Genomic DNA, 144,179 nt, shown 5'->3' with positions numbered 1-144,179 from the left:
ATTCTCTAGTATTCATGGGAACTTTTCAAAGCCTTTATTCCCCCCAAATCTCAGTCCCCAGCTTTTCTTTCCAGGCCTTTGGTGTGTCTGTTGCTTGCCCCAACTCTTTGTTTTTGCCTTTGTTCATTGACCTTTCAATGTTTTGGGGGAAACCTTCTCCACTGAACCACTTGCCCTGATAGAGTGAAGCTCCTTATGTTAGTCCTTTGGGGGAAACTCCAGTCAAGTCGAAACAGAAAAACATAATTCCTTGGGAACAAGATCCACTCTGCTCCCTCCAGAACCAGGGACACTCACGCTAGAATACAAGACTACCATTTTTAAGTCCACTGCCACACTAGTGATGTGGGTGGGGATAAGGTAAGTTAAAGTGACGTAAAAGTCTCCTACTGTGTTGTGAGTTCTTTCTGGTCAGGCATTCACTTGGTCGCTGTAAACCTTTGACTATTGCCCAGAGTTCTGGTAAGGTTCCTTCTGTCAGTTTTTACTAGATTTTTTCTTTTTTTAGTGTTTCTGAAGAGTTCTCCAGAGTTCCCTGCTCCATCACTTTTGTTGACAATACTCCCACAGCTACATTTGAAAACCAGGTTTCTTGTCTCTTTATTGATGTCCTAATACTACTTGTGAGAAATGGTGATTAGTTCACAAAGAAGTGGTAATGATATCAATAATAGCTAATACTTATTACTTACCATATATTTGGCACTGTTCAGAGCAGTCATTATTTCATTGATCCCTCAAAACAACCCAGTGATTTATTGGAATTGTTATTATCTAATCTTCTATATAAGGAAATGGAGTCAGAAAGGCTTAGCAATGTGCCCAGGTTCACATAAGCTTAGGAGCCTGGCTGTAGAACCTAAGCTTTTAGTCTTGATTTAGACTACCTCTGCAGAAGGTCTTACTGAATAAGTTAGGAGCTGACCAAACTCTGCTCTAAAACTAGACACAGAAATAATGACAAAGAGCTGAATACCACCAGAACATTCTATGTTGAACATTTCCGAGGTCTTATTTCTAAAGGCACATTTTGCTATAGAATTTATAGTATGCTGATTACTGTTTTTCTTTTCTCATTTCAGGTCATCAAGAAAATAACAACTTCTGTTCAGTTAACATAAATATTGGTCCAGGTGACTGTGAATGGTTTGTTGTCCCTGAAGGTTATTGGGGTGTTCTGAATGACTTCTGTGAAAAGTAGGTTTCCAAACTAAATTTTCTTTAAACGTAATTATTCAAAAACAGTAATTGTAAAGGACAACTTACTAACCTGGATATCCCAATGTATGTAACCAGTTTTCACTTACCATTCAGCAAAAAATTCATTTAAATTGATTTGATTCCAAGTCTCTTCCTTTGCATTACTGAGAATACTTTAAGAAAGATGCGGCAGTAACAGCCTTGAATTTGGAAGATAGGAGGATTGAGTTGTTTATTAGGTTAATTGAACAATTGATACATAAATACTTGTTCATGTGGGAGATCTATATTCCAAGAAAAATTATTTTACTATGAATGGTTTTAGAAGTGGAAGGAATTCTATAATAGAGCCCTTTCATAGGTTGTTAATAACTCAAGTTTGAGCATATTGCTCTTTGTCATATCACCATGATATAAATCCTTTTTAAAACTACACTGGCAACTATTCCTATAAAATAATTTTACAAAATTTAATCAACTGCTTCAGATTTTATTTTCTCTATTTGAAGGAACTCACCTGGTAGAAGTATTCCTTTCCTTAAGGTCCTAGAAATAGCCTTCCTTTATTTCTTTATCTTGTGTTAGAGTACCTCAGAATTATTTTCATTGGTTTAAACTTATTTGTCTAAATGGAAACTCCATTATGTAAGCCTTGATATTTTCCTTTAGTAATAACATTGGAAAATTATTACGGATAAAAACATAAATTATACATATATATGGTGTTATTCTCCCCACCCCAAGGAAGTAAAGGGGGAACCACCAGAAATATTTACATTATGAGAGACTCTGAAAACTAATTATACAAATACTCCACATACTAAGAATTTTTTTATCGTGGGTTACAGGATCTTTGCTGTAAACATCTTTCTTGGTTTAGTAACAAGTGTAAATACAGTTACAAAAAAACCCCCACACTAATCCAAAATTTCCTTATATACAAGCAAAAGATAATTACCTTTCATTGTTTTTACTGTTTAACACACAGATTTCCTTTCATATAAGAAAGCCAAAGATGTGAAATTTTAAAGTTTCAAATGCCCTAATGAAATAACCTGATCTACTTTAATCTGTGCTTGCTTTTATGGACCAGTGGTCCGGTGGTAGCAGAGAAAGAGCAGTGTCATGTAGGAAATCTCCATTGTTCTACAGAAAGATCTATCTTTCTTTCTTTCTTTCCTTCTTTTCATTTGATTTTATTTATTTATTTGAGAGCATGAGAGGGGGAGGGTCAGAGGGAGAAGCAGACTCCCTGCTGAGCAGGGAACCTATGTGGGACTCGATCCTGGGACTCCGGGATCATGACCCGAGCCAAAGGCAGTTGCTTAACCAACTGAGCCACCCAGGTGCCCAAGATTTGTATTTCTTAAACTTTGAGATAGTAGTATATTTTTACAACACAGTACACTAATCCTTGTTCATTATTTCTGAGTAGAGATTGGCTCTCTTCAGGATTTAGTTTTTCTTTCCTACCTAATGGGGTGGTAATCTGGGAACAAAGATAATTAGAAGAGGCAGGTGATGTCTAAAAAGCGTGAACTTGGGGATAATAAAAATATCAAAAGTATGAAAGGTTAGGTAAATTTAAGCTGCAGAAATAGCATTTGCTACCCCAGCATTTCAGTGTAATTCTGTTTCACATAAGGATTGTTGCTTTTGATACTGACTGATACTGACCATGTCTGTAGTTTTTGTTATGACTAAACAGTATCTGTCTTGAAATAACCATTCACTTGAATATATGATAAAAAGGATGCTTGCTTTTTTGGGGTAACTTTAATTTTTTTTTTTTAACTTAGTTGTTGATTATTTGGTGGTCTTGCTTACTTGATTGCTTGCTTGCTTTTGGATAGAAAGGTTCCTCCAATGTTATGATGGCAACACATGGGTGACGTAGGGATAGAATTTGTGTTTGTAACCATATTTTGCTTCATAGGCAGGTTTTTCTGGACTGTATCTACTGAGCCTTATTACAGACAGTAAAGCCCATCCATAGCCCCCTGCAGTTAGGCTACCATTGGCAGTCTTCTAGACTTTGAAGAGCAGCCTTGCATTTTTTTTAAGGAAAAAAAATAAGGCAAAGATTCCATCTAAATCAGCTGTTGGTGAGATTTTTTCCATAAAGGGCCAGATAATAAATATTTTAGGCTTTGCAGGTCATATGGTCTCTGTCACAGCTGTGTCACTGTGGTACATAAGCAATCCTGTATAATAATATGTAAATGAATGGGCATGGCCATGGTCTAATAAAAGTTCTATTTACAAAAATAGGTGAGCTGGATTTGGCTCATGGGCCATAGTTTGCCAGCCCTTGATCTAAGCAAATAAGTTAAATTTAAACCAACGAGAATAATTTCAAGGTACACTTTATTGTATCCTTTGGCACAGGACAGAAGTAAAGACTACTTCTTAGATAATAAGGAAAGGAACACTTCCATTCTGCAAGTTTCTCCTTCCCCAAAATGTAGCTTATTGAATTTTATAAACTTCTCTTGTAGGAAAAGTTGCTATGCAGTTTTAAAAATACTTCCTTTTATATCATGATGAAGTAGAAAAAGAAGAAGCCAGATTTATTTTTTTTATTTTTTATTTTTTTAAGATTTTATTTATTTATTTGACAGAGAGAGACATAGTGAGAGAGGGAACACAAGCAGGGGGAGTGGGAGAGGGAGAAGCAGGTTTCCCGCGGAGCAGGGAGCCCAAGCGGGGCTCGATCCCAGGACCCTGGGATCATGATCTGAGCTGAAGGCTTAACGACTGAGCCACCGAGGGGCTCAAGAAACCAGATTTTAAAGTAAAAGCTTACTAAGATCCATAGACTGTTTCCAAAGTACATTGGTGGTGGCGGCGGCGGTGATGATGGTTATTTGTGCATGTGTGTGACTATTCGTTTTTTATGAAGTTGTTTTCAGCTGCATAGTTTTAACTAGTATCAAAACTCTAGAGACTGACATCCTGTCTCCTTTTCCTCTTAGAATTCAAAACAGCAGTAGAGACCATTCTTTTTTCCACTTTGCCTCAGAAATCAAGGTTCCTAAATACTTCATTATATTTGCCATAGCATTCCTGTTTATGGACTTAAGTGACTTGATGTCAATTCCACCTTCCATTTACCTTTTAGAGATTTCTTGGTACTCCATGAAGAAGGGTTCAGTCAAATAGCCTTTAGTGAAATGAAATTAAGTTAATGTATAAGTGTTACTTAAAAGGAGCTTTGTATTTCATTTGGATCTTTGAAAAATCAGTTGAAGGTAGTAGTACTGATCTTTGGATAAGTTATCCAATACTTAACTGTAATTAATTTTACTCCCATTACATATGGTAGTTCTTATTGCACAGACAGTTAAGTTTCAATGCAGTGTGAATGAGCATGTTTTAAGAAGTTTTGACCTTGTTTTCCAGTCTTATTAAGGAGCTTTATTAAAGTATTTGATCCATCTGCATTATTTTTTCTTATTTCAGAAATAATTTGAATTTCCTTATGGGTTCTTGGTGGCCCAACCTTGAAGATCTTTATGAAGCAAATGTTCCAGTGTATAGGTTTATTCAGCGACCTGGAGATTTGGTCTGGATAAATGCAGGCACTGTTCACTGGGTTCAGGCTATTGGCTGGTGCAACAACATTGCTTGGAATGTTGGTCCACTTACAGGTATTTTAAAGAATATGCTAAAAAAAAAGTTTAATTTATAAAAGATTGTATCTGATAGGTTTATTTTTTTTTCTTAGAATATAACTCAGTAGAAATTGGAAGAAGAGTTGTATCTCCTTGAATAAAATTTTAATTTGTAGTACAAGAAATTAAATTCAAGTTAACAGGTAGAAATCCCAAGACCATAGATCTCACCAAATAACAAATTAATGTCTTTATATACAAGGAAGAAACACTTTTAATAATTTTTAGAGTGCTTGGTTTTGTTTTATAAAGCAAACCCTTTATGGGAGAAGGCAAAATAGAGTGGTTGTTCATTCTTTGAGATTTTTCTTTTATCTGGTAATGTTGTATGAATAGCCCTAATATGTCAAAATCTGTTTGAATTATGCCTGCCTTCAAGCAGTAGATAATTCAGATTAAGAATATGGCCTTTGGAGCCAGAAAGACCTGGATTAGGACCAGGACCTGGCTCTTGCAACTTTGGGCAAGTTATATAACCTCTCTGGGCCTCAATTTCTTCATCTGTATAATGGGAATAATAAAATTAATAAGGTAATGATAAAGATGAAATGAGATAATGTATAAAAATAGCTCAGCACAATGCCTGGCACATAGTTACAGTAAGCACTCTTTATGTGTTCACTACTATTATTATTGCCATAATTATCAAAGAAACATAATTATTTTTGTAATGTTTGAGATTCTCAGAATTGGTATTGATAACATCTGAGAAGGTGATAATGGTAACTTCATATCTTTTGGTACTTTGGGTTGCTATTTTATAACTGTTTTTTTTTTCCTAGCCTGCCAGTATAAGTTGGCAGTGGAACGGTACGAATGGAACAAATTGCAAAGTGTGAAGTCAATAGTACCCATGGTTCATCTTTCCTGGAATATGGCACGAAATATCAAGGTCTCAGATCCAAAGCTTTTTGAAATGATTAAGTAAGTGCTTTCTAAAACTGCTGTAGTCCCTCTCTTTTTGGGGAGTGTTAACTATTCAGTACTTCCCCCCCCCCATAGAATTATGTTGACATCACAACAAAATGGTCCAGAAGTCTAGTAAAATATAATACGGGAATCCACACATTAAAAGTATTTTTCCCTTCCAGATAGTCAGTACACTATGGTACAAAAAGGAATGAAGGCACACAAATGATTCTAAACCAGTAGATTCACAGGCCTGTGCTTCCCACTACCCTCTGAGCCACCTGATTCCTAGGAGAACTTGAGTTTTAATATTGAAAGACTGCCCTTGGTATCAGGGGGAGAGAATGGCATCACAAAATAATTGCTGGTACAGATAAATTAGCATTTAATACAGGGACTTAACTAAAATGGCAATTTTTTAATTGTTTTAATGAAATCATCCATCTTATAATTGTCCCTTTTCTTAGCTGCTTTATACACCAAATACAAGTTATTTGAATATATATATATCCTACTAAGCTTCTCATTTATTGTCAGTTTCTGTCTTAGCTATTTTGTAAATATATTTAGAAGTAATATTTTCAAACAGTGCTTTCCCTAAACTGTATTTTCTGCCACTGCTGCCCCTACCCTGAAAAGGTGGGTGATTCTGGTCAAAGAAATATGGAAAATGATGGATTAAAGTTTTACAAGTCCTTTATTCTTTTAATAGTTTTTGTAAAATGTTGTATAGACTATGAGTGTTGGTGTGTTTTGTGAATGGGGAAGGAGGAGGGTTATATAATGTATTTCCCAAACGTATTTGTTTGACCAGTATCTCTTAAAGAATTGATCTCCTCAAAAACTCATTTTGGAATACACTGCTTTATACTCTCTGATAAAATATTTATAGTTTTCATATTTGTTAAAGTAGTGCTTATATTAAGTATTTCTCCTGCAGCTATATTAATTTGGTCAGTATATGTCATTTTCAAAATACTGTCTTTTGAAAATAATCCTGTCTTAATAAAATGATTTCAAACCTAAGTCCAAAATTTCATTCAAACAAATTATAGTGGTCAAGGTAACACACCTCTGGATTATCTTATGATATAGTCCTTTTATCAGTTGCAGTTTTTAGCTAGTCTTGGGCAGAAATAGTAGGGGAGACAAGAGGTAACAAAACCCAAATCATAGCAAATAATGTACAAATCCTTTTTTTTTAAATTCCGTTAATTAACATGTAACGTATTATTAGGTTCAGAGGTAGAGTTCAGTGATTCCTCAGTCTTATATAATACCCAGTGCTCATTACATCACGTGATATACAAATCCTTTAAAAAAGTTGGCTCTTGGGTACTGTATTCTATAAATGTAATTGGTAGTGGGTTGTGTGGGGTTATCTGTCCATTTATCTTATTATATCTGACGGTGGTACCTTGCTCTGAAGGGCAAGGTCAGGGTTACTTTTGGGGCGAAAAATGATTTAAAGTTACTGAAGATGTTTAGTCAGTTTGAGATATGCATAAACTAGAGGCTAATTCAGATCTCCAAAAGAAGGTAGAGGGATGGTACAGCATAGAAACCATTTCTCTAAGGGGCGCCTGGGTGGCTCGGGCATTAAGCGTCTGCCTTCAGCTCAGGTCATGATCCCAGGGTCCTGGGATCGAGCCCCGCATCGGGCTCCCTGCTCGGCGGGAAGCCTGCTTCTCCCTCTCCCATTCCCCCTGCTTGTGTTCCCTCTCTTGCTGTGTCTCTCTCTGTCAAATAAATAAATAAAATCTTTAATAAATAAATAAATAAAAATCAATAGGACAGCATTAAATTGTCAATACTTAAAAAAAAAAGAAACCATTTCTCTAATAGCTATATAGATTGAAAGTGACTCATTACATTTTAGATAGATTAGAATTTTATAATTGGGAAGGATTTTTAAGGTCATTTAGTCAAAACTACTACTAAGTGCAGTAATCCATTCTGTAGCCTCCATAATTTGTGGTCATCTATTGAGGTAGATGAGAACGTTACCTCACTATAATTCTCATTACCTCACTATAATTCTTGAAAGTTCTTTACAAATTGGCCTAAAATCTACCTGTCATTTGGTCCTAAATCCCTAAATATGTTTCGGATTTATGTAGAATGTATCCCATTCAACAAGTGTTTAAGAACCAACTCTGTGCAGTGTTTAAATTAAAACCCCTCCCCTCAGGGGACTTAAATTCTAGTGGAGCAAGGCAGACCACCAGACAGATGAATAGATTACTAACAAGTAGTATGAATAAGACGAAATGTGTAATGTTTGGGGGGTGGGGGTGGGAGTGCTGCTTTTTTCTACAGCAGTCGAGGAAGGTGTCTGAGAAGTTGAGTTTTGTGCTTAGACCCAAATACTGAGATGGAGTCAACCAAAGACCTAGGGGTAGAACATTTCAGGCCTGAATGGCTGAATCGGGAACAGCTTTGGCATGTTTGTAGAACAGAAAGGCCAGTATATAGCAGAATGAGAGAAAGGGGGATTGCAGTAAGCTCAATGAATTGAGCAGGAACCAGATTGGACATGGACTTTTAGGACATGGTAAGCAGTTTATATGTTTGTTCTGGGTGTTATAGGTTAGCATTAGAGGAGTATAAGCAGGAGATCGATGGGTTCTGATTTAAACTTTTAAGAAAATGAATCTGGTTGCTTTGTAGAGAATGGATTCCAAGAGGCAGTGTTGGAAAGGGGGAGGGGGTGGACAGTTAGAAGTCAATTGCAACAGGACAGACCATCCTAGACAGACATTTACCCATGGGGGTAGAGAGAGGGATCAAACTCGGGTCTGTGGTGGAGCTAAAGCTCACAGAATTTGCACATGTGTTGCAGAGTGGGGGGAGGAAGTGGCAAGAAGGAAAAAGGAATCAAGGGAAGATCATTGTCCTATTCTGTTCTTCTTCCTACCTGGTCTTCATTAATTTAAACATCTCTCACCTCTGTCATCTTTTCCATCCCTCCGTCGCCATCATCCTTGTCATCCTTCTAGACTCCTTCCAGTTTATCGTCATCCCTCTTAACATTTGAAATGTTGAGCATTGACCTTCGTATTCATCTTTGTTATAAAGTTGTGTTGTGTTGAAATTGGATACAAACCATTTGGATGTTTTTCAACTTCAAATTACCTGTGGTACTGTTGTTCCTCATCCCTACCTTATTTTTTTAACCTAAATGCACTTACATACTCATTTTACTCCCATTTTTACTCTGTGCTACAAAATATTCAGTCATTTAAATCTTTATTTATTGTGTTCCTCATTATATTAAGAATTCTGCTCCCAGCTTGAGTTGTCATGAGATGTGATTAGCAAGCTTCTTTTGTCATCACACTGATTGAAAGTGTTCACTATAAATTCAGACCTCTAAGCCTTGCTTTATAAACTTACCTCTTAAAGCATAGTCATTCAGCTATTACTAAAAATGTACTTTTCACCAGCCAACATTGTTCCTTTTCTTCCATTTGTACTTTCTATAATTTAATGAATGTTTGCTGACTGTATACAAGGCTCTAGGCTAGGCACTGAGAGGGTATATATGTCTGTCATCTATATGTATCTGGTATAGGTCTTATCTTGAAGTAAAAGTGCATATAAATGGATAGATTGAAAGAAATACAACAGATCCCCACTGGATTCTTTCCAGCTCCATGGAATCAGAAAAGTCTGTGTGTTCTGGGAAGCAAGTAATTTGTGTGAAGGGTAAAGATGTGGAGGCAGGGAGAGGGGAGAGGACAGAGGAATAACACCTAAAGCCAGTTTAAGACCAAACTCTTGTGCCACCAGGAAGACGCTTCAATTCATCTACAAAGTAATGCATACCATGTCTCCTTCAGTCCAGCACAGTCACATTTGCCTCCAGCGAGGGAATAAATCCCTTTTCTTCACTTGAGCACTAGGTGAAGTCATTGGGCTTCTGTGGAGAGGCCCTCTTGTACTACTACAATCATACTCAGCATGGTAAGGCTGCTGACTCAGTAAGAGGCTCAGAGGAACTCCTGCTGCCTAGAGGACCAGCAGGTGCATACTCACTCCAGGTCATCTTTTCTTCCCCCGGCTCTCCATCTGTCCCCAGCACCTACCTGTTTTGCTCCTCCCTCCTGGGTATTTGCATGATCTTAAACGCATATATGATACAACTCTGCTCTGTATGCGGTGGTGCATTCTAGCTTGAGGACAGTGTGTATGATGAGTAGTAGAATAAGATACAGTTGTAAAAGTTCTTAGTGGCAGAGGGGTATGCATTGTGTGCCAAACATAAGTGTATTCTTTTAGAGAGCTTTTGATGGGTTTTTAACTAATACGATCTAATTTGGGTTTCATAAAGTTCTTTCTAGCAGTTAAACAAACAGCATAAGCTTTTGGTTGGTAAGAGAATGGAGTGAATCAAAGATAGTTTGGGTTTTCAAGTTTGGGTTCTATGTGGTTTTAGTAATAATGCTAGTTAATAAATTGATTTTGGGGGGCACGCCTGGGTGGCTTAGTTGGTTAAGTGTCCAACTCTTGATTTCGGCTCAGGTCAGGATCTCAGGGTCGTGAGATCTACACTCAGATCTGCTTAAGATTCTCTCCCTCTCCCTCTGCACCCTTCCCCCCACCGCTCACATGCTCTCTCTCTCAAAATTTATATAAAAATAAAAATAATAAATTGAGTTTGGTACTTAGCTGAGCACTAAGAAAAGTGCTTCCCAGACTGTATCTGAGTTCTACCTCTCAGCATCCCAAGGTCACCCAGGTAGTTAGAGCCAGGATTAAATGCCCCTAGCCATCTTGTATGTATGAAAGCTACTTGAATGTATCTTTGGCACAGGACTTCATTTTGGGGCGGTGGCAAGTTTGAGGAGCCAGTAAAATACTTGGATAGAGCTGTTTAGCGGAAGCTGTAGGAAATGCAGAACTCCAGAGAGCAAAGTTAGAGCTGACAGACTAGGGGGTCTTCTGTCTAGCCATTTGTGATTGCCTTGAGAGAAAGAAAAGGGGAGGAGTTGGGGACAGAGCTTAGAGAAATACTTCTATTTAAGAAAAGCAAATAGTGAACCAGATAAAGGTCAGAAGACAGCATGGGGAATGTATTGTTCAGAAACAGAGGGTGTCTTTTTCCACAAGCTCGGCTTTGCTGTAAAATTGTACCCACATCATTGCTTTGGTCCTCAAACCTAGTATCCTGCCAACAAAGGAAGTGGTATTGGTTTGTCCTGGCTTGTGAGCTATACCAATTCTTAAGTAATGGTTCTCTCTTGCCATTTCTTTCCTTGGCCTGAGTCTTTTTCTTCATATCCTGTCCACTCCACCATCCATAGCAGTTTGGCTTTCTACCTTAAATATGCCCCAGTCAGTTCTCTTGCTGAGGTTTCCAGTGACCAACTAAGCTAAACATACAAAGGCATAAGTGCAGACTTTCTTTAAAACCCCCCATTTGTACTTCAAATCTGACCCCCACTTACCTTGTCAGCGATTTCTCCCACTGCTGCCTTTCCATGTGTACTTGAATTTTCCATTTATTTTTGCTACTCTGTTTTGTATTTTAAGACATCTTTAATATGAATTGCAATTTTTACACTTCCCCCCTTTTCCCTCCTTGTTTGAATTATCTTTTAGTAAGGTATTAATTCAGGATACATTGAACATGCGAATTGTAGGCTATTTTAAAAGAAAAAAAATTATCAGCTCCATGCAAGAAGTGGAATGGAGAAGATATATATACAAAGATAGCCTTCTTCCTTAACTCCTCCCTGAATTACTGTTTTTAGTTCTAAATACTGTGAATCAACAACGTGTAATTTTTGGGTCTTCATAGTTGTGTTAATCAGAAACAGTGCAAGCGAAATGTACGTTGTGCCTTCACATTCACTCATTCATCTCCACCCAGTTCTTTTCATGCTTTCATATTTGTTTCATATTTATTGTGAATTGAGTTGGTGCTGTGATATTGTCCTAGGGGAGAGAGGGACTTGATCACTTCTCAGGCCATTTATAATAAATGGGGAAATAGTCAATGCATTAAAATATGGGATCTTTGCTCCTGAAGATACTGGTTTAAAAAATGGGGGAGCACAGAGGAAGGCACTTCTGAGAGGGGAACATTAAGGAAAGGCCTCACAGAATAGTAGTACTGTAGCTCCATAGTCCTTTATCCTACCCTTAGGCCAAATGTGGTTTGGTATTCAGAATTCTTTGGGTTTAGAAAAGAGAATACAGTACATATATGATCTATTTTGTCCTTCTAGTAAGTTCTGTGGCAGTATCCTGGAATCAAACACATTAATTTTCCTGTGGTAAAACATACAGTCACCCCGATGAGCTAAGCGAAAACTATAAAAAGCCTCAGGTCGCGTTTCAACACCAAGTGAGTTTATGCAAAATTTATGAAAAATTTGTGGGAGTATAGTAATAGATTGTGTACCTCTCTTGGCACCGGGTGATTTAATAATGGGAGAATGGTGTTCTCTTCTGTTGCCCCCTACTAATTTCTCGTTATCATTTAGAGAATGAATTACCTGTAGTTACTTCATCAAGTCAACATTATTCTTGTTTTTTTTTCCTTGCACTTCCCAAGTTCAAATTGGGTCTTTTAGAGTCCTGCAATTCCATAAAGTACTTTATCTGAGTAAATCATATAGTAATCTCTTTAAATTTCTACATCCTAGTTGTTTTACTAAAATACACTAATCTTTATACTCCACGTTCTTGCAGATACCTTCTGCATTGGCATGAGTCAAAAGAATATTCATTATCTTATTACTACTTTCATTTTACATTGCAGTGACCTTGACTTGAAAAGTTAACAGCCTAACTCCTTAGAAGAATTTTAGTGAAGGCTCAGTGAATAACTTTCTCTTTTGATTTCCTTTAACTGTCTAAATAAACATAAACTTTTTTCCACATACCCCATATATTATAAGCAAACTTAGTTTCTCCTTCTTTAGACCAAACTTTGAAGTGTCTTTTCAGGTTTAAGCCCTACTTGTTCTTATTAGTTGAAGAGTATAGATTTAAACATGTTGCTAAAAATTTCAGGTAAACTTCACATTGGGAGCAGCCACCAGTGGGAAGCCTTTAGAATTTTAAATCTTTTAGGGGTGCCTGGGTGGCTCAGTTGGTTAGGCGTCCAACTCTTGATTTTGGCTCAGGTCAGGATCTCAGGGTTGTGTGATCGAGCCCCGCATCAGGCTCTCTGCTGGGTGTGGAGCCTGCTTGGGATTTTCTCTCTCTCTCTCTCTCTCTCTCTCTCTCTCTCTCTCTCCCCTCCCTCCCCCCTCCCTCCCCCTCCCTCCCTTCTCCCTCCCCCCACCCCCCTTGCGCTCACATGCTCTCTCTCTCTCTCTCAAAAAAATTTGTTTTTTGAAATCTTTTTAATAATGATCAAATTTGCATGTTAGGTCACATGGCAGCAAGATGAAGCAGTAAATGGAGGGCAGAAGATTTAGAGGAATAAATGAGAAGGTAGTTGCTGCAGTTCAGACAAGAGGAGAGACAAAGGTTAAAGGGTAAACTAGACTACACTTGGTGATTGGGTGGTGGAGGTGAGAGAGGAATCTGTACTGCTGGGGCTTTACCTTGGGTAGGCAGGGGGACATATGTGCTTGTTGACGGAGCTGGGGGTAAAGGAAGAAGAGACGAACTGAATTAGGTGTGGGGAGTGATTACCAGCTTGGCAGACTTAAGACATGCAGAACTTGAATTCTTCCTGTGATGTTTTAGTGGGGATCTCTGTTCAGTAGCCAGATGACTGTGTGGCTCTACTGCTGAGAGAAGGAGTCTGGTACACACATTTGTAGCTTTCACCTGGCTGACAGGTAACCCTCCTAAGGTGTTAGCTGTTAAGTTTTCTCAACCATTAGCTATTTTTAAAATAGAACAGTGCCTATACAAAGAAATGAAGTAAGAAAGACTCTATCAAAATGTAAGGCTACTGATCTTTTCCTTTAATAACTCATTGAACTGTGACATTTTTTCCATATTAATACCTTATTCTCCTTTAAAATACATCAAATTTGCATGTAATGCATTACTGCATGCCCCTACTCCAAAACTTGTTTATACTTTTTCCTCCAACGTTTTATTTTGTAATTTTAAAAATCTACCAAAAGTGAAAGAATAGTACCGTGAATGCCTATATAACCTCATTTGGAGTCCTCAGGTAAGTTTTTGCCACATGTACTTAGCAGTCTCCACATGCGCATACGCGCACAGTTTTTTGGCTGAGCCATATGAAAAAATAATTTGCAAACATTATGACACGATCCCAAATGCTTCAACCTGCATCTCTTAAGAATAAGAATATTCTTGGGGTGCCTGGGTGGCTTAGTCATTAAGCGTCTGCCTTTGGGTCAGGTCATGATCCCAGGGTCCTGGGATCGAGCCCCGCATCAGGCTCCCTGCTCGGCAAGAAGCCTGCTTCTCCCTCTCCCACTCCCCCTGCTTATGTTCCCTCTCTTGCTGTGTCTCTCTGTCAAATAAATAAATAAAATCTTAAAAAAAAAAAAAAAGGAATGCTTTATGTTAAATAAAAAAGAATGCTTTATGTTTAAAAAAAAAAAGTAAGGTTATTCTTGTGTAACCACAGTACTGTTTAACACATGTAAGAAATGTGAAATTCAATAGTAATTAGCTAATATACAGACTGTATTTGAAATTCCCCAACTATGCAAAAATGTATTTTTGTAGCTTTTACCTCTCCGTGCCCAACCAGCCCCTGTGATGCTGACCTTGAATTCAGTATGTAGTCATTGTGTCTTTAGTCTCTGAAATCTACGAGTCCTTTTGCATGGTTTTTTTTCTTCTTCTTTCTTCTTCTCCTTCTTTTTAAAGAGAGCAAACCTTTGTCTTCTACAGAGCTCCACATTCTGGATTTGTTTTCTCACAATTTTATTTGGGTTGTACATTTTTGACAACTATTGAACATACTTACTTTAAGTAAATCCCTCTCCCACTCCAGTATAAACTATGTCATAGGTATTTTCATTGGTTGGTCATGAGTGAATGAAGTTTTACTAAATAGGCACTTTAAAACCTAAAATTGAGGGCACCTGGGTGGCTCAGATGGTTAAGCATCTGCCTTCGGCTCAGGTCATGATCCCAGGGTCCTGGGATCGAGTCCCACATCAGGCTCCCTGCTGAGCAGGGATCCTGCTTCTCCCTCTGCCTCTCTTTCTCTCTCTCTCTCTCTCATAAATAAATAAAATAAAATCTTTAAAACCTAAAATTGAGGGTGGGGAGATTTTATTGATGCTGATTATCCATCTTCATCAAAGTATGTAGTTTTTACTCTTTGGTTTTAATTTTAAACTAGTTGAGAGCTAAGAGAAACCTTTCTTTGAAAATTCATGATTCCCATTTTCAAATATTTGAGGTATGTTGCCTTGGCCTGCATTTTCTCCCTGTATAGTGCTAAAGCTTTTTTTAACTTCACCTTCATAAGACTTGTATATTCATTATGTTTTAGCATTGAAGTATTCCTTTTAATAGGACCCTTGAAAAAGAAAGAAAAAAAAAGGAATCAAATGCTAGTGTAGCAAGTGAGCTCTTGAGACTGTTGGTACTGATTAGATTTCCCTGTAGATAACAGGCTTTCACAATACATAGATTCCTTTAGATGCAGTTGAATGGTTTAATCTCAACAGTAGATAAGGCCAAGTCCAACAAATACGGTATAAATTGTTGCAATCATGTTGGGCTCTTAGCAAGTTAATGTAATGATAGTATGTTTCTAATACGTTGGAAACTCTGGTTCCTTCGCTACTACTTTGTTAGTTCCACTTAAATCGCTGTGATGGTAAGTAGTTCAGTACATTTTCAGATGTCAAAAATAGAATGCCAAAGATCCCATTTTCCTCTGGAAAAGTTCAATATTAGGAAGTCTCAGATTTAGGAGGAGCATATCAGATAGTATGCTGAGGAGTAGAAGGTTAATTTTCAGAATACATTCTCTTAACCTCCCTGTAATCTGCTAAGTAATTATACATTCTAAAAATACTAATACCTTATAAGCCATTACTTGAAAATAAATTTTCTAAAATTTCAGTGGTATCAAGTCCATTGAAAACCACTCCCCACAAACTTAAGTTCTTGTCATATCATTTTGTCATACTTTTGACCACTTACACACTTTTTGTAGATGTTTTTAAATGTACCATTTTACATGCAGAATATTAATGCTTTATAAAGTACTTTCTCTATGCCTTTCGTGTATATGCGATCATTATATGTTCATTATTTGCCTTTATAATTTTCCTGTCTTAGGTTCTGTGCTATTTGATGTCTCGGTGAACTATTACAGGCAGGGCAGCACTGTGTAGTTGTTTGGAGTCCAGTCTGTCTTCACATCTCAGCTGCCCCATTTGTTGGTAGGGGGGACCATGGTAAATTACCAAACTTATTAGTCTTTGTTTTCTTTTCTAAAAAATGGGAATAAACACCTTTTGTAAGTATTATGTGGGTCTTAGAGTAAGCACTCAGTAAATGGTAGCTATAGTTATAATTGTTAATACTAATATTAGTTATAGAAACCTCAGTCACCTTCTGTTTTTCAAGTAGAATATTCATGGACCTAGGGCAGTGGTTCTCAACTGTGGGTAGTTTTGCCTCCCCCGACCCCTTCCTCAGGGGACATGGGGCAGTGTCATGATTTGAATGGGACAGGTACTGTGGATATTTGGTGGGTAGAACCTAGGGATACTGCTAAGCACCCCACAGTGCACAGGACAGCCCCTCACAACAAAGAATTTTCCCGCCCAAAATAACAGTAGTGCCTTGATTGAGAAATCCTGACCTAATGGGATCTAGACTAAACGCCTTTTAAATACGTTCTTTTTGGTGTAATTATTGCACTTTTAGTTGGCACTCATTGCAGTTTTTTTCAAATTTAAAAAACTTCAGTTTAGTAATTATGTAATTATTTAAGAATTTGACATGTTGAATTTAAATACTGATCACTAATTGCCAGGCACTAATCTAAGCATTTTATGTAACACATGTAATTTTCATAATAGCAGTGTTAGTTAGTTGTCCTCTTTTTTTTTGCAGTGAGGAAACTGAGGCACAGAGAATATGAAGTACGTGTGGAGCTGGGATTTGAACCCAGGCAATCTAGCTCTAGAATCTGCTCTTATCTCCCCCCTGAAGCTTTCTTTCTATAGTCTCTTAAAGGCTTTTATCATAAAAATGTGATCATGAAGTTGGTATAGTACTAATGTCTGTTGAAGAATAATGCTACAAATTTTAGACATTGTTCCCAATTTCATCACTTATGAAGTAAGAGGTTTGCACTGGTTCTTACTTCCCTAATCATAAAAATCAGCAGAGACTCTTACTAAAATAGATATCTAGTGTCTGTTCCTAACAAGTAAATTCAAAGCTCTATGGGAGGAACCCTGGGAATCTCTTTCACAGTGGCCTAGATAAATCCTCTGATCAGGCAAGTCCCTGACATCCTAGACTAGATTAGATCTCTTAAAACTAACAATATTTTTGTTTTCCCTTTTTTTGGTACATACTATAGATTATTACCTTATCTACGTAATATAAACTTTATCACAAGCACAGAGGTTTTGAATATACATTAAAGCAAATTGTTCACTATTAACTCCTCTTTCCCTTTGATTCCCATTTTTTTAATGGACAAATGGACTCCAGCTCTTTGGTAATATCCAGTTGGCCTAATAATTGATTGAGAGGGTATAGCCATGAAGACCAGTCCATAGTTGGTATGGATCCTAATGCTCTTATCCTGAGTCTCGGTCTTCTGAAACACCATTGGGTTAAATATACAGTACTTTGTGAGAATACCGTATAAACAAAATATAAAAATTCTAAAACTACATCCTCGTGGTTAACATTTGCTTTCATGTTTGATTTTTCCATCCAGGAATTTAAAATTCTTAAGACACTCATTTTATCATTGACTGAGACCTTGATTTTCAGCCATGTGGTTGGTTTAAATGAAACTACTGGATGTCTCACTGACATTCAGACACTCACTGTTGTCATAGGGAAATGAAACCCTGGAGTGACAGGTGGCAAGTTTGTTTCAAGGGCTCACATGTTGGCTCACTTTTCCTGCATGGCTCTTTCAGTAAGAGATTGGTCAAGGCAGGGCACCTCTTGGTGTACTTTTAATTTGTACCCCATTTACTTCTTAGTGGCTAAGGTTGTTACCATAAAGACTTGTTGTATCAAGTTAACCCATGTTTCATCTGTCTCCACACTGGTATTTGGGAACTGACTTTGGAAACTTAGTCCTAAGTTGCCCTTGGAATGTCTGAGTAGTCCCCAGTGTTGTCTTCACTTCAATATAATGTACTGTCACTGTGGCTTTATTCCTTTATTCTCCTGCCCCAGAAACCCCATCCCAAGATTAAAATCTTGTAGCAGCAGTTGTTTGTTCCCTGAATAATCCCCATACTAGCTTTGTTCATGGCATTCCCACTGCCTGGAAGATGCCTTCCTCCCACCTCTCCTCCTTGCTCACATTCTAAATTGACAACTTCTTTATGAAAACTTCTGTGATTTCCCATCTCCCCTCAATGGAAGATGAGCTGCTCCTTCCTTTTGCATTCATGGCATACTTTATCTTTTGCCCAATGTATTGATTTATGATTATATTGTTCATAATCATTTGTCCTTCTATTTATTGTCTTCAGTTTTCTTATTCTGATATTTCATGTATATTTGCATTTCTATCCCCTATGTAAAGCATTTCACTAAAATTCCATCCCTCTTGAGGTTCCATCTTTGCAGATGGGTTTTTGGGTGGATTAGATTCTACTGTGTAACCTCAAATACAACACACCCTCAATCAGCCTCTTCCTTGTGGTTTTCTTCCAAGCCAGAACTGTCTTTAATACTCCCTGCTTTTTTGTGTAGTCTTTCATCCAGACAGCTAAACACAGGGTCCTGAAACCAGACTGATCCTTAAAAGTCACAGAATTTCCTGCTTTTCTGGCTCCTGAAATCATTTCTGATCCTGCTCCTAAAATGCATTTGTTAAAAACAGCATCTTCTATCCTCTATGTATTTTTTTAAAGACTTTATTTGACAGAGGGAGACACAGAGAGGGAACACAGCAGGGGGAGTGGGAGAGGGAGAAGCAGGCTTCCCGCTGAGCAGGGAGCCCGATGCGGGGCTCGATCCCAGGACCCTGGGAACATGACCTGAGTGGAAGGCAGACGTTTAATGACTGAGCCACCCAGGCGCCCCATCCTCTACATTTTTATACTTTTTGCTAGTGATTTATTATTTTTTTTCTAACAAGTTACATTTTTAATTGCTATAAGATAAACTTATTAAAATTCAGCAAAACTAAAATGAAGAGGAAATGGCAACAGTGATTTTGTTTGACTCTTAGTTTTTAGCTCTTCGGTACATTCACATGTTGTTGTCACATAAAACCAAAGCCTGAGATTAACCAAAGCAGAACCAGATTAACCAAAGCAGAACCAGATGACTGTTAAAAGTCAAGTCTTGAATAGTATATCTGTGCCTTCCGTAGGCATCCTTTCCTCAAATGTTTTTATTTTCTGTTTATTGTTCTCTACCCTTCAGTTGAATCACATCCTCTCTCTAGGACCTGCTTATTGCTGTGGACTCCAAAAGAGCCTCTGTCTCTCAGTTCTCCTTCTGTTCCAACTGCGCTACCTTTTGAAAATGGGAAGAAACAGAAACTTTTACTGTTAAGGAAAAAAACAAAGGGCAAGGGGGAAACCATAATTTGGTTATTTGTTGTCAGGTCATATTAGTTGAATTGATGATTTTCTAAGATTCCAGTATCTCACAAAATAAAAGTTCTGGAGCTGTGATTCCAGAAGCAGCATATTCATGGCTTAGTGTTTACTCTTAATATAACCCTAACTCTAACCCTTTATTGTTTGTAGGAAAAAAATATATACTAATTGCCTTTTTCTGGTTAAAACTACCTAACGAGCCATAAGTTGTAAACTACAATCTAACTGCCAAAGTAGTCCATAGCATTGGAGGTAAAAGTTCATTCGCTGAGTAGAGTGGGGTACTGCTCCCCAGAACCAAGGCTCTATGTTCGAAACACAAAACCAAACTCTGCTAATGGAACTTCAAGAATCTCATCTTCAAAAGAGACGAGGGGGAGCAGGCAGGTAAAAAGAGATAGGAAAAGATACCAGAAAGAAGAGAGTACAGTGTGAGGTAGTGAGGGGAGGCTTAACATTTTGTTTTCACAAACCCCTAGCCCAGCCACTTAAAAATTAGCTTTATGACATCAGACAAATTGAGCTTCCCTGAGCCCTAGTTGGCTCATTGGTAAGATGGAAATAAGAGTGCCTCTCACAGGGCTGTTAAGAGGCCTACATGGTGTAACGTGTCTGAAGCATCTCATACTATGCCTCCTGTTTTCTTATTTTTAATTATTTATGTACTTTACTGTATTATTTTATTATTTTTTCTTTGTTTCTCACACAAGAGCATAGTGGAGTCTGCAAATTTTCCAAAGGTATCTGCAAAGTTTTAGGCATTATTTTCCTATGAAAGAGACCTTATTTTGAAGCCCTGCTTGGAAAACTTGTTTAGTAAGATCAGTGGCTTCAGAGGTGAATTGTACTTGACGTGGGAAGGGGAAAAGGGAGGAGCAGGTACTGTTCAAGAGCTGGCGGCATAGTCTAGAATTCTATCTTCTCTCTTTTTGCCATGATCTAACTTTTTACTTGCTACCTCCCCTGACACATCTCTCCCCACTCCTCCCCCCACACAGCTGTCCTATGTTTGACTTGCAAACCACAATCTAAAGCATTATTTTGTTTTTAAATAAGTTAAATACAAGAATTGCTGAAGCCAAGTTAAGAGTGAAATTCTTTGACTATGATACTGAAAGGATCTGCCTTACAACTGTAAAGTTGCTATTGTTTAAGGTTTGTTACATAAAGTAACAGGTTTACATATATTTTAAGTCATCTTTTTTTCCTTGGCTTAATGTACATGGGTTCTGATACAATACTTTAACCTTGTAACTTGGGAAATAGCAAGGAAATACAAATTCAGAGAAATTAAATATGCTGTTATGCTCTCAATTTTACTTCTTAAGTAATTGAGTGTTTATCGAGCACCTATACTATATGCCAGGCACTGTCCTAGGCAATGAATAAAACAGACAAAAACTTTGCTCTAAAATAGCAGTCAGTTGCTAAACCCATTTACTTTTCTTTAGGGTATTTTCATTGTCTGCAAAAATTTTAGAGCTGCAAAGTGCCTTAGAGACCATCTAGTCCAACTTCTCTTTGAAATGGAGAACCTGAGCCACTAATTCACAGGAGAGTAAGAGACTAGCAGACAAGTCCAAATAATGACAGCAAACTGTAGGAAAATCAGCACAAATTGTGAGAATTCAATATACTGTTAGCATCATAAGTATGAATTTAGAAAAGCTATAAGAAGAGTTCACTTGTGTTAATATAAATGAAAGATTCTATATTATCCTCAAGTTAAAATCAAGTAATGTCTTTTTTTCTTCTTTAGCGCTGTAATGAAACCAATTTTGTGTCATGTAGTAACTAAATCTATAGTTTTCTGTGTACAGACTCAAAAGTTTCAAAATTAGCTGTATAGATGATCCTGTTTATAAGTGTCTAGGTAGTGCTGACAGAAATAATGTGCCTTCCTGTCTTAATAGAATTATAGCAGTTGAGATCTGGAATTTAGACCCCTTATGTCAAGGATGAGGACATTGACTCCCAAAGAGGTTAATTGACTTGCCCAAATAAGAGCCAAAGTTAGCAACTTCTATTTAAGCAAGGAGTCGGGTTTTTTGTATTAAGATCACTATATTTTGATATTCAGATATCAATTAATTTTCAACTGTAAATGATCTAATATTGTCATCATCAGACTTGCTGAGCATTGGCCTTATTTTTTAAGAAAGAGAATATCTGAGAAATTGACAAAAAAAAAATTATAAAGTCACAGATACTAGAACCAAGTCTCTGGGAGTATATCTTTTATGGTAATGATATACAGTATTCTGTTGCTGGTCACAAATAATTTTTCCCCCCATAATAGGTATTGTCTTCTGAGAACTCTGAAGCAATGTCAGACGTTGAGGGAAGCTCTCATTGCTGCAGGAAAAGAGATTATATGGCATGGGCGGACAAAAGAAGAACCGGCACATTACTGTAGCATTTGTGAGGTAAGTAACTATTGTTATCCACGGTTGTTTTATAAAGCCTCTTACCTCTCTACTTTTGGTTTCTCTTTGGTTACTTTATTTAAAACTTATAAATATATAAAGTTTATAAAGAATATTTATACTCTCATGCCCTGCATCTTACTGAAATTGACATTGTATTCAGTCTTGTTATTTTCTTGTTACTTAGCTGTTACATTAAAATTTAATGACATTCTATTTCTCTAACAATGAATTAACTCTACAAGTAATTATGACAGAGTCATTTGTCTGGTAGATGTTTAACAAATGATTATCATCAAGAAGTTTAGTCTTGAGATTTTAAACTGGGAATAATCCAGATGTAAACAGATGACAGTGCAGCAGATCAGTGCTCACCCCTCTGTGGCGCAGTTCATAATACATTGGTCAATCTTCTGTGGCGAAGGCATTCAAGAGAAGCAGAAACAAATATTAATGTAGTACCTGTTCTGAAAGAGCTTATATTCTACTCGGAGAAGACAGATTATAAACAACTAATTGTAATGTACATGAGACTGTGGTGAATGCCAAGTTGGATCTTACTGTTAGGATAACACTGAGGGGGGAAATGACCTAATTTTCCCTTCTAGTGTTTGCATAAGCATTCACAAAAATATTAACATTTGAGTCCATCCTTGAAGTGGCTAAAAAAATGAGAATTGGAAGTGGAGTGAATGTTATTATGAGCTGTAGGCACAACATGGGAAATGAAATGACTTTTCAGAAAAGGGTAAGTAGTCCAGTGTGCTGGAACACAGAATATGCAAATTCTACTTACAAGTCTAGGGGGTAGGAAGCTTTGCAGAGCATCTGGAATGATTTTAAGGAAATTGATATTTATTCTGAGGTCATTCAAGCCATCAAAAAATGTTGAGCAGGCAGCCACTTTGGATATGTGTTTGAAGGAGAAATGTGGTTGGAAAGAATGGAGATAGGAGCTGTTGCAGTGGTTGTTTTAAGAAAGAGTTGTTATCTTAAGACCTACATGAGATTGCAGTGGGAATAGTAAAGAAGGAGAGGAATTCAAAATATTTAGAAGGTAAAATCCACAGGAGAGCACATTACATGGCAGAAGTGAGGGACAGGTCGAAGAATGCTCATAAATTTTCCAGCTCAGATCACCAGGTTCATGTTGTTGCCCATTGATAGTAATGGTAAAATGGTGAATGCTGGGATTTTAGTTAAAACGCTGTTCAAAGAAGACAGGAGGTCATGAGAGTTTTCTGTCATTGAATAAATTCAAGGATATGCCAAAGCCAGGGATATTAATGATCCATTCCAAACCTTGAAATTCTGTATTCTGACGTTGACTTTTATTTGAAATGATTGAATCCATCGGCTTTTATTTATTTATTATTTGTTTATTTATTTATTTATTTGACAGCGCGAGTGACAGAGGGAACACAAGCAGGGGGAGTGGGAAAGGGAGAAGCAGGCTTCCCACTGGCCAGAGAGCCCGATGCAGGGCTCGATCCCAGAACCCTGGGATCATGACCTGAGCTGAAGGCAGCCGTTTAACGACTGAGCCACCCAGGCACCCCAGTCCATCGGCTGTTTTAATGTTGTGCAACCTGGCCAAAGTTAAATCTTTGGGAGATCAGATAGATTCTGTTTAGGTTTGTTATACCTCAAAAAAAAAGAGAAATGAATGTATCAGCTTTTCAGAATTTCAGAATGACTTCTATCCCTCAGTGTTGTTTCTTATCCCACCTGAACCCTAGCAGCTCATCAATCTTTCTGTAAAAGGTAGAGGTATTATTTCTAAAATCATGCTATAGTCATAAATATACCTTTTGTCTATACTTCTATTCCTTAACATGAGGCTTATAGCTAAACACTCACTGTCACTTATCTGTCAGTTTCCTCATCTGTAAAATAATCAGATTATATTTATTCAACAACTGTGTTTTGAGGTTTGTCTTATTAGCACTGTGCTATGCGCTGGAGGTGCAAAAGTGAGTAAAACACAGTCTTCATTGTTGAGGAGCTCAGTCTCTGGGAGAAGACAAGCATCCATACACAGTGCTCTGTGATGAGTACTGTCTTCTAATTGTTTTGGATTGAAAACAAAAATAGGCTGACCTTGATCAACTTTTAAATTAGGCTTTTGCCAGTGGTTGTAAAGGGTGTGTCATTCCTTTAAGTCCCTCCCCTAAGGATGCCTTACCACCCACGTCTTTGGGTTTGGTGCAAAATAAACCTGCTCTGTTGAACATTCTCAGACATGGCCATGTTTGTCTTAGTAGCTACTCTTAACCAGAGATCACTGTCCACAATTCCATGTAAAGTAGAATTCTATGATTATACTAAAACAGTACAATAAATAAATACTCTCTCTATTGAACTCCTTTTCTCTTGCATAAAATAGGTGGAGGTTTTTGATCTGCTTTTTGTCACAAATGAGAGCAATTCTCGAAAGACCTACATAGTGCATTGCCAAGATTGTGCACGAAAAACAAGCGGAAACCTGGAAAATTTTGTGGTGCTAGAACAGTATAAAATGGAGGATCTGATGCAAGTCTATGACCAATTTACATTAGTAAGTGAAATCAACATGTGAGTACATACTTAGCTGGATAGGGAAGCAGCAGTGTTTGTTTTGCCACCTGATGAGTAGGAGGTAATGAAATATTTAAATTTTCCTTTGCTTGTTAGATATTGCATGAGGAAATATTCGTATCATTTCCCCCTCCTTCACTTCCAAGTATTTATTCCTATAAAATTGGTGTGTTTCATTTTCACTTTCCTTCCTGGGTGAGTCCAAGCCTAAATAATGTCACCGTAATTACATTTTAAAATCTTCCTGTGCTTTTAGAACACTATCATATCCTCTGTGCCATTTGATTTCCGTTGATAAAATGTGTACGTAGGTTATTAGCGTCCACAAGATGAATCAGTAAGTGTGGTCTTTAAATAGACTTCTGCTTTTAGAGCTAATTATATGTATTTAAAATTTTGTCCTTGCCAGAAGTATTAACCTCATGGGAATATCTGATGGAGCTTAACTTCCTGGTACGTTTTATAACCTTATGAAATTCAAGTATACTTATAAATTATTACACAGTTTTTAATTTTAAACAGCAGAGGCTTAGGGGGAAGCATTTTACTCTAGCATATCAATAGTTTCATGAATAGACACACAGATATGATTTATGAATTGTTGATTTTCTCCAGTACTTTTCTCTGCATATGTGACCAAAACCCGAATTATTGAAATTTAGCTCCCAGTTTCACTTAAATGGTCTTTAAGGTTGCTTAAAGAAGAAGAAAATTATCCGGAATATGTTAAACAAAATATATTATCTTGTTGAGATAGCTTCTGAAGCCAGTCACTAATGAAATTATAATTGATTTGTGAAATCATTTTCTGCAAGTCGTTTTTTTTTTTTTTAAAGCAATCTAGAAAATGGTCAACCTAATAACATCCTAAGGGCTTTTGACTAATTGGTGAAGTACAGAAAAATGTAGGCACACTGAGTACAATAATGGTCTCAGACCCTTAGGAAAATTGGCCATGCAGGAGACAGTAGTAAGGAAGGTTCTACGTTGACATTGTGTAGCAGACTTTGAAACTTTCTTTTGAGAATTGTTCCTTCCCCTACATTCATAAGCAGACTATGTTTGTAGACTTGAGCTAGGGCCTGCTATTAACCGTTGGTATACCAAAGTAACACACCTTTTATTTTCAGGCTCCTCCATTACCATCCTCCTCATCTTGATATTGTTCCATGGACAGTAAATGCGACCTTTTCTGCTATTCAGGAAGTAACTCAATTCTGCACCACCGGTTTTTGTAGCTGTCTCTTAAGGCTGCTGGCTGAAAACTGTGTCTATGCAACCTTCCAAGTGTGGAGTGTCAACCAACTGGACAGGGGAGAGCACTGCTCCTACTCCAGGACTCTCACAGAGCTGATCAGCTGTACTTCAGAAACAAAATAATAAATTCCATGTTTTGTATATATCTGACAAAACTGGCAACATCATACAGACTACTGACTTGAAAACAACCTCTTTTATATTTCTCTATTTCTGGGCTGATGAATTGGTTTTCATCTATCTTTTCCCCCTTCAGAATTTTCCTTGAAAAAAAAAAAAAATACTAGCCTAGCTGGTCATTTCTTTGTAAGGTAGTTAGCAATTTTAAGTCTTTCTTTGGTCAACTTTTTTTTAATGTGAAAAGTTAGGTAAGGAACTTTTTTACTGCTTTTATGTTTTTCTGTCTTGTTTTGAAACCATGACGGTTATTACACTTTTGGTTCCTAAATAAAATGTTTAAAAAATTAACAGCCAAGTCACAAAGATAATGGATTGCACATAGACTAAGGAATAAACTTCAGATTTGTGATTTTTGTTTCTAATCTTGATGTAAATTTACACTATTTATAAATACATATTTATTGCTTGAAAATATTTGTGAATGGAATGCTGTTATTTTTTCCAGATTTACCTGCCATTGAAATTTTAAGGAGTTCTGTAATTTCAAACACTACTCCTATTACATTTTCTATGTGTAAATAAAACTGCTTAGCATTGTACAGAAACTTTTATTAAAATTGTTTAATGTTTAAAGAGTTTTCTATTGTTTGAGTTTTAAAAAGACTTTATGTACAGTGCCCAGTTTTTGTTCATTTTTCAAATCTGATTATATATATTTTATATATACTTATGTATGTATATATAATATATATAGAAATCTGGCTATATATGTATAAAGATTTAGAACTTAAATTTTTCTCGTTTTAAGTTTCACATCTATGGTAGATTTTTGAGGTGTCTACTGTAAAGTATTGCTTACAAAAGTATGATTATTTTTAAAGAAATATATATGGTATGTATCTTCAAGACCTAAAATGTCAGACTGGTTTATTGTTAAGTTGCAATTAACTGCAATGACAGACCAATAAACAATTGCTGCCAAACATAGTATAATAGTAGAAAACAAATAGTGATTGAACTTAAGATTTTAAAGGGAATGTTACATGGGCTTGATAAATCTTGTACATCACTAAGTAGAATTTTATATGGAAAAATTCAGATGAAGGGCTCTATTTTAGAATGCAAATAAATTAAGAGACTTTATTTTTTAATGTTAGGCAATTTTGAAATTTCATGCTTTCCTGCTTGCATGATGTGATTGGGGTGGGGGGGAGAGTCTACAAATCCGTATCACTGGTAAAAATATAGCAAGCTATATTAGCATTAACAAGTCACTTCTAATTAACAGTAGCATTTCGTTTTATAACAATGGTACCTTGCACTTGGCACATACTCTCTCTTTATCATACTGTTCTTTATAAGATTCTCCAGGAAGCTTTAGTGAAGAAGCATAGAGAATGCTAGAAATGGAGTTATATTTATGACTAAAGAGAATTTATAATCCCATCTGGGGAAATGCCGTGCTGATTGCATTAATCAAGTATTCTTGTTCAGATAGTTTTGGAGTATGTTGTCCTCCTAGAAACAGTTTGAAGGCTTGAAAGCATGGAGATATTTTATTTAATTAGTTAATTTGGTAAATATTGAATATCATCAATAGCAGCAATCATCTCTCATAACTTCAGAAGGAAATACTTACAAATCTATTTTAGTTAGGAAGCAAGAGTGCTTGTCTAAGTGCTGCTTAGGATGTGTAACCACTAGTATTTTTGAAATAACTAAAGACAGACATTTTTGCAAATAAAAATTGCAAGCCAACTATCCAGAAGCAAAGATTATAAGAATGCTAAAGCAATGCCTAAATGTAGCTTGACCAGTTCTAGTTTATCTTACTGACAAAGTGTCTTATTTTCTATGGTTTTATCAGATTGTTTATTGCTAAGATTAATATAGATTGTCTGACATTTAAGAGTAATTTAGTGCTGTTTCACCAATACATACTTGGAAGTTTTATGTCAAGAATAATACTTGCTCAGCTTAATCTTTGAATGGGTAGAGAATAGGAGATAGAAATTAAACACATCAACATTACTCCGAAGTATAACTAGATAAAGTTGTGCAAACTACTTTCTTTTCATCAATTTGATATCCCTTATAATTTACATTTTTCAGGTTTCAGAAGAAATAGAATTTTTTTTTCTTTTTACTGCTCTATGTATAGGTAAATCCCACTAAACCACACTTTATCTAGATGCCTTAATAACACACATTGTTTAAAGAAAAGCTAATTACAAAATGTATAAAACAGATGTTGCTCCAGATAGGGGGAACTGAATCACATTCTCTGTCACCAGTTGAATAGGAAATCATATACCATCAGTAGAGCAATTCAACTTGCTTTTTAACCTATGTTAAATCAGTAAAAAAAAGTGGCTTTTTCATTTTGAAATAAAACCTAAGTCAGTTTCTAAAAGTAGTAAACTGACACAGCCTTCACAATTTCAACGGAAATTTAAGATCACATAATACTATGAATTTAACTGAAACGAAGTGTCTTCTCCGAACCTAGTCATTAAATCTTTAAATTATTCTCACGTGTATTTTCATTTAGTCAGTATATTTATTTAGCATCTCCTTAAATCTAAGATGTGATCCCTGTCCTCTCTCCTCTCCACACACATCTAATATGGGAGATTGATGTAATACATCAGGCGAAACCTAGAAGAGTTAAGAAGGGTAATATTGGGGCGGCCTGCATTTCAGTGAGGTTTACATTGCACCTTCCCGAGCCAAGAGGATTTGGGAACTTTGGCCAAGGGGTTGGAGGAATGCTAAACGAAAGGGTATGAAAGCTCCGAGATGTGGGAAAGCTGCCTCTGCCATGAGCGGTGTTTACACTTTACCCTGTAGTTAATATGGAATCGTCCATGGGATTTAAACGAAAGAACAGCACTGAATTTGCAGTAGTCTTCCTGCCTACTTTAACACACTCCATCTATCCTATACATTGCTGCCAGAGGGATATCTCCAAAGCAGAGAAATTTAAGGAAGAGAGGATTTGGATTTGAGCTGTGGATGTTGCGAGGTTGGAAATAACGAGCACAGATAAGTTCCACAGGATCCATTAGATGTCTTCAAGTGAATGGGGTGCTTCTAACCAGAGTAGGAAATACGGAAGTGTGGTTCTGGAGGCAGAAACTAATGAACTGCTTGTGGGGCATCTAAGTAGTTGAAATTGAGAGGCCTGATCTGGAACCATGTATCTGATGTTCACTGAGGTGGTGCTTAGAACCAGAAGAGATGATACGATCCAGGAACTGTGGTGAGGAGAGGTAGACTAAATACCCACTAAGGAATGTCACATATGAGAGAAGTGGAAATTGTAAAGGAGAAGAAAGCTAAACCAGCCAGGGTGATGTTGGACAAACCAGAGCTTTTGAAGAACAACCACACCATGCTGCAGAGATGAGGATTACAGGGATTTCTTTGGGTTGGCACAAGATGGTGACATTTACCAGAGCACCTTCAGTGGAGCAACAACCTAACTGCCATGGATGGGAAAAGGTATTGAATTTGAGGGGTGGGGGGTGGGGGGGGGGTTGTCCGGTCTTTCCAGGATCCCTAGGTATGAAATTATGTTGGTCTTTGATGAGTAGCAAACATCAACAATTTTAAATGTTTTGTATCACTGTCCTGGAGTGCTTTGCACAGTAATAGTTTTGTATATATATTGTGAAGCAGTCCATGTGGTATTTTGGTTTTGAAAGGAAGATGTACTTTTTTAGTTGAGCAGGGAAATGATGGTATTTTTTTAGTGTGGCCTACAGATACCATTTACTGACAACCTGTGCAAAGCACAGTGCTAAGTACCTAATACACATTCTTTTTAGTCCTCACAGTGACCCTCTGAGTTGGGTACTGTTGTGTCCCCATCTTACAAATAAGTAAACTGAGGCAAAGAGATCATATAACTTCCCCCAAGTTTGTGGTCATTAAGTGTTCGAGCCAAGATTTCAACTGTGGTGATGGGAGATCCGACTCGAGGGAAGCGCTAGTCTACTTCCCACTGCAGAAAAGTAGGAATTGCGGAGTGCTTACTCCGTAGTCATGCTTGAAAGAAACTTTTCATTTTGAATATTTCTTTAACAAGAGAAAGATGTCTTTAAATTTGATAACCTATAATTAGGCCAACCATATCTTCTATAGTCCAAGCCAGAACACTTTTGAGATCAAAACGGGGCACAATTAGTACTTACTGGGAAAGGGCAGCAGCCATAAAATGGGGGCCCTTCTAGGCAAGCTGGGATGTATGGCATAGTGTTTTTAAGTTGGTTTCAGAAGAAGCATTTGGGAGTAGTATTGACCTCCTCCCGGCATCATACTCCTAGATTTTTGCACTCTTAGAATGGAAAGCACCCTAATGTGCTGCATTAGGGTCCATAGTGGTTGGAAAAGAGGGTGAGTGATCAGGGAGAAGATAAAGCAATGGGTTTTAGGAAGTGGAAATGATAGAGGAAAGAGTCCTGTTAAGTCTGAGTGATGGCTACTGAGTTGTTCCAGTCCTAAAGTCAAATCATGGCACTTCAAGAAACTGTGACAAAGTGTGTAAATAGAATATTTTCGATACAATGATTAATAGGCATTTTTTTCTAAATTCGGTCTACCATTTACCAGTCTAGTTTAAGATGAGAATCTGATTTAACATATTCAAAATATGATTTCTAAGTGTGCCAACCTGAAAAAAATGTAGAGTCAGAGTCCGTTTTGTCAGGATTTTAAAGCCATTCAGTGCCAGGTAGTTTACTCCCAAGTGGTTAAACATGTCTTGATTTGAACAACAGAAAGATTCCTGATGAACTTAAGGACTGTCTTAAGGTATTTACATTATAACCATGTGTGTGTAAGTATATGATGACCTCAAATAGATTAAGGGTATGATTAACACAAAGTAATAACTCTGAACCACGCCTGCTTCCCCAGATGCTCAGATACAACATCTACTAAGTGTAACGGGAGAAAGGAGGAGAGAGCAAACGCACTGATTTTGTAGGCTTAAATACTTGATTGTAGCCAAGCGTTCTTTAGCGCTCCACTTTGTGTAACATAATACATTTGGCAGAGTGAAAGTAGATGAGAATGTTATCTTTAGAAAACTTGATATATGTGATTTAAATGTCATTATCTTTCATTAAATGTACTCGGATGCAAATTTTGAGATGTGTGCACATGGAAAGGATGCTATGTTTAATAAATGGAAGTCGGTACTCAAATCTATGATCAACAGATTTTCTGGGTTAAGGTACTGAAAATAATTGGTGGGGGGGAGGTGGGGAAGTTCAAAAATATACGCAATACCGATGCATCAAAAATTTCAGTAAAAAGGAAAAACTAGAAAGTGCCAAAAACTTGAAAATACATCTGTATACAAAACCTGGATCGTTTTTAAATCTTGATCAGCCTACAAATCATCCTGCCATAAATCCTTCTAAATCATATGGGCTCGCAAGTCCATGAATTAAAATTCCTCTGTAAGACCATCTCTATCTGTTCCTCCAGATAAGGCCAGTCTCCTCAAAACCTTCATGAGTAAAACCCACTGAAGAGCTGCGGATGAACAGTGGGTAATCTGCTAGTTAACACTGAAGTGCGATGCTAGCACTGAAATTTGCATTTTAGGCTTGCTTCAGGCTCCATCTAGCCCCCTCCCTCCCTCCCTTTTGACTTAACTTTGTTTTCAAAACACATTAACATTTACATGGTTAAAAATGCAAAAGTATATTAAAACGTACTTTCAGAGAAGTCTTGTTCCTATCCCTTTAAGCACCTTCAAATTGTCTCCACCCACCCCCTACATGTAACCATTTTTAATTCATTAGCTCATATCTCCTGTTTCTTTTTCCAAAAGTAAATAAATTGGAATGTATAGTCTTATTTCCCTTCTTTAACACACAAAATGTAGCATGATGTGTGCACATTTTGGCACCTTGCTTTTTTTCCACCGAATATATCCTAAAGATCATTATTAATTCATGGTGCTCCATCGTTTTCATGTGTCATCTCTCAATGATGGACATTTTGGGGATGTTTCCAGTCTTTTGCTATTTCAAATAATGTCTCAATGGCCTTATGCACATGTTGTTTTGTATTTGTGGAGGTGTATCTTCAGGGTAAAATCGTAGATTACTGAGTCACAAGGCAAGTGCGTATACAGTTTTTGTCAATATTGCTCTTCCTAGCTATACTGTGTTGCGCTCAGCCTAGAATGTATGAACAAGACTATTTCTCCTACAGCCTTACCAATACACTGTATTGTGGAGCATTTGGAGTTTTGCAAATATAATAGGTGAAAATGGAATCTTAGGGTAGCTTTATTTTTTTTTAAGATTTTATGTATTTATTTGAGATAGAGCGAGAGAGAGAGCACAAGCAGGGAAGAGGAGCAGAGGGAGAGGGAGAAGCCTGCCTGAGCAGGGAGCCCGATGCGGGGCTTGATCCCAGGACCCCAGGATCATAACCTGAGCTGAAGGCAGCTGCTTAACGACTGAGCCACCCAGGCGCCCCCTTAGGTAGGGTAGTTTTAATTTGCGGTTCTTTAATGACTAAGGTTGAGTGATTTTTCATGTATTTAAGGACTATTTGTCCATTTTTTAAACCTGATCTTTTTTGAGATATGGTTACATAGTACAGTAAGCTGAACAGATCTTAAGTGTACAGTTGGATGAGTTTTGGCAAATGTGTCAGTTATACCCCAGTCAAGAATAATGCATTGTCATTTCCCTAGAAAGTTCTCTTGTGTCCTTTTCCATTCTGTTCTCTTCCTCTCTTGCTGCCCCAACCCCAGGCAACCACTTTTTAAATTTCTATCCCCAGAGATTAATTTTACTGTTTTTAAACTTCATAAAAATGGAAGTGTGCAGTATGCTTTTTTTGCATTTGACTTCTTTCACTGAGCATAATGTTTTTGAAATTCATCTATGTTGATAACTATCAGTAGTTCTTTCTTTTTTATTGTTGAATAGTATTTTTTTAAAAAAATATTTATTCATTTGACAGAGAGAGACAGTGAGAGAGGGAATACAAGCAGGGGGAGTGGGAGATGGAGAAGCAGGCTCCCCACCAAGCGGGGAGCCCGATGCAGGGCTCAATCCCAGGACCCTGGGACCATGACCTGAGCCAAAGGCAGATGCTTAACAACTGAGCCACCCAGGCGCCCCTGTTGAATAGTATTTTATTATATGACTATAATAATATGTTTTATCCGTTCTCTTGCTGATTGACATTTGGATTTCTAATTTTTGCTACTAAGAATAAATATGGCTGGATCATAAGGTAGTTCTCTATTTCACTTTATAAGCAATTGGACATTTTTCCAAACTGGTGGTACCAGTTTATACTTCCAGCAGCAATATCTGGGAGCTCTGGTTGCCCTGCATCCTCAGAGATATTTAGTGTTGTTAGTTTTCAAAAGCTTAACCATTCTAGTCAGTGTGTGGTATCTGACTGTGGTTATAAATTTGCGTTTCTGTGATGACTAATGTTGAATGTCTTTGCATGTGTATACTGACCATTTGTATATCTTCGATTATGAAGTATGCAGATGTTTTGCTCATTTTAAATTGGGTTGTCTTTTTGTTATTGATTTGTAGAGGATTCCTTATATGATCTGCTTATAAGCCATTTGTCAGATATTCATATTACAAGTATTTTTCCCAGCCTGTGATTTGCCTTTTCATTTTCTTAATGGTGTCTTGATGAGTAGACAGTCTTAATTTTGATAAAGTCTAGTTTGTCCATTTTTGTATGGTTAGTGTTTTTTGTGTACTGTCTAGGAAATCTTTGCCTAACCTTGGTCTCAAGAATACTCTCCTGTGTTTTCTCCTAGGGGCCTTATAGTTTTACATTTAGGTCGGTAAGTCATCTCAACTTATGTTGAGCTGTTCTATGAAGTCTTTCAATCAGGTAGTGTAAGTTTTCCAACTTTGTTATTCTTTCTCAAAGTTGATTTGGCTATTCTAGGTTTTTTGTATTCTAGATTAATTTTAGAATTAGCTTGCCAATTTCTACCAGAAAATCCTGCTGGTATTTTGACTGAGATTATATTGAATCTCCAGATCCATTTGTGAAGAATTGACATCTTAACAGTATTGAGTTTTCTGACCCATGAAAAAGGCATATTTTGCCATTGATTCAGATCTGTAATTTTTCTCACCACTTTGTAGTTTTTGGTAAACAGGCTTCATATCCCAAAGAATTTGATATTTTTGATGCTATTGTGAATTGCATGTTTTTTAAATTTTAATTTCTTTTTTGTATGTATGGCTAGTTTATAGAACTAAATCAATTACTGAATACTGACCATGTGTCCTGCAACCTTGCTAAGCTCATTTATTAGTTCTAGTAGCTTTTCTGTAAATTCCTTGGGGTTTTCTACATAAATAATTTATGTTACCTGTGAAGAGTCTTACTGCTTTCTTCCCAATATGGGTGCCTTTTTCTTTTTTTTTCCTTCCCGTTTTTTGCACTGGCTTGAACCTCTAGTACAATGTTGAATTGAAGTGGTCAGAACAGACATCCTTGCCTGTTCCCAGTTAGGGGGAAGTAGGTATGATGTTAACTGAAGGTTTTTCATAGACACCCTCTATCAGGTTGAGGATGTCCCCTACTATTGCTAGTTTGCTGAGATTTTTTTATCAGGAATGTATGTTGATTTTTATAAAATGAGTTTTCTGCATTGACTGAGATGATTATATGTTTTTTTCTTTTTTAGTCTGCTAATATGATGAATTACATTGATCAATTTTTTAAATGTTAAACTAATTTTATACTTCTGAGATAAAGCCCACTTGCTATCTTTTATTATTTTATGTATCGTTGGATTATATGTTGCTAAAAGTTGGCTGAGAATTCTTGCCTCTGTGTTCATGAGGGATAGTGGTCAATCGTTTTATTTTCCAGTAATACTTTTGTCTGGGTTTATTATCAGAGTAATATTGGCCTCAGAGAATGAGTTGGGAAATATTCTCTCTCTTCAGTTTTTTTGAAGAGTTTGAGTAGAATTGGTATTAATTCTTCCTAAAAATGTTCGATAGAATTCACCAATAAAGCCATCTGGGCCTGGAGTTTTCTTTGTGGAAAAGTTTTTAGCTACAAAATCAATTTCTTTAGTATATATAGGCTGCCCAGATATCTATTTCTTCTGGAGTGAGCTTTAGTAGTTTGTGTCTTTCAAGTCATTTATCCTTTTAACATTTGTGAAATCTATAGGTCTGTGTCATTCCCGATATTGGTGAATTGTGTCTCTCCCCCAGCCCCCATCAGTCTGGCCAGAGGTTTACAAATTTTCTTGATCTTCTCAAATAACTAACCTTTGATTTCATTGATTTTTCCTTACTGTATTTCTGTTTTTTTGTCATTGATTTTCTCTCTCATTATTTTCCTTCCTTCTGCTTATGCTGGGTTTCTTGAGCTGTTTTCATTCTAGTTTCTTTAGGGGGAAGCTGAGGTCATTGATTTGAGACATTCTAGTATAGACATTTAGTCCTATAAATTTCCATCTAATTAATGCTTTAGCTGTGTGTCAGGGGTCCCCCAAGACCAACCTCAGGCTTGCTGATTCACTACCAAGAGTCACAGGGCTCAGAAACTGTTTTATGCATGGTTACAGCTTATTACAATGAAAGATACAGATTAAAATCAGCAAAGGGAAGAGGCACATAGGAGGAAGTATGGGGGAAACTAGGCTCAAGCTTCCGGGTGTCCCCCCCACAACCAGTGGAGTTTCCCAAGACATGCTTGATTTTTCCAGCAACAATGTGTGACATGTGAAGTATTGCCAAACAGGGCAGCTCCAGGATTTTTATTGGGGGCTAGCACCTGCATGACTGACCTCAGCTAGTCAGACTCCAGACCTCTAGAGCAAATGCAGGTGTTCACTACAAATCACATTATCAGCATGAACTATCTGGCCAAACTGGTACAGAATGGCCAAATACCTCAGACATACAAAAATAATCTTAACAGACAGAACATTGCAAGAGCTCAGTATTCAGTTCCTAGGGACTAGCCAAGAGTTTTTCTTGGTAATGTGCAGGATTTGATCAACCCAGGCCTACTGACTTAAACTTTTCCTGTACAAGGTGCCTTCTCTAAACTTGGATAGAATGTATTTTCATCTTCATTTCGAAATACTTTCTGATTTCCCCTTTGATTTCTTCTTTCACACATGGATTTTTTTAAAGTATGCTCTTCCAACTGTTTGGGGCTTTTCAAGATATTTTTCTTGTTGGTTTCTAATTTGATTCCATTGTAATCAGAGACTATATTTTGTATGTCTTGGATCCTTTTAAACTTATTGAGACTGTTTTAGGGTCTGGACTATGGCCCTTGGTAAATAAATTATGTGTACTTAAAAAGAATGTGTATTCTGCTGTTGAATGGAATTTTCTGTGACAGGACAAGTTGGTTGATAGGACATGTTATTCAAGTCTATTTGTATACTGATTTCCTGTTTGTTCTATCAATTATTGAGAGTGGTGCTGATATCTACAACCAAAATTGTGGATTTGTCTATTATTCCATATATTTCTCTCAGATTTTACTTCATGTATTTTGAGGCTCAGTTATTCAGTGCACAAGCATTTAGCACTGTTATGTTCTCTTGATGAATTGACTCCGTTGTTATTCTCTGCTTTTAAGGACTCTGAGATTGGGCCCACCTGGATATTCCAGGATAATGTCCTATCTCAAATCCATGCCCTTAATCACATCTGCAAAATCCTTTTTGCCATGTAAGATAATATATTTGAAGGGTCTGGGGTTTGCATACGTTGGGCAGGGGGAACCATTCTTCTGTACTTTATTTAGTATGCTTATTGTTAAGGTTTTGTTTAAATTTACTACCTTGCTCTTTGTTTTTCATTTGTACCATCTGTGTTTTGTTCTCTTTTTCCTTCTTCTGTCTTCTTTTAGACTGAGTATTTTTTGGGATTCTATTTTATCACCTTTCTTGGCTTATTAGTTATAGCTCTTTGTTGTGTTATTTTAATAGTTCCTTTAGTGTTGGTGTTACAGATCTTTAACTTCTCACAGTCTACCTTCACATGATATTCTACCACTTTACATATAGTTTAATAACCTCACAACAGCATACTTCTATTTTTATCACATATTTTCAATCTACATATATACATTGCCATAATTTTTTTCTGGCTGCTTTTAAGATTTTACTTTTTTTTAAGTAATTTGATTATGAATGTCTTGGTGTAATTTTCTTCATGTATCTTTGGCTTGGTGTTCCTTGAGTATCCTAAATCCGTGGAATTACAGTTTTCATCAAATTTGGAAGATTTTGGCCATTATTGCTTCAAATATTGTTTTTTGAGTCCTCCAATTATGAACAGGTTAGGCTGCTTGAAATTGTCCCGTAGCTCAGTTTTTTGAATTTTTTTTTTATTTCTGGATTTCCTATTCAATTGTTTTTATTGCTGTCTTTGATTTCACTAAACTTCACTTACACAGTGTCTAATTTGCTCTTAATCCCATCTAATTTTTTTTTTACATCTCAGAAATTGTAATTTTTATCACTAGAAGTTTGATATGGATCTTGTTGATATCTTCTGTGTCTCTTGCTTTCTTCTCCCTGCTTGAACATATGTAATATAGTTTAATAACTCTTTGAATGTCTTTGTCTACTCATTCTATTATCTGTGTCACGTCTAGACTTATTTTGATTGATTTTTCTTTTAATTATGGATCATATTCTCCTGTTTGCATGCCTGATAAGTCTTTATTTAATGCCAGACAAGGTGAATTTTATCTGGTTCTGGATATTATTTTATTTCTATAAATATTCTTGGGCTTGTTCTGGGATGCATTTAAGTTACTTGAAAACAGTTTGAAGCTTTCAGGTCTTTTAAACTTTGTTAGGTGAAACTAGAGCAGTGTTCCAGTAAGCTCTCCTTTTTGCCCTCCTACTGAAGCAGGACCATTCAGAGTACTCTCCCCAATGCCATGTGATTTGTGAGGGTTTTCCCAGCCGGTTAGTGGGAGCAGGAATGAATATTGGCAAAGTTAGTTCCAGAGACTCTTTCCCTCTCATCTTTTTGGGTACGTTTCTTCACAGCTGTGCTGCTTCTTGAAGACTTGAAAGGAATCCTAGGCAAATCTCCAAAGGTATTGTTCTGTGCATTTCTTTTTTTTTTTTTTTAAGATTTTATTTATTTATTTGACAGAGAGAGAACACAGCAAGAGAGGGAACACAAGCAGGGGGAGTGGGAGAGGGAGAAAAAGACTCCCCGCTGAGCAGGGAGCCCGATGTGGGGCTCGATCCCAGGACCCTGGGATCATGACCTGAGCCGAAGGCAGACACTTAACAACTGAGCCACCCAGGTACCCCTGTTCTGTGCATTTCTATCTACTATGTGACTCTGAATCTTTAGTTGTCTTGGCCTCCTTGAGTTCTCAACTCTGTCACTTCAACTCAGGGAAAGCACTGGGCTCTGGGTTTCCTCTCTATGGGCTGCAGCCTGGAAACTCCAAACAAGAAGCTGGGACAATTGGAGGGATCACTTCTTTCATTTCCCTTTCATCAGTGGTTAGTGTTGTGCTGATGCCTATTTCTAATGTCCTGAAAACCATTATTTCAAATATTTTGTTCAGGTATTTACTTGTTTAAGGCCAGAGGATAAGCAGTCTTGTTACTCCATCTTTATTAGAAGTCTCTGCTTTTTAATATGGAACTATCTTCCTTTTGATTTTATGATTATTGAACATCTTTCCTTTTTCACTGCTGTTGCAAATGGAATTTTCTCTTCCACTGTATTTTAGAAGCGATAATTGTTTGATATATAAAGGCTATTGATTTTTGTATGTTACTTTTATATTGTTACCATCCTAAACTTATTATTTGTATTAGTTTTAGCATTGATTCTCTAGAGTTTTTCAGATATCTTATCAACAATAAATATAGTTTTACCTGCTCCCTTCCTATTTTATGCCTCTTTTTTAAAAAATTTTTTTAAGCATTTTATTTATTTATGTGAGAGAGAGAACAAGCCAGAGGGGAGGGGGGTGGAGAAGAGCAGAGGGAGAAGGAGAAGCAGACTCCCCACTGAGCAGAGAGCCCAATGCGGGACTCGATCCCAGGACCCTGAGATCATGACCCAAGTCAAGGCAGACGCTTCACCGACTGAGCCACCCAGGTACTCCTGCCTCTGTTTTATTTGATTGTACTGGTTAATACCCCCCATACAGTGCTAAATATTCACACTCTTCTATTTCAAACATAATATTGATAACTAACCTCAACTTGCATCAGCTAGGTTTATTTTTAAGGCCTCAGATGATGTTAAGTTAGGGGACAGTCTGGTGGCCAATGAAATATCTTTTCAAAGTGGGGTTAAATTGAGAGACTCCAGGATCCAAAAATGGATTGTCTCTGGAATGTCTAACAATGCATTCTAAACATTCAAGTGGTGATGTTCAACATGTATGGATAAATGAGTGTTCTGATCCACTTTGTTCTAAGTTTCTTAGTTTCCCATTAAGATCTTTCTTTTTCTTTTTAAGACTTTATTTATTTATTTTAGAGAGAGTGAGAGAGTGCTGTAGCAGGGATGAGGAGCAGAGGGGGACGGGGAGGGAGAGGGAAGGGGAAAGAATCTTAAGCAGACTCTCCACTGAGCAGGGAGCCCTCCACGGGGCTGGATCTCACAACCATGAGACTATGACCTGAGCCAAAATCAAAAGTTGGATGCTCAACCAACTGAGCCACACAGGTGCTCCCCAACCCAAACCATTAAGATCTTTGTGATGCCTATTCTGCTGTTATTGGATGGAGTAGTCTTTAAATACCAGACAGGTTATGTTGGTTGGTAGTATTGTTCAGATCTTCCATATGTTTGGAGATTTTGTCTACTTGCTCTATGATTACAGAGAGGGGAATGTTGATGTCTCCAAGTAGAAGTGAATTTTATCCATTTTTCCTTTAAATTCTGTTGTGTTTTCTTGCATGTATTTTGGGGCTCTATATTTAGGTACATAAATGTTCAGGATGGTTAGCTGGAGAACTGATCTTTTATCATTATGTAATGTTCCTCTTAATTGCTGATAATTCTCCTTGTTCTGAAATCTACTCTGCATGATATTAATATAGCTACTCCACATATTTTTTTGATTAGTGTTACTGTGTGTGTGTGTGTGTGTGTGTGTGTGTGTGTGTGTGTGTGTTGTGTGTAGCAAGTATGCATTTCTCCGGCCAGGAAAGGTGTGCATAAGAAATATAACCTTTTTCCTGTAATTTCTATTTAGCGCCTCCATTCACTGACTGACAGAGGAAATTACAGTCAATTCGAGGTTTGAACCCCTCCCCAGAGTTGCATCTCAGTTCTGCATGGGGCTTATGTGGCACCAAGGCTTGAGCAAGGGGGGATCGCTCTGTCAATGCAAACACCTGCTGATATGACTCGTTCCCCTTTAGCTCCTGTCCTTGGACCACACAGACTTGTTCTTCACCTTGGATACCAGGCCTCTCTCTCCACCACTGCCAGCCCTCAGGGTCCCATCCACACTGCTCTCAGCTTCATGAAAACCACTTCTGGGACTCTTTGTGCTGTGTTGGCATGTGAGAAGACTCTGGAAGCCTGCCTTGGGCATGTCTTCCTTGAGTCCCCCACACCTCAGCCCTGTCCTGTCTACCTCCTTCCCTTCTCTTAGAGCTGCCATAGTGCAGTTTGATCTGGGGCAGGAAAAATATTCAATTTTTGTAACTTTTTTATTTTAATGTTATACTATGTACTATTATTTTGATATAATTTTCAACTTACAGAAAAGTTAAAAGATTAGAACAAAGGTCTTATTCAGATTCACCAGTTGCTTATACTTTACCACAGTTGCTTTGAAATTATCTCTCTTTGCATATATGTGTGTGGAAGGTGTGTTATTGGTGTATTTTCTTTTTTGCCTTTCTGAGTCATTTGAAACAAAACAAAAAAAAATAGAATAAACCAGTGAAATAAAAAATAGTTTCTTTAAAAGATCAACAAAATTGATAAACTTAGACTGATCAAGAAAAAAGAAGATACAAATGATGAAAATCAGAGATAAAAGAGAAGGTATTCCATTGACCTTACAAAAATTGAAGTGATCATAAGAGAATGTTATAAACAACTTTATGCTAATGAATTAAACAACTTAGGTGTCTTAGGTACAGACAGAACGAACTCAAGTAGAGGTAGAATCCAATCTTGGAATGTACTCAAAAGAAATGAAACTATATGTCCACACAAAGACTTGTATACAATTATTTATAGTAGCATTATTCATAATAGCCAAAAAGTGGAAACAACCAAATGTCCATCAATGAATGAATGGATAAATCAAAGTGGTATATCTATACACTGGAATAGTATTTGACCATAAAAAGGAATGAGGTACTAATATATTGTACAACATGGATGAACCTTGAAAACATTATACTAAGTGTAAGAAGCCAGTCACAAAAGACCTCATATTGTATGAGTCCATTTATATAAAATGCCTGAAATAGGCAAATACACAGAGAGAGAAAGTAGATTAGTGGTTGCCTAAGGCAGGGGGAGGATTGAGGCAGAGGATAAAGGCTGAAGGGTTCAGGGTTTCTTTTGGAGGTGATGCAAATATTCTAAAATTGATAGTGATAATTGTTGCACACCTCTGTGAATATACTAAATTGTACACTTCAAATTGGTAAATTTTATGGCTTGTGAATACATATCAATAAAGTTCTTACCAAAGAAAAAGAATAGAAAAGCTAAATAGACCTGTAACAAGTAAAGAGATTAAAGTCATAATTAAAATACTTCCCACAAAGAAAAGCATCAGTCCAGATGGCTTCATTGGCAAGTTTTCTCAAATATTTAAAGAAATAATCTCATTCTTTCACAACCTCTTTCATACAATAAAAGAGGAGGGGACACTTCTCAACTAATTCTATGAGAACAATATTACCCTAACACCAAAGCCAGACAAAGATATCAGAACAAAGAAAGATCACAGACCAATAGCCCATGAACATAGATGCAAAAATGTTTAAGAAAATATTAGCAAACTGCATCCAAAATCATACAAAAAAGACTATGCATCATGGCCAAGTGGGATTTATCCCAGGAGTGCAAAATTAATTTAACATTCAAAAATCAACCAATGTAATGTACCTTATTAATAGAAGTAAAAAACCACAGGATCATCTCAATATAGTAGCCAACATAGCATCTGACAAACAACTATTCATGGGAGAAAAAAATCTCAACAAACTTGGATAGAAGGAAATCTTCAACCTGTTAAAGGGCATCTATGAAAAACCCACAGCACCATCACACTGAATGATGAAAGACTGAATGCTTTCCCAAGATCAAGGAAAAGACAAGTACATCCATTCTCACCACTTTTATTCCATAACTGTAGTAAAGATTCGGGTCATTTCCATAGGCAAGGAAAAGAAAAAACCCTAGGCTTCTGGCTGATCAGCTACCTTTTCTCTACCTTTTAAAGTCATCTTATATTTGTTTTTTTTTTAATATATTTAGAGTTTCAGTCTTCACTCAGTGGGAGGAATAGAAAGAAGTGAATCTATTCCATCTTGGTCTGTAACTGAAAGTCTGGACTATTTATCTTTTATTAAAATTTTTATTTTGGAATAATTTTAGATTTTTTAAGAAAAGTTGCAAAGGTAGTACAGTATAGTTCTTTTATACCCTTCACCCAGTTTTCCCTAATGCTAACATCTTACATAACCATGGTATCTTTTTAAAACTAAGAAATTAACATTGGTACAGTTCTACTAACTAAACCCCAGACTATTCAGATTTCGCCAGTTTTTCCACTAATATCCTTTTGCTGTTCTAGGATCCAATCCAAGATACTACATTATATTTAGTCATCATGTCTCCTTAGTCTCTTCTGATCTGTGACAATTTTTCAGTCTTTCCTTGCTTTTTCTTTTATGACCTTAAAAGTTTAGAATCTACTGTGAAGCTCTAGAATGATAAGAAAGTGGCTATGTAAAAAGCCTCCAGGGATAGCAAACTAGGCAGTTTGGGGCCAGGGGTGGGAGGAAGACTTTTCTCTGTCTACCGTTTAGTTGTGTGCCTTTTGAATTTTGTATTTTTAATAACCATGAAGATGCTGATGTATTACCAGAATTGTTGATAAGAACAGGATAAAACAGAATAAGTATATATATATATATATATATATATATGGAGAGAGAGAGAGAGAGAGAAGGGGGGGATAGAGAAGGGGGAGATTGATTTATTTTAAAGCATTAGCGCACACTATTATGGAGGCTTGGCAAGTCTTAAATCCGCAGGCCAGCAAGCTGGAGACCCAGGGAGAGTTGTAGTTCATGTACTTGGCTCACAGAATTTCTTCTTGCTTGGGGAGGTCAATGTTCTATTTAGACCTTCAACTGATTGGATAAGGTCTACTCACATCATGGAGGGTAATCTACTCAAAGTCCATCAATTTAAATGTTAATCTCATCCAAGAAACACCCTCACAGAAAACATCCAGAATTATATTTGACCAAATATCTGGACGGTGTGGCCCAGCCAAGTTCGTACATAAAATTAACCATCACACTGCTTATTTTTAAAAATTTAAATCATTTACTAAAACATAATTTTGAAGAGTACTGTTCATGTATGTTATAGAATCTCAATTAGAATTTATCTGATATTTTCTCATAATTAGATTTCAGTTATGGGTTTGGGGGAAGAACATACAGGGGTAAAGTGCCCTTTTTACCATATCATAGTGGGGGGCCATGATATCACATAATGTGATCACTGGTGGTTTTGACCTTAATCATTTGGTTAAGGTGGTGTCCACATGTTTTTTTGTACTGTAAAGTTACTATTTTCTCTTCCCATACTCTATTCTTTCCAGGTGAGTCACTAAAGCCAGACAACACTAAAGAGGAGGGAATTAATCTCCACCTCCCTGAGGAGATAGTCTCAATATGTATATTACTTGGAATTCTTCTGTAAGGATTAATTCTTCTGTAAGGAATATTTGTCCCTACTCCCCCATTTATTTATTTATTTATTCAGTCATTTATATTGGTATTAACTCATGAATATTTATCTTAATTTTGGAGTTATAATCCAATGCTATTATTATTTATTTTGTTCCTCAAATTGTTCCAGCTTTGGCCATTGCGATCCTATTCAAGTTGGCTCTTGTGTACTTTTGAAAATCCCCTTGCATTTTTTTCAGCACTTCTGAGTTTTTTGGCACCACAAAAGGCTCCAGGCTCATCTTGTATTTACTCTGTCCTAGACTCCTAAGAGCCCTGATTCCTTTGATTGAAGAATGGTGTTAGAAACCAAGATCTGGGTGACGGGTGTGCTCATTGCTACTGGGATGTCACTGTTTCTAGGCCCTCTAAAAAGACAGAACTAGAAAATATATGTATGTGTGCTAATACATGAATACATATATATGCATAATTCTATCTGTATTATATGTTAAACATGAGTTCACTCACATAAAAAAGATACGAGGAAATTGATGCAAGAAATTAAAATCAAGGGGTGCCTGGATGGCTCGGTCGGTTAAACATCTGCCTTTGGCTCAGGTCATGATCACAGAATCCTAGGATTGAGCCCCATGCTGGGCATCCTGCTCGGCAGGGAGCCTGCTTCTCCCTCTGTCTTTACCCCTCCCCCCATTTGTGCTCACTCTCTCTCTCAAATAAATAAAAACTTTAAAAAAATTAAAATCATGCCTTGCCATCCCAGTCTTCCACAATTTTTTCATCTATAACAAAAATAAATATGTAGTTACATACATACATTATACACACATATACATAACAAAAATGTGAGTTCATTCTGATATCTGTGACTTGAGTGCAGCACCGCAGAGTTCAATTTAGCTTTCTGCCCTCCCCCTTTGTGTATTTGTAACTACTTACTGTGGTACATGGTACCAGAGGCTCCTATTATCCACAGTTTATTTACTTATTTGTTCATTGCTATAATACATGTAAAATAGTTTCAGAATTATTATCCTATAGCACTGTGAGGAAAAAAAAACAAACCTTACAAACTAGAATACGATATTTACATATAGTTCTCTTTGTCTGTAGTCTGAGTAAAACACTGTTTTCTGAAGTTACTTTGGTCAGCTCCTTTGTTTTATTTTTCCGGTTTTATTGAGAAATAATTGACATACACCACTGTATAAGTTTAAGGTGTATAATATGATGGTTTGGTTTACATATGTTGTGAAAAGATTACTGTGAGAGGTTCCTCTTCTCATATAGATGCAATAAAAAAAAAGAAAGGAGAAGAAAACAACTTTTCTCCTCGTCACGAGAACTCTTGCTCCTTTACCCCCACCCCTCTGTGAGGTTTTGTCATACATTTGTCATACAGTTAGAGGCTCTTGTCACAGTTGGTATTCCATCCATTTGTGACTTGAATCCATCACCACAGAGCTCCCCTGACACCTTTACTGATTTCTAAAAATTTGCATAAAGTTCACTCTGTATGGGTAGAGTCATGTATCTGTCACCTTGGGACAGTTCAATCACCCTAAAATTTTTCCTTTATTTTCTCCCCACTCCCCCACTCCCCTCCCAGGCCAGGGCCATTTTGAAGGGCTGGTTTCCAAGTCTGAAGAAACCATAACGCTGAAACTGCTGAGATGAGTGACAACTGGGGTACAAGAGAACAGAAAAATATGATTTCTTCTTTCTGGCTGCCCTCTAGAGGCTGAATGAGAAGCCTGCAACAACTCCCAGAAGAAATGAATGAAGGTCCGTAACCTTCAGTTGGACCTTTGTCTTTTTCATATGCTATATTACATTTGTTTAAGTAGCAAATGGCTTGAATTACATGTTTGGTTTTTTTTTTTTTTCCTGAAAAACCGTAAAGATGAGAAGTCTACTCATGCATTCTGGTGGGGGGGGGAATCTATTATTATTATTAAAGAACATGACCTCATGACTTAATCTTCAAGCAGTCCTGTGAGAGACCAGAGAGGGCATCTGTACTTTTGCATAGAGACTTTGCAATGGGCAAATAGGTATATCGTTTTTCTTAACAAGCCACTGACTTCAACTGAAAACATTTCAGTTGGCATTTGTGCATTTCTAGATATTAGTGAGATTAGTTTATGGCTTTCTTTTGTCTTTCTGTTTTTTCTTTGCTGTCTTTGGGCAGGTTTTAGTATAAGGATTTTCTTTCTTTTGAGAAATACATGAAGTTAGAATTCTGTAAAGATGACAAACTTGATGTGCGTAGCAACCCAAATTTAGTCTGCTTCTAGAGCTGATAGTTGGGGGTAAGTGAGGTTGTAATCTTCATGGGAGTCTCAGCTATAAGAACTTGGATGTAGCTTTCTCCTAGGTGAACTGGTTAAACCTTGGAAACCAGAGTGGGAGAGCCCCAGGGAGGGGATTAGAATGAAGCAGTTACTGGAAAACATTCAGGCCCCAAGGCATGGAGTTCAAGGTTGGGGGAAGGGCGACTGATGTTGGATCCCCTCAGGTGAGTTTCATTGTCTGGGCTTCGAAGAGACCAACAGGAGCTAAAAGGGTGGACTATGACTTCTCCCATGCCTGAGTCTGAGGAGGTGTTAGGAGGCCTGAGAGCAGGAGGGTTTTCTCCTAGCCTTCAGTAGGGTACTGGTAGTCTGCCTGTTGCTATGGGGAGCTCCTGCAGGGTGAGACCACTTTGTCTTCCAACACTTTGGGGCCTACTTCCCTTGTACTTTAATAACTAGATCTCAGCTCCAAGTAGAACTAGCACACCTGAGGGGGTCCAAGAAAGTAGAGAAAGGAGATCAGTCAGAACAAGGATAACACATGTCCAACAAAACTTGTTCAAGGTAACCACTTGAGTCGAAAAGTATGAACACAGGAAGAGTCACCTGTAGTGCAAAATATTTTCTGAGTCCATGTGAGTTCCCAAGTGCTTGATTCAGAAGCCAATTAGAAGATAAGAAAGGTCATTATTGCGATACAACTTGGGGGCCTGCAAACTCAAGCAGAAGAAACACTTCAAAGCATAGAGCAAAACACAATGATGGAAACCATGAGGAACTTGTCATGAGTTGGGGTGACTATATGCATGAGTTTCTTTAGGATATACTCAAGAGTAGAACTAGTGGATCATAAGGTAGGTGTATCATCATCTTTATCAGAATATGCTAAACCATTTTCTAAAAAGTTGGTACAAGTTTGCATATCCATCATCAGTTATAAGTTACCTTTGCTGCACATCCTCCCCAATATTTGGTACTATCAGACTTAAATGTTTGCCAATATGATATGTATATAGTGGTATATCATCATGATATTCATTTGTATTCCCTCTTTAACAATGAGGTTAACAGTTTTTCTTATGTTTATTGTTTACTTAGATTTCCCATTTTTTGAAATGGCTATTTCAATGTTTTGCCCATTTTTATAATGAGTTGTCTTTTTCCCCTTCATTTGTATGTAAGTATTCTTTACATATTCTGAATGTGAGTCCTTTGTCAATGAACGTGTTGCAAATATCTTCTCCCACTCTGTGGCTCGTCTCCTTATGGAGTCCTCTGGTGAATAAAAATTCTTAATTTTAATGTAGTCAAATGAATCAATTTTTTGCTTTATGGTTACTGCTTTTTGTGTCTTGTTTAAGAAAACTTTCCTTGGTCTCATGTCATGAAGATATTCTCCTATATTATATTCTAGAGGCTTCAAACTTTTGCCCACATTCAGTTTTATAATCCACCAGAGTGTATATCTAAGGTGTGAGGTAGGGATCCAGGTTATTGGCCTCTTTCAAGTTGCCAAATGTCCTTGCATGAGCAGTGGTCTTTTATTATCTCCCCACATTCTAATCAAGGCCCTCAACTGAGCACTCTCTGGCACTTCTCCTCCTCTCCTGCATTCTCATTAAATCAACATAGTTCATATCTTCCCTTTCTCTCACTTGGAATGGAGATTTCCCTGCCTCACTCTAAGACCCCTCATACAGGATAACACCACTTACCTCTTCCTAAAATTCTGAATCTATTATAGTATCCCCCTTTCCAATTCTGCTTACATTTTCCATGGCTTTAAGAATAGAATTTTAGCACACTGGTGTGTCATCAAATATCTCGGCAGGCTGTGCTCCTTCCACATTTCTTGCCCTATCTTCCCCTCTTTCTCTTTACAAACTCTGATCTTTCTATTCTATCCAATGACTTTGACCTTGCTTCTCTACTATTCATCTTTGAATTCCTGGTGCTTAACCCTTAGTAGGTACTCAACAATTGTCTGTTAAAATACAATTTAATCCACCCCACACAAAGTATGTGTTCTGGTCAGTGGCACAATCATAAGTTACAAATAAACGTTGGCTTAATGAATGAGTGACCATCTCTGTACTTATTATTCATTTTGGTGTCTAACATACCAAAGTAAGTCTTACCATAGTAAAGTTACTATGATTTACCTATCTCATGTAGTTGTGGGATCTGGTCCTTGGAGAGATAAAACAGTAAATTGCTAGTAGTCATATATGACATAGCATCATATATGTCATAGAGATGATGAATAAGATAGTGAACATGAGGCTGATTGAACAATCTGGATAATAAAGACAAGGAGTGCTTACTAAGAGTGGGACTACTGAAAGGCAATGTCAAAAAAAAAAAGCCTCCAGGAAGAGGTAGGCCTCAGCTGGATTTTGAAGGATGATTAGGCCTAAGGAATCCCAACCAGTGGGAAAAGCAGATGCAAGGGTGGGCTTGAGCTTAGAGTCTGGTGGGACACTCGGGTAGGTGGTTATTGCCCCTGCAATCTGACCTTATGTTGTGCCACACAGGATCTGCCTGGCCAGAGCCTATCCTGAGGGTTGTTGGCAGGACATGAGAGTGAGCAAAAGTCCTGATGTCATCAAAGAAGTAGAGCATTGTGGTTAAATGCATGGACTCTAGAGTCAGACCTAGGCTCAAATCCCAGGTTCATGCTTAACTACAGTGTGTCCATGAACAAGTTACCATGGTGCACTGAGCTGTGTCCCCCGCAAAATTCAAATGTTGGAGTCCTAACCTCTAATGTGATGTTATTTGGAGGTGGGGCCTTTGGGGGGTAATTAGATTTAGATAAGGTCAAGAGGACGGGGCATCATGATGGAATTAGTTCCCTTATAAGAAGAGACACCAGAGAGCTTGCTCCTGGCCACGGAGGACACAGCCAGAAGGTGGTTGTCTGCAAGCAAGGAAGAAAACTCTCACCAGAACCCGACCATGCTGGTGCCCTGATCTCTGACTTTCCAGACTCCAGAAGGGTGAGAAATTAATTTCTGTTGTTTAAGCCACCTGCTCTGTCATGTTTTGTTATAGCAGCTTGAGCTGACTATGACGCCTGTCTTCCTTAAGCCATGCTTTCCTCACCCATGAAAAGAATTACATCCCAGGGCTTCTGTGAGAAGTAAATGCAAGCAAAAAACAAACAAGCAAACCCCATCCCAAAAGTCAGACTGGTTCCTGGCACACAGTAAACAATAAATCTGCTATGGGAGACGAGGTGGAGTTACCCTTAGGAGATGGAAATAGGGGCAGGGCAAACACATCATAACTGCAGGGATCCTCTTTAGCATCATAGATTCTGCAAAGGAGACCAGATCAGTTTCCTTGGTCTCCATGGGGTGGAATCAGTAGTCTTTATTCTAGACCCATCACTAACAACCTCTCCTGGGGTTGGAGGACAGCTAAGGGATGAATGGATCCGACAGAGTCATTCATGACAAGGTTGGGTCAAACCACACAGATGGTGTCCAAGTCATTTACATTAGATCTGTCAGGCCAGAGTCTAAAGAAACTCAGCCAAGCACAAAATTTTAATGAAAAATAAAAACTCAAGTCCAGTCATGGCTCCCATTGCTATTGCATTTCATTGCCATCAGACACAGCCCCCTTTGGACCATTCAAAGGATTGGACAGCTTCCTCAATTGGGCAAAAATGGGGCAGCTTCTTTGATGCTTTAAATCTATCTGTGAGCCAGGCCTCTGGAGATGAGGTCATCCCTCCAAACTCCTGCTGCTTTTGATGAAGGCTTCGGACCCCATACTTAATTGTCTTGGTCTTCCCCCAGATAAATGGATTCTTCAGCAAAATAGGAGTGTAGATATGTCACATGAAGACATGTACAAGAACATTCATAACAGCTTTATTTGTAATAGCTCCAAACTAGCAACAACCCAATGTCCCTGGATGGATGAATGGATAAACCATACACAACACCACCACATGATGGAAGACTACTCAGCAATAACAAGGAACAAAGTACAGATACACACAATATGGATAAATCTCAAAAACATGTTGAGTGACAGAAGCTGTAGGCAAAGGAGTAAACACTATGTGATTCCATTTATGGAAAGTTCAAAAACAGGCAAAACAACTCCATGGTGAGTGAATCCAGCATCGTGGTTCCCTTCGTTGTGGGTGGGTGGGGGTTCAGTAATGAATGGGGAATGAAAATATTCTGTATCTTGATGCCACTCACATGAGTATATATATCTGAAAAACGCATCACACTGTACACTGAAGTTGTGTGCCTTTTTGATATCTAAGTTTTATCTCAGTTAAAATAGGAAGAAATGGGGCACCTGGCTGGCTCAGTCCATAGAGCATACGACTCTTGATCTCAGGGTTCTGAGTTCGAGCCCGTGTTGGGTGCAGAGCCTACTTAAAAAAAAAATGGGAACAAGAAAAGAAAGAACAGGGGTGAGAATCTGGAAATGAAGTCATCAATGCACCCAGCAAAGCACAAAACGGGATTAGCCGGAAGTGCCATGTCGGCGCATCCTCTGCAGAGGGGAGTTGCAGTGTGGTGGCCTGTGAATGGAGCCAGTGTTCTGGTCTGCTTCCCAAGGGGGCCTGCTGTGAAGTTGGCCCAAGGGGCCAGGCTTGATTTGACCTCGGGGCCAGGATCTTGCTCCACCAGGCCAGCGTTCCTCAGCCTCCAGAAATGGTTATCGCACACTCTTTCTGGGAAGATGGATAATTTTTGTAAAAATTACAGGGGCTTTTGCCAACTCCATTCAGCCTCTTAACCTTTTGGCAGCTGCTTCAAGGAACGTCACAGAGCCAGTTGAGACAGTTTCCAGAGTGCAACAGAGTGGGCATTAATCCCACAGTTTTGCTGCCAAACAGGAAGAGAAATGGCGACTTACAAAAAAAAAAAAAAAAAAGGCAAAGAAATAGTAGAATAGTTGGAGGCCAAGACTGCTTTTCACTGAAGGGCCAGGTTGCATCCCAAACTCAGAGCCGAGTTCTGTGTTGGGCTCAGTCTCCTCCTAATCTCAGAGGGCTGGCTCCTCTGACTTCCAACGTATAGCTTTCATGCACCAGTTCACGGAAAGCTCTATTATGGGCACTTGGATGGACAATACTCTTACTGTAACTGTAGCCAAAAATTATGCACGTGCAACCTAGACAAAAATTATCTATGTATTAATACCCTCTTTTTCTCTGAGCCCACGAAGGCCATAGGAACTATGGTTCTCCCACATCACTCAGGACACTCAGGGGCAGCACACAACTCAGATGGGACCTGAGAGAAAGTAGGCTAGGACTGTAGCAAATGAAACAAAAGGAATGATACATGTGGAAATTAGTTTTTTTCCAACTTCCATTGTTAGTCACCCAGTTCCCGGAATTCTTCTGAAACTTGGTGTTGATTTGCTTTTAATTCCTGGGACTTAACTTGAAAATACTCATCAAAACGGGTTCAGACTTTTTTAGAAATAAGTTTTTATCTCGGTTCAAGAAAATAGCAAATCTTGGTGCCTCTGATGAAGTCTGTCTCGAAGTTAAGGCCAAGACTCGGAAGCTTGGTCAGGTCCCAGTCGGCCGGGCAGACTGTGGAAGGTGAGAAAAATCCCTGCTGTTTAAAAATGTCTGCATTTTTTTCATAATAAAAGCAATACATCTAGATGATTTCTATTTTCTTCTTGATCTGTATTAATATTTTCAATTTTTCTATAATGAACACATATTTGGTATTTTCATTAGACTATTTTTTTTAAGTTCCCAAAGAATATTTGTTAAATACAGAAAAGTAGAAATGATTTTTTAAGAATTCAAAACCCCATTATCTAAATCCAACCACTGCTAATATTTCAGTATCTTTACTTCCAGTCTTATTTCTATGCAAGACTTTATTTATTAAAAAAAAAAAGAAAAACCACACAAAGCCAGAAACAGCTCAACACATACAGAACGTTTGGTGATCTGTTAGTTTCACTGAGCATTGGTTCATAAGCATTTTCTCATGGTGTTGTAACTCCTCCATAAACAGTATTTCAATTTAGTTACATATATAATTATGTGAATGCAACCCAAATTACTTAGTCATTTCTCTGCTCTCGGGAATTTAAATTATACACAACTCTTTGCTATTTAAAATAATGGTGTGAGTATAATTTCAGTGCATAAATCTTCTCTTTCTTTTATTTAACATTTTGTGGTGTTGCATTAAAAGAATTTTTTTTTGAGGGCGCTTGGGTAGCTCAGTTGGTTAAGCGTCCGACTCTTGGTTTCAGCTCAGGTCGTGATTTCAGGGTCTTGAGATCAAGCCCCGTGTTGGGCTCCGCGCTCAGCGTAGAGTCTGCGTAGAGTCTGCTTAGGATTCTCTCTCTCCTCCTCCCTCTGTCTCCCCACTCATGCTCTCTCTCTCTCTCAAATAAATAAATAAAATCTTAAAAAAAAACTTTTGAAGAAGTTATAGATTTATATAGTTTGGAGAGTCATATAGTGCTGCAGGGTTTGTTACAAAAACCAGCTGCCCCCACCCTTCCCCTCCATTTGCCTTGCCCCCAGGCAAAAACATCTTTTAGCTAATTCTTTTACCTGCTATCACTTCTCTAAATAATGGGTTTGAATGGATGCTTTTGATTTTTCTGTTGTTAGCATCATTGAATCACCACTGTGGAAGATGAAGATTTTTTTTAGTTTTACTTTTCTTCTCCCTGGCTCCCTCTTCATGCACGCTCTTCCCATACTCCCAATGTAGATATGTCATCATTCTGATTAAATCAATATTTAGTGTTGTTAAAAGAAAATTTTCCACAGACAATTTACTGATCTGATAAGCTTTTATTCAGTGATTCATGAATTAGGCTGCATCCATCTAGCAGATAGAAAGGAACTCCAAAAAGCTGTGCAAGGCAAGAGATTTTTATAGATCAAAGTGAGCAGGAGTAAGGGAGTTATACTGGGCCTTTACTGCTTGGTTATATGGTGAAAAGGGAAGTTGTTTTTTTGTTTTTGTTTTTGTTTTTTTTAGAGAGAGAGAGAGAGCACGCAAGGTGGGGTAGGGATAGAGGGAGAGAGAGAATCTTTTTTTTTTTTTAAGATTTATTTATTTATTTATTTTAGATAACGAGAGAGTACAAGCTGAGGGAGGGACAGAGGGAGAGGGAGAGAAGCAGACTCCCCGCTGAGCACAAAGCCCAACATGGGGCTCGATCCCAGGACCCCAAGATCATGACCTGAAACCAAGAGTCAGACGCTTAACCAACTGAGCCACCCAGGCACCTGGGGAGAGAGAATCTTAAGCAGGCTCCACAACCAGTGTGCAGCCCATCACAGGGCTCTATCCCATAACACTAAGATCACGACCTGAACCAAAATCAAGAGTCAGATGCTTAACCAACTGAGCCACCCAGGAGCCCCAAAAAAGGGAAGTCTTGAAGCTTGTGCTGAGCAGGCTAAGTGCTGATTTGTTGATCTAGGCCTTCCTTTTCCAGGAGAGCCGAGCATAGAAACTTGGTTAAGTTTTGGTTTGCTGCCACAGGGCTTAGCATGAGTGACTCCATCTTGGGTCTAATCTGGTGCCTTTAACAGTGTTTAGATAACTCTATCTATGTAAATGCCCTGTAGTATACAATGCTCACTTTTCCTTTCCTGGGAAACTTCTAATTTTCTCAGAAGTTCTTAATTGTGTTAATTCTTTTGCTTGTTTCTCTCTATACTTATTGTTAATTCAAATTCAAAGCCTTCACCAATGGTCTAAATCTTCTCTCAAAACATTCAGATGCTTCAGGTTTGCATGAGTTGCATCTTCCTGACAGAATGATTGAAGTCTTCTGACCTGCTTCCCTGTGCACTGGGTGGCCCCATACCTGGCACACGGCTGTCTTCTGCCACCAGGAACTCCTTTCCCCTTTGTCCCGTGCCCAAGCCCTTGTTTCCTACACCTCGGGCCTCCTTTATCTTGGTCTACTGCTCTTTTTGGTAGAACACATCCTCCCATAGCTTCCTAAGACAGGATGCTTGAGAATGGAAACTTCTAGAATTTGGATGTCTGGAATTGATAGTTTAGATATAGGACTGATTGATGGTTTATTTGGGGTAGAGAATTGAAGGGGGGAAATAATTTTCTTTCAGAATTTTGAAGTTGTTGTCTTCTGGCTTCTAGTGTTGTGAGAAGTTTGAGGCTATTCTAACTTCTGACCCTTTTTCGGTGACCATTTGCCCCACCCCAGCCTCCTGAAACTTGTAGGGTCCTTCCTTTGTCCCCAGGGCTCTCAACACTCATGCATTGTAATGGGCACTCCAAAAGTCCTTCCAATGTCAACACTAATGATGTTTCATTCTGGGAAATTTAATTTTCTTGTTGATGATCTCCCCCTGTGTGTGTGTGTCTATTTGTCTGTGTGTGTTTCTGTTTGTGTGTCTGTGTGTGCACATGTGTGTCTCCATGTCTGTGTCAGTATCTGTGTTTGGGTATGTGTGTCTGTGTTTCTGTATGTGTCTTTGTGTGTTTATGTCACTGTGTGTGTGTTCTCTTTGGAACTCCTCTTATTGGATATGGGACCTCCTGGACTAATTCTGTAATTAAGTTTTTTTTCTCATTTTTAGTCTGACTTTTGCTCTGCTTCCTAGGAATTTTTCTACTGCTCAACCCTAGGGAAATTTGGGGCACCAAAATATGTGATAATAATAAATTATAATCCATTGAATAAAATAATCTTCCCATTATTATTCTGGACATAAAAGAGATATGAAAGCAAAAAGAAAATAAGAATCCACGAGTCCATATTTACATAAATGTATTAATAAGTAAGTCAGGAGGAAGAAAAGTTCTTTTGCTGTACAGTAGAATGCCAACTAATACATGTAAAAGGAATAATAAAATTTAAAAAAATCATCATTTGGCAACCACCATAGTAATAATTTATTCAGGCAAAATCGTCAATGGATGCTAAAACAAATGGGAGGAATTTTGATAAATAAAGGATATTTACAACATCTCAAAGGATTTCTTCTCCAATTACAGATTAAATTTACAGTGCTGGGACCTGGTAGACCTCAAGTTAGCCAAGTGAACATCATGAATAATGGGACAAACTGACCTCATATGTTTTCTGATAGGGAACAACAGACAAACCCAAACTGAGGGAAATTCTACAAAATAACAAGGCTCTCCTCTTCAAAGATGTCAAGCTGATGAAACACACACACACACACACACACACACACACACACACACACACACACACACGCAGGCTGAGAAAATGCTCCAGATTAAAGGAGACATGCCAACTAAATGCAGTATATGATCCTGAATTTTATCCTGGGCCAGAAAAAAATTTCTATGAAGAATATTACTGGAGAAATTAGAAAAATTTGAATAACGGCTGTGGTCAGATAACAATGTTGCATCAATGTTAATCTCCTGATTTTGAGAATTGTGCTGTGGTTATGTAAGCCTTTATTTTATTTTTAGGACATAAACCCTGAAGTTTTTAGGAGCACATCTGCAACTTATTCTAAGATGGTTCAGAAAACGATGGCTGAGGTGGGGGGGATGTGGGAGGGGGAGAGAAAGAGAGAGAGAAAGATGGAGGAGGAGAGACAGGGAGGGAGGGAAAGAAAGAGAAATGAAGAGGGAGAAAATGAGAAAGCAAACATGGAAAGAAGTAAACAACTGAGAATACCAATACAGGGTCTATGGAAATTATGTGTACTTTTCTTTCAACTTTCCTGAAAGCCTGAAATTATTTCAAACTAATATTAGAAAAAAAAAAAAACAAACAGAAAAAGAGAAGGAAGGGTGATCTTCCCTGTAGAGACGTGAGTTGGGGTGGTTGGGGGGCTTGCGATGGCAGGAGTTTTTAGCTTTTTCCCTGGGGGCTCCTTGGCCAGTTCTCCTGCCTGGGGTGGGAGGTGGAAGGACAGAGAGCCTGCCAGCGCAGGGGAAGGCATGGAGCATCTGCTGTGCACACATGCCCTCGATCCCCCAGTTTTCAGTGTGACCTACTATTCTAATCTCTGTGCTGTCCCTAAAGACCCTTGGACTCACTCTCCCCAGGGAAGGAGTTTCTGATCTTTTGTTGGCTCTTGGAGGGCCATCACTTGGCCATTACTTAGCTGTGAAGGTTGGGGTGGGGGTCGGGGGGCAGGGGGTGGGAGATCTGGGTTCCATTTGCTACTTCTTTTTTTAAATTTAAATTCAATTTAATTAATTAACATATAGTGTATTATTCGTTTTAGAGGTAGAATTTAGTGATTCATCAGTAGCATAGAACACCCAGGGCTCATTCCTTATGCCCATCCCCCAGTCTCCCCATCCCCCCACCCCTCGCCCCTCCCACAACCCTCAGTTTGTTCCCTAGACTTAAGAGTCTCTTATGGTTTGTCTCCCTCTCTGATTTCATCTTATTTTAGTTTTCCTTCCCTTCCCCTTATGTTCATCTGTTTTGTTTCTTAAATTCCACATATGAGTGAGATCATAGGGTATTTGTCTTTCTCCGACTGACCATTTGCTTCTTAAAATAGCCTTTTAAGACTTATCCTTATTTCAGCCTTCCCCCTCACTTCTTGAAGGATCTGGTGCCACCAACTCCTCAACTTTTTGAGAGATTCTGTGGTGTAAATTGTGATGGTTCTCGATATTCTTTGCTGCCAGCTTCAGATTCCGTTCTTTTGGTCCTGCTAAGTTATTTGCTTTCCAGCGTTCAAAGTTTTGTTTCTATTTTTTTCCTCTCATTTCCTCCTGTGTGCTAGTCAATGCCTATTAAAAATTCCACTTATTCTCATTTTTGTAGAGGTTACAAATGTTCAGTCGTGATTTTTAACAGTCAGTCTGTGACTAAATCTCTCTGCATTCTTGATTACTTCCTTTGGGTAGCATCCCAGAAGTGAAATTATTGGGTAGAGTACGCAATCCTTTTTGAGGCTCTTGATGAACTTTGCCAAATTAATTTTCATTAAGATTATATTTTCACCAAATTTCCATGACTTGCCTCTTTTCCTGACTATTTTCCCTGCCTTGGGTAGAATTGTTACAAAAATAAAATACGAAAATATGCGTTATTTTAACCAGGGGAATGTGAACTCACTTTTGGCACATATTCCCCCCTCGAGAATGATTTTTGAGAGAGAAGCTCCAGGTAGGGGCTTGAGGCAGAAAGGTGGATTCGGCTAAATAGGGGGGAGTGCAAGGGTGTGAAGGGGGATTTTAACTTGTGCTATACGCTCTCTCTACACAAGGTACCATGGTTTGTGTGTAGAGGGGGAAGGAAGCAGAAGTGAGTATGTGAGCCCCAGGTCTCTGCTGCTTTCCAGTGTGGTAGGGGCGGCCCTGGCTCGAGTATGGGCACATTCACTTGAGCCAACTGAGTAAGAGAGGAGCAGAGAAAGAGCAGTAGCAATGAAAAGGCTTGTAGTCCATGAGCTTCACCCTAGAGTAAGCCCCAAATGGGAGACCTGAGCCTTCCTTTTTTTTTTTTTTTTAAAGATTTTATTTATTTATTTGGGAGAGAGAGAGAGAGACAGAGAGGGAGAGCACAGAGGGAGAATGAGAGGGAGAAGCAGATGCCCCAGTGAGCAGAGAGCCCGATGCGGGGCTTGATCCCAGGACCCTGAGATCATGACCCAAGCGGAAGGTAGACACTTAACCTACTGAGCCACCCACGCACCCCGTGAGTTGTCCTTTTAATCCAACTCAGTTTCCATGTTTTTTTTCATAGTCAGGACCATCTTATCACATGGGTAAAGCTTTCACACTTTGGGTGATGTCTTTTGTTGTATACAGCACAGCTCCAATATGCAAGCCAGCTTCCTCACCTGGTGCTCAACCCCAATTTCTGCCTCATTCCCCGAGTTGCTTTTTTTTTTTTTACTTTTTATTTTGGAATAATTTTAGACGGACCCAAACGTTCCACACCAGTATACAGAATTCCCATCCGATTTCCCCTAATGTGAACATCTTACCAACCATAGGACAATTATTAAAACTAAGAAATTAAGGGGCACCTGGGTGGCTCAGTTGGTTAAGCGACTGCCTTCGGCTCAGGTCATGATCCCAGAGTCCTGGGATCGAGTCCCGCATCGGGCTCCCTGTTTGGCGGGGAGTCTGCTTCTCCCTCTGACCCTCCCCCTCTCATGCTCTCTCTCTCATTCTCTCTCTCAAATAAATAAATAAATAAAATCTTAAAAAAAAAACCTAAGAAATTAAAATTGATGAAATCCGATGTACTAATCGAATAAACCTTAACTGGGATTTCACCCCTCATCCCACGGAGAAAAAGAGAAGCAGCCCACAATAGCTGGGAACTAGCCCCTTGGTGGAGTTCAGGGCTGGCCTGGCCCCCACCTCGGGGCCTCTGTGTTCTTCTTGAACATAAACAATCGCTCAGATCACGAACATCAAACAAGTGCACTCTGTGACCACAAAGAATCAAGACAAAACAAGGCCACGCTGTACTCATGTCTGAACACAAACAACAGCACGAACATTGTGGAACCAAAAATAACCGAACGTCCCCTTATCCTGGCTACTACGAGTGACTGCTGTTTTCCAAATGACAGCGTTAGCTTGCTTCATCCCCCCTGTCCTAGAGGTAAGATTTATGGAGGTGTACAGTCATGGAGTTACCCCCACTTCTTGACAGCATCCAATCCAGAGCAAAGCCCCACTCCCTTGAACCCTCTCCAAACTCACCTAACAAGCTCTAATCCTCTACAAAGTCCTTTCTGCCCCCCAGTCACTGAGACACCTTATGGCGCTCCGTGGTGTGCATTTCCCCTGTTGCCATGAGCAATAAACCCAACCTGTTCCACTTGGGGGTGTGTTCCTGGTAAGTTTTGGCTGGTGGGTACTGACACCACTGATGTCCCTTTTCTGGGCCAGGATCCCATCGAGGACCCCACATTGCATGTAATTCTCACGGCCCCACTCTGTGATAATTCTCTAGTCCTTCCTTGCCTTTCATGGCCAATTGTAGGATGTCCCTCGATTTGTTGGGTGTTATCTCATGATTTGATTGAGGTTTTGCATTTGGGGCAAGAAAACCTCAGAAGTGATGCTGTGCCCTTCTCAGGGCATCATCTCGGGGGCACATGATGTCTATGTCACTTATCACTGCTAAGGTGGACCCTGATGGCTTGGCTAAAGTTGTGTCTGCCAGGTTCCCTCACCATCAAGTTACTATTTTTCCCTTCGTTCTTAATGAGTAGACTCAACTCAAGACAACTTTGAGTTGATGTAAATGTCCTGTGTCTCCTACTTTCATCTGGTTTGAGCTCCCACTGAGGATTCTTGCCCGCAATAATTATTAGTGTGGTGTTTGCCAAGTGGTGACTTTTCATTCCCATCGTTTCTTCTACACTTATGAATTGGAATTCTACCATAACCAAGAGCTCTTGCCTCCCCCGCTTACTTACTTATTCAAGTATTTATTTATATCAGTATGGTCTCCTAAGAATTGACTTTAATTATGGATTATAATCTATGACTAGCACTATTTATTTTGTAGCTCAGATTGTCCCAGATTTGGCAACTGGGAGTCCCTTCAAGTTGGCTTCTGTGTCCTTTTGGCATGTCCCCAATTTTGTGAGCATTTCCTTTCTTTCTGGCAGCACAAGATTATTCCAGAATCATCTTCTGCTTTCCTAGTCTGGGAATTAGCCATTTCTCCAAAGAGCTCTGGTTTCTTTTACTGGAGAAACCAAGACCTGGACACCAGGTAGTGGGGTGTCGCTGCTTATAGGCCTTCTCAGAGACAGAGCTGGGAAATAGAGTTTTAACACTCACATCTGTATTTCTGTATCTATCCATCCGTGTATCTACAGCAAAAATCCTGTGTTTTTAGTGATACTTCCAATTCCAGTCCAACCTTAGAGGGTTGACGTTTGCCTTCCCTCCTTCCTTGCTTGTAACTCCTTTCTCCAATGGTAAGAAGCCCATCTCTCATTACCCACAATATATTTACTTACCTGCTCAACACTTAAAATAATTTTGGAACAGGTAACCCACATCCCCATGGGAAAAATTTTACTAACTAGAGCACAATTTTTTGTGCATGGTTCTTTGTCTCCTTTCTCTTTCTAAATCGAGGTGAAATTCACATAGCACAAAATGAACCATTTTAAATTGTGTGCACAGTTGTTTTTGTCTTTAGCCTTATACTGTTGTAGTTGAAATGCTTACTTTTCAAGTTACTTAGGCTAGTTCTTCGGTGTGGTTATCCTAGTCATGTGTAACACAGTTAGGTCCACTCGTTATGGTTTGTATTACATCTTAGTGCAACCCACATCCTGGGGGATCTTAATTATTTATTTGTGGGTTGGTTGAGGCATTCCTGTGGTTCTAAGAGTCACATTTATACAAAAAGGTATACCCTGAGAAGGTTGACTCCCTCTTCGTCCCTACCTCCATTCCCATTCCTCCCTTCTTTCCACCCCATTCCCACCACCCCCTTTAGGTAACCAATCTCATTAGCTTCTGGTTTATTCTCTCTCTCTCTCTCTATATATATATATATGTATATGTATTATATAATATCTTATATATAATATATATTTGTATCACAAGTGAGCAGATACATAAATATTTACTTATACTCTTTTTTTCTTACATGAAAGGTCGCATCCTCTAAATACTCCTGGTGCTTTGCTTTTATGTTGTTCTCGTTTAGCTGTGTATCTTGCAGATCTTTCCTTATCAGTTCATAGAGATCATCCGCATTCATTTTCAAAGCTGCATGGCACTCTACTGTGTGGAGGTATCATGGTTTATTCAACCACTCTCCCATGTACGGTCACTTAGGTTGTTTCCAGTATTTTCAATTATAAGCAACACCGCAATAAATAACTTTGACGTGCTGACTTTTGCAAGAGGGGCTGGTGCAGGATCTGACACCCTAGTGGGATGGGGGTGCTCCCTCTCCTTGTCTGCTCCTACAAAGAGCTACACGGGGTGGGCCACTTGAACTCGTTGCCCAGCTCCCCTTTGAGGGCCTGTTCCTCTCAGTTGCCTTTTGGAGGGTCATTATATCTGCAAATTCACCGCCCCCTGCCTGGGCGTTGACCCTCCCACATGTCTTGCAACTGCAACTGTTCTTAAACAGTGCCCTGAAGAGCTGCAGACAGACCAAGAGTATACCTGTGCGCACGTGAGCCCAGCTGTGCCAGAATACGTGGGCAACAGGCCTGGAGTGGGCAGAAAAGCCACGTCTCCACACACAGGCTTTCAATGGGCCAAGGTGGCTTCCGCATTTCTCTTCAGTACTGAGCGCGGATGGACTTCCCAAGGCCCCCAACATTACCTGCTTGAGGAGGATTCCCTTCTGAGCCTGGGGGAGGGCTGGGCTGAGGAGGTGTGGACAGTGGCTGCCCAGCTGTCATTCATGATCAAGCCAGAGTCTGGTTAGCAGGAGGCCATAACAATGGCCCCAGTCAGACTGTCAGCCTGCGGCATCCTGGCTTCCTTACGGGTCCTCTGGGCTGGAGCAGAGCCTTGGGGCCGGGATCAGGGGGCCTCCCAGAGCCTGCCGCACTCACCTTGGCTCTGTGAGGAGCCCTTTTGGGCTGGGAGACCCTCTGTTCTTGCCCTACATCTGCCTTCAAATACAGAATGCCTATATGTGCCAGGCTCTTGAGAGACACTGTATTATTGAAACAGGACAGTAACCCTGCGAGGGCAGAGCCTTTCCTCCCCATCTTATGCAGGCTCAGAGAGGTTAAGCAACTTGCCCAAGGTTACACAGGAATCAGCCGAATCATTACATGAAACCAGGTCTGGCTGTAGATCTTTCCCAAAAGAAGACAAGTCCAGCAAAGTATTGATTTATTTAGCAAACGATTTATCTTCTAACCCTAGAGGAAACTTTCAGGCTCACGGAATCACTGGCGGGCAGAAGACAGATGCTACAGGAGAGGCCTGGAAAAATGGTCACTTTGAACGAATTGCTTGAACCCGTTTCCTCCTTCGAAGAGTCGGACTTGCCCGCCAGGCTGTGGTTCTGCCCACGTCAGGCTGCGGCAGGTGGAATGTGTTCTCGTAGCTCAGTTCCTTTGCCATGGTGGTTGTTCCGTATTTTGTATATGGCCTCTGGTCCCGCACCTCGTCCCCTTGGTGGTGGAGGTCAAAGGAGATGCCAGCGAACCCCAGGGACATTCTCTGCCGAGGTGAACAGTTCATATTCTCCGGCACCCAGGGCCAGCTTCACGGGCACGCAAGCTCTGCAGTCTCACAGGGCCTGCGCTTGGTTTCATGCTCTGTTGTCTGGCCAGTCTTAATAACAGGAGGCCCCACTTTCTCATTTTTTGCATGAGGCCCCGCAAATTAGGGAGCTGGTCCTGCGGGCCAAAAAGGCAGTAGCTAGCAAAACTCTCAGGGAAGCCGCTCTGTCCTGCATATGGCCGGCAACGTGTCTTCGTCTGTTTGGGTGGCTATAACAAAATACCATAGACCCGGGGGCAGGGGCGCTGACAAGCAACAGACATTTATTTCTCACAGTTCTGGGGGGCTGGGAAGTCTGCGATCAAGGCACTGGCAGGTTCTGTGTCTGGAGAGAGACTTCTTGCTGGTGCATAGATGGCCATCTCCTTCCTGCGTCCTCATGTGGCAGGAGGGGCAAGGGGGCTCCCCGGGATCTGTTTCAGAAGGGCACTGATCCCATCCATGAGGGCTCCACCCTCATGAGCCGATCACCCTCCCAAGGCCCCAGCACCTAATACCATCACACTGGGGTTTAGGATTTCTAGAGAGGAATTCTGGGGAGACACATGAGTCTAGAGCACATAGTATGTGACAAACGCCAAGCAAAAGGGCCTAAAGAGTGTACTGTTTTTCGAGCACCTGCTCTGTGCCCGGCCGGGTTGCTGCGAAGAACACAAAGTGCCCTCACCACCGCCATCCGCCATCCGCCATCTGGAGGCTGCTTTCAGCCGGATGGGAGGGTGGGACACAGATCTCTCTGGAATACCCTTCGGATTAGCTTCACATGGGCACAGACCTATGGTTAGGGGTACAGAGAGGGGATTCAGAAAGGGCTCCCTGGGGGCCAGGCTGTCAGGAAAAGCTCTGGGTCAAGGTAGGACTCAGACAGGATCTTATATGATGCATGGAACTTGGTAAGTGGAGAAATGGAACCGTCTGAACCTCAGCCCTGGGTACAGATGCATACAACACACTCCCTCATGGTTGGGCCTGGCCTTTGAACCCACCCCTATAGACTGGACTTGGGGAATATTGCAGGTTGGGTCAATCCTCACCCCTCCCGACCAAGCCAGAAGGCCACCGTCTCCAAGACTCTCAGGCAGCCCAGGCCTGCCCTTCCAGAAGCTTGGCCTGCCATCCTTGCTATCATGGTTGCCCCGGGGGTTAGTGCCTGGAGCCATCAAAAGGCAACCCCCCCCCCAAGGCAAGCAATCTGGTAGACAATGAAATAAGACGTTTCTTGGCCCATCTGTAAATGTGAGTGAAGGGGCCCAAACTGGGTAGGACAGGGTGTGAATCAGCAGCCGAAGGGGAAGGCCAGAGGAGCATGGACCATCTCAGCAAGTTGCTCTTCCTCCTGGGCCTCAGTTTCCCTGTCTGTAGTATGAGACTTATTAAGTCAGGCATTCTGACCTAAAGGTGGTGATTCAGAGGGAGACGAGAGGACGACTGGGAGGTCCCTAAGGGTCGAGGGCTGACGGGGAGGCTGGACAAAGGGCCAAAGAGCCCCCCACTAAGGCTTGAGGGGTCAGGGCAAGAATCCACATGGAGGCCCACATACCATGTGACTAAATATTTCAAAGGTATAAAGCAAACTAACACATTGTTGAATAGAATACGTTCTGTTGGCTGACCTTGAAAAAATACTGTTGCAACGACCCGTAAGGCTGAGTTCAAGGGAAATTCTCAGACTCCTTCGGCTGCTACACTGGAGGCCACGGTGAGGACAGAGCTGGCCTGGGGCCCCGGCTGTGGCTGGCGTGTCCTGTTCAGGCCTCCTGCTCCAGGGAGCAGAGCTGGCTGCCGGCCCTGCGCCTCGCTCTCAACGCCGTTTCTGCGGGGAGGGCAAGGTCACACTTCCCACGGGCTCTTCCCTGCCAACAACTGAGGGCAGCAGGGCCCTGTGGAACCTTCCTTTAGATATAGCGCCGATGCCACTCTTAGAATGCCCCCACTGACCTTCTCTCCCTCACTTGGGCTCAGACTGGCAACACCGCCTTCTTCCCTCCTACACAGCGATCTTCTTTAATACGATCCTTGCCCGAATCACCCTCGTCCTGACACCTGCTTCTCAGAGGTCCCGGACAAACACATTGCCCAACCCCCCCTCCCCCCCACCGCTCATCTGTTCTCAGCCGGGGCTCCTTCTCACGCCACGAGGTGCCTCACAGGAGCACCCGGGACCCCAGGCACCCAGACTGTGCACCTGTCCTCGCGTTTCCTTGGCCTGTGGTCTCCTCACTCCGTGGCAGTGTGGGCAGCACGGTGGAAGGGCTAGTGCGAGGGCCCAGGGAGCAAGAAGGGGGCCCCTCATGTTTGAGCCTGACACGGTCCTGGCCAGTGGCCTCACCTTCCCCCTGCCTTCCCTCCATGTCAGCCTCCACCTCCACGCTCTGTCCCATGTGTCCTGCCTGCGCACGCTTCCGGAACACTCTCTGTAACCACCTGCCCGTGTCCCTGGCCCTTCACATCCCTGTCTTCTTTCAGTAACTCAAGAGTCTGGTGGAGAACAGAGGACACTGAAGCTCAGCGAGATCCAGTGAGTGTCTGCGGTCGGTCTTCTGCCGCCCAGCCCCGGGCTTCTCTGTGATGCTGTAGCCAGCAGGGGCAACCGTGCTGTGCGGCACGACTCCCCTCTGGTGTCAGAGTGTTCCTTCGTTCCCGGGAAATGAAGGTGCCTCTCTCCGAATGTCCCAGGACGGAGCTGCTTCTTTCAACCTTGCAGCGACCAGCCTGGGCAAGGGAGGGCCAGGGACGTTGTCCCCGGAGGCCGGCAAGGCTCCAGCCGCTCAGAACTTATCATTATACTTGCAGTCTGGGTAGCGGTAGGCGAATCTGGGGTCACAGGTTCTCAGGGGTCTCAAGATGTCCTTCAGCCGGCTGGCGGCCCTGAGCACTTCGGGGTCGGGGTGGGCGCCCTCCCCACACTGGGCAAGTGCCGTGTCTATCTCCTCCTGCACCGGAGAGGGGAACTTCCCCTGGAGGAGTCGAGGTAGCAGCTGCCGACACACGAGCACCAGGCTCTGCTTCTCCGGGATGGTGTAGCAGGAGGGCAGCTCGGCCTGGCAGCCCGAAAGCAGGCAGCTGAAGATGTCTTTACTCTCTCCTGCTCCGGCAGCTGCCGGGCTGCCTAGAAGAGAGATGCACAATATTACACACCCTACGACCTGCGCTCCTTGCAGGGGAGTGGAGCGGGGGGCGGGGCGCCACTAATTAGAATTGCTGGATGAATGTTCAGTGTCCTAGCATCTCCTGTCACCAGGAGATTTAGAGCTTGGGGACACAGTGGTCCCTGCTGAGGACAACACGGGAGGGACTCTCTGTGCTATGGCGGGAGGAGGCCACGGCACGGAAAATGCGCTGATCCCCGCCAGAGGTTGGGCTTCTAATTGTAGGGCTCACCCCCACACCGTGATTCTCCCGTTATTATTGTGGAAGGAGTGAATGCAGGAAATGCCTAGGACCGACCCGTCTCATCCGCCCGGGTGAAGTACAACGTTGGGAGAAAGAGCAGGTGATGCAGAATATGCATGCAGGGGGACCAGTGGGACTGCCCAGCGCAGTGGTTTCCGTCGCCCCAATATTCTGCCAACAGCCTCGTTTCTTCTGACTCGATTCTTCTTAAGAAAGGCAACTCAGGAAATGAGTCAGTGCGGTTTCACTGGTAGTCTTCAGAGGCCTTCTCATATCAGCAAAATCAGAGATCAGAGAAGAAAAGAATCCGTCCTGTGCCTGGGCTCAGAAAATGTGGTCACCGCTCGGGACTGGGATGTTCAAAGAGTTCTAGAACGCTGGCTGAGCCTGTGTGGGCAGGGAGAAACCCGATTCTCTCATATACCACATTCGATGCCATGCTCTTTTGTTTGGAAAGTTTAGAAAAAGCAAAGGTGCCCAGACGGATGGCACCGTGGACCAGGGCATCAGCCAGATAGGGACGTTTCAGATAAAGGCTGGAAGCATCAGAGAGAGAGGCTCTGAGGGGGCGGATCCGGAGGTGGGGCGTGTGTGAAGGCGGGCAGGGCAGGCGCCCCGTGCCACACAGACGGCCTGGGACACCGGCAGCGCCCTGAGGGTGTAGGCGGGGCCGCGTGGCAGAAGGCCGCCATGCACAAGGTCAAGTCCGGTTCCCCTTCGAGAGGGAGTTGGAGCCCAGACTCAAAAGGGGAAGAGGGACATTTTACGAACTGGGACTGCTCTTACGGTGACACACGGAGACCGGAACAGCCCGGGGTGCGCCCCCCCCCTCCACCCCAGTCACCCCCTCCCTGGCCCCTGTCACCCTGACTTCCCCTCTACCAGCTGTTCAGCCAGGCCCATGCTGGGTACCTTCCTGCTTGTCGATGACGCCCAAGGCGCTGGCATCCCGGATGAACAGATGCCCATTGTTAAAGATGCCAAATGTGCCCGCGTCGACGTGGGTGAAGTAGAAGAAGTAGTTCAGGTCATTGCTCCTCAGGGACTCGAGGACACCGAGGAGCTGGTAGGCCAGGTCGGCCGCCTGGTCCGGGGCCGCGCCGTAGAAGTCCCGCAGCGGGCTGGTGCTGGTGCTGACCGCCAGTCGGCCGCAGGAGCCCAGGTACTTGGGCAGCGGCCAGCCCTCGGCGCCCGGGAAGATCTGCCGAGCAGGAAGGGGGAGGCATTCGAGGATGAGAGACAACAACTCGCCCCTGCCTCTCGCCAGGAGCCCTCAGAGGGATGAGCCTCACCAAGCCCCCTCCGTCTCCGGACGCCTCGGCCACGTGTCCCTCAGCCTATTCTGACCTCTTGGACCAGGGACCCCCCCAGCTTTCGTCCCATGGTCGATGGATGAAGGCATTCAGAAAAGGCAGTCCCTATGTCCATGCAGCGGTTGCATTTCAACAGGTTCCCCAAGCGAGAGCCGATTTTCCGTGGGCTTCCAGATTCAGGGGACTGTGTTTATTTTAAAGAGCTGAAGAGTCGAAAAAAATGTGACTCGTTTTTGGGATTTCATGGGCAGCCCTGCCTAGGAAGAGGCCATGGGGTGAAACAAGAGGGTCAAATTCAGGCCGATGTAAAGGAAAATATTTTCAAAAATAACAGTGCAGGCACAGGTTCTGGGAAAGAGCAAAAATCACGACAGTGGCCCTTGGTGGCTTGAGTTTTGGGAAGCACGGCGCTGGCTCTGGGTGAATCTGCCTGACAGGGGTAACTACCTACTCACAGATGCTGCACCTGCTCCCACCCCCCGACTGACTGGAACCTTCTGACTGCCTAACACTGGTCTCCGGAAGCACACAGCCCTGGTGGGTCTCCTGGGTGTCCTGGTAAGGGCACCACACTCGTGGATTTCTGAGATGAAAAAGGAAGGAAGGAATCCTGGCTGCTCTTTTCTTGACTATTTATTGAAGCAGCTGTGTCTGGAATGGTGTTTCTTTGAACGAGGGAGAAATGACAGAAACTATAAATAACCACTTTTTTTTTCTTCTTTTCTTTCTTTAAAAAAAAAAAGAAATTATCCCCCTCTCGGACAATTTTCTGGGGTCTTCTGTCCATTTTAACCCACCCGGCGGTTGTGAAGAACCTTTTCTTGCTTCCCCTGCCCACCCGGGACCTCTCCCACTAAGTGCTGTGGAGGGAGGTCCCGGCCCCCCCCCCCCCCCGAGGTCTAACTGCGCAGCCGCGGGGTCATCTCGGGGTTGGACAAGGGTGACAAGATCCAGGCTCTTCCCGGGTGGGGCCCAGGGTGGATGGAGGGACCTAGCCCAGGCCTCTCAGGAGTCTGCTGCCACCACTGAGGTTAGGATGCTGGGAAAAGCAGACCCCTGAGAGGGACAGCCAGCAGTTCCTTCTTCTCCAGGATTTAAAATGCCAATGTTACTAGGCAGGCTTTAACGAATGGACCTTGCAGTCAGACAGCTCTGGGTTTGGGTCGCATTGCTGACATTAGCTAAGTGACTGTGGTCAAGTCACCTCACATCTCTGAGCACCCCCTACCTCATCTGGAAAAGGGGACAATAATAATATTTCGGTGGGGTTGTGGAGTCGTGATGTAAAACATTCGACACAAAACCCGGTACACAGTAGGTGCTTAATAAGTCAGAGCACCTCATTGATTATATATCAATATATATTAATTATTCATATATTAATAAATATGCATTAGACAGGAAGTTATATGTTAATAATTATATATCACATTATATTATGATTATTAATATATTATATTGTCCATTATTATAATATATAATCATATATAATTATATAAACTATATATAATATATTAATAATCATATAGATTATTAATAACCATATAGATTATTAATATATTATCATATATGTTATATATGATAATATATTACATAATTGTTATATATTATATAGTCTATATTATAACATTATATATTATATAATTATATTAATCATATATAATCTATATGATCATTATGGAATATGCATCATATATATTATAACCTATATGATTATTATATATCATTTTATATATCATATAATATATTACATATTGTGTTACATATAATAATTATTATATATTAGTTATATATTATGTAATTATATATAACAAATAATATCTAATAATTAAACATCATATAATTAGATGTATCATAAATAACAAATGGGAAATAATTATATATAAATATATTTATATCAGTTACTATAGACTAAAATGTGTAATATAACAATATAACAATGATTACTGATTATGTATCATTAATAATTATATACAATTATATTTAAAATCAAATTGAAAGGATGAAATTAATAATTAGGTAGAATTGTGTGATACGAAACATTGTTTTTGTTGCGGCGTCTTCCTCCTCTACTTGCACCTTTCCTTCTCTCTTCTTTCCCCTCCGTCTCCTATCTCTCCTCCTTCCCTCATTCCTCCTCCTCCTCCTGCTCCTCCTCTCCCTCCTCTTTTTCCCCCCCCTCTCTAGCCCTCCTCCTTTTTCCGTTCCTTCTTCCCGCTTCCCAGTTTCCTTTGTGCCCACACCGTGAGCGTCCTGACCCTCGGGATTTGGGGAAGACCGGTGTGATCGGGCTCCACACGCTCTGCGGATGCTCGCTGACTTGCTAAGTGTCTGTCTCCACCTCTGGACTGGAAGCTGCAGGGAAATCGGGGCCACCACGACTGCCTCGTTGACCAGGGTCTCCCCGGGTTCTAGTGCACCCTCATTTACTTGACCATTCCCCTAGTGATGGGCATCTACCCTACTTCCATTTTTCTCTCCTTTCCAGGCATGGCTGCAGGGCACATCTCCCAGGGGTGGCCCCAAGGCTCTGGGTAAAGGGGAAGAGAGCTCAGCCCAGGGCTGGCCCCCTTGGAGCCCGACATGAAGCCCCTCCCTGGGCGGGGGTCACTGCATACCTGCAGGAGGATGGGATGAGCATTGACAGCCAGGGTGTAGAGCAGACGCAGCTTGTCTCGGTCTGTGAAGTGGTCCATGAAGATGCTGCCGGCGTCGGCCACCTCAGCATAGCGCCGGACCACACGGTCCAGGAGTCGCTGCGACGGGCAGCGCAGGAAGGGGCTGGGCAGGCCCTGCAGGGGGTGGGTGGGAGAGACCCCAGGAGGGGAGGGAAGAGGTGCTGAGCTTTCATGGGGAGCCATCAGGATGGGACACAAGCAGGCTCTGCTGGTGGGGGAGACGCCAGGGTTGGGGGACAAGATGGACCTTGTCGGGGAGAGACCCCAGGTCAGGAAGGGGGCGTCTGAGCACTATTGGAGGGTGGAGTGTAAGGGGCTGTGCAGGCGCGGGCTGGGGGGCCTGGGGAGAGACCCCGAGGGCCAAGGAGAACGGACTGAGCCATCCTAGAGGCAGGGCAGGTGGGCACTGGGCAGGTGGCGCACCCCAGCGTGCACTCAACACGTTGGAGCACTTGCATCTCCACCACCATCGCACCCCCACTCCGCCTCTCCACAGAGAGCCAGTCTCAGGCTGGATGAATCAGATCAGCCCTCTGCCAATGACCTTTAGATTCCTTCGACCATTTCATGACAATGTCACCACAGTTGTGGCACTAACACACCTGAGCGTCTTCCCATGTGCGACTTTGTTCTTTTTTTTTTTTTTTTTGTGGTGGTAGAGGTCATACTTGCGTCATTCCAGATTTTTTTTTTAAAGATTTTATTTACCCACCTGAGAGGGAGAGAGAGAGCGAGAGAGCAAGAGAGCGAGAGAGAGAGCACGACCAGTGGGAAGAAGGGCAGAGGGAGAGGGAGAAGCAGATTCTCCGCTGAGCAGGGAGCCCGACGTGGGGCTCGATCCCAGGACGCTGAGATCATGACCTGAGCCGAAGGCAGCCTCTCCACAGACTGAGCCACCCAAGTGCCCCTACTTTGTTCTTCTTGGGATAAAATTGGGAGGCGTGGACCTCTGTTTATTTTCCACGACCTTCCACCCCACCCCTGTACCTTTCTTTTCACATTGAACAAGCACAACAAACCCAACCTATGAATAAAAGGAAAGAAACAGTTAAAAATAGGGGCCTGGGGGCCAGTTGGCCAGAATTCAGCTCCGGGGCCACACCAACCAGCTAGCTGTGTGACCTTGGACAAGTTCCTTACGCGTCTCTCTGTACTATGGGTTACAGTTTAAGGAGAGGGTGCCAGTAAGAGCACACTAAGAGATCATGAGGATCAAAAAAAAGCTAACAGGTGTAAAATACTAGAACAGTGCCTGGCCAGCAGGAAGCACTCAATAAATGCTATCTGCTCTTATTAAATGAAAAAAGTTTAAACTCGGGGCGCCTGGGTGGCTCAGTCGGTTAAGCGTCTGCCTTCGGCTCAGGTCATGATCCCAGGGTCCTGGGATCTAGCCCCACATCGGGCTCCCTGCTCCGCGGGAAGCCTGCTTCTCCCTCTCCCACTCCCCCTGCTTGTGTTCCCTCTCTTCGCTGTGTGTCTCTCTGTCAAATAAATAAATAAATCTTAAAAAAAGTTTAAATCATCGAACATTATATCAAAAACTAATGTACTATACCTTGGCTAATTGAATTAAAAAAAAAAAGTTTAAACTCTCAGCACAAAGAATAGCGGTGATAGCCAATGATAAGCAGTGATAGCAAGAGTCCGGCTTTGCCGGTAACAGGATTTTCAAGTTCTAAGAGCCTGGCTTCCAAGATGAAAGATCGAGGGCAGAAAGTGTGCCCCCAGGTGTCTGTAGATGGTGTTTGCAGGCTGCCTGCCTAGTGGAGGTGCTGACCGAGTGAGCCGTGGGGGTAGGTGGCAAGAGGCAGTCTCCAGAACCCCGGACACCCGGGCACGGGGCAGGGCCAGCAGCCTGGAGCCCTCCCTCTCCCCAGCCAGAACCCAGGAGGGTTGGAAGCACCACTGGGAGCCGGGAGAAGTCTTGAGAGTCTTGGACGTTGATGAGGGCATGGACAGGCTCACAGGGTAGGATGCTCAGCCATCCCTCTCTGCTTGGGACTGAGGGTTTCCTGGAACGTGGAGCTTTCAGAGCTAAAACTGGGAACCTGAGACAGTTGCTCGCTCACTCTACCACAGGGTCCCAGCTGGACTGTGGCTTCTGCTCCCAGACAAGGACTGGCAGAAGCCAGCGTGGATGCTTGTTGAACTACCATGATCCGGGTACCCAGTGAACCCCTGGGCTCCCCAGGGACAGAGGGGGCTGGTCCAAATCCTGAAGTGACTGGGCATGATGAAGTGTGACTGGGGTTACCCGACAGTTGTTTAGATGCCACTTCCTATGCCCAGGGCGGTGAGAACACAGGAGTTGAGCTCAGGGAGAGAAAATTAAAGAACATTCCATGTTGGCACCTCTGAGTCTGTGAGTGTCCAATTCATGTGCACTCCAGCCTTCGGGAACGTGTATAGATGGGAGGAGAGGGTACAAACCCACCACGTGCCAGGCAGTGGGCTGCTGATTTCCCATGTGATTGCTCATTTAATCCTCCCAGGCACCCAGGAGGCAGGTGCCGTTATGAGGCTCCTTTTGCAACCGAGGAATTGGAAATCTGCCGAGTGTAGGTAAGGGGCTGATTCAGGATTTGAACCTAGTATGGACTGCATGTTTGTTCCCCTGCCCCTCTTCCACACCTCCCCCCCCGGCCCTGACCGCAATTCATATATTGAAACCCTAATCCCCAGTGCGATGGCATCAGGAGGTGGGACCTTTGGGAATTAACTAGGCCAGGAGGGCAGAGCCCTCATGATGGGATTGTGCCCTTTTAAGAGGAGCCGTGAGAGCACCACGTGAGGATACAATGAGAAGGCAGTTGTCTGCAAACCCGGGAGAGAGCTTCTCCTGGGAGCCAACTGGCTGGCACCTTGATCTTGAACTTCCCAGCCTCCAGAAGTGTGAGAAATAGTCTTCTGTTCTTTAAACCACCTAGTCTATGGTACTCTGTTATAGTAGCCCGAGCTAAGATAGGACCCAGTCTGTTCGACTCCAATGTCCATGCAGTTTCCCCTGTAATAGGACCTGCACCCACCCCCCGGGCCCCATAAGCTACCCAGGTGGAGACCAGAGAAGATGATTTGAAGCTAGGAGAACATCTCTTTGCTTTTCTTTTTTCTTTTTAAAGATTTTATTTATTTATTTGACATAGAGAGAGAGCGAGAGACAGCACAAGCAGGGGGAGCAGCAGAGGGAGAGAGACTCCCCTCTGGCAGGGAGCCCCAAGCGGGCTTGATCGGAGGACCCCGGGTTCATGAGCCAAGCTGAAGGCAGACGCTTAACCGACTGAGCCACCCAGGCACCCCCATCTCTTTGCTTCTGATAGTCTTTCCAAGGCAGCCTGAAATTCCACCATTCCAGATAATCCCTGGGGACTGGGGGAGGTAAGTAATCTCTTCTCTCCTGTGAGAGCCAACTCTCAAGTGAAAAAACCTCTGGGAGAGGTAGGACACTAATTGGCCATAATGACAGCAATAATAATAGGTGATCATTATTGAGAGCTTACTATACGACAGGAAGTGTTCTAAGCCCCTCACATGTAATGTATTCTTTCATTCATCCTTACAAGACCCTAGTGAGGGAGGTACTATTAATATCGATGAATTCAAACATTTTCTTGGACCTAGGAGTTCATTTTTTCCTTCTGATTCTAAAAGAAATGAAAACATGTCCATGGGCCCCTCCGAATCTTCTTGGAGGACAGTGATGTCCAGGCTGAGGCCTGAAGTGTGGGTAGAGTGAACCTGTAGAGAGGGTGGGAGAGGATTCTATGCAGAGGGAACACCTTGCATTAACCTTGAGATGAGAAAGAATATGCTGGACTGCAAGTAGGTTAGTATCCTTGAAGGTGAAGTATTGCTAGTAACAGTTGACAGAGAAGAAGCCCAGATAGCAGGAACATTGGAGTCATTTTAAGGAATTTTAATTTTATCCAGAAGGGGTGGGGAGCCACTGAAGGCCTTGAGCAGGGGAGGGATATACTCAGATATGCATTTTAGGGAAAAGATTCTGGGTGTAGCGTGAAGTGTGGATTCAGAGGAGTGTGTCCAAGACTGCTATTTATGGACTCCTGGATGTTAGTGAGGCATATGGCTGCCCAGAATAAAGATTACATTCTCAGCTTCTTTTGCAGCTAGGTGTGGTAGTGTGACTAGGTACTGGTCAATGAAATATAAGTAGAAATTTCTGGGAAGGATCTTTTAAGGGAGAGGGTGTATCCTTCTCCATCCTTTTTTTTTTTTTTTTTTCCCCTGGCTGGAATGTGGAAGTGATGGCTGGTGCTTAGGCAGCCATATTGGATCAGGGCTTTGTAGAGGAGCAAAATGAAAGTAGCCCAGACCCCTGAGAATCACAGAGCCACTACATCAGCCCTGGATAGCTATGTATTAGTTTCTTTTATGTAAAAGAGAAGAATATTTTGATCTTGTTTAAGCCACTGTTATTTGGATTTTTTGTCATATGCAAATGAACCTAATCCTAAATATCACAGGAAGAAAGAGTGGAGGTGGGAAAGTCAGGAAGATGCAGGGCTCCAGGTGTGAGATGAAAGAATGAAAAGATTTGAAGATATTTGTTGGTGGTAGAATTTATAAGCCTTGGTGACTGGCTGGATGGGGGAGGAGGGGCAAGAAAGAGGGAGGTGTCAGAGGAAGTACCACCAGAGGTATCATTTGCTGAGGTGGTTTTATTTTTTAAAAACTTTTTTAAAGATTTTATTTATTTATTTGAGAGAGAGAGAGCAAGCACCAGCAAGGTGGGGAGGGGGTGGAAGGGCAGAGGGAGAGGGAGAAGCAGACTCCCTGCTGAGCAGGAAGCCCGACTCAGGGTTTGATCCCAAGACCCCGGGATCATGACCTGAGCCGAAGGCAGACGCTTAACCGACTGAGCCACCCACACGCCCCATAAGGTGGTTTTAAAACATGTTCACAAACTCTTTGACACTCCTCCCATCAAGGGGTGAAGTCTAATTCCCCTACCTGCAATCTGGACTGGCCTTGGTGACTCAAGTCTAGTGACTGGCACACTTATAGGAGTGATGCTACATGACTTCTGAGCCTCGGCCATGAAAGGTGACTCAGCTTCTCCTTGGCTCTCTCCTGTGTCCAGCCACCATGCTGTAAGGAAGCCCAGGCCACATGGAGAGAAAACAAGATCCCCAGCCTTCACCCCAGCGGAGTGCCTAGCTGACAGCCAGCCCCAACTTGCCAGCCACGTGACTGAGCTATCTTGGAAATGTCTCCTCTTGTGCTGCATTGAGCCACGTCAGCGGATGCCACGTGGAGCTTGGTGAGCCTTCCCCTCTAAGCCCTGCCCAAATTGCATATTTATGAGCAAAACTGATGATTGTTGTTGTTTTAAGCCACCAAGTTTTGAAGTGGTTTGTTACACAGCAATGAGTAACTGATATATTTGCAGAGAAGGTTCTGGGCCACCTCTTGAACTATAGCCAGAAAAGCTTGAAAACTGTCTTGTACTCCAACTCCCTTTACAGGGGCAGCAGCTGCTGCTCAGGATCCCCCTCAGAGAGCGGGGCTCCATCTGGTTCTGTTTAGTGTGTGCTGGCCACGTGCAAGCCCACAATTATATTGACTAATGGCAAACAGAATTGGGAAATTAAACATTTTTCAATAAAATCAAGACTCATTCCAAAGCAAAATACAGCCTTTTTGGGGATGCCCCACTGCTCTGGAGTTTCCAAATCACTCCTCCCTTCCACATACATGGGCCACAAGGCTAAATCAGCACCTTCAATGAGAGGCAAAAGGACAACCAAACCCTGGTCCTCTGTTTCCCTTCCCCTCCCATGCCTGGATTCCTCATCCTTCTCTTTCTGGTCTGGTGCCATCCCTTAGGGAACCAGCCAGCCCGTCAAAGTCTTCACAGTGTGGGGCTAGTGACTGGGCTTTTGCTCTGCTCTACGGTCACCTAACAGGGGCCTTCTGTGCAGCGGGGTACAGAGAGCGATAGTCACACTTCTCCCCCACAATCCCTAACGTCTACATCAGTCAATAAAATTTATTGGGTATGTCCCTGTGATGGTGTTTCATGAGTTAACTTGGCTAAGCTATGGTGCCCAGTTATTCCATCAAACACCAATCCAGGGGTTGCCGTGACAATATTATGTAGATGTGGTTAACATCTACAGTCAGTTGACTTAAAGGAAGGGAGCTCGTCCTCGATAAAGTGGGTGGGCCTGATCCAACCAGTTGAAGGGCCTTAAGAGCAAAACGAAGGTTTCCCTGAGGAAGAAATTCTGCCTGTGGATTGTAGCATCTGTTCCTGCCCAGGGGACTCGACTTACTGGCATGCCCTGTGGATATGGGACTTGCCAGCCCCCATAATGGCATCAGCCAATTCCTTGACATAAATCTGCTTATATGTATGTATATATATATACACACACATATAAAATATTATGTTATATATAATTATAGATTATACAAAATATTTATATTATATTAGTTAATAAATCACATCACATTAATATTAATAAGTTATTAATATTGTGTTTAATATATTAATATAATATATAAGATATGTTACACACAGATTATACACTGGCGCTAAAGGAAAAGCACTTGTTCATTGTGGAAATGACAGCAACCGAGATCAAAATCTAGGTTTGCTTTCACTTTTGAAGCTTCTAGTGAAATCGGACTATGCAAGATGTAACTTCCCTGATGAGTTGTTTGACCTTCGGTTGGCTTTTACCCACATTTTCGAGTGTGTTGGCTCAAAAAAACATCATCAACCACCAAGAGTGTCCTCATGTAAAGGGTTCTTACCAGAACAGAAGCATCAGGGGTAAATTGTCTAGACAAACGATTTCGTGACTCTGTTGGAGGTACTTAAGAAGTAAAAGAGCTATGCTTGTTATTCCTTTCTGGAAGCTAGAGATAAGAGAGTTCATCCATAGGTGGAGCGAAAAGGGGGTACCCCGCCCCCCCCAGCAGACCACAACTGAAAGTTATATGGATCTCCAGGCACCATGCCAGAAGTGCCCCAGCTCCTTCTCAAGTTCTATCCCATGGGTGAGATCTGCCCAGCCTGAGGGTGCCCACCGGAAGTGAAAGATGGCAGCAGGGGGACCATGCCTCAGTTGGGGTTTGACCGCCAACCATGAGAGAATGTCGTGCACCTGCTGCCCATTCCCGCTGAATTCAGGACAACGGCATGGGGAGCTGCTTGCTGCAGAAGCCTCTGTAGTGATTGCTATCAGAAAACATGGTTGGCATGACAGGGGAAAGGAGAGTAACACTTGCTAGAAGTTTTAACTGGGGGCAACTGAGTGGCTCAGTCGGTTAGGCGTCTGCCTTCCGCTTAGGTCGTGATCCCGGAGTCCCAGGATTGAGCCCCACATCGGGTTCCCTGCTCAGCGGGGAGCCTGCTTCTTTCTCTGTACCTCACCTCGCTCGTGCTCTCTCTCTCAAATAAATAAATAAAATCTAAAAAAATAAATAAACAAAAATTAAAAAAAAATAAAAATTTTAAGTGTCAGGCCCTATGGCAAGCCTTTTCATGGACATTATCTTGACATACACAGGGACTCTGACTGAGCCTTTACTTCTCTCTTGGCCTGGTGACTATCCTAGAAATTTAGTGATTGCCTAAAAAAGGGCTTCAAAAATTTGTGGAAAATTGGGGCTCCTTGGTGGCTCAGTCAGTTAAGCATCTGCCTTCAGCTCAGGCTCAGGTCATGATCTCAGGATCCTGGGATCCAACCCCACGTTGGGCTCCCCGCTCAGCGGGGAGTCTGCTTCTCCCTCTCCTTCCGCCCTTGCCCCTCCCTGCTTGTGCTCTTTCTTTCTTAAATAAATAAATAAAATCTTTTTAAAAATTTGTGGAAAATGCAATGACATTAATTTTCATAGCCCATGCTGGCTAATGCAAATGGTAGACTGTACCATCACGCCATCTAGCAAAATGCTCCCATTTTCCAGATAAGCCATACTAAGGTAAGAACTAGGAAAGGGAAGTGACTCGTTAAAGATTATGATGCTTATTGGTACCCAAGCCTGCTTTCATACCCAAATCTCAGTAGGGCATCAAAAATGACATTGGTGATTTCAGAGTAGGGTAGCATGTCCTAAACTTGACCAACAAGCAAAGGCTTCAGAGTGCTATAAAAATACAGAGCCCTAGGACCCATCTAGAAATTCTGAATAGATAGGTCCAGTGAGGACCTAGGGCTCTGCATTTCTGACAAGTGTCGTGGGTCATTCTTGTTATCAGGTAGGTGGGAGTGTGGGATGAGGGGACCAACTGTGTTTCAGTGTTCCTATCTTGGGAGCTTTGGAAGAAGTTCCAAGGCAGAGTTCTTTCTTTATTTGGGATACAGATAAAAACGATCCCGCACTCTTGATGGCAGAATGTGGACATCCGGTAGACAAGCACTTCCCTGTCACTCCTCAGTCAGTTGGGAACTTTGCCCAGAAGGTTTTGGCTGATAAAAGCCCAAAGAGCTACCCTTCAAAGGGGGCTGTGCGTGCTGTAACAAGGGTGCTCTGGAAGCTCAAACAACTTTCAAAACCCAACTGAATCAATCTCTCAGGAGGGAATCAGATGTTTGGAGGAGGGATGGGTTGCTGAGCCCTATAGTCCCATCTCTGACCTGCTCTGCTTTCCTCTTCCCGAGAACCAGGAGAGCCTGAGCTGGAGGAGGAACGGGAGTGCCAGGGTGCCAAGTTGCAGCTGGAAAGGCATCGCGTGTCCAAGGGCTGTATCCTGACTCAGACTTGCCATTAGCTTCAAGCTGTAACCCAGGGTGACAGGACCAGAAGGAGAATTGGACTCCTAGATGCCTCCATTTTTTAAAAAAAGATTTTGTTTATTTATTTGAGAGAGAGAGAGACAGAGAGAGAAAGACAGAGCACAAGCGGGAGGAACAGCAGGCAGAGGGAGAGGGAGAAGCAGATTCTCCACTTAGCAGGGAACCCGATGTGGGACTGGATCCCAGGACACCGGGATCATGACCTGAGCCAAAGGCAGACACTTAACCCACTGAGCCATCCAGGTGCCCCTAGATGCCTCTATTTTTATACTTCTTATGATGATGGGTCAGGAATGGGTGAAGATACTAGGATTGCCCCTTTGGTTATTTTGGCCAGGAAATAGTGCCAGAAGTCACGCTGCTGAGTTGTCCATTTTCACACAGCAGGAAGACTAGAGAAGTTGTTTAGATTCCGTACTACTGCCTGTCCCACTATGTCTCTGAGAACTGAGCGCCAAGCCAGTTTACAAGCCTCACAGAACACGCATGCAAAAGGCTTGGCATGGCGAGAGGCGCGTGTTTTGCATTCGGTAAATGGCACAAATCATTGTCACCCTCATTGTGCTCAGTATAAGCGTCATCACTGCCACGTTATAGATGCATCTTCTAAACAGCCATGGTACTCTCCAGGCCCTATGTCCCTGTCTAGCTGAAGCCTCCCCTTCCATGGCCGTATGCTTAGGCAAACAGGGTGAGGCCATCTTTGATGGGATTGGGGGTGCCTGGTGCGAATGGGGTATCAGTGAAGAGTTAAGCCAGTTTTTCTGACTTCCTTTTGGAATTTAAATTTGGGATTCATCTGAGAAAGGGGGGAATGGGGCAGAGCTGTGGAAAGAAGCATGGGTGCCATGAGCCAGGGTGACTGGGAGCCCACGAGACACTGGCTGAAGTGTTAGATGCACAGCTGCTGGATGTGAGTTGCCTCAGGTCCCATGAGCTTCCAGACCCAGTTTTAGGCCAGGGATGGCCTTACCACAAACTCCTTTTCCAGAGAGTGGGTTCGCTGAATCTTTGCTTCTTGCCCCCAGGGAAGCCAAGCAGCCCACCAACCCACAGAAAGGTGGCCTCATTGAGGCACGAGGGAAGGACAATGGGTTGGGATTGGAATCGTGACCCGACTGAGACTCAGTTCCCTTCTCTGTAAGAGGAGATTATGGCGCCTCTTATACCTCACAGGAATGGCAGGAGGACTCAGGAAGACGGTGTGTGCCTTACAGCCACCCTAGCCTCAAGCTCATTTCCCATATTAATCATCCCACCTGGGTCTGGACGACTTTGGGCTGTTTCCCAAAAGCAAATATGACTCGGAAGACAAAGATTTACCATGACTGAACATATCTGAACACTTGCTCCGATGGAAATAAATGTGTAGAAGAAAGAATATTAACTGCTATCAGGAAGAAAATCTAAGGCAAGAAGGATGGCTTTCCTTTTCAAAGATTGGAAGTCAGCAATCGGAGGTCATAAAGATGGCTAAAGGCACAGCTGGATTCAGGACTCTGACCTCTCTTTCCAAGGACATGGTCAACTGACCAGTGGAGAGCTTCACGTTGAAATGAGAACTAGTTTTCACTTCTCAGAATCTGTTCTTCTAAGGCTTTACACAACATAAAAATAAGGCAAACAGATATTATTTCATGTTCACAAATTATGACACACATGCTAGACAGCAGATGTGCTAACTCAGGTCACTTTATGCCCTTTTTAAAAATTAATTAATTAATTTATTCCTCACCCCACCTTTTAAGATTTTATTTATTCGTGAGTGAGAGAGAGAGCACGAGGGAGGGGTGGGAGGGCAGAGGGAGAGGGAGAAGCAGACTCCCCGCTGAGCAGGGAGCCCAATGTGGGGCTCGATCCCAGGACCCTGAGATCACGACCTGAGTCGAAGGCACATGCTTCACCGACTGAGCCACCCAGGTGCCCCCATTTATTTCCCCTTTTAACCTTTTCCAGGGTCACCACCATCTTCCCCATCAATGGATTAAGCCACAGACAGTGCCCGCACTGTCTATACAGAATGGCTAACCGGGGCACTTTTTTCCATGCACTGGGAGGAAGGAGGCTTCCAAAGTTGGCCATCCATGCACGTTCATTGTCAGACATTCAAACGATATGGAACTGTACGGCGTGAAAGTGACTAAGAGCTCCTGTTACCGCCCCCAGAGGCTACCATCGTTATATGTGGGGATGTAGTGATACCAGGAAAAAAAAAAAAAAAGATGGGAAGTCAGCTTTTCCAGCGAGAAGATTGCCCTGACCGGCTCAATTTGGAGGGCTGAGGGAAATCTCCAACAAATGAGTTTTTACTCTTAATGAATTTACTGTTACCAAGCTCTCCTAGCACCCAGGGAGAAAAAGAGAAAGTTCGAGTGCTAATAAACCTCTAAGTTGACTTTATGGTTACACACCCGAACACCTTTTACATGATTTGGTTGTTAAATATGCTTGCGACTCAGGGTTTAGGTTAATTATGTATCAGAGTTAATCAGTGTGTCGTAATTAAAGCAATGATGATTCACTGACTGTACCGGTTGTTCTGGGTAATGAAGCCGAAAGTTACAGAATGTTTCCTCAAGCTGCATTGTATTCAAAACCAGGAAAACCTATTTGGTTTTCGTTATTATGAGAAAGAGCTCACAGTTCTTTCCTACTCCAGTAGGCGGAATCCCCGCCCCCCACAACTTTTACTGAGATGCTTTCTGATTGTTTTTCTCATCTGGAGCCCAGACACCACGCGAAGGTTCTTGGTTTGTTAACTTTTCATTCTGAAAGTGCTGGCCACCACAGTGACTATTTGAGAGAAACCGTTTGGATGATTCAAAAAGTTTAGACATGTAGGGGCGCCTGGGTGGTTCAAGTCAGTTAAGCGTCCAACTCTTGATCTCAGCTCAGGTCTTGATCTCAGGGGCGGGAGTTCAAGCCCCGTGCTGGGCTCCTTGCTGGGCATGGAATCTACTTTAAAAATAAATAAATAAAAAATAAAAAGTTTCGACATCTAAAAATGTCCTCATCATTCTCAGTCACGTCCCTTTACAGGCACGGTGCATCCTCAGCCACTGTCACTGGCACTGGAGAAGGGAGGGAACTTGGTACAGTAGCTGATGCCCCCATCATCCATGATACGGTGGATTTGTCATCGGCCCCTTCCCCCATTAGGAAGTTTCTCTCTGCTACTGTTTGCCTGGGCTTATCACTTCTGGTTCCTTACAGGTCAGTCACTGATGGCGAGTTGGGCTTGGAAGAGTAGAAGCAAAGACCGGAAATGAGCTGAGAGCAGGTGCAGAATTTGGAGTTTGCTTTGGATCCCCTCCGAGTGGATAACCTCCCCAGGAAGGTTGTGTCGACGTGAACGCAACATTCAATTAAAAAAATGAAATAGGTTTGGTGGCGCGGGGCAGGGCGCGGGCTGCAGAATGTTTCCCTGGCACAGGACGCCCCGGCTCTGACAGAGCTCTGGTCTCCATGTAAAACAGGGCCTCCGACATGGGTGACATCCCGTCCTCGGGCAGGGATTCTGTTGGTTTTCTCTCCCCCATAGTCCCAGGCCTCAAGGGCAGGACCTGGATGCCAGGCGTCCTCGCTTCCCCAGGAACCCTGGGCATCATCTGGCTGGTAGTGGTTGCTGTGCCTCTTGGATGTGCCCTACCCTGCCCCCCTCCTGGCTACTTTCTTCACCAGTTGCTATTGTGTGTATATGGCCCTGCCTTACTTTTGCTACCCAGCCTCCCCGATTCCACTGTGGACCCTTGTCCATGCACCCTGCCTACTACTTTTTGACCCATTTGTGGAAAGATCCCCTGTCCTCAAGTCACTTGTCTTTTAGAAATGCCAGTTCTTGGTCCCTGCCCCAGACCTGCTGCATCAGAACCTCCGGAGTCGGGGCCCAGCGATGCCTGTGTTAACGAGCCCTCCAGAAGATTCTGATGCAGACTCAAGGTTGAGAACCGCTGTCCTATAGAATGAACGTCAACACTCGCTGCCTCCCAGTCCTGCTGTTGCAATGCCACCCACTGCTGTGGACGCACACTGTGATCAGGGACTTGACACTTAACTACTTTCCACATTCACACCTTATTCTGCATCTTTGCCCGGCACACGTTTCTTTTATTCTCTGGAAGATCTGCCAGGGACATTTCCCCCAGCCCATCCTTCCCCTCCCAGGTCAGATCACACGTCCTCTAAGCAGCTTTCCTGACCTAACAAGCCTTCATTTTCTTCCTTCTCCTGGAGTCTGGTCCTCAGGCCCCATCGTGCCTCAGTTCTCACGTGCTCGTGGACAGGGATGTTGAACACCAACACTTCTGTAACCTCCTCAGCTCCCAGTCCGGGGCGGGCACCCAGGAGGTCCTTAGCAAGCACATCCTTGGTCACGGACAGATGGATGTGCCAGAGCGCACTTACTCGGGGCGTCTGCTCCAACCCCCAGCTCCTGGGAGACTGAGCCAGGCGGCCGGTGGTGGGTCTGGGAACGGTAATGTCCTGTCACGTTGGGGAGGAGCGGGGAACATGACCACACAGTTTGCCGAGAAGGTGATGGAGCAGACAACCCAAAGAAAACAGATGAAAAACAATGTGGCTCTGGAGGCAGAGATGGGCTGAGTAGGCGCCTTGGAACGTCCTAGTTTCCATGAGGCCCCGATGGATGTATTTCCGGCACAACGAACCCCCCTTTTCACTTTAATTGTTCCGAGGCGGTCTCTGATCCCTGCAACTTCTGATCCCTGAATAAGTTACAAGCAATTGTTTCCTTTTAGAAGACATGCGTCATTTGTGGTGCTGTAGGTGACCACTGTCGCTGAATTCCCCACAGCGTCCCTCATGGTATCTGTGGTGCAGAGGCTGTGGTCGGGTCTCCTCCTTTCCTTGCCTCCCTATGCTCCTTGCTGTCAAACCTTCGGCAGCCAGAGGCTCGCTCGGTGGCAGTCGTGGCCCCCTCTTCCATGGGGTAGCCAATATCTTGGATGACCCTGCCTATGGGAGTGGTGGCTAGTTTCGTCCTCCCATTGGAGTCTCCTCTTCTCTCTTCCTTCTCATCCTCCATCTTCCCCCACTCTGGGGCCCCAGGCTTTGCCACTGTGGAATTTGTGAGCTGCTCAACGATTTTCTACTGTGGCAGATGAAGTAATCTTTGTGGCAGGCAATTCAGCCGATAGTTGGGACGGACGGGGCAGCTGATGCAGACGAAAACACATTATTTCATGGTCTGTCATTTTGATTCAGGTACGCCAAGGCTGGTCATAATTCTCCACTGGGCCATTTCCTTTTATGGGCTGCTGGGTTCCCCACCCCCACCTTTCTTTTTAAATCAGAAGACAGGATGCCAAGTGCTTCTGACAACTCACTTGTGCATGCAAGCTTGCAGAAACTTCTGCAGGAGCTCAGTGGCTTCTGCTGTGCAAAGGTCCTGTGGTCCAGGAAGCTCAGACAGAACCCCGATTGTCAGGAAAATCTTCCAACTAGCCTTGTGCTTGCTTGGGGAGGGGCTGCCAGGCTTCTGCTTCTGTCGAGGTTGTACCACCCTTATCCCTCAGGGTTCAATCAGAGAAGCAGAAACACTAGGTTGTTTTCTCTTCTTTTTTAAAAAACAGGGATTTGACCTCACACAACTGACCTCACCCCAGCAAGGCGAGCCAGTAGAGGGGACACTGTGTGTGAGCTACAAAGTGGCCACGGTTTCCCTTCTGCCTTCCAAAACTCCCAGTGAAATCTTTCTGTAGCCCACTGGAAATGGAAACTAACAGGGAGGGGAATTCTGAGAAATTCGAGTCAGCCAGGCCAAGGTGACACGTTACAAAGCCACCCCAACATCTTGGTCTTTCTTTGTATGTCTCATGGCGACTTTTCTCTTCATTAATGATACCGGCGAGAGTATATGATACCATATTAAGTTACAGAGGAACGTGCAATATTCCATATATTGCATTTTCCATATATTTAAAGATTATTCTTATTATTTTTCAACTTATTCAACTTCTTCGACTTCTTTGTAATTAAGTTAATATGACTAGAAAAAAGACGAGAAGGAAGAACTCCAATGTGTTCACAGTGGTTGCCTCTGGGGGGTGGATTCTAAGTGATTCCCCCACCCACTTCCTTATGGATTTTAAAATATATATACTTTAAATATTTTTATAATGAATATATGTTACCTTGATGATTAAAAATAAAATTTAGGGGTGCCTGGGTGGCTCAGTCGGTGAGGTGTCTGCCTTCGGCTCAGGTCATCATCCCGGGGTCCTGGGATCGAGTCCCGCATCAGGTTCCCTGTTCAGTGGGGAGTCTGTTTCTCCCTCTGCCTCTCCCTTCACTCATGCATGGTCTCTCTCTCTCTCTTTCAAATAAATAAATAAAAATCTTAAAAAAATAAAAAAAAATAAAATTTAAAAATTGAACGGGAAAGGAAAGACCTGGTTTTGGGGGGTGAGGAGGGTGGTGGTGGCAGGTGGCCGGGCTGAGGATGTGTCTAGGAAAGCAGAGGTGGGGCCAAGGGATACAGGTGACAGGGCTCTCTGAAGCAGGCCAGAAGTGGTGCCTTGCCACCTTCCAGTGGGTGGGGAAGTGCTGAGGGTGCTGTGTAGAAGGACTTGGTTGGAAGAGTTCCCTGTGCAGGAGGTGTAGGCAGAGGGAAGGGGATCTGTCACGGGGACCTCCTGTGGGAAAATATGCTCAGGCAATCTGATGGCCTCCAGGGCTGCGAGCACGTGAGGTATTAAGTTTAAACAGATACTAAAAGGGGAGGCCATAGATGATTGGCCACTGGGCCAAGGGCAGGACTTCAGGGAGGATAGAGAGATCAGATGGACCCAAGAACAATGAGTGTTAAGAACAGGATGAGCCCCGTGACTGTTCACACATCACTGTAGCCATCTGGCCATATAAAAATCAGGTAGCTTCACATACAGAGTCCCTTAGACCCAGAACCCTAGGAAAGGACAGTCATTTTAGGCTGAAAAGAAGACACCAATCTCAAAATACTAGAAGGTAGCTATATCTGTTGGTTAATGCAAAAAAGTCACTTATGTTTTCAGAACTCCCTTCCCTGCCAAAAGCATACATGTTGTCCGCTGTCTTGTCCCCAGAACTGGAAAGTGCCACGTGTAAACGAGCACCTGCTGAATCTCAAGGACGGTGTGCAGAAGGTCTCCACCACATCCAGTGCCATTTTGGGGGCCCTAGATGCATGGTCACTCCAGACCACTGACCTTCCTGGAACCTCTTGGTAAGGAGGCACTGTGGACCCTAGGACAAACAGTGATGGAAGGGCAATTGGTCTTTCAGTGTTTCATGTTCCCTTTGAAGTACAGTCCTCAAAAGTGTTTGGCCCAACTTATCAAGGGACCCCCTGGAAGAACCACTCTTTATTCTCCTGAGCAAGAGGCTCCCCATCAACTTCTTCCTTGCTGCCCTGGGTCAAAATGCCTTAGCTGTCTCTTTTCCAAGATAACTGTGTTGAGATCAAGCCCTGGAGAGTCACCATCCCACCTCACTTGAATCCGTCAGACATTTCTGGTATCAAGAGTCCTATTCCAAGGAGTAGGAACCATGATACTGGGTCAAGCCAGTAAAGATGTTCTCTTGGGGAAAGTCAGGACTTTCGGAGACTCTGAAATCCCATGGCCTCTGGAGTTAGCCCAGGGAGTCAGCCCTGGTGGGGATTGAGAGTCTCCCGGAAGCCATGAACAGTGAGTGGTGAATGATGTCCCATCCATTCGCTCATTCTATCACTCCTTCATCTCCCAAACATTTGTGAGGTGTCTACTCCATGGCAGACATGGGTGAGGGAAGACATGGATGACTAAGAAGCAGTCCCTGCCCTCAAGCAGCACCCTGTCTGCTTTGGCAAAAGCCAAAAGAACGAAAACCAATGCCATGTATTCTATAGAAAGTGCCTTTCTGGTCTGCTGTGTGTTATTAAGTCGGATTCTTCTCCGACTCCCATGCTAAGTTTGGTTCCTTTTTTTAAAAAAATATTTTATTTATTTTTGTGTGTGTGAGAGAGAGAGAGAGAGAGAGTGAGCACATGAGCAGAGGGGAGGGACAGACGGAGAAGCAGACTCCCCGCTGAGCAGGGAGCCCGATGTGGGACTCGATCGCAGGACCCCAGGATCATGACCCGAGCAGAAGGCAGACGCTTCACCGACTGAGCCACCCACGCGCCCCAGGTCCATGGTTCTTGAGAAAAAGAATACACATGAACCAAGCTCCATAGTCACACTATCTTTTGCCCTGAGGGCATTTTCCAAGCTGCCGCGCAGAGTCTTGCTGGGTAAAGGAAACAGTTTGGGCTACCAGAGTCGCTGGGATTTGGGGGCAGGGTCCTATCAATGAGAAAGCCATAGAGAAGGAACCCCCTAAATACGTGTAAAAGTTCCTGCCAGGTCTCTGGCCAACTCCTAAGCTGCATATGAGCGGGTGGGAGTCCAGGCGTAGCACAAAACCACAGAAGAAGGCTGTATGCCTGAACAGAGATTTCAGAGGCTGTATAACTTCTGACAAGATGGAGGCTGGAGTTTGAGCCAGACATCTTAGCACCCTGGGCTTTGAATTGGACCTCAGGAAGTCCACACTCCAGTAGTAAGGATCATGTCTTACCAGCAAGGACCATGTCCCAGAAGCAAGAGCAATACTGAAGAAGATCTACACGAACAAAGTCTAACCCCAGCCTCAACAGGATTAAGGCAGTGATTCTCAACTGGAGGGGGGCAATTTTGCTCCCTCCGAGTTGTTTTGCAACATCTGGAAACATTTTGGACTGTCCCGATTGGATGTTGTGATGCTACTGGCATCTAGTGTGTGTGGGCCAAGGATGCTGCTAAACATCTTATGATGCACAGTACAGTGTCGCCTTCATCCTCCCAACAAAGGATAATTCGGCTCCAAATGTCCATAGCTCCGGGATTGAGAAACCCTGGATTTTGGTGATCTGGGAGCAATGTAATTGGCTGCTAGAACAAAAGTCAACAATCTTTAAAGGAAGATAACATAAATCAGAACCTCTACAATGTATTATCCTTAAAATCCAGCATACAATAAAAAAATTACCGAAAAATGTGAAGAAGCAAGAAAAACCAATTGGCAATCAAGAAAAAGGAAAACAACCAGCAGAAGCAGAAGGAGAAGCTGAGATAACCCAGAGTTAGCAAGTATGGAATTCAAAGCAACTATGATTAAGATTTTAAGAGAAAAGAGGAAAAGACAGACAAAATTGATAAAAAGGAGAGAATTCAACAGAGAATTAGAATTTATTAAAAAAACCCCACATGACATAAGAAATACAAAATGCAATATCTGAAATTAAGAATTTATTGACTGGATTTGATACCAAACTGGGCACAGCAGAACATATGATTAGTGAGCTATATATGAGAGATAACTCATGGAAGCTTCTAAAAGTAAACAGGGGAATACTTTTATGACCATGGGATAATCAGGATGCTAAAAGCATTAACCTTAAAATAAGCAGTGAATAAATTGGACTACCTTGAAATGAAGAATTTCAATTCATCAAAAGATACTTATTAAGAGAGTGGAAAGGCCAGCTGTGGACTGGGAGAAGATATTTGTAATACGTATATCCAACAAAGCGCTCGTATCTTAGAACAAATGTAACTTTCAGGAATGAGTAAGAAAGGCAGATGACCCAATAAAAAAGGGACACCTTAACCCCAGGGTTTTACAAAAGACGAAATCAAAGCAGTCAAAAAATATGCAAAAAGGGTCTCTATATTATTAGTTACGAGAAAAATACAACTTCAAACCACACAATGAGATACTGCTAGACACCCACCAAGATGACAAAAACGAAAAACTAACAATATCAAGTGTCGATGGAGATGTGGAACAATGGAACACTCTCTTCCATTGCTTATAGGGAATTGCTTATAGAGAAAATCAGTACAACCATTTGGAAAACTGGTAGCATCTACTAAATGAGTCCCTAGGTACATGCCATCATCCAGCAGTTTTACTTCCATAAGTATACTCATGTTCACCAACTGATGTATATAAGAATGTTTGTAGATAATGTTTTAAAATTCCAAACTTGGTAGGGTTCTTTTTTCTCCCCCTTTTTATTATTGTTAATGTCTGATGCTATTGCTTTTTATTTATTTTATTATTTTTTTAAAGATTTTATTTATTCATTTGAGAGACAGAGACAGAGAGAGCACAAGCACGGGGAGAGGCAGAGGAAGAAGCAGACTCAATCCCAGGACCCTGAGATCATGCCCTGAGCTGAAGGCAGACACTTAACCATCTGAGCCACCTAGGTGCCCCTGCTCTTGCCTTTTAATCAGAGAAAGTGGTCCATGTTATTTCTACTTTTTTAAAATTTATTGGGTGACTGGGTGGCTCAGTTGGTTAAGCGACTGCCTTCGGCTCAGGTCATGATCCTGGAGTCCCGGGATCGAGTCCCACATCGGGCTCCCCACTCAGTGGGGAGTCTGCTTCTCCCTCTGACCCTCCCCCCTCTCATGCTCTCTATCTCATTCTCTCTCTCAAATAAATAAATAAAATCTTTAAAAAAATAGAAAATAAAAAAATAAATAAAATTTATTGAGAGGTTTTGTGGCCGAATAAACTGTTTTTAGAACACAACCAACTTATCAATTAGTTTCATCATTAATTTTTTCGAGTGAATGTCTTTATAGATATCTATTATATGTGATATAGTTTCACCTCTGTTTACTTCATTATTATGTGGACATATGTAGAGGCACAGCCAATTCTCAGGCCTCTGAGCCAAGCAAAAGAATTTGTTCCAGCATATATCAAAATAGGGGTATTGAGATAGCAAAGGAAGAAATCGTAGCAAGAACAAAGGACGGCTTGATTTATTTAAGAACAGGTTTGGTTGGCTAACACCCAAGTTCAAGGAAAGCTGAGAGCCCTGTGAAGGCAGAGCCTGCAAACATCTTGATGTTTGTCCAGCCTTCAGTTATGCCTTGGCTGTGGGCTGCCTCTATTCTGCTTTTGAGCTCTTTGGGAAAGGAACCCCTCGTGACTCATCTCACGTCTACCTTCCCTGAGTCTTCTCTTGCCTCTCTTCAATTTCCCAACTTGTTTGTGTCAAGGTGGGGAACACCTTTCACTATCTTATTTTCACTCAAGAGGTCCATCAGGAGTAATTTAGGACTCAATTGAGCAGACAGGCTGAGTGATCTGTTAGTCCCTTTTCTATGAGCCTATGGTAAAATGGAGGCCTGGAAATGAATAGATTAGTCTCTTTCCCATTCCAAATAACGTGGTGGCCACAAATGCCAAGGTGATAAACTCTCGGGGCTTGTAACCCTCGACAAATCCCATGACCCAAAGCCTTAGTTGTTTCAACTGTCAACAGTTCCATGATTGGAAGGAAAAGTGGGCTGGGCGGGGCTCAGATCCATACCGTAATCTCTCCCCAGTTGGCTCCCGGAACTCCGGTGGACGACAAAAAAACACCATTGACTACTTCCCAAGGGTCATGGGGAGCAGGGTCTCATGACCACAGTGTACCTCGGAAGGGCCTCTGCTCTCCATAGACGGGTCAGCCAGAGGGTGTGTGCTGATGTTCTGGGAATATTGACCTATGGTGGGACTGGCCAGGCACTTTTAGTAGCTTATATTTCCTTTTCCATTAATACTCATCATCTTTGACTCCCATATTAGATCAATACGAAAATGGTATGGCCACCGATCAGCTGTTTTTCTTTTTCTAGCATCAATCTGGCCATGTTATTTAAAAAAACAAAAACAAAAACAACAGCAAATGTAACTTTTTGGAAGGGTCCTTGACCTGGTAGCCTGTGAGAGATTAAAATCTTTATGGTCTGAAAACTAGCTGCAACTCGTATAAGATTTTCATCTTCATTCAAACACGTTATCATAACCTGTCTGGTATCACAGTGGGTCCCCGCCCCTTGCATAGGTCCAGCAAAGCCCTCTTAACTGTTTTTGAATTAACATTAAGCACAGATGAATTTTATTGTAGTATTTACCTCTAAAACCATATTCTGATTAAATGGTTAAGATGCATTTTGCTGAATTTGCTTACTGCCGTTAATTCTATCTCTTTAAACAAATAACCAAGACCGAGGAAGTAAAATCGCTCGCCATCCTTGCGTTGAACGAAGCTGCCTGAACACTATACTGCCATCTAGTGGGAGAAAAGGCTCGGCGGCCACGGAATCCGTTCCCACTCGGAGGGGAAAACAGGGTCTGTGTTTAGAACAATGTCAGAAGCAGCCGGTAGTTGAGGGGATGGGAGGGGGACACAACGGGGGATATGTGTTTTCCTCTGATTAGCCACGCACTGCTGAGGGTGGTTGCCTCTTTGCACTTGGCATAATAGCAGAGGAAGCCTTCTTTGTGGTTTTTCGAACAGGCACATCATGATAAACTGGGTGGTGTTCTTGGCTGTGGTTCTATCTGTGGGCTAGTAATTTAGGCTGTGGGATAGTCCCATCAGAACAATGCAGTTTTTAGAAGGAGAAAAGTCACGGTTTTATTGGCATAAGTCACACACACACACACACACACACACACACACACACACACACACACGCACACTCTGCATTGTTTCACCCTCTGGCTGATTTTTCTGGTCCCTTGCTGCCTCATTGGCAGCACCTCGCTGCAGTATACCGCCTGTGGCTCAAGAGAGTGTCCTTAATACAAAGCAGTGCTTGGCCCTGCAGGAGTGGGGAGCCACGGACTCCCTGGCTCAGCCTCTGATGGTGACTACTGGGGCTTTTCATCCAAGTTGACTTTATTTATTCGTAAGCAGAACTCACAATCGAGGTTTGGAGGGCCCTGCACCTGTCACATCCCCCCTGCCTTCAATTTCCTTTTATTTCTTTGACTGTTTCTCTTCTCTCCCTTGTCAGTTCTCTGAGCAAACCTGTGGGCTCCCTGCGGCCCCTTTTCCTTTCCCAAGCACGCACTGGCATACACACACACAGATACACACTCTGGAGGGCCCTGGCCTAGATCCCGGTTGGAAAGTGGCTTTTGAGAAAATCAGGGAACACCCACTCAAGTCATGGTTGAGAGAATTCCTGGGACCGGCAGAGCTGTTCGGCCAAATCTGGGATGAATGGTCACTCTGAAACAGGCTGCTTGCTCAGATCATCGGGAAGGATTCTGGGGGCACATCTGGATTTTGTGCGCAGGGGGAAGGATGCAGGGATGTTTTAGGAAGGTGTGAGATAGTCATGGGATGGACAAGTACGAGTATTGCCATATCGGTTTTACACACAAATGGTTTCTTGGAGAGCTAACAGTGAAATGCTATTAGCTGTTAACATCCTGGCATGAATTAAATTATTGGATTAGCTGCCCATCACCTCTTGGGACTCCAAGGGAATGAAGTCACAGGATTGGTGAAGTTTCTATGGGGCTTATTCTTCCTTTTTGTTTTTAGTTGAGGTGAAATTTGCATAACATAAAGTGTGCCATTCTCACCATTTTAAGGTGTATAATTCAATGGCTTTTAGTGTACTCACAAGGTTGTACAAATATCATCACTCTAACTCCAGAATTTTCCCATCACCCTCAAAAGACACCCTGTGCCCATGAAACATTCACTCCTAATTCTCCCCCTCAGCTCCTGGCAACTGCTAATCTGCTTTCTGTCTCTATGGATCTGCCCATTCTGGAAATTTCCTATACATGGAATCCTCCAATATTTGTCCTTTTGCATCTGGCTTCTTTCTCTTAGTGTAATGTTTTGAAGGTTCATCCATGTTGCAGCAGGTATCAGTCCTTGATTCTTTTTTATGGTCAAATAATATTCCATTGTGTGGCTATGACATGTTTCGTTTATTCATTCCTCAGTTGATGGATGTGTGGGTTGCTTCCACCTTTTGGCTCTTGTGATTAGTCCTGCTGTGAGCATTCACATACGAGTTTTTGTCTGAACACTCATTTTCAACTGTCTTGGGCAGATAAGTGAGTTTCCCTCACCCCCACCTTTGGTGATGATGGATCCATTTTAAACTGTCTGGGAGGTGAGTTTTGCTAAGAAGAAAAGTGTGGCAGTTTGAGTGCTGCCTGGATGGGGCCTGGGAGGGAAAGGGTGCAGAACACCTTGAGCTTTGGTGGATGGAGGGAAAATGGGGTTTGTTCAGCATTTATAAAATGGCTGCTATTTTTCTGTTTTTTTTTTTAATGAGGAAAGGAAAATAATCATGTAATATACATTGGTTAATCGAATTTAAATTTAAAAAAAAAAGGAAAGGAAAAATCTCTGGTGGGTGGGGATGAAAAGATGAGTTAGCAGAGAAGTGAAAATGGTTGTGGCTTTGGTTGTGTCTTAACGGGGTGCTGTTAATGGATGTGTTTTTGGCAGAAAGAAGGAAAGCCTGTTTGGCCACACGTTAAAGCGAGAGGACAAATTTGGTCGAGTAAATTTTAGCACAGCACACTGAAGAAAGGGAATCCTCTCAGTACAATAATGTTGCCATGTATTTCTAAGGTGATGGACTTTTTCTAAAGCATCTTCATATGTAAAGCTCATTAAGATGAATGAATCGGATAGAAAAGGCACTATTTGCTGCCCTTTGAGAAGGAAGAAATCAAGGGGCGCCTGGGTGGCTCAGTCGGTTAAGCATCTGCTTTCGGCTCAGGTCATGATCTCCGGATCCTGAGATGGAGTCCCGCATCGTCGGGCTCCCTGTTCAGTGGGGAGTCTGCTTCTGCCTCTCCCCTCTGTTCGTGCTCTCTCTCTCAAATGAATAAATAAAATAATAAAAAAAAAAAGAAGTAGGAAGTCAAGGCATGCAGCAGAGTACCTGCTGATAATAGTCATTCATCAGGATTGTTAAATAATAAGTGAAGCAGAGTCATCTCAAGTCAAAGAATGTCAGAGCTAGGAGGCTCTTTGAGATCATCCACCAGGCCTCCCCTCAACCCTCTTTGGGAGGAGGGATGTGGGGGCAGAGTGGGGAAGTCCTGCGCTTAAATGCCACGTCACCTGGTTGGTGAGTGAAGGACCCAAGTCAATAGTTTGTCCTCTGTTCCCTTACCGAGTGTCCTCATGTCATCCACTATATTGCTTTGTGGTGGTTTGTGTTCTTACCTGTCCTCGCTGGGGGGCCACCCACTCCTGGAGGTGGGGCTTGTGTCAGATTCATTTTCGTGTCCCCAAGATAAAGCACAGCGTTGAAGCTTGTTGACCAGAGGCACAGGAAGCGGCAGCTGTTTGCTCTTCCTGGGTCTCTGCTCCTTCTCGTTTGGCCCCAGGTTTGAGTGGCAAAGCCAGGGCTCAGACAGTTTCCAGACTCCAGAGATCTTTTGTCTACACCACAGTGTCTACACTCATCATGGTAGGTGACACTAGATGTCCTGGGCAGGGTGCTTTGGACTTGCCGGGGTCGGGGTGGGGGCATGGGATAATCCCCACTGGATTGTTATTATGGAAATCTCTAGAAGCTGAGGGAAAGAGGGAGCTTTCCTTAGTTCATCGGTCTGGCCACTTTCCGTGGGATCTCAAGTGTATCCTGAGCACCTGGCTGTCCTTTGGTGTATTGTGCAAGTCCCAAGTGGAGGTAAGTCTGGAGCCAGTGCCTTAGGAGAACTGTGTCCTTCGGCATGGGACCCGTCAATGATGGGGGCCGGAAGAGGTGACGGGATTTTCAAGGGGGTTCTGAAATGATTCCCTGTGTATCTTGTTTTGCTTTTCCTGGGGGACTTCCTCTTGTTCCTGAGCACATAGTTGAGGCAAAGCGGGAAAGGTCTCACATTGGTCCTTCCTGTAGTTCAGTGCTTGCTGTGGCCAGCCTGCAATTGGCAAGTGGCAGGTACCCAGGCCAGGGCATGGAGGGTCTGTCTGCGGGTGCGGAAAGAGAGGCGCAGGGGGATTATACCGACGGTGTGGGCCACGGTGGGGGCTTTGTTATCTGTCCTCTGTTGTCAGGTTCTGCTCAGTGTTGAGCAGCCCCGCACCGGGTTCTTCCCACCTGAGCCTCTGCTTGCTGTCTCCTGCACAAACTCCAAGACCCGGATGTTGGATCCCACCACCTCCCTGGCCTGAGAATGGCTTGACTTCCTCTGGCTCCTTCTCTTCGCACCCCCACGGCAGTGAGATTCATGAAGTGTAGAGTGCAAAAGGCTCCCATTGGGAAGTGCGATGTCAGATGGCAGCCATGTTTCCCACAGCTTGATTGCTCCTGATTGCAAAGCAGTGTCCACACAACCCAAGAGCAAAGCCACATGGTCTTGTGACACGGATGAGATATCCAGGGACCAGTGGTTCTTCTTTGCTTGGTGCCCCTCATCTTGAAGAGGCCAAGGGAAGGTCTGAGTGCTTCAGAAGTCCCTCGGGCAGCCTCAGGTGTCCACGTGAAGGGTGCTTGTGGCCCGGGAAGTGCAAGAGGTGGTCTCAGCATCCGCCCAAGGAGGCCAGTTCGAGCCCTTCAGGCTTGTCATGGCAGGGAGGTTGGGGTCAGCCTCTTCTTTCCCATCGTGGCTGAAGGTGAGACACTCCTCAGTCCTCTGTGGGGGCATCTTCTGCCATCAGGGGCCCAGCAGGGTGTGTGGGGAGGGACAAGGTTGTGCTGGTTTGGGCGAGGAAGCAGGATCCTGGGGATGATAGTGCAGGAGCGGGGACCAAGGGCACCAGCAGTGTGCTGAAGTCTTGGAGGCAGCCTACTTGGGGGAGTGAGTGGGAGCTCTCAGATAGGAAGAGGGAGCTGTATTATCAGAGCCTACTTCTGTCATGACTCAGGTTTGTTCTTCTTTCTGGTGGGAAATGGACGAGGAAGCTGATGTCCAAAGTGGGCTCTCTGGATGGTGAAACAGGGTGTCTAGGAGAGCTTTCAAGAGAGGGCACAGTCTGGAAGTCGGCAAAGGTCCCCTGAGAAGCTTGTAGGTGAGCTAAACCCTGGCCGGGGGGAGGGTTTAGCTCATCCCATCAGTTCTTCAGGCCAGAGGTAGCAGCCAGAAACTGTTTCCCAAATAGTTGCGGAGGGTCACATCAGCGAGAGTGGAGGATGACAATGGGAAGGGTCCCTATAACTAACCCTGTCTAGTTACCGTCTTGTCACAAACCACTCTGCTTCGTGACATGGTTTGGTCAGTTCAGACAGACCATGACTCCTTTTCCCCACATGGAGATGTGAGATGAGAGTAGATGCCTCCCCCCCCTCACCCCCTTGTCTCCTGCCCCACGACCAGCACACTCACCTGCACCAGGTCTGGTGTGAGGCGCTTGGCCTGCAGCCATTTCTGGAACCTCCTGGTTTTCCTCAGGATGCGCTCGATGCTGCAGGTCTTTGGGGCTGCTGCAGAGGCGCAGATTCTCCTGTCTGAGATGTCACTTTGCTGTTTGCTGACCAGCCTGGAGACCTCCACAGGGCGCCAGGTTTTGGAATCATCTGAGTAATTTGCAGGGTAAGAAGGCAAGTAGTCGGGAGGCAGTCCGAGGGGGGAAGCCAGCCAGCTGTCAAACCTGGAAGAAGAGCCCTTTTATTTTATTTATTTTATTTTTTAATATATTTTTCTAAAAATTTTAAAAATTTATTAGAGAGAGAGAGAGAGAGAGAGAGCACAAGCTGGGGGAGCTGCAGACAGTGGGAGAGGGAGAAACAAACTCCCCGCTGAGCAGGGAGCCCGACGCAGGGCTCCATCCCAGGACCCTGGGATCATGACCTGAGCCGAAGGCAGATGCTTCACCGACTGAGCCACCCAGGCGCCCCCAGAAGAGCCCTTTTAGGATCTGCCTGGAACTGGAGGGATGAAGCAGGGGCCAAGGAGGGACTAGCTATATTGTCAGAGCCAGCAGAACCTGGGGCCAGGGAGACAGGCGACAACATCCCGTCTGATCCATTTCTCCTCCTTCGACTGGGGCGCTCCACTCTTTCTGTGAGAACACTACTTTTGTTTCCTCAAACTCAGGGATGTAAATATGTGATGTCAGAAAAGGTGAGGGAGATACACTCCAGACACATGCTTTATCTTCTTCAGGCAGCTGACGCAGAAGGACTAGCCATGGCTTTCTGAACTTCTCCATATAAAGATGGCAGCTTTACACATGCTGGTGCCTTAGATTCTCCTGATACCCCATCCCCACTTTACAGATGGGGAAACTGAGGCTTATAGAGCTTAAGGACCTCTCCCAAGTTCAGACAGTACATTGCTGAGCAGACGTGCAGACCCAGGGCCATCTGTCAGCAGAGCCCATGATCTTTCCCCTTCCCAACACTGGTTCTAGAAGCAGCCCACCCTCTGACTAATGGCTGGGTCTTGGAACCATAGTTGGTGAAGAGGCTTCTGGACCTGCACTCGGAGGAGCACTACCTCGGCATATCCCACCCTTGGTGGCCCCATCAATTTTGCCTTCAGTCCAAAGATTTAAGCCATCCATACCAAGCAAGTCACAGGGAACAGTGGCTGGAAAATGGTCACCAAATTCAAAGCCCTCTGGGATCCAAGACGTGTGTAATGCCACACAAAGGCCTGGTTGGTCCTTAATCCTCCCCTAGGACCCCTTTGCTAGTTTCCTAGGCCCCACCTTGACCTTTTTTTCTCTGGCCATTCTTCTGGCCACATGCCAACATTCCCATTAGGGGAGAATGTGAAATCTTCTGATTTATGTAGGAAAAATTAGGAAGGTAACGTTTACTTTCATGATTAATAAAATTAAGCTTCTGAGATGTGTTCTATATTTAATTCAAGTAAGAATCTGGAACTTATTTTTGGGCATTATTGGACAGCCTCATGATCATGACTTTTGGGGGAGTTAGCATTTTGATTGGCTCCAAAATCTACACTGCTTTGTTTTCTCATTCACATGATGCAGCTTCATCTTAAGAGACTGCAAGCTTCTCAAAGAAGGTGCTCCAGCAGAACCTGTCACTTAGCACCTTCCATAATGTAGTAGTGCCGTTCAAACTGCAGTGGAGGTAGGCCCAAAGAATTCCGTTCAAGAACATTGCCACAGATCTATTCAAAAAGGTAAAACATTGTGGGGCGCCAGTGTGGTTCAGTCGGTTAAACGTCTGCCTTCGGCTCAGGTCATGATCCCGGGGTCCTGGGATTGAGTCCCGAGTCGGGCTCCCTGCTCAGTGGGGAACCTGCTTCTCCCTCTCCCTCTGCCTCTCCTCAGCTTATGCTCTCTCCCTCAAATAAATAAATAAAATCTTGGGGCACCAAGATTTTGGGGTGCTCAGTTGGTTGAGCGTCTGCCTTTGACTCAGGTCATGATCCCGGGGTCCCAGGATCGAGCCCCACATTGGGCTCCATGCTCAGTGGGGAGCCTGCTTCTCCCTCTCCCCCACTTGTGTTCCCTCTCTCACTGTGTCTCTCTCTGTCAAATAAATAAATAAAATCTAAAAAAATAAAAAATGAAAAATAAAATAAAATCTTGAAAAAGAAATGAAATAAAAAAATGAAACGTCATAAACGAGCAGTGAATCAAATTCACCGGCATTTTCAGGACAACCATTGGAAATGGTCCTCCCCTCTGAGAGGATAAGGAGGGGCAGAGGGCTCCGAGGCAGGCCTGTCTGCTTGTTCCCTGCAGCTGCTCTTGCTCCTGGGGGTTCAACCCCCTGAAATGCCTGTGACTGAGGATTTATGATAGGTGGTTCTCTTAGACATTGATCGTAGCAACACGCATGTATAAAACACATAAGCATGCCAGTCACTGTGCTAAATGCTTCGTGAGTAGTAATTCAGTTAAACCTGGCCACAAACCTGCGAAGTCAGTACTGTTCTTAACCATACAGATGAGGAAACTGAGGCACAGGGAAGTTAAGTAATTTGTCCAAAGTCGTACAACCAGAAATTGGAGGAGGCGGCATTCAAGGCCCCGGAACTTGCAATCTCAAGCGCTTTGCCTTGGCCTGGTCCCCTGTCATCCTTTGTATGACCTCGCTTGTGGGAACAGATTGGTAGGTAACATTATTAGGGGTTGTATCTAGCAGTATCATGGTTTCCAGAGCTGGAAGCAAGCAACAAGGTCATGTGATCCAATCCACCCCGAGCCCCTCAACATGGAGGACAGCGTGGTGGCGTGGCACAGAGCGCCGGTGTTGCAATAACAATAAAACACTTTCCTCTTGCATGCTCCTCATGCTGACATCCCGTCAAACACTAAATCTGTAGACATGCCTTCCTAAATATTTCTTGCCTCCCTTTCCTCTTCTCCATCCCTCAGCTTTGCCCAGAACCCTTAAAACATCCAGTGTCTTCCCAAAAGCTCTTAGGACACAGCTCACACTACTTAGAGCACTTCACAGCTTTCTTTCTGGGCCCATCTCTTTCTACTCGCCCTACAACCTTGCTTTGTTCTCACCAAACCACTGATCATCCTTGGCTAAGCCACATCGTTTTGGGCCCCTGAGCCTCCACTCACCTGGTCATGTGCCCATCCCTTTGTCTGAGATACTTTCTTCCATTTTCCTAGTGCCACCACTGTCTTCTCAATGGAGAGTAAACTCCTGCAGGGCTAGGACTGGGCTTCCCTCAACTTGGTCGCTCAGTGCCTAGCAGATGGCTGGGCGCCAAGTTAGTGCCCAGTGCATTTTAGTTGGATGGATGGATGGATGGATGGATGGGTATTTGGATGTACAGATGGATGATAAATGAGTGGAGGGATACATGGAGAGCTGGCTGGCTGGCTGGCTGCAGAGGGATGGTTGGGTGGAACGATGCACAGACGGGCACCTGAATGAATGGGTAAATGGACAGATGGGCGCATGTGTGGATGACGGAATGTGTACACGGATGCTTTTACCATAAGCTCTGGGGCCCTGCAGCTCCCGAGACCTCTGAATTGATTCGAGGAAGTGAGTTAAAGCAATAATTACTATCATCTTCCGAGATGAAAGAGACAGACGAGGGTAAGGGAAAAGAGAAGGCAAAAGCAAGCCTAATGATTTACCTATTTTAAAAATACTGCGAGCCCTCCACTACTCAGAAGTTTTTAAACTTCCTTTAAGACTCTGGGAGAGGGAGGTAGGGATGCAAGGCCAAGTGAGTACAGTAAGGAAGGGGAGGGAAAGCAGGGAAAGCACCTGCCTTGGTGAGAGCCCAGGAATCCCTAGGAGCAATTCTGATCAGAAATACTGCTGCTAAGTCCTCCATCTCCACCTTTCTCCCCAACTTATGAGCTGCACATACATGAATCCTGATCAGCTAGTTCCTGCTAGATCTCACCAGCTGGCGTGATTGCTTAGGATTTCACAGATAGGTATGTGTTCAGCGGGAAGACTATGTCAATCAGGTTTCCTCTTGTTTTTTGGCTTCCCTTAAGTTTTTTTTCATTCAGGATTTGAAAGTCCAAATGGAACGCATGGGAAAACTGGTACTGAAAACATTGAAATGTTCAAAGGTTAACAGTTGGGTATGCGAAGCATTAGGTTTATCATCAGCATTCTTGCCAGAGAGAAGATAAAAGATGACAGTCATCTACCAATGATGTATCTTCAGCTTCCCAGGCTCACTCTCTGTTGCCAAACAAAAAAGCTTTTGTCCAGTTCTTACTGAGGCCCTGGCCTGGAATGCTAACGCTTGCCTGGTTATAGCATGTCAGCCAAACAGCTGAGAGTTCGAGGTGAGCTTTTTCCTAAGGTATTATCATAGTCATTTGCAAAAGTGAGAAAATATTTGGAGATGAGCAAGACGAACAAACACTCTTAGAAAGAGAGGCAAAGGATATGAACTTGTAGACAATTTAGCAAACAAAAAAGGAATAGAAATGGTCAGTACTATATGTTGGCTAATTGAATTTAAATAAAAAAGAAATAAATTAAAAAACAAAGAAAAGAATTATACAAAGCCCCCCCCCCAAAGAAAGAAAGAAAGGAATGGCCAGTAAGCCTGAAAAAAAGGCTCAACTCAGAAGACATACAAACTAAAAATAGTAGTAATATTAAATATTTGTGATCATGCAAGAAGTGAGCTCTATAGGTAGAAGTCTCCATTTGGAGATATATATAAAGTCTCCTAAAAATGCGCTATATTTCGTGACCCAGAAATTTCCACTTCTGGGAATTTGTCATAGGAATTTATGATTGATGTGCACAAAAATCTAGCAGCAGGGATGTTCAACATAACACTGTTTATAATATTGAAAAGAGAAAAAAAAACTAGTTGTCTCACAGCAGTGGATTAGTTAAATAAATTATGGTTGCCTGATGCGATTGAATACCACAAAGCCATTAAAAATCAAATTCTGGATGTGTCATTTGCAAATATCTTCTCCCATTTGGTGGGTTTTTTTGTTTGTTTGTTTGTTTTGTTGATGGTTTCCTTTGTTGTGCAAAGACTCTTGGCAGTCCCAAGAGTCTAATTTTACTTTTGTTTTCCTTGCCAAAGGAGACATATCTAGAAAAATGTTTCTATGGCTGACGTTGAAGAACAGTTAATAATGTGGAAAGGTGTTCCTGACATACTGTTAAATAAAATTTTACAGAAAAGTGTACATAGTCTGATCACATTTTTGCTGAAAAAAAAATTTTAAATCCATACTTAGAGAAAAGGTGGCAAGGATAGGTTAACTAAGGGGTGATTCCTCCGTGGAGGCATTATACATGATTTTCATTTTGTGCTTTCTTCAGTATTTTTTGAAAATTCTAAAATAAACAGATATTACTTTTAAAATAAGGAAACAGTTGCTTACGCTGTAAAGAACTATCAACAAGTCTGCGTCCCCAGACCCACTCATTGCCTCTCTCTGGGGTTTTGCGCTTGAAGAATGTGTATTCTCAACATGGAGAGCCCTAAACTCCAACCCACCCCACCTGGTGCTTTCCTGCTTGTCTCTGCAGACATCCCTTTCGGGCGCACATGGAACATAAATTCTGAGGGAGCTGAGGTAATATCCTGAACTTGAATGGAACACAAACCTATTTGGGGAAATGCTTCCTGAATTTGGCCAATACCTGCCTGGTGAGAAAAACTTCATTTATTGCCACTTGGCGAAGAGTCAACTGTACGATTCATATACTCTTGTTTAGTTACCTCGAGGAAGATGTGAATCTGGGACTCTCCTTCAGTAGAATCCCATAAAGGCCCTCCCTCCTGTCAGAAAATCTGTCCGTATTCTCTCCTCCTTTCTCCGAGGAATCAGCCCCACTTCACTCATGTTCTCGGTCCTCTCCACCCCATTTCTTAGATGGGATGGAAATCTTGTGTTTGCTTTCAACATTTCCATCTTTACTTCCTGTCACATTGAGTTGGTCAACAAAATGACTTCTCTAGCTGAACCTACCCACTGGCATCCTTCCTGCCCTGCTTTTTTCCCACTGACTTTTCTCCTGGACTAGGAGAACTGGTCTGGCTGCCCCTGCCAGCGTCATCCTGTACACTGCTTTCTTTTTTTTTAATTATTATTTTTAAAAAAATTATTTATTTGAGAGAGAGAGAGAGAGAGCACGAGCAGGGTGGCAGGGGAAGGGGCAGAGGGAGAAGAAGGCTCCTGCTGAGCAGGGAGCCCGACGTGGGGCCCGATCTCAGGACCCTGGGATCATGACCTGAGCCGAAGGCAGACGCACATTGCTTTCCAGGAGATCCTTCCAAAACACAAGTCTCATCTTGTCTCTACCCCACTAAACTCCTTCACCATTGCCTGCAACAGAGCTTCCCCGGTTGGGAAGGTCTTTCAACTTTTCACCATTTGAAATGCCTTAAAAAAAGTCCTAAGGGGGAAAGTCCACATCAATATGATACCTATCATCTCTCAAAAGTTCCACATTTTTGACTGATATTTTCTATTCATTATATTTGTTTAGTAACTTAGTTGAATAATCAAATATGTCTTCAGTTAATACAAATTGGAAATCAAATTATTGTAAATTAATGTTGTTTTTTGGTCACCAAATTTTACATGCCTCAGATAGGTCCCTGGGGGAGGGCTGCTGAGAAAGGCCTATTACAAAGGGTCTTCAGTATCAAAGAGGTGGGGAACCGCTGGCCCACAGGCGAAGGTCCCAATTCCTTGGCATGGCATTCAAGGCCCCTGCCCCATCTGCCTCTTCCAATGGCCTCCTTCTGCCACGCCTCCACATAGGCCCCATGCTCCAGCCCCTAAGTGCTTCTTGCCTCTCCGGAGCCACACTCCGGGCCATTGCTTTAACTGTTCCTTCTACCTTAAGCCCTTCTCCTAAATTTCAGCTCATCCTTTAAAGGCCTTGTTCTGAATGCCTTCTCCAGCCCCCATTTGGAATTAGTATTCCCCTCCTTGGAGCTCCTGGAGGTCCTGTACATTTCAGGCCACGTCTTATCATTGTTATTTGTAACATGGCTCCCTCCTCCTGAGCACCTCGAGGGCAATGACCAAGAGTTACAGCGATGTCATTAGCCCCCCTGCTGGGTCTTGGCTGTGGTCAAGACTCATTGACTATGTGCTGACAGGCTTGAACTCCAGAGTGTGATACCGTCCTTGGTGAGATCCAAACGCATTACCATTTACTAAACTTGGGTTTTCCTCTGCATTGGAAAATTGGTTCCGAAACTTTGGAGCAAAGTGCCCTGGTTTAAATCCTAGATCTGCCACTTACTAGGGGGTGACCTTGGGCAAGTCACTTAATCTTGCTATGGTCACTCTCTGAGTAATGAGTGCAAAACATTAACGTTCTGGGATGGTGATGCAGAGCGAATAAAAATAAGCTTTAAAAGGTCTGTCACATAGTAGGCTTCCTATTAATTTTATTTCCCTCTTTTTATGAGAAATGAACTTGGCAAACTCAATAATCCCGGGCTACTCCATTCATAGAAAAGAACACTTTAAGCTCCCACTTCAAAAGAAAACTTTGGCTTTAGCATTTAGGGCTAGAATTCAGCTTCATACCTTATCCCCCTCCCCAGCCCAACGTCAACCCATCACCGCCATGATGACTTGACTTTGCTTCAGCTCCCACCCAGAAATTGCATCCTGACTCATTTTCAACAAACTCCTGGACATCATCACATGAAGGGAACAGGAGTTTGCCCCTCCGAGTTATCTAATGGAGATTCTGACCTTATTTCTTCTTTAAAGAACTTCTTGCAAATTGATGTCCCGATGCAGGCATTGCATTTATCAAGACCGAGGAAAGTCCTTCCAAAATTATAGCTGGTTCTGCTTCGGGGCACCAGAGAAGGAGAGGGAGAAGCCAGCGAAGAAAGAGAACAGCTCAGGGCTGAGACCCACAGCAGCAGCACGGGCCAGCCTGGGCCGAGGCCGGCAGCCTTAGGCCCCAGCTGGGGCTCCATCTCCTGCTCAGGATTCCCCGCTGCAGGCTTCAGCTGCCCACTCAGGGCTGCGCAGAGGTGGGTCTTGGCAAAAGAGAGGGGGCTGGCTTCAGGGCGCTGACCCCATCCCAGCTTCCCCAAATTCTGTTTGAGGATGCTAAGGAGCTTAGGGCTAACGGGGCAGGGGAGGAGGTGAGGAAGTCCATGGAGGATGCAGATAACACCGTTTCCAGAGTTACTCTTCCTCTGTCTGGGGCGGCTGCCTCGGGCTGGGGAAGGGCTGACTGGCAGATTTCGGGAAGGACAATGGTCAGGGCTTCCCTGTGCGGTCCTTTCGACAAACACAGGATATCCTGGCTGGGCAGGAAAGGTCCATTCAGGATGTGTGTCCGACCTGGATTCCACCTGGGAGTTTCAAAGGATCCTGAAGGCCTCCACCCTCCACTGTTTGAGCTCTGGGCACATCTGTCCCTATGGATCGTGTGCGCGCACCCACACACACACACACACACACACACACACACACACACACACACACACGCCCCAATTTCCCCCCTCTGCAGTGGATACTTAGGCCCGCCCCTTGACTAGCCATCCCAGCCCCACTTCGATTCTATTTGACTATGAAATAACTCGAAGTCAGTCGGCTGACCATTAAGTGGTGCATTTAACACTGATTCGAATGGCGAAAACTTTTGGCCATTTTGGGAATAGAAAAACTCAAGTTAGTCCGTGTTTCAGCTCCTCTCGCAGATCTGAGCAGGCTGGGGAAAGAGTCTGGTGGCCTCTGATGTGACGAGGGAGTGCCAGAAAGATTCTTCTGCCTGTACCCAGCTCTGTCTGTTCCTCTATCCCCTTCCCACCACCTGCCAGTTCCCCTTCCCTTTAGCACCCTGCCTCCTTTCTCCATGGCCAGCCTGACTTGGTGGCATTTACTGTCCCACAGCTGAATCCTCCTGACAGCAAGATAAGGCCCACAGCGTGGAGTGGAAGGAAGTGCTAATTTAGGGATGGAGAGGGTATATGAGGACCAAACCAGGGAAGGCGGACTTGGGATAGGAGAGGGGGGAGAAGGCAGATCAGAGGGGGCCAGGGATGGTCTCAGGAGAATCGGGGAGTTTTGTTAACGATTGTCAGGAAGAGCAGGCTAATGGCAGTTTTCCGATGGTTAAACATATGCTTATAAGCTCACAGTCTGTCCTCCTCAGGGAAATGTTCAGTTGTGTTTGTTTGGAATTCTGGAGTTGTAAGAGTTCTTTATATATTCTCGATACTGGTTCTGTGTTGGATATGTGGCTTGCAAATATTTTCTCCCAGGTGGTAACTTGTCTTTCATCTTCTGAACAGGGTCTTTTGCAGAGTCAACGTTTTTAATTTTGATGAAGTCCATGCAGTCAATTTTTCCTTTTATGGTTAATACTTTTAGTGTCAAGTATAAGAACTCTTCACCTAGCCCTAGACCCCAAAGGCTTTTCTCCTATGACTTCTTATAAAAGTTTTATAGTTTTAGACTTTCCACTTAAATCTATGACCCAGTTTGAATTAATTTTTGTGTAAGATGTGGTTAGGTCAAGCAAAGTTCATAGTTTTGCCAATGGATATCCAATTGCTGCAGCACCATTTATTAAAAAGACTACCCTTTTACCATCGAATTGCTCTTGCACCTTTGTCAAAAATCAGTTGTCTAGGGGCACCTGGGTGGCTCAGTCATTAAGCATCTGCCTTTGGCTCAGGTCATGGTCCCAGGGTCCTGGGATCGAGCCCCGCATCGGGTTCCCTGCTCCGCAGGAGGCCTGCTTCTCCCTCTCCCCCTCCCCCTGCTTGTGTTCCCTCTCTCGCTGTGTCTCTCTGTCAAATAAATAAAATCTTTAAAAAAAAATCAGTTGTCTGTAATTGTAGGCGTCTATGTCTGGATTCTCAGTTCCATTCCATTGACCTATGTGTCTGTTCCTTTGTCAATGTCACACAATTTTGATTATTGTAGCTATAGACTGTCTTGAAATTGGGTAGACTGATAACTCCAACTTTCTTCTTCTTTTTCAAAATTATTCTAGCTATTCTAGTTCACTTGCTTTTCTATGTAAATTTTAAAATAATCTTGTCTATATGTACAAAAAATCTTGCTGAAATTTTGATGGGGTTGCATTAAATCTGTATATCAATTTGGGGAGAATTGACATCTTTATTAGGTTGAGTCTTCAATTGCATAAACATGTTAGGTCTCTTTATTTATTTGGATCTTTTATTTCTTTTGTCAGCATTTGGTAGTTTTCAGCATCTAAGTTCCGTACATTTTTTTAGACTTACACTTAAGTATTTTATTTTTGAAGGAGCATTTGTAAATGGGAGAAGGACAAGCAGACTTCCGCTAAGCAGGGAGCCCCACTCGGGGCTCGTGTCCAGGACCCTGAGATCATGACCTGAGCCGAAGTCAGATGCTTAACCAACTGATCCACCCATGAAGTGGGCATGAAACCAGGCATCCCTGGTTTCAATTTTTTATTTCAAATTTGTACAGGTTTGTTTATGGTCCAGGATATAGTCTGTCTTGGTGTATGTTTCAGTGAGCTCTTGGCAAAGAATGTGCATTTTCCTCTTGCTGGGCAGAGTGTTGTATAAATGTTGACTAGGTCTGGCTGGTTGACAGTGTTGTTGGTTCTATATCTTTGCTGATTTTCTATCTAGTTGCTTATCAGTTGTGGATTGACTATAATTGTGGATTTTAAGAATTTTCTCTTTCGATTTTATCAGTTTTTGCTTCACATATTTTATAGCTGTCTTGTTTGGTGTACACATTTAAGATTACTATGTCTTTATGATGGATTGACCTTTTTATCACTATGGAATGTCCCTCTCTGTCCTTGATAATTTTCCTTGCCCTCAAGTCTACTTTATATGATTTTAATACAGCTATTCCCACTTTCTTTTGATTAATGTTTGTATGGTGTCTCTTTTTCCATCTTTTACTTCCAACCTAATTATACTGTTATATTGGAAATGTGTTTCTTGTAGACAGTATTGTTGGGCCAAGTTTTGTTTGTTTTATTTTTAATCCACACTGCCAATCCCTGTCTTTTAATTGGTATGTTTAGATCATTAACATTTAATGCAAATATTGAAAAGTTAGGGCTTAAGTATGCCATTTAATGTTACTTTTATTTGTTCTCTCTGTTTTCTTTGTCCTACCACTTGAACATTTTAGAATTCCATTTGAGTTATCTATAGTGTTTTTAAGTGTATCTCTTTGCATAGCTTTATTAGTGGTTGTTGCAGGTATTACATTATATATACACCACTTATCACAGTCTAGTGGTGTCAACAGCTTACCAGTTTAAGTGAAGTGTAGAAATCTTAACTCCCCCACTTATAATATAATTGTCTTAAATATTCCCTCTATATACGTTTAGGGCCACACTAGATGGTGTTATAAATTTTGTTTAAAAAATCAAGCATATTTTAGTCAACTCAAGGGGAAAAGGAAAGTATACTGTATTCACCCATATTGTTACTCTTTCCATTGCTCTTTCTTCCTTCTTGATGATACAAGATTTCTTCTTCTGTCATTTCCTTTCTGCTTAGAAAATTTCCTTCAGTTATTCTTTTAGAGTAAGTCTGCTAGTGACAAATTTCTTCGTTTTCCTTCATCTGAAAATATTTTATTTGCCTTCTGTTCTTGAAGGATATTTTCTGTGGATATAGAATTCTGAGCTGATGATTCTTTTCTTTTAGCACTTTAAACATGTTCCATTTCCTTTTGGCTCATATGGTTTCTAATAGAGAAATCCATTGTTCTTTGCCTATAGGTTAGTCTCTGGCTGCTTTCAATGTTTTTTCTTTGTGTTTAGTTTTGAGAACTTTTGTCTACTAGAGTGGATTTCTTTGAGTTTATTCTGTTTGCAATTTACTCAACTTCTTGAATGTGTAGGTTTATGTCTTTGGTGAAATTTCAAAACTTTTCAGCCATTATTTATTCAAATACTTTTTCAACCCCTCCTTCTTTCTATTCTTCTACTGACAATCTGATGACATGTATGTTAGATCTTTTGTTGTATTTCCATAAGTCACTGAGGCCATGCTTATTATTTTTTTCCAGCATATTTTCCCTGTCGTCAGATTGGGTCATTTTTATTGATGTATCTTCAAGGTTACCAATTATTTTCTTTGTTCCCTCCATTCCATTAAGTCTTAATTTCCGTTAGTATATTTTTCAGTTCTAAAGTTTCCATCTTGTTCTTTGTATCTTATTTCTTTTCTGGGACTTTCTATTTCTTTACTCAGTCTTTCTATTTTTTGAAATTGTTTCAGATGTTTTAGTAGTGATCACCGAAGTATTTTTATGATGGCTGCTTTAAAATCTTTGTTAGATAATTTCAACATCTTTGTCATATTGGTGTTGGCATCTACTGATTGTCTTTTTTTTCATTCAAGTTGAGCTTTTCCTAGTTTTTGGTATGACGAGTCGTTTTCAATTGAAATCTGGACATTTTTGATATTATGTTGGGAGATTCAAGATCTTATTTAAATATTCTGTTTTAGCTGACTTTCTGACATAGCATTGGAAAGGGACTAGTGGGGAGAGAGCCACCTCATTACTTCCAGAGGGAAGTTCAGGATCCCACTCAGCTATTGTTACCCCCAGGAAAGGAGGATCTCCTTTTTACTTCTGAGGAGCTCCTGATCTCCACTAGGCCTCTGCTGAGTTCACCCTGGCTGGGACATCATGAGTGCCCCATTATTACTCCCCACTGTGATCTCCAGTGATACTGCAGGGATGATGGCCTTGTTACCACTGGACAGTGGTAAAAGTCTTGACTCTCTACTAGGCCCTCTGATACAGCCCTGTCAGGGAGACAAAGTGGGCACTTCATTACCACTGGGTGGGGATTGAAGTCCAGATTCCCCACATGGTCTCCACTCATGGTGGGGAGAGAGTGGGTATGCCTTGTTACTGCCTGGTGGGCATGAAAGTCTTGACTCCCCACTTGGCCTTCTCTACATCACCCCAATGGAGGAGGGAATTTAGGGTGCCTTGTTATAGACTGGTGAGGGTGGAAATGTAGGTTCTCCTCTTGGCCTTGCTGGTGGGGGTAAGGTCAGAGTTTTTTCTGTCTTTCTAGGCTGCCCTTTCCTAGCCCTTTGGCTAGAGAGATATGGTTTTTGTTTGGACTTTAAAAAAATCTCTGTCAGTTGGCCTTTCCAAGTTGCTGGCTTTTCTAGTACCAAGTCTTGAATGTATGAGGCAATAAGAAAACATGGGGAGCTCACAACCATGTCATTCCTCAGGTCTCAACTTCCCTAGCTCGTGGGTCTTCTACTTTCCATTTTTCAGTTTGATTTTCTTATGATACTTAGAGTTTTTAGTTGTACTTAGTAGGAGTGATAGGGAAATGTACTTCTGTACATCTTTCTGGAAGCAGAAGTCCCTTACAGTCTTTTATAGCCTAATCTCAGTAGTGATGTTCCATCACTGTTTTACATTGTCTTTGTTAGAAGCAAGTCATTAGGTCCAGCCGACAAATAAGAGGATTATTTGAGGGCATAGATATCAGGAGATGGAATCATTGGGAGCCATTTTAGAAGGATGCCTACCACACCAGAGCTACTCAAATTATGGCCTCCAGACCAGCAGCAAAACATGACCGAAAACTTGTTAGAAATGCAAATTATCTGGCTCAAACCCAGACCCACTGAATCAGAAACTCTGAGAGTGGGACCTAGCACTCTGTATTTTAACAAGCCCTACAGGAGCTTCTGATGTATTCTAAAGTTTGAGAACCATTTCTCTAAGTAATTTACTAAGATTTTTCACTGGTTTCTGCTTGATCACTTTAGGTAACAGAGAGCCACCTATCTATCCTGCAAAACAACCCATTTTATTTTTTGGCTCCTAGTATTTTATTACATAAATAATCCATATTCGTTGTGTTCAAATTAGATAATAGAAATAACCAAAAGGAAAAAAATCTGTCTTACCCTTACCAAAAGATAAGCACTGCTAAACTTGGTATATATTAATATTCCAGATTTTTTAAAAAGATACATATAGTCACAAAAAAAGACATCCATCCATCCATCCATAAATCTAGAACCTGATTTTTTGAAACTTAACCAATTCTATTTTTGAATGACTCTAACAGTAATTATGTCCTCGTGTTGAGCTCAAATTTGCCTCTTTGTAATTTCCAATTAGTTTTTGCTTCAGTTTTGCCTCTCGAACTTCAACTGACAATTCCACTTGTTCTGCCACATAAGCTTTCAAAAATGGGTAGCAAGTTACCATGTAACTCCTATCAAGCTAAATATATCCAGTTCTTTGCACATTTTCTCCTATCATAATGCTCCTAGACCATTTGCCATTGTGTGGTGTACCCTCTGACAATGTTCTTGCTCAGTGGCTCTCAAAGTGTGGCCCTAAAACAAGCTTTATCTGGGAACTTACTAGACATGCAAATTCTTGGGCCTCACCCCAGACCTACTGAGCAGAAACTCTGTGGTAGGGCCTGTAATCTGTGCTTTAACAAGTCTTCTGGGTGATTCTGATGCATGCTGAGAACCAATGATATACTTAATTGATCTCCATATTAAGGAGTAGATGTGATCTGGATTTCATTCATGCTGGGCATGATATATCTATTGATATATCAGAAATTATATTTTCTTTTTTTGGCAGCTGCATTTAATCCTCTTGGCTCATACAAACTTTCAGCACACTAAAATACTCAAGTTATTTTTCATATGAACTGTTTTGTCAGGTGCCCTGAGTCTATACTAGCATATGAATTAAAAAAAAAAAAGCTTTAACTTGGGCTCTTGATAGTTTTACCTGTTTAATTGCATCTTGAGTTTTTCTTCCCCAGCTTTATTGAGATATAATTGATATATAGCACTGCATAAATTTAAGGTGTACAACACGTTGATTTTGATACACATACATTGAAAAAAGATCACCACAGTAGCATTAGTTAACATCTCCAAAACATCACAAAATTATCTTTTCTTTTTTTGTGGTGAGGACATGTAAGATCTACTTTCTTAGCAACTTTAAAATATATAATACAGTATTGTTAACTATAAGCACCATGCTGTACATTAAATCCCAAGAACTCATCCATCTTATAACTGAAAGTTTGAACTCTTTAACCAACATCTCCCCATTTTCCCCACCCCCCAGTCCCTGGTAACTACCATTCTACTCTCTGTTTCTGAGTTTGGCTTTTTAGATTCCACGTATAGGTGATGTCATAGTGTTTGTCTTTATCTTTCTAACTAATTTCACTTAGCATAATGCACTCAAGTTTCTTCCATGTTGTCATAAATGGCAAGACTTCCTTCTTCCTCATGGCTGAGTAATATTCCATTGTATACACCACATCTTCTTCATCCATTCATCTGTTGATAGACACTTAGGTTGTTTCCATATCTTGGTTATAGTGAATAATCCTGCAATGACCATGGAAGTGTAGCTATTTCTTTGAGATACTGATTTCATTTCCTTTGGAAACAGGCCCAGAAAGTGGAATTTCTGAATCATAGGGTAGTTTTATTTTTAATTTTTTGAGGAACTCCCAACACTGTTTTTCACAGTGGCTGTACCAGTTTACACCCCCACCAGCAAGGGTTCCCTTTTTCCCACATCCTCACCAACACTTGTTGTCTCTTATCTTTTTGGTGATGGCCATTCTAACAGATGTGTGATGATATCTCATTGTGGTTTTGATTTGCATTTTCCTGATGATGAGTGATGTCGAGCACCTTTTTGTGCAGCTGCTTGCCATCTTTATGGCTTTTTGGAAAAGTGTCTATTCAGATACTCTGCCCATTTTTTTAATCAGATTTTGTTTTTTTGCTACTGAGTTGTATGAGTTCTTTGTATATTTTGGATATTGACCCTTTATCAGATATAGGATTTGCAAATATTTTCTCCCATTCCATAGGCTGTCTTTTTATTTTATTAGTGGTTTCCTATGCTGTGCTGAAGCTTTTTAGTTTGATGTAGTTCCACTTGTTTATTTTTGCTTTTGCTGCCTTGGCTTTTGGTGTCAATCCAACAAATCACTGCCAGCTGATCTAAAGGAGCTTACCACCTATGTTTTCTTCTAGGAGTTTTATGGTTTCAGTCTTATGCTCACGTCTTTAATCCATTTTGAGTTGATTTTTGTGTATGGTGTAAGAGAGTGGTCCATCTTCTTGCTTTTGCATGTGACTGTCCAGTTTTCTCAACACCATATATTGAAGAGACTGTCCTTTCCTCATTGCATATTCTTGGCTCTTTGCTGTAAATTAATTGACCTTATATGCATGGGGTTTATTTCTGGGCTCTTAATCCTGTTCTATTGGTCCATATGTCTACCTTTATGCCAGAACCATACTGTTTTGATGACCATAGCTTTGCAGTATAGTTTGAAATCAGGACGTGTGATGCCTCCAGCTCTGTTCTTTCTCAGGATTGCTTTAGGCTATTTGTTTTTGTTTTTGTTTTTTTTTTTGGTTCCATACTAATACTAAGATTTTCTTTTAATGTTTGATGAAAATTGTCATGAGAATTTTGATAGGGATTACACTGAATCTATAGATGGCTTTGAGTAGCCCGGATATTTGAACAATATTAATTCTTCCAGTCCTGAAACATGGGATATCTTCCATTTATTTGTGTATCCTTTGGTATTTTTCAGAGAAAGTCTTACAGTTTTCAGGATACAGATCTTTCATTTCCTCGGTTAAATTTATTCTTTTAAAAAATTTTTTATTTAGATTCAATTTAATTAACATATACTGTATTAATTTCATTTTTTATACCACTGTGAATGGGATTGTTTTCTTTATTTTTTTCAGATATTTCATTATTAGTGTATAGAAATACAACTGGTTTTTTATGTATGTTGATTTTGAATCTTGTAACTACTGAGTTTGTTGATTAGTTCTAATGGTTTTTTTGTTGGAGTCTTTAGAATTTTCTATACATAAGATCATATCATCTGCAAACAAAGATAATTTTACTTTTTTTTCCACTTAGGATACTTTTATTTCTTTTTCTTGCCTGATTGCTCTGGCTAGGACTTCCAGTATTATGTTGAATAAGAGTCATGAGAGTGAGTACCCTTGTGCTCTTCTTGATCTTAGAGGAAAAGCTTTCAAACTTTCACACTTATTGAGTACGATGTTAGCTTGTCATATATGACCTTTATTATATTGAAGTATGTTCCTTCTATATCCAATTTGTTGAGCATTTTTATCATGAAAAGATGCTGTATTTTGTCAAATACTGGTTTTCTGCATCTATGGAGATGATCATGATTCTTATCTTTCATCTTTTAATGTTGTGTATGACATTTATTGATCTGTGTATGTTGAAACATGCTTGCATCCCATGTTTTGCAGGGATATGACCCCTTCAATGTGTTGTTAAATTTGGTTTGCTAATATTTTGCTGAGAGTTTTTGCATCCATGTTCATCAGGGATATTGGCCTGTAGTTTTCTTTTCTTGTAGTGTCCTTATCTGACTTTGGATCAATCATGAGGACCTCATGAAATTAGTTTGGGAACATTTCTTTCTCTTTGATTTTTTGGAAGAGTATGAGAAGGATTGGTATTAATTCTTCTTGAAATGTTTGACAGAATTCACCAGCAAAACCATCTGCTCCTGAGTTTTCCTGTGTTGGGAGGTTATTGATTACTGATTCAATATCCTTACTTGTTATCGGTCTGTTCAGATTTTCTATTTCTTCCTGATCCAGTTTTGGTAGGTTGTACATTTCTAGGAATTTTTTTCTTTTCAGATTTTTATTGAAATTTTAGTTAGTTAACATACAGTGCAATATTGGTTTCAGGAGTAGAATTCAGTGATTCATCGCTTACATACAACACCCAGTGCTCATCACAAGTGCCCTCTTTAATACCCATCAGCCATCTGGCCCATCCCCCACCCACCTCCCTCCATCAACCCTTAGTTTGTTCTCTCTCTTTAAGAGTCTCTTATGTTTTTGTTTTGTTTTGTTTTTTAAAGGTTTTATTTATTTATTCAACAGAGAGAAAGATAGCGAGAGCAGGAACACAAGCAGGGGGACTGGGAGAGGGAGAAGCAAGCTTCCCATTGAGCAGGGAGCCTGATGTGGGGCTTGATCCTAGGACCCCGGGATCATGACCTGAGCTGAAGGCAAACATTTAACAACTGAGCCACCCAGGCGCCCCCATCTCTTATGTTTTTCTTTTAAGATTTTTTTTTTTTTGAGAGAGAGAAAACAAATAAGAGCATGCGTGCATGTGAGAGAGAGCACGAGCAGGGGGTGGGGACAGAGAGAGACGGAGAAGCAGGCTCCCCACTGAGCAGGGAGCCTGACACGGGGCTCAATCCCAGGACCCCAGGATTATGGCCTGAGCTGAAGGCAAATGCTTAACTGACTGAGCCACCCATGCTCCCCAGGAATCTCTTATGGTTTGTTTCCCTCTCTTTCTCTCTCTCTCTTTTTTCTTTTTGTTTCTAGGAATTTATCCATTTCTTCTAGGTTGTCCAAATTCTTCTGGGTTGGTGTGTAATTGTTCAAGGTAGTCTCATGATCCTCTGTATATCTGTGGTATCAATGAAATGTCTCTTTTGTTTCTGATTTTATTTTTCTCTCTTTTTTCTTACTCTAGCTAAAGGTTTGTAAATTTTGTTTATCTTTTTAAAAACTCAGCTCTTAGTTTTACTGATCTTGGTTATTGTCTAGTGTCTATTTCATTTATTTCTGCTCTGATATTTGTTGTTTCCTTCCTTTGCTAAATTGGAACTTAGTTTGTTCTTCTTTTTTCTAGTTCTTTGAGGTGCAAAGTTAGGTTACTTATTTGAGATCTTTGTTTTCTTAATATATGCATTTATTGCTATAAAATTCCCCCTCATAATTGCTTTTGCAGTATCCCATAGGTTTTGGGGTGTTGTATTTCCATTTTTATTTATTTTGAAATATTTTTTTGATTTCCCTTTTGATTTCTTCTTGAACCCATTGGTTTTTCAGAAGTGTGTTGTTTAGTTTCTACATGCTTGTATATTTTCCAGCTTTCCTTTTGTTGTTGATTTATAGTTTTATACCATGTGCTTAAAGAAGATACTTGGTATGATTTCAACCTTCTTAAATTTGCCAAGACTTGTTTTATGTCCTATTATGTGATTTATCTTAGAGAATGTTCCATGTGCAATTGAGAATAATGTGTATTCTGCTGCTGTTGAATGGAATGTTCTATAAATGTCTGTTAGGTCCATTTGGTCTGATGCATGGTTCAAGTCCAACATTTTCTTGTTGATTTTCTGTCTGTATAATCTAGCATTGCTAAAAGTGGGGCATTGAAGTCCCCTACAATTATTGTATTGTTGTCTATTTCTCCCTTCAGATCTGTTAGTATTTGCTTAATATATTTAGGTACTCGGATGTTGGGTGCATATATATTTATGATCATTATATCTTCTTGATGAATTAATCCCCCTATCATTATATAATAACTTTCTTTAGTTTCGTTACCATTTTCAACTTACAGTCTTTTGTCTGATGTAGGTAGAGATACCTTGCTGTCTTTTCCTCATGCATGGAATTTCTTTTTCCATCCCTTCACTTTGTACCCGTGTGTGTCCTTAAAGCTAAAGAGTCTCCTGTTGGCATCATATAGTTGATTCTTGTTGTTTTTTTCCCCCATCCAGCCATTCTATTTCTTTTGATTAGAGAATTTAATCCCTTTATATTTAGAGTAATTATTTATAGGTTAGGAGTTACTAATTCTGTTTTATTCATGGTTTTTTGGATGCTTTGAAGTTTCCTTGTTCCTTTCTTCCCTTCTTGCTGCCATCCTTTGTGAATTTATGATTTTCCATAGTGGTATGCTTTGATTCTCCTCTCTTTATCTTTTGTGAATCTACTGTGTGTAGGTTTTTGCTTTGTGGTTATCATGAGGCTTGCATAAAACATCTTATTGATATAACAGTCTATTTTATGCCAATAACAATTTGCCTTTGATCACATTCAAAAACTACACTTTTACTCCTTCCTTTTATGTTTTTTAAAAAGATTTATTTATTTATTTGAAAGAGGGTGAGAGTGGGGGAGGGGCAGAAGGAGAGGGAAAGAGAATCCTCAAACGGACTCCCTGCTGAGTGTGGAAACCTACGCAGGGCTTGATCTCGAGACTCTGAGATCACAAGATGAGCCAAAGTCAAGAGTGTGGCACTTAACCAACTGAACCACCCTGGCGCCCCTTCTTTTATGTTTTTGATGTCATAACTTATCTCTTTTTATGTTATATATCCATTAACAATTATTATGGCTTTATTTTATTTATTTATTTATTTATTTATTTATTTATTTATTTATTTATTTTAAATTTTAGCCTGGTCTATCCCTACATGGCCCTGACTCAGGGACTGATCCAAAGGAGTCTGGATGTCAAGTCACACGGCACTCACTTGCACAGCTCACTCCTACCCTCAGGCATCAAGCCCTCCCAGCCTGCCAAACAGGACCTGTCCTCACCCACCAGGCCATCATCCTGAGGCCTACAACTTTCTGCATGCTGCCACTGGCCAGAAAGCCTGAATGATGGTCACCATGAGACCCCACATAGTCCTGAGGTCCTGGGGCCCACTTTGCCTTAGCTACAGTTATTTTTAGTACTCTGTCCTTCAACTTTTATACTCAAGTTAAGTGGCTAATACACCATCATATTACAGCACTGGAGTATTCTGAATTTGACTGCATATTTACCTTTACCAGTGTTTGTATATTTTCATAGCTGCAAAACCCACTAATAGCCTTTTGGGAGTTTCCTTTTAGGTTACAAGCTTATTTTCTCTTTCTGGTTTTAAAATTCTTTTTCTTTGATTTTTCAAAATTTTGTTATAATATGTCTTGTAGAGGATTTTTTTGAATTTGTTTGGTGACATATGAGCTTCATTTACTTCCCCAGATTTGGGAAGTTCTTGGCCATTATTTCTTTAAATAAGCTTTTGGCCCCCACTCCCTTTCTTTTTCTCTGGAACTGCAATCATTTGCAAATTGCTTCTTTTGATGGTATCCCATAGATCTTGTTTTTCATTCTTTTTTCTTTGTTCTTCTCTGACTGGATAATTTCAAGGTTCCTGTCTCCCCCCGCCTTTTTTTAAGACTCATTTATTTATTTTAGAGAAAGAGAGAGAGAGAATGGGCAGAGGGGCATAAGGAGAGGGAGAGAATCTCAAGCAGACTCCTCGCTGAGCACAGAATCTGATGCAGGGCTCGATCCCACAACCCTGAGATCATGACCCGAGCCGAAATCAAGAGTCAGGTGCTTAACTGACTGAGCCACCCAGGTGCCCCTAAATGTTCCTGTATTCTAACTTAAAGATTTTTTTCTTCTGCTTGATTCACTCTGTTGTTGATGCTCTCTAATGCATTCCCCTCCATTTCATTTATTACGTTCTTCAGCTCTAGAATTTTTTTTAATGATTTCTATCATTTTGTTAAACTTCTTGTTTTGTTCGTGTATTATTTTTCTTATTTGTTTGAGTTGTCATTCTGTGTTTTCTTGTACCTTAGTGAGTTTCCTTCATACAGCTATTTTGAATTCTTTACTGGGTAAATTGCAGAGCTCCATGTCCTTGGGATGAATTACTGGAAGATTTTGTGATCCTTTGTTGGTGTAATTCTTCCTTGATTTTTGATGTTCCCTGAAGTTTTGCATCACTGTCTTCACATTTGGAGTAGCAGTCATCTTCTCCAGTCTTTAATAACTGCTTTTGGGAGAGAAATATCTTCTGTCAGTCTTGCTAGGGATTCTGAAGCTTGTACAGATACACCTTCTCCACACTCCTTGCTCCCTCTTGTGGCAGAATTCTTAAACTGGTATGCCTTCTCTCCATCTTGCAAAGCACCAAAGAGAGTGTTAACAGCCTCACTTTTTTCCCCCAAAGGTAATACTAAAGCTCAAGTTTGTGGTCTCTTCCTGGTCCACAGATTTGGGTCAGCTCTCTAGTCACCTGACAAACCTTGCTCTTGTCACTATCAGGAGCATGCACAGGCAGCCTGCCACAGGGTGAAGGTGTGTGGGGGTGAGGTTCAAGGAGTGCTGGTGGCCAGTTGGAAAGATTTGAGATTGAGGTGCCCTTAGTGGCTTATGGGCAGGCTTCTTGATGGAGTCCATCATGCAGTTAGTAGGATTTGCATCCTTTTAATACTCCCCAAGAGTCCTATCTGTTGCCTTCCCAGTCTCTTCCCACCCCTCAATAATTACAGCGCACTATTCAGTACTCTGGATGGGGTAAGAGTTAAAAGAGCCTCTTTGACATTGTCTCACACAACTGGGCAATCTGGATGTTCACTCGCATGCTCTTACTTTCCCCTGTGGGAAAAATCATGGGCTGAGATCTTTCTTGGCCCTTGTTGTTTTGCCTCAGAAGAGGGATGATGCAGGTTAAGTCAAACTGTTCCTCTTACTCTCTTCAGTGCATCCAAACTTGTATTTTTTTTGCTCCAGCAGTATGCTGGAACTTCTCAGCTAGAAACCTGGAGTTCCACAAAAGCTCTGTCATCTGTGGGTGATTGTCTAAGACAGTATTTTCTAGGGGATCTTGGAATGTGGCTAAGAGGACCTGGAGCTAGTCCAGAGCTCACTGAAGGGTCCACAACCAGGACTGAGGTCTGTATGCCTCTTGCCCATTCTGTGGGTGGGTGACACTTCTCCTGAGTCTGTTGGTGTATGGTGCTGGAATCCATAGCTCCCACAAAGGCACTTTCATCTGTGAATGAATACCAAATTGTTGTTGAGGAGGGGGACATGAACAAGAAACTTCTTATTCAGGCATGGTGCTGATGTCACTCACTGTGTCTTGGGCTTGGCTTCAGTTTCAGTCTTAGAGATATTTGGGATTTGAGAGTTTGTTAATACCAGTTTCTGTATCTGCAATATTTGCAAGCATGTCTTTATCCACTGTGTTAATAAAAAGTATAAAAATGCTGAAGAGGGTACAGAACTAACAACAGAGCCCTGGGCAAAGTGTTGGGAATGGTGTTCCCGGTTCAATGTGATTTAGCAAAATATTTATGGTACTTACCATTACCTTAAGGCCTTATTTTAGGTCCTGCAAGTGGGCTCTGCAGTGGTGGAGCCAAGAGCCCGGGGAAATTGCTCATGGCCAGTACAGCAGAGGGTTGTTGCAGAGAGGACTTGACTCAGCTCCTGACACATTGGGAAGAGCACTGATTAGGGATACCAACTGTCTCGGTATGCCTAGGATTTGGTTTAGCCCTGGCATACAAGGAAACCCCTTAATCTTGGGAAAACTTGGACGGTTGATCACTAGCACTTGGTAGACCTACCATATGAGGTATATGACATGGGATCTCAGGTGTGCCATTTGGTTATTGGATTAGAGCACAACCTTTGGAGTTAGTGCACATGAGAGACACCTTAAGGCAGACCTGTAGATTACGCACACACACACCCACACACCCACACACCCACACACAGTTTTCTTTTTTTTTAAAACTTAACTTTAACATTTTCTCCTGTCATTAAATATTCTTCTATGAGACCATTTATAAGTATTACATTCCACTATATAGATGTAGCATAATTTATTTAACAAAACCCTTATTTTTGACATTTTGGTTGCTGATGGATACGATTTTGACAGCTGAAAATCCTGAAAATGATGAAAAACAATTTTTTTCTCATTTCCAAAATGCCGTGAATTTTAAGAGCCACTATCAATTTAAATAGCAGCTTTTAAAGGAAAAAAATAAGAAACATCACATCAAGTATTCATTAAAAAGTGATCTAAATTATCTCTGTAATTTTTAATAAATGCTACTTTCCTTTTTAGAATCATTACCAAATTCTGAATGTGTTTTTCACATTCAGAGTCTGAAGATTTTCCTGAATTGTTCTTCTCCTCAAACATTCCAAGTGGTCTGCTACTTTTCATAATGTTCTCATGATTCTTGGTCTCCTTGGCACCTTTAATTTCATGACATGGCAAGTATAGTAGGTAAGATTTTCAGTCTGTACATTTAGATGTGTAAGACATGTAACTTCACATTTTATGACTTAACTTGATTTCTGTTTTGAGGCCTCCATCCTGGATTAGTGGGAAACCTTAGCATGATTATTTCTTGAGTTCTTCTTTTCTCTTCTGGAATTTCGTTCTGGGAGATTTGTTTAACATGCAGCCACTGGGTGGGAATATTTGGTGCCAGTGTTTCCTTTCCATGTGGCCTGTCGTGTCCAGTTCCAGTTGCCTCTCAATGCCTTCAAGCTTCACTTGGGACACATGCTTCAGCCTGCAAGGCTACCCACCATGTACCTTTAGATGTACCTTGAGTGCCATTTCCTTTTTGGGGTTTTGCTGCTCCCTTTCTCCTGGATTCCTTGTACTACCCAGAGGAGGAGCCTAGATCCCTTCCCTCTTAGGCCTTGTTTATTTTCTAACCTGCCATATGCTCCTCCTGAGGTAATAATAAAGGGACTAACTCTTTGCTTGAATTGAGGGGCAAGGGGCAGAAAGGGGAAAATACAGGGGTAAAAAAGCACGGGTTACTGTCTCCAAATGTTTTTTTTCTGTCACGTGAAGTATAGCAGGTTTGGTCTCCATGTACTATTTGGTTGGAACCTTAGTTTCATTTTTTTCCCCCTAATTGAGTTATTTGTCACTAGAAGTTAAAGAGCTTCTCTTAAAACTCAAACAGACCCAGTGACAGATTTTCCAGAATCTGGCAGCAGCTCTTCATGATGTATGCTCCACCAGGGTAGAGATTTTTATCTGTTTTGCCTCAAGCATCCAGAGCAGTTTCTAGCATAGGCTACCTCATTTTGAGTAAAAATTAGGGATCCAAAGCTAATGTGCAGTTGCAATAACAATTAGATGAATTGATCCCTTCTACACGTTGCAAAATTCTCAGTTGCTCTTTCGTAACTTCTTTTTCAGTTCTGAGGCTGACAATTTCTTCTCATCTTGAATATAAGGTGCTTCCTAATTTCAGAAACACTGGACAATTTTAAAAAATGCATAGCTCAGCACTGAAGAAATCTGCAAGGCAGCAGACAACCAGGAAGAGGCACAGTAAGGGCAGTACTTTGATTTGTCTGATCTTAGGGGTGGGACACATGGGCAAATGGTAGGAGGAGGGGCATAGATGAAGCAGCCTTGGCTAGCAGGTGAATGAATGGTTTGGAGTGTCAGGGAAGGTCAAGGTAGGTGGTATGGGATGGATTAATATATGGAGAACACTTAGCAGGCCACGACATGGGGTTGGTTTGAAGAAATGGTGCCCAGGGCCAGGGACATGGCAGTAGGAATGAAAACAAAAGGATGAATGTAAGAGATAATAAGAAGCATAGTCTGCCTGACTTGGAAACTGAGTCAGTGAAAAGAATGAGGGAGCAGCAAGAATCCATGGACACTCAGAGCTTTCAAATCTGGATATCTAAGAAAATAGACTTCTATTGACAGAAACTGGGAATGAGCAAGAAGAGTTACTGTGGGAAGAAGACAAAAAATCTTGGTTTTGGACCTTTGTATTTAAAATATTAGCTGCTAACATAGGTCTTATTAATTGATCTGGGTGGATATGATTGCTTTAAAATATCAGAATTTGCCCAACTAAACTATTGCTCATACTTCTATCTCAAAGATAAGGCTATAAGAATGATTTTGATAAATATCTTACTGAAATCCAGTTATACTAGATCATCAGCATTCTGCTGGTGTGCCAGACTAGTAATGCTAAAAATAGGAAGTGAGGTGAGCTATCATTGCATTTTCTTGGCGAACCCCTACTAGCCCCTAATGATCTCCATTGCCTCGATCCATAGTCCAGTCTAGACTTTGCAGAGGCCACCTTAAGAATCCACAGTGTCCAGGGACACCTGGGTGGCTCAGTCGGTTAAGCGTCTGCCTTTGGCTCAGGTCATGATCCCAGCGTCCTGGAATCGAGTCCCACCTCGGGCTCCTTGCTCGGCGGGGAGCCTGCTTCTCCCTCTCCCTCTGCCTGCTCTGCCTACCACTCCCCCTGCTTGTGCTCTCTCTCTGACAAATAAATAAATAAAATCTTAAAAAAAAAAAAAAAGAATCCACAGTGTCTGAACATCTTCAGTCTCCTGGCAGCTCCATGATCCAAGAGGCTACTCCATATGTGGATCAACCATGAAGAGCACAGTTAGTTAATGTTTTCCAAATGTGTGCATTTCAAGATCCATCTCAGGATTCATCTTTTGAGCTGAGGCCACGCTCTTCCTGGGCAGCCCCAGCCAACAGCTGGAGCCAATGGCAGAGGCAGTAAGGTCTGGGCATCTCTGCCCACTGAGGGATACCTTTAATGGGGAATCTTCATTCCAGAGCTCCCTGTTGCATTGGCTGAGGTTTTGTCAGGTCTGCTTCATGGTTTGAGGCTCTCCCTGCCCCAAACTGCTTCCTTTCCCCTTATCTTTCCCAAGCATCTTCTACCAATAAATCTCTTGTGCTCCTAACTGCACCTCTGAGTCTGTCTCCTGGAGGACTCCACTGATAGAAACATGACTTTTCTATGCTCTCCCGACATTGGTGCTGGGATGGAACATCTAAGTTTTGGGGGCAGGGGGTCAGAAATAATTTGTTTAACATGAAGTCTCAAGGAAAAGATCTCCAAATTCCTTTAGATTGCTTGAGCTTTAGTTCTTTCTCAACAATATTAACCCTACTCTCTAATATTTGAAAATAGTTCCCCTTGATATAAAAGATGGCAACCCCATAGGGTTCAGCTTTCTTTCTGTCAGGGGTAGATCTGTTCTCTTGTGGTTCTTCTTTAGAAGAACATGGTTAAAAAATTGCCTCTGAGCATATTTATATTCCCTGGTTCTCTACTTTTTAATTTTCTTAACCAGGACTTCAAAATCACTAATAATACTTTACACTGTAGAGATGTCTGTATTTTTATAAAGCACGTTCACATTTATTATTCCACTAGATTCTTACAACAAACTTGTGAAGTAGGCTGCAAAGTTGTTAATAATAATTATAGATGGAGGAAACTGGGGTTTAGAGATATTTAATGGGCAGCCAGTCACCCAGCTGGTACTACCAGAACTGAGGCTTGGACTCAGCTCTTCTGAAGCATAACACAGTGCCGCATCCACTCTACCACACCACCTCTCAAGATGTGGTTTGAGCTTGTACTGGTGTTTTCAGTGAGTCTAACTTGTATCCCCAGATGCGCATAAGAGGTGTTGGGTTTTCAGAAGGTTTTCCATATGTTTTGGCAACACACACATGGCAGGATGGTATACTTCTGAATCGGCCATGTGGGACTAGTCTGTGTCCTGTCCACTCTACACAGCAGGGAGTGCTGCGTGACCTATGGATACCTTTGAAGACCTGTATGTTGACATGAAATGTCAGCAGCTTCAGATGTCCAGGACTCACCCGAAGAGAGCTTCCCAGCAACCAGGCTTCTTGGTACTATTTCTCTTGCCTCTTAATTTTGTGTTATTTATCTCCTCATGATGCTGGTTTTGGTTTCTTTCTGCTTTCTTATTCTGGCTTCCCTTTCGGATTTTTTTCCCCATCCTACAAAAAACCCCTACTTCCTCTCCAGTAAGTTAGCTTCTAGAAGATGTTCCTCAAACCCTGCCAGCTCTTCTGAAGTCAGGAGACCAGTTTGTACCTGCCTCATTCCCAATGGTGAGTGACTGATGCAGGAAGGCAAACCTGGATATGCCCATCGGGCTGGGGGAAGCCTTCTCACATTGCCCATAACCTTTGTGTAGCAAGAGAAATGGTTACCTTTCATGGCTTCCTTGACAACTCTGCTCCAAACAGCTCATGAAGCTTCCTCTTTGAAACATAGGTTGCTGCAGAGTCCTGGCCGCCTTCTGCCCCTATGTATGTCCGTTGATGCTGGACATGTGGTCCTTTCCCTGAGAGGAAGAAAGAGAAAAAGAACACTGGAAGGACCATAGGTTATTTTTTTTTTTCAAATACCATATTTAAAAAAAACAAATATGGGGGCACCTGGGCGGCTCAGTCGGGTAAGCATCTGCCTTCAGCTCAGGGCATGATCTCAGGGTCCTAGGATTGAGCCCCGCATTGGGCTCCTTGCTCAGTGGGGAGTCTGCTTTTCCCTCTCCCTCTCCCTCTGCCCCTCTCCCCATTCGTACTCTCTCTCTCTCTCAAATAAATAAATAAAATCTTTATTAAAAAAAGAAATCAAGGGGGGTCGCCTGGGTGGCTCAGTCGGGTAAGCATCTGCCTTCAGCTCAGGTCATGATCCCAGGGTCCTGGGATCGAGCCCTGCATTGGGCTCCCGGCTCAGCAGGAAGCCTGTTTCTCCCTCTCCCACTCCTCCTGTTTGTGTTCCCTCTCTTGCTGTCTCTCTCTCTCTGTCAAATAAATAAATAAAATCTTAAAAAATATTTAAAAAAGAAATATAAAAGCCATTCACCTTCTTTTATTTATTTGTTTGTTTTAGAAAAGAGCAGGGTGGGGAGGGATTGGGAAGTGCAGAGGGGGAGAGAGGATCCCAAGCAGGCTCCAAACCCAGCGTGGAGCTCGACACGGAACTTGACTTCACGACCCTGAGATCATGATCTGAGCCAAAATCAAGAGTCCGAGCCACCCAGGCACCCCACAATGTGTCTTCTTCTTCTTTTTTTTTAAAGAATTTTTTAATTTATTTACTTGACAGAGAGATAGACAGCACAAATAGGCAGAGTGGCAGGCAAAGGGAGAGGGAGAAGCAGGCTCTCCACTGAGCAGGGAGCCGGACGTGGGTGAGCAGGGAGCCAGACGTGGGTCTCGATCCCAGGACCCTGGGATCATGACCTGAGCCGAAGGCAGCTGCTTAACCGACTGAACCCAGACGCCACACACAATGTATCTTCTTAATAGAAAACTTGGAAGATGCAAAAAAATAAATAAATAAATGTTAACAGTTCTGAGCAGTAACATTAATATTTTTCAGTGCATTTATACCATACTTGCTTTTTCACTTAAAAATACACTGAAATAATTTTCTGTGTCATTACACAATTTTCTTAAAGGAGGATTTTCCATGGATATATAGTATGTGCCATAATTTATTGAACCAGTCCCTATTATTAAGATATCTGCTAAAAATTATCCACTATTTAATTTTTCAAGGGGCAAGGTTTCAAAATGAAACATTTTATTTTGGTTCCTCAGAGCTCTGGGAAGGTATATCAGATAGGATTATCTTTAACTGCAAGTGACAAGAATATTCCTACTGAAATTGGTCTAAATATTACAAAATCTATTATCTCATGTAAGAAGTCCAGAGATTCAGTGGGCTCCGGCTGCTCAAATATGTCATTAAGGAGACAGGATCTTGCCATCTCTCCGCTTTGCATATTAGGTGAGTCAGTTTTCCCTTCAGGCTGGCTTTCTGGTCCTACACTGGTGGCTGCAATTCTGGGCATCACATTCTGACATGTCAACTTCTGGTGGAAGAATCGGGAATGTCTCTCTTTTTGGAGCAAAGAACTATTTCCCAGAATTCTCCCTTCAGATCTCATTGGCTAGAATTGGATCAAATCCTACCTCATCACTGGGAAGAGGACCGAGATTACCATGATTGGTTTGGCTCTATTTTTAGAACTGTGTCTAGGAATACATTTTCTTGCGGGGTAGACAGTAAACAAAAGAAGGTGTGATTGAGGAGGAAGAACGTGGTGCCAATAAATGCTGACTAGTGTCTTTGAACTAGTCTGGTTTGGGTTCTCCAGAAACTAGTCTGGTTTGTGTTCCCCAGAAACAAACTCTGAAACAAGGATTTGAGTGCAAGTAGATTATTTGGGAGGTGATCCCACGAAATACTGATAGGGGAGGAAGGAGCAGGAAAAATAGGGAGATGAAAGAAGTCAATAAAGAGTGCCTTATCAAGCCAGCTACTACTGTGGACAACTGAGGTTCAATCCACTGGGGAATTCTGAAAGACAGTGGACTGCACACACTTCAAAGTTATTCCGCCTGAAGGGCAAGGGGCTGGGGGTATTTCCAGACACATGGCACATATGGCATACTCTTATCAGCAATTGATGAAGGGCGGCTCTGGGGAATATGAGCTCCGTGGTACTTCCAGCCTGCCCCACACAGGTTGCGTGAACTGTGATCATCAAAGGAAGGCCACAGGCAAAGCATTGCAGTGTTTGAAGTTGGAAGCCATCAGTTAAATAGCAAATATGGGAATGAAGGATGGGCCAAGGGTGGACGGGCTGCACCTAAGGAATTGCTGCAGGAAAGGTTTTAAGGCTCCAGTGTCAGACTGAAGACCAAGACTAGTCAATACAGCAGAAGGAATCACAGAACTATGGAGCTGGAAGCAATCTTAGCAATTATCTAGACTAGTTTAATCTCTTATGCCATTTTAACTGAGGCCAAAAGAGGTGAATCGATGAGCATCAAGAATTGCACTGTTGAGTAGGAAGATACATATGGATGTGATTCAGTGTTTCTTGAAGTGTGTTTTTTGGAAAAACAAATCGGCAAGAATGCTCATAGATTTTACAAGCATAACATATATAGTATTGCATGGTGACAGATGCTACACTTGTGGTTAGCATAGCATGACATATAGAGATGTTGAACTGCTATGTCATACACCTGAAATGCATGTAGCATTGTGTGTCAACTCTACTCAAATAAAAAAAAAATTTAAAAACAGAATGAAGGCTTTTATGGTTGCATAAGGGTGGTTTTTGTTTCTGTTGTGTTTAACTGCAAGGCTTTTTAGAGCTCTTGAGATGTCAAACCGTTCTATGAAATTCCAAGAGAAGAAAAGAGTATGAAGTGTTTCCTATAATTTAAAAAGTTTCAAAAATTTTTAGTTTATTTAAACTAAAAAAAACCCCAGTTTATCCACTTCTCCCACTCCCCACCTCTACCCCTTGCAACCACCAATCTGTTCTTTGTACCTATTAGCTTGGTTTCTTGTTGTTTTGTTTGTTCATTTTTAAAGATTCCATATGTAAGAGCAATCATACAGTATTTGTCTTTCTTTGTCTGACTTATTTTACTTACCATAATGTCCTTGAGGTCCATGCATGTTGTTGCCACTGGCAAAATCTCATTCTTTATTGTGGCTGAATAATATTCGTATATATATATAGATAGATATAGATATTGTGATATATATATATATATATCACAATTTCTTAATCCGTTCATCCATCAGTGGACAGACACTTGGGTTGTTTCCATATCTTGGCTATTGTAAATAATGCTGCAATGAACATGAGGGTGCAGATATCATTTCACATTAGGGTTTTTGTTTTCTTCACATAAATGCCCAGAAGTGGAATTGCTGAATCATATGGTAGTTCTATTTTTAATTTTTTGAGGAATCACCATACTGTTTTTCTTATTGACTGCACCAATTTACGTCCCCACCAACAGTGCATAAGGGTTCCCTTTTCTCCACATTCTTGCCAACACTTGTTATTTCTTGTCTTTTTGATACAGTCATTCTGATGGGTGTGAGGTAGTGTCTCGTTGGGGTTTTGATTTGCATTTCCCTGATGATTAATGATGTTGAGCATCCTTTCATGTACGTGTTGGCCATCAGGATGTCTTCTTTGGAAAAATGTCTATTCAGATCCTCTGCCCATTTTTAATTGAATTGTTTGATTTTTTGCTATTGAGTTGTATGAGTTCTTTACATATTTTGGATATTGGCCCTTTATTAGATGTATGATTTGCAATTCTCTTCTCCCAGTCAGTAGGTTGCCTTTTCATTCTGTTGTTGTTTTTTTTTTTTTTCTGCACAGAAGTTGTTTAGTGTGATATAGTCCCATTTGTTTATTTTTGCTTTTGGTGTCAGATTAAAAAAAATCATCTCCAAGACCTATGTCACAGGGCTTACCATTTATGTTTTCTTCTAGGAGTTTTATGGTTTCAGGTCTTACATTTAAGTCTTTAATCCAATTTGAGTTTATTTTTGTGCCCGATGTAAGAGAGTGGTCCAGTTCCATTCTTTTACATGTGCCTGTCCAGTTGTCCCAGCACCATTTATTGAAGAGACTGTCCTTTCCCTATTGTATATTCTTGGCTCCTTTGTTGTAAATTAATTGACAATATATGGGTGGGTTTGTTTGTGGTGCTCTCATTTCTGTTCCATTGTTCCCTACAATTTTTTGAACAAGGGACACTTTGTAGCAGAAACTTTCACAGGCTAGTGTTCCTCACCCACCCTCCCCTTGGAAATGCTAATATGGTCTCTGCCTACCCAGTCTTCCTGTGAACCTCTTAGGTTGCCTGATTCACCTTGTAATAAGAAAAGCTCTGAATGGGGGAATTGAGGCCTGAGCTCTGTTTTCTTTCCCAGTGAGATGTGGTAATTACTGATGTTGTCATAGAGTATGATTTTGCTTAGTTTTCCAGGAGTGGTTGAGGGTTTGTGTCAATCCAGCTATAGCTGCTTACCCTGCTTGTCTTGTGATCAAAACCAGATGACCTGCACCAGGCAAAATGTGAAATCAGATGAGCCACAGAGGTTATGTTCCAACCAGTGAAACAAATGTCAACAGCCCCTGAGAGCCTGGAAATGGGGACAATCCTTCCGGTTTCTTTTAAATTGTGTTTCCTAACTGTCTTCTCTTGGAAAAGGCTTCAGTGGTCTGCATTAGATCAATCAGTGTCATCTATTTGCAAGGCCCTTTGCTTGGCAAAGAGAGGAGTGCCAACAGGCCAACTCCTTGCAAAGTTGCTAAGGTTGGTGGCAATGTGATCCTTAGCAGCAGACTGTCAGGCTCAGATAGGCCCTTGGTACTTTTTTTTTTTCCCAGAAATTTTCTCATTCCCCAAACATTTTCAAACTGCTGTTTCCTTTCCTTTCTTGTGACACAGTCAAAAGAGGCAGCTTCCGCTGTGGAGGAGCAAAGCTGGGTTCTGTGCCTTCACTCTATGTTGGAAGAGAAAGTGTTGGAGTGAGGTAGGCTGCCTCAGCCAGCTCTTCACAGGCCTGAACTACCAGATACACAAACTATGTGGGGATCCCCTGGCTAACAGTTACACATATGTGCTCCCAACATGGCTTATTATCACCTGTAGGTTTGGCCCAACTACAGTTTGTCATTGCAAAGAATTTTGCACCCTGTGGCCCTTCCATTAGCCATGGGCCATAAACTTGGCAAAAATATTCCACAACATGACAGAGGGAGATGTGGCATTTCATAAGGCAGCTGTAGCTTCATGTAAACCATCGGATCCTGTTGGTAATAAGGCCAAGTTCAGACATCCTTAGCTTGTTAAATCAGTGAGGGATGGAGAAGGAGAACTAAGTGGTTGTCTGGAAAGGGTGCTGCTTTCTGAGCCAAGAATGAATAGGCTTTTAAAGCATTTCCCAAAGCAGCTGTGGTCAGAGAGAGGGGAATATGTGTCTTTGAGAAGAAATGAGATGCTCTTCACCCTTCTTCAAACCCCCAGCTGTGATAAAACATGCAGGTAAGTTTAATCGAGGCATAACAAGTTTTCAGAGTTACACTTGTCCAGAGATTTGCCGACTCCACCAATGAGGCTTTGGGTTTGGGAAGATGGAAAGCAGTGATGTCAATGGTGTCTGGAGAGGGTCTGTGTTTTCTGTCCCTTTACCTCCTCTATGTGCCTTCTAGGTGTTTATGAGACAGGATGAGTCCTAGGCAACCTCCAGTCATCATTTGAAAATGTGGTTTTATTTTAATAAGTGCATTAAATGCACATGGCCTGTGTTGGTGAGATCCTAATAAAAAGCATAGGTGGGGGAATAGCAGCAAATAGGAAAAAGCAAGTAAAAACCTCTCCAGGCTGGCCCCTCTCGAAATCACTGGAGCTTTTAACTAAGGTCTTCCAAACTTGGCTGGTGGGTTTTCACATCTGACTCCTTCTCTGGGCTGTGGTGGGGGGTGGGCCCTTCAGAGGCCCCCGTGAAGACATTTAACGGTACTTTCCATAAGTGAGTAACACATTTTCCTATCTCTGCTTTCCCTTCTACTCCACAACCAAGTGATGTCAGATTCTCCCTGCGAAGGTTTTATTGCCCCTCTTGGGGGTTCTCTTGGGCAAGATTTAAATAGTTCCAGATCAGCTGTCTCTCCAATGTCATTCTGTGTCCACAAACTCTGGGAGTGTGGGCTACCCCCAACACAGCAAACTTTTCCCAGCTACCACATCTCTCTTCTGTGAGAGCTTTTTTGTCATGAATTGGACACCAGGCCATTGTGTCTCCCCCAAGTTCCAGGGACACATTTCAAACACTTCACATGGTCCCACTGAAACCTTTCATAGGCTTGAGGTGAAGAACAGTCACCCCCAACTTCTTCTGGGGAAATACTGAGAACACAGTTATCTCTAGAAAAATTCTGTCTAAAATGCTTCTCTTAATCTCCAACAACTCAACTCTCCCATGCCCTCGGTGAAGGTGAATCATTGAATTGGTTCTCAGAACCTATTTTGAAATCCCACACTTGCTTTTTTTTAAATTGAGGTGTAGTTGATACACAATGTTACGTTAGTTTCAAGTGTACAACATAGTGATTTGACAAGTTCTCACAACTTGCTTTGAGTGTGGTATCTCTTACCTTATGGTCTTGGATGAAGTTTCCAGTCAACATCTTGCTCTCAGAGATTACTTTGAATTTAGGGACACATTTTCTACTTTAAAGTGGTCACAGTTTGCTGTCCCTGAGAAGCAGATGCTGAGACAGAGTCAGGAGGGTAGATGTTGCCCTGGGGAGTAGCTCCTGTGCAAGGGAGAGGAGGAAGCCGAACTGGGCACAGGATGCCATCAAACTGTGACAAGACCTCTCTCAGCCCAGCGGAGAGCTCTGGGAGCAAAGATTGCAGGTCCGGGAGGCTTGCATTGGATGGAGATGGCAAGGCTTGTTACCACCACCTGGCGCAGTCAGTTGCTGGGAGCAGGCCAAAAAGAATGTGCCTTCAGCTACCACCTCCTTACTCAGTCTTTCACTGGGAGCAATGACCATCATACCCTGAGAAATGTATGACCGCAGCTTGAAAGCCGAGATGAACCCCGATGAAGCAAACTGGTGGAAGCTGTAAGTTAACCGCACTTTTCAGAAGTGGACGGCAAGTTCTTCCTTGGAGGGGGTCTAGGAGAATATCTCCGTGTCTGACACAAAATCTAGTCGATATACTCTGAGAACAAATATAGATCTTTTTTTAAAATTTTTGAATTAACATATAATGTATTATTTGTTTTAGGGGTATAGGTCTGTGATTCATCAGTCTACACAATTCACAGCACTCACCATAGCAAATAGCCTCCCCACTGTCCATCACCCAGCCACCCCATCCCTCCCACCCCCCTCCCCTCCAGCAAACCTCAGTTTGTTTCCTGAGATTAAGAGTCTCTTATGGTTTGTCTCCCTCTCTGGTTTCATCTTGTTTCGCTTTTCCCTCCCTTCCCCTATGATCCTCTGTCTTGTTTCTCAAAATCCTCATATCAGTGAGATCATATGATACTTATCTTCCTCTGATTGACTTATTTCGCTTAGCATAATACCCTCTAGTTCCATCCACGTCGTTGCAAATGGCAAGATTTCATTTCTTTGATGGCGGCATAATATTCCATTGTATGTATGTACCACCTCTTCTTTATCCATTCATCTGTTGATGGACATCTTGGCTCTTTCCACAGTTTGGCCATTGTGGACATTGCTGCTATAAACATTGGGGTGCGGGTACCCTTTCGGATCAATACATTTATATCTTTGGGGTAAATACCCAGTAGTGCAATTGCTGGGTCATAGGGTAGCTCTCTTTTCAACTTTCTGAGGAACCTCCATATTGTTTTCCAGAGTGGCTGCACCAGCTTGCATTCCCACCAACAGTGTAGGAGGGTTCCCCTTTCTCCGCATCCTCCTCAACATCTGTCGTTTCCTGACTTGTTAATTTTAACCATTCTGACTGGTGTGAGGTGGTATCTCATTGAGGTACAAACATAGATCTTTTGGAAATCTTTCTCTGTCTTCCCGTCTCTCTCTCCATACGTGAGGATACTTCCCTATGAGCCCTATGTGGCTTGCTCTGTCACCTTCATTCAGATCTCTCCCAAAGTGACCCCCTCAGAGAGACTTCCTCTTGTCAATGTGTCTTAAATATCACCCCTTCTTCACTCTTTATTCCCTTACTTAAGTGTGTTTTCTCTACATTGTTCTTTCACTACCTACAATGATATTTATTTCATCATCGTCCCTCTTCTTCAACACAGTTAGGCGAGGCAGGGATCTTGTCTGTTTTGTTCTTTAAATATCCTGGAACTACTACACTGTCATGCACCCCAATGTTTATAGCAGCAATTTCCACAATAGCCAAACTATGGCAAGAGCCTATATGTCCATCAACAGATGAATGGATATTGAACACACACTGATAGGTGTTCAATAAATAATTTTATTTATTTATAAATAAAATATAATATAAATAATAAAGCCCCTTCCTTTCTGGTCTCCTTGCTCTGGCACATAGTGGGGAGGGGGGCTGGGGTTCACATGGCTGAGTTTACACAGCCGTGCTGCTCCGAGGCTCCTGCCCTTGCTCATGGCTTCCAGCTCCTCCAAGCAAGTTTCCCCATCCCCTATTATGCTGGCCCCTAGCAGGAGCTCCTGGACATGGTCCCCTTTATCATTTCCCTACCTCCTGGTGTCAGCAAAAACAGGAATGCGGGGAAGATCACACTTTCTTTTGCCTTTCTCAATACTACCAAGCAATGTTGCAATATTGATCAGACTTTCCTGAAGGCCCAGGGGTAAAGAGGAACAATAAGAATTAGAATATTTCAGATTCTCTGTGGCCCAAAGGGAAACATGTTAAGCCCTTTGGCTGAATTGGGTTCCCCAAAATTTATATGTTCAAGTCCTAACCCTCAGTACCTGAAAATGTGACTATATGTATATACAGGACCTTTGAAGAGGTAATTAAGGTTAAATGAGGTCAGTAGGGTGGGCCCTAATCCAATATGCCTGGTGTTGTTTTAAAGAGGAGGTTAGGACACAAACACAGAGGAATGAAGACATGCGAAAACGCAAGGAGAGAATGGTTATCTACAAGTCAAGTGGAGAGGCCTCTGAAAACAAAAGAAACAATCCTGCCAACACCTTGATCTTGGACTTCCAGCCTCCAGAACTGTGTGAAAATAAATTTCTGCTCTTTAAGCTAGCCAGTCTGTAGTACTTTATTATGGTAGCCCCAGCAAACTGATACACCCTTTAAATAGGAGACATCCTGATTCTTGGCCTTGTACCCCCAGGGACATAATCCAATTCCTGGCCAGGTCTGCCCTTCTGAAAGAAAAGCTTCTTCAGAAAGAGAAATCAAGGAATTGACCCCATTTACAATTGCACCAAAAACCATAAGATATCTAGGAATAGGCCTAACCACAGAGTACCAAGAGATCTGTACTCTGAAAACATAAAAACACTTATGAAAGAAATTGAAGATGACACAAAGAAATGGAAAAACATTCCATGCTCAGGGATTAGAAGAACAAATATTATTAAAATGTCTATATTACCCAAAGCAATCTGCACATTTAATACAATCCCTATTAAAATACCACCAACATTTTTCACAGAGCTAGAACAAACAATCCTAAAATTTGTATGGAACCACAAAAGACCCCAAATAGCCAAAGCAATCTTAAAAAAGAAAAGCAAAGCTGGAAGCGTCACAATTCCGGACTTCCAGCTCTATTACAAAGCTGTAGTGAACAAGATAGGATGGTACTGGCACAAAAACAGACACATAGATCATGGGAACAGAACAGAGAACCTAGAAATGAACCCACAACTATATGGTCAGGTAATCTTCAACAAAGCAGGAAAGAATGTCCAGTGGAAAAAAGTCTCTTCAACAAATGGTGTTGGGAAAACTGGACAGTAACATGCAAAAGAATGAAATTGGACAACTTTCTTACACCATACACAAAAATAAATTCAAAATGGATGAAAGACCCAAATGTGAGACAGGAATCCATCAAAATCCTAGAGGAGAACACAGGCAGTAACCTCCTTGACATCGGCCACTGCAACTTCTTACTAGACATGTCTCTGGAGGCAAGGGAAACGAAAGCAGAAATGAACTATTGGGATGTCATCAAGATAAAAGCCTTTTGCACAGGAAAGGAAACAATCAACAAAACTAAAAGGCAACCTACAGAATGGGAGAAGATATTTGCAAATGACATATCTGATAAAGGGTTAGTATCTAAAATATATAAAGGACTTATAAAACTCAACACCCAAAAAATGAATAATCCAATTAAAAATGGGCAGAAGACATGAATAGACATTTTTCTGAGGAAGACATCCAGATGGCCAACAGACACATGAAAAGATGCTCAACATCATTCATCATCAGGGAAATAGAAATCAAAACTACAATGAGATATCACCTCACACCTGTCAGAATGACTAAAATTAGCAACACAGGAAACAACTGGTGTTGGCGAGTATGCAGAGAAAGGGGAACCCTCTTACACTATTGGTGGGAATGCAAACTGGTGCAGCCACTAGGGAAAACAGTATGGAGGTTCCTCAAAAAGTTAAAAATAGAACTACCCTATGATGCAGCTATTGTACTACTAGGTATTTACACAAAGGATACAAAAATACAGATTTGAATGGGTACATGCACCCCGATATTTATAGGAGCATTATCAACAATAGTTAAATTATGGAAAGAGCCCAAATGTCCATCAGCTGATGAATGGATAAAGAAGACTTGGTATATACATACAATGGAATATTACTCAGCCATGAGAAAGAATGAATCTTGCCATTTGCAAGGACATGGATAGAGTTACAGTGTATTATGCTAAGCGAAAGTAAAGACAAATACCATATGATTTCACTTATATGTGGAATTTAAGAAACAAAACAGATGAACATAGGGTGGAAAAATGAGAGGCAAACCAGAAAACAGACTCTTAACTATAGAGAACAAACTGAGGGATACTGGAGGGGAGGATGGGGGGAAGGTCTAGATGGGTGATGGGTATTAGGGAGGGCACTTGTGATGAGCACTGGGTGTTGTATATAAGTGATGAATCACTAAATTCTACGCCTGAAACTAATATTACACTGTATGTTAACTAATTGGAATTTAAATAAAAATTTGAAAAAAAATGAAAGAAAAACTTCTTTAATGCTGTGCTGTGTGAATTTCCATCCCCTGTACAGAAGCCATGCCTGTGGTTTGATCTTGACTTTGGATTCATTCCCTGCCCTTACCATGAGTTCTCTAGGACATGCAACTCCCGAAGGACACTTTAAGTCAAAGATGAGTGTTCTAGATGCAAGATTCAGAACATTATAGAGGGCTCTTGTCACTCTAAACCCTTTCTCTATTGAGATCTCACAGTCTGTAGAAGCTTATGGGAATTCTTCCACGTCATCCAGCAGGGTACTATGGAGTCAATCACCCATATCCATGGCAGATGGAACATCAAATGCAAAGTCCCTAAGGTAGGAAAAATCTTAGTGTATTCAAGGAATGGCAAGAAAGCCAGTGTGGCTGGAACACTGTGACCCCGGGTGGGGGATTACATAGGAGCTGAAGTCAGAGAGTTAACAGTGGTCAGTGGAGTTTGGATTTTGTACCAGATGTGGGAAGTCATAGGCCCTCTCTGGCCACAGAGAGCCCACATGTTTCTGAGCTCACTCTGCTTGCCAGGGGAAGGCAGACTGTAGGAGAGCTAGAGGAGAAATTAGGGGACAGGAAGAAGTAGTCACAGCAGTCCAGATAAGAGGCAATTATGGTTTGGATCAAGACTCAATGGGGAATGTGAAAGAAAGAAAGATATCAAGGATGTGTGCAACAGAGAGGACTCAAGTTGGACCCCAAGGTTTTATCCTGAGCAGCTGGGTGAATGGGGGTGTCATTTACTAAGATGGGAAAGCCCGGGGGAGGATTGGAGGTTGAAGGGAAATTATGACTTTGGTTCTAGATATGTTAATGTGTTGCACTGTCAATCTGATAGCCAATTGGTGAGGTCGTATTGGCAGTGAGATATCCAAGTCAGAGTCAGGGGAGAGGTCCAGACTGGTGATTGGGGATTGTGTTTAAAAGCCAAAGTTCTCGGGGTGCCTGGGTGGCTCAGTCGGTTAAGCATCCAATTCTTGGTTTTGGCTCAGGTCCCAATCTTGGGGTGGTGAGTTTGAGCCCCTCGTCAGGCTCCCTGCTCAGGGCAGAGTCCGCTCAAGTCTCTCTCTCCCTCTTGCCCCTGCCCCCCTCAAATAAATAGATAAATAAATCTTTTTTAAGAAGCCAAATTTATCCATAAGATCAACTAGGGGACAGGTGTAGAATAGCCCTTAGGACACTCCAAACTGTAGAGGTCAGGAAGAGGAGGATCCAGCAATGAAAAGGAGAAGCTAGTGAGAAAATAGGAAAGCCAAGAGATGGGCCATTGGGAAGTCAAATGAGAGACATTTCTAGAAAGAGGGAATGATGGATGGCGTCAAATGCTGCTAAAAGATGGTTTTCATTTCTTGCTGCTTCAAGCACTGCTGCAAAGAACATTCTCATTTCTGTCTTTTTGTGTACCTGAGTTTCTCTAGGGTAGACATCTGGAAGGCGAATTGTCAGGTCATGAGGTATGAGCATCTTGTTTTAACTGGCAGCACAAGATTGTGTTCTCCTTCCCCTACATCCTCACAACCCTTGATGTTATCAGACATTATTTCTTTTTTCCAACCTGATGGGTATGATGAAATGCTGTCTCCCTCTTTTTAACTTTTATCGTCCTCAATACTATTGTTTGAAGAATTTTCTCATATGTTTGTTAGCCATATCAGATTCTTCCTCTTTGAATGATCTATTTATATCCTCTGCCCATTTTTCTGTTTGACTGGTTGGATGATTTAGGAGTTCTTTATATATACAGTTATCCCTCGAACAATATGGGTTTGAACTATGTGGGTGCATTTATATGCAGGGTTTTTTCCCCCATAAATACAGTACAGTACAGTAAATGTATTTTCTCTTCTTGATGATTTTCTTAAAAAACATTGTTTTTTCTCTAGCTTACTTTATTGTGAGAGTACAGTATATAATACATAGAACACACAAAATGTGTTAATTGACTGCTTATGTTATCAGGAAGGCAGTAGGCTATGAGTCATTAAGTTTGGGGGAGTCAAAGTTAAACGCAGCTCTTCAACTGTATGGGGGCTGGTGCCCCAACCCCCATGTTGTTCAAGGGTCAACTGTATTCTGGATACTAACCCTTTGTTAGATATGTGTGCTGTAAATAACTTCTACCAAACCGTGGCTTATATTTCACCGTGTTTATGGTGACTTTGTAAACTTCATAAGTTTTTTCTTTCTTGTTTCTCTTTTTTATGTCATTATCTAGAACTTCTTGCTTGCCCCAAATTTATAAATATATTCTCCTGTATTATCTTCTAAAAGTTAAAATATTTAGGTATTTAATCCATCAAGAATTAATATTTGTGTTGGGATCTATTTTTATCTTTATATAAGAATCACAGATTATCTCAGTATCATTTATTGAATTCTTGCTTTATACACCTGTGTAAACCAAACCCTTATCAAGATACAGAATATTATTATTATAACTCTAGAAACCTTTTTCATGTCCCTTTCCAGTGGATCTCCTCCCCCAAATACCACTGTTCTGATTTTTTTTCACCATAAATTAGTTTTTCTTGTTCTAGAACTTCATTTACATAGAATCAAGCAAGAAATATTCTTTGCATAAAGTTTATTTCATCCAGCCTGATGTTTTTGAGATTCATACATGTTGTTGTGCATACCGGTTCATTTCATTTTATCACTGAGTAGTATTCCATTGTATGGAATATCACATTGCTTATTCGTTGGTTTCTATGCTTTTTCCCTTTTTAGAATCTTTTTATTTTGAATTAATTCTTGATTCACAAAAAATTGCAAAGATAGCATAGAGAGATCTTGTGCCCCCTTCACCCAGTTTCTTCCAGTAGTTACATTTTACATAACTATAGTACAATACAAAACCAGAAAATTGGCATTGGTACAATGTATGTGTGTATGGATCTGTAATTTTATCACATGTGCAGATTTGTGTAACCACCACTGTAATCAAGATACAGAACTATTCCATCACCACAAAGCTCTCCCTCCTGCTACAGTTATAGTTATATCTCTGTCCCTAACCCCTGGCAACCACTAATCTGTTTCTCCATAATTTTGTCATTTTGAGAATGTTATATAAATGGCGCCGTACAGTATGAGACCTCTTGAGATTGGCTTTTTTCACTTAACATAAAGCTCTGGAGTCCATCCAAGTTGTTGTATGTATCAATAATTTGTTCCTTTTCATTACTGAGTAGTACTCCATGATATGAATGCACCACAGTTTAAACAGTCACCTTTAAAGGATATTTGGGTTGTTTCCAATTTTTGTTTATTATTAGTAAAACTTCTATAAACATTTGTGCACAGGTTTTTGTGTGACTATAAATTTCCATTTCTCTGGGATAAATGTCCAGGAGTGCAATTGCTGGACTACATGGTAATTGTGTTTTATCTTCCTTTTTTTTTTTTAAAGAAACTTCCAAACTGTTTTCCAGAGTGGCTATGCCATTTTATATTCTTATCAGCAATGTGTGAGACATACAGTTTCTCTACATCTTTGCCAGCATTTGGCATTTCACTATTTTTATTTTAGGTGTCTAATAGGTTTGCAGTGATATCTCATCATGGTCTGAATTTGCATTTCCTGAAAGGCTAGTGATTGAACACCATTCCATATGCCTATTTGACATCTATATATCCTCTTTGATGAAATGTCCCTTCATGTCTTTGTCCCCTTTTAAATACATTTTTTTAAACTGTTGAGTTTTGAGAGTTCTTTATCTATTCTAGATATGAGTTGTTTGTCACCCAGATAAAACCAAGTGAAGGGTGCACGAGATCCCTCTACTTGTATGTGGCTAGATTTTCTTTTGTTCCATTGATCTATGTGTCTATCCCTCTGCCACTACCACATAGTCTTGATAATGTCTTGCAGTTGGCTAGAGTGATTCCTCCCATTTTATTCTTCCTTTTCAAAGTCACTTTAGTCATTCTAGATCTTTTGTATTTCCATATAAATTTTATTTTTTTTTAAGATTTTATTTATTTATTTGAGAAAGAGAGAGAGAGCAAGGGGGAGAAGCAGAGGGAGAAGCAGACTCCCCACTGAGCAGGGAGCCAGATATGGGGCTCAATCCCAGGACCCTGAGATCATGACCCGAGCCAAAGGCAGACCCTTAACCCAACTGAGCCACCCAGGCGCCCCTCCATATAAATTTTAGACCATTCTTGTCAATATCTACAAAAACTCTTGCTGGATTTTTGTTGGAAATTGCTTTAAACTTGCATACCAATTTGGAGAGAATTGACCTCTTTACTATACTGAATCTTTCAATTCAGAAACACAGTGCGTGTCTCCATTTATTTAGATCTTTGATTTAAATAAATTTTGTAGTTTTCAGCATCTAAGTTCTGTACCTATTTATTTACTTTTTTTGTCAATTGTAAATGGTGGTGTGTTTTAAATTTTGTGTCTATGCGTTCATTGCTAATATATGGAAATACAATTGAGTTTGGTATGTTGATCATGTATCCTGTGACCTTGTTGAACTGACTTATTCTAAGGGATTTTTTGTAGATTCCTTATTATTTTCTATGTGGATTATCATGTCATCTGCAAATAGGGAGCTTTATTTCTTCCTTTCCAATCTATATGCGTTTTATTAAATTTTCTTGCCTTATTGTGCTGGTTTGGATTTCCAGCACTATGTTGAATAAGAGTACTGAGAACAGACATTCTCACTGCGTGTATTGGTTTCTTGGGAAATTTGTGCAAAATTGTCACAAACTTGGTTGCTTAGAACACCAGAAATCTATTCTCCCACAGTTTGGAAGGCCAGAAGTGTGAGATCAGTTTCAGTGAGCTGCAATCAAGATGTTGGCAAGGCTGTGCTCTCTCGGGATGCCCTAGGGGAGAATCTTCTCTTTTCTGGTGGCTGTAGGTATTCCTTGGCTTGTGGCCATATAAGTCCAATCTCTAAAGCCAGCATCTTCAGATCTCTCTCTGTTCCATCATCACATCACCTTCTTTTCTGTGTGTCTTATTAAATCTCTCTTTGCCTCCCTTTTATAAGGATACACGTGATTGCATTTAGGCCCATCCAGATAATCTAGGATAATCTCCCCATCTCAGGATTCTTAACTTAATCCCATTTGTAAAGTCTTTGTTTTATATAAGGTAACATTTATAAGTTCTGGGGATTAATATTTATAAGATCTTTGGGAGCCACCATTCAACCCACTACAGTCTGCCCTCTACCCTTTAAAGGTTCGTATCCATCCCATGTGCAAAATACATTCACCCTATACCAACATTCCCTAAAGCCTCAAGCTATTATAGCATTAACTTGAAATAAAAAATCTCATATAAATATCATCAGCTCAAAAGACCCAAATCTCACTATCTAAATAATCTAAATCATGTATGGATGAGAATCTGGATATGATTCATCCTGGAGCAAAATTCCTCTCCATTTGTGGACCTGTGTAAGTACAGAACAAATTGTCTAATCCCCAAATACAATGGAGGGTCAGTACAACCGTTATAGATAGTCCCATTCCAAGATGAGAGATGGAAGGAAGAAAGAGGTCACGGGTCCCAAGGAATTTCAAAATCAACCAGCACAAATTTCATTAAGCTTTAAGGGGTGGGAATAATCCTCAGTGGTTTGAGGCATTGTCCCCTGGGTCTGTGGCTCTTGTCTCTCTATACTTGTAGGTCTGATGTCTGGGCCCAAAGCTCTGCCCTCTGGACTTAGGGGTCTGTCTTTGAAGTTGTTCTTCATTGTTTCTTGAAGGATAGTACATTTTGCAGCTAAGTGGTAGAGTTTTGAGAGTCCAGTGGCCTTCTTTCATTTTGTCCTGTCTTTACTGCATTCAGTCCAACCTGGTAGTGTTTCTGCTGCAGTCACATTCTCAAAAAGTTTGTGAGTCTCTTGGGCACGTCACAGGGATTCGCACCATTAGACAAGAAGGTTATCCACAGATATTTCCTGGGTCATTCCATCTCTATCTTGGCTTCTGCTGAGATAGTTGAGGGGATCCATGAGTTACACACCTAACCTCTTAAGTAACTAGCACTAGCAAAATGCTGTCCGGCCACACCTTTGGCCTTCTCTCCAGAACATGCCTTCCTGACAGCAAATCTCCTAATTTTAACATCCTTTGCAATCCGGATAGGCCGAGAATTTCCCAAATCATCAAGTGCTGATTCCTTTTGGCTTAGCAGTTTTTTCCTCTTACATTTTACTGTAAACAAAAGAAGAAACCAGGCTACACCTTCAATATTTTGTTTGGAAATCTCAGCTAAATGTCGAAGTTCTGTTATCACTTAAAAGTTCTTGTAATATCACTTACAAGTTCTACTTGCCACACAACTGTTGGACACCATTCAGCTAAGTTTCCTGCTACCATGTAACAAAGATCATCTTTTCCCCGGTTTCCTGTAACATTTTCCTCATTTCCTTCTTAGTCCTCACCAGCAGCAACTTTAACACCCAGATTTTCTACCAACATTCTGCTCAAGTGGTGGTGAAAGCTTTGACCCTCCACTGGGCTTCCTCTGACACTACCTGCCATAGGAATTGGGGTGCTTCCTTATAGTCTAGTGGGGGTGGAGGTCTGGACTCTCCACTAGGTTTTTTTACTGGTGGGGGTGGGGCTGGAGCTGCAGGTTTTTTTCTGTAGTATTTGCCTGGAGTAGATCTGTAATCCTCTAAAAGTTTTCTGTCCTGCACGGTTGTTCCTTTCCTAGTTCTTTGGGTAGAGAGTGCAGGCCTTTTTTTTTTTTTTTTTTTTTTGGTCTGCATCTATTGACATTTCTGTGTTGTAAGTCTGTCCAGTATCAAGGCTGGGATATATAAGGCAAAAAGAAAACTCAGGGAATTCACCATTGTGTTGTTCCTTGTGTCCCAAGGTAACTAGCTGGTTTGTCTTCTCTGTAACTTCCAGTCTCTAAAAAAATTACATATATATGAATATATATGTATATGAATAATGTCCAGGGTTTATGGTTATACTTAGCAGGGGAATAGGGGAAAATGTGTCTACTCCATTTTCCTGGAAATGCAAATGCCTCTATCATTTTAAAAGAAATAAAACTCTTCCATACATATGAAATTTATTTGGCTTTGCATTGGAGTCAGGCCAACCTGGATTTGAAATTTTGCTTGACTGTTAATCAAAGGTATAACTTAGTCTGATAACCATCCTGTACCCCATTTCATTGACTGTAAAATGAGACTAGTAATATCTATTTGATGAAGTTTTTTGATGGTGAAGGCAGAAATGTATCTGAAATATGCATCAGAGTATCTAGCATGCTGTAAGTATTCAATAAGGGGCAACAAATCTTGTTATTATTTCAAAATAATGAGATAATTTGTCAGATTCTTCAATAAATGCTTCCTTCCTCATTGACTGGCCCTTCATTATGGATCTTATACTAGAAAGTTTCCGGGTTAGTTATTTATTTTTGGTGGTGAGTGTGTCTACACTTGCATCAGTATCACAGTGTTCTAATTGTTACACTTTTATGATGCTTTAAAGCTGAAAGGGTTAATACATCATTGCTCTTCTGTTTTTTATTAGCTTAAAAAAATTTTCCCTCTAGTTTTTTCATCTTTTCCCTGTTGTTATGTTAGATGTTCTTTAAAAATCTTTTTGAAAAATTCAAAACCAAATCCCATTGGGACTTTAATTGGAATTTTGTTTGACCTTTAAATTAATTGGGAAAGAATTGACATCTATATACCATAGAGGTATCGTCATCTAGGAAAATGGTATGTCCTTCTCAATGATGTTATCATTATCTCAACGATGTTTGGGAATTTTTCACGGAATTTCTTAGATTTATGTTAAGCTCATTCCTGTTTATTTTAAGTTTTAACAATTATTATGTTGGGATGCTCCAGTTCTATTACCAAATTGATAACTAAATATTTTGTGATGACCTTCCCTGCATAATTTGTGGGTTAGTTTGGCCAGTATTTTTTAATTGATTTTCTTAGGGTTTCCAGGTAACCCTTCATATGGTGATAAACTGGTGTCTTCCTTTCCAGTAATTATAGCTCTTATTTCTGTTTTACATATTATTGCCTTGGTCAGAGCTCCGAGAGTCATGTTTGTGGTGTCTAAATGAGGTGTCCATCCCGATCAGAAGAGGGTCCCCAAATGTGGGGCGATGAAGGGGTGAGAGCCAGTGGCGTGGGCGGTGGAAAGAATTCACCTGAGGCACAACAAAGGAGACAGAAATTTACTGAATACACCACAAGGGAGGGACGGGCAGGACAGCAGAGGAGAGACTATCAGCCATGAGGCAGTGGGTGGGGGCTGTTTTCAAAGGGGGAAGATGATGAGGTAGGTGACAAATGACATTTTCCCTTTTCTGGTAACTGTGCCCAGTTGTAAGTAGCCCATTGGTTAGTTAGGGCCTATGGATGTCTTTAGGTGAGTCACCTGATGCGCCTGTCTGTATTCAGCCAGGGGGTTGCTGTGGGCCCTTTCTACATTCCATCGCTCAAGCCTGTTTGCCTAAAAGATGCCTCTACAGTGTTAAAATTAACATCTCATAGTGAACATCATTATTTTGTTTCTGCTCTTGATAGAAATGTCTCCCATTATTTCAGCTGAATATAAAGTTGATTGGGTTGAGATAAAAAAACATTTATCCTATAAAATAATGGTTGTTTCCTTTCTGGAGGTCATAGAACCCTTTGAGAATCTGATGACAGTTTTACAAATTTTATTTCTAAAAAATACTTGCAGACACCCATGCACAATTTTGCATACAATTTCATGGGATCACAACCCCCCTGAACTATTATTCATGGACCCCTAGGACCCTAAATTAAGAACTTCTGATATCAAGGAAATATCCGTTGATTCTTTTTTTTCTTTAAATTTTTTATTGTTATGTTAATCACCATACATCATTAGTTTTTGATGTAGTGTTCCATGATTCATTGTTTGTGTATAACACCCAGTGCTCCACACAGAATGCGCTCTCTTCAATACCCATCACCAGGCTAACCCATCCCCCACCCCCCTCCCCTCTAGAACCCTCAGTTTGTTTTTCAGAGTCCATTGTCTTTCATGGTTCATCTCCCCCTCCGATTTCCCCCCTTCATTCTTCCCCTCCTGCTATCTTCTTTTTTTTTTTTTAACATATATTGCATTATTTGTTTCAGAGGTACAGATCTGTGATTCAACAGTCTTGCACAATTTACAGCACTCACCATAGCACATACCCTCCCCAATGTCTATCACCCAGCCACCCCATCCCTCCCACCCCACCCCCACTCCAGCAACCCTCAGTTTGTTTCCTGAGATTAAGAATTCCTCCTATCAGTGAGGTCATATGATACATGTCTTTCTCCGATTGACTTATTTCACTCAGCAAGATCTCATTCCTTTTCATGGCTGCATAATATTCCACTATATATATATATATATATATATACACACACACACCACATCTTCTTTATCCATTCATCTG

The 144,179-nt window shown here is 41.8% G+C and overlaps 2 protein-coding genes across 13 annotated transcripts in view; one reads left to right on the top strand and one right to left on the bottom strand.

The window, feature by feature from the left end:
- The window catches only part of KDM6A (lysine demethylase 6A), a 209,424-nt gene extending 182,547 nt beyond the window's left edge, over window positions 1-26,877 (top strand). For 10 of the 11 annotated variants that reach the window (XM_025857360.2, XM_025857365.2, XM_025857366.2 and 7 more), the window contains 6 exons: window positions 1,083-1,197; window positions 4,663-4,850; window positions 5,657-5,798; window positions 21,810-21,936; window positions 24,323-24,493; window positions 25,644-26,877. In XM_025857360.2, the coding sequence (XP_025713145.1) occupies window positions 1,083-1,197; window positions 4,663-4,850; window positions 5,657-5,798; window positions 21,810-21,936; window positions 24,323-24,493; window positions 25,644-25,673 (773 nt within the window). In that variant the 3' untranslated portion in view covers window positions 25,674-26,877. Of the gene's footprint in view, window positions 1-1,082; window positions 1,198-4,662; window positions 4,851-5,656; window positions 5,799-21,809; window positions 21,937-24,322; window positions 24,494-24,922; window positions 24,967-25,643 lie in introns of all 11 variants that reach the window. The other variant, XM_025857363.2, reaches the window with a different exon arrangement.
- Window positions 26,878-60,653: 33,776 nt separating this feature from the next.
- DIPK2B (divergent protein kinase domain 2B) lies at window positions 60,654-103,837 on the bottom strand. 2 transcript variants are annotated; one of them, XM_025857749.2, is made up of 5 exons: window positions 103,417-103,837; window positions 95,637-95,901; window positions 69,652-69,825; window positions 66,633-66,921; window positions 60,654-65,436 (listed from the first exon to the last, which is right to left on the bottom strand). In XM_025857749.2, exons 1-5 carry the CDS (start codon window positions 103,647-103,649, stop codon window positions 65,096-65,098), a joined length of 1,302 nt encoding a protein of 433 aa, XP_025713534.2. In that variant the 5' UTR covers window positions 103,650-103,837; the 3' UTR covers window positions 60,654-65,095. The 2 variants fall into 2 exon arrangements, with proteins under 2 accessions (XP_025713534.2, XP_073758003.1); XM_073901902.1 differs by lacking the exon at window positions 69,652-69,825.
- Window positions 103,838-144,179: the final 40,342 nt, after the last annotated feature.

Source organism: Callorhinus ursinus, unplaced genomic scaffold (assembly GCF_003265705.2).
Source record: "Callorhinus ursinus isolate GAN/ISIS: 27379988/994484 unplaced genomic scaffold, GSC_fseal_2.0 scaffold16, whole genome shotgun sequence".
In the NCBI taxonomy this organism is placed as follows: Eukaryota; Metazoa; Chordata; class Mammalia; order Carnivora; family Otariidae; genus Callorhinus; species Callorhinus ursinus.
This window is presented reverse-complemented; position numbering and strand designations above follow the sequence as displayed.

Bases quoted from the DNA above. Each gene is read 5' to 3' on its own strand.
- DIPK2B (XM_025857749.2), bottom strand. From the start codon at position 103,649: ATGGAGCCCCAGCTGGGGCCTAAGGCTGCCGGCCTCGGCCCAGGCTGG. The intron at 69,826-95,636 runs GTGAGTGTGCTG...CACCCCCTGCAG, and splicing joins TCACACCAGACCTGGTGCAG to GGCCTGCCCAGCCCCTTCCT. The intron at 65,437-66,632 runs GTACCCAGCATG...TCTCTCTTCTAG, and splicing joins CGTCATCGACAAGCAGGAAG to GCAGCCCGGCAGCTGCCGGA.